This window comes from Gekko japonicus, unplaced genomic scaffold (assembly GCF_001447785.1).
Source record: "Gekko japonicus isolate JY-2015 unplaced genomic scaffold, Gekko_japonicus_V1.1 scaffold1200, whole genome shotgun sequence".
In the NCBI taxonomy this organism is placed as follows: Eukaryota; Metazoa; Chordata; class Lepidosauria; order Squamata; family Gekkonidae; genus Gekko; species Gekko japonicus.
Window position 1 is genome coordinate 466,042 of NW_015165274.1, and position 119,974 is coordinate 586,015.

At 43.6% G+C, this 119,974-nt stretch overlaps 1 protein-coding gene across 1 annotated transcript; it reads left to right on the forward strand.

Annotated features, from left to right (window-relative positions):
- Positions 1 to 65,453: 65,453 nt before the first annotated feature.
- Positions 65,454 to 116,874, forward strand: LOC107109578 (delta-type opioid receptor-like). Its single transcript, XM_015410242.1, has 2 exons — positions 65,454 to 65,680; positions 116,475 to 116,874. Exons 1-2 carry the CDS (start codon positions 65,454 to 65,456, stop codon positions 116,872 to 116,874), a joined length of 627 nt encoding a protein of 208 aa, XP_015265728.1.
- Positions 116,875 to 119,974: the final 3,100 nt, after the last annotated feature.

Below are 119,974 nucleotides of genomic sequence, written 5' to 3' on the forward strand. Positions count from 1 at the left end.
AGGACTTTTTTCAAACGGCCCCAAATTTTCAAGGTGTTTAAGAAACTATTGTCTTTTATTTGGGGAGATCTGTTAGCTGTCTTTGACCAGATAGTTTCTTGTAGAGTTAGAGGAAATGTAAAATTTTGTTCTATTTGAATCCACTTTTCATCTGAATATTTAGGTAACATTTTTAATATTTGGGCAAGGTTCGCAGCATTGTAATGGGCGTTGAGATCAGGAAATCCTAGACTACCTATATTTGGAGATCTACTTAGAAATTTCTTGCTTACCCTAGGTTTTTTGTGAGTTCCGCTGTAAGAGGACTTTTTTCAAACGGCCCCAAATTTTCAAGGTGTTTAAGAAACTATTGTCTTTTATTTGGGGAGATCTGTTAGCTGTCTTTGACCAGATAGTTTCTTGTAGAGTTAGAGGAAATGTAAAATTTTGTTCTATTTGAATCCACTTTTCATCTGAATATTTAGGTAACATTTTTAATATTTGGGCAAGGTTCGCAGCATTGTAATGGGCGTTGAGATCAGGAAATCCTAGACTACCTATATTTGGAGATCTACTTAGAAATTTCTTGCTTACCCTAGGTTTTTTGTAAGCCCAGAAAAAACTATTTGTTTTTGCCATGTTTTAAAGGTTGCAGCTGTTATCTCTATTGGCAGAGTTCTAAATAAAAATGTACATTTGGGTAAAATAAAACTTTTGGTTAGATACAATCTGTCTGACCATGATAACTTCAGTTTATCCCATGCTTTCAGTTGTGCATTGACTTCCTTGTATACTTTACCAAAATTATGAGAGTGAAGCATCTTGAAGTCAAGAGGTATAAAGACACCCAAGTGTCGCCAGACCATTGTGACCCAGTTAAACTGGAAAATTATTTTGATTTCTTGGATATTTTTAGGGGTTACATTTATTGGGTATATGTCAGATTTGCTTTGATTAATGACCAACCCAGATATCTGCCCAAATTGTTTTAATATATTATGCAATATGTTCAGAGAGTTAATTGGATCTGAGAGGTAGAGGACCAAGTCGTCGGCATAGAGAGCAATTTTATGTTCGTATTCTCCTATTTTTATTCCAGCTATATCTTTATTTTGTCTTATTGCCTCTGCAAGTGGTTCTGTCACAATGGCAGTATCATAATGCCCCTGTTTAAATTGATGGTACATCCTCATTTGGAGTACTGTCTACAGTTCTGGTAACCACACCTCAAAAAGGATATTATAGCATTGGAAAAAGTGCAGAAAAGAGCAACTAGAATGATAAAAGGGTTGGAACACTTTCCCTATGAAGAGGGTTAAAGCGCTTGGGGCTCTTTAGCTTGGAGAAACGACAGCTGAGGGGTGACATGATCAAGGTTTATAAGATTATGCATGGGATAGAGCAGGTCAAGAACTTATGGGCACTCCATGAAATTGCTGACCGGTCGGGTTAGAACAGATAAAAGGAAGTACTTCTTCACCCAAAGAGTGATTAGCACATGGAATTCACTGCCACAGGAGGTTGTGGCGGCCAGAAGCATGGACAGCTTCAAGAGGGAATTAGATAAGCATATGGGAGCAGAAGTCCATCAGTGGCTATTAGCCACACAGTATAGATAGGAACTCTTGGTCTGGGGCAAGTGATGCTCTGTCTTCTTGGTGCTTGGCGGGGGGCAACAGTGGGAGGACTTCTAGTGTCCTGGACCCCACTCCTGGACCTCCTGAGCCAGAGCTTTGGATACACACTTATGTGCATGGGTGAAAGATTAAAAAAAAAAAAGAATGCTGCAACAATCTTAATGATGGACCATGGGGCAAGCATGCAGTGAAGCTGGTTCAGGGTGGAATATCTGATCAAAATGTCCCACAATTCCTTAAACCACTGCAAATAGAGACGCAGCCATCCAGTGTCAAGCCTCCAGTGTGACTGCAGACTGAGTGGCTTTTGGCCAATTACTTCATGTCTGTCCTTCCTCACAGGTTTCTTAGGAGGATAATATGGAGGAGATCCACAGAGAAACAAAAATGTGGTTGACATGCTGTGTTAATTAGTGAGGGACTGTGCTTTGGATTTTCTATCTCTGCTGGCACCAAAATGTTATGAACTGACCTTGGATTTATACTAAATATAGATTTTAGGCCTTTAAGTGAAATTTCTGCATGAGCCTGATGCAAATCTGTTCAAATTGCTGCTTTCAGAGATTCAACTGGGAACTGCAGACAATGCAGGAGAAATGCAAAAAGGAGAGAAAACCATATGAACAACAACTGAACTCCCAACTGCAGTTTCCTTGATCTCTTATTGTGCTGGAAGCCATTTGATCAGACCAGCTGTTTCATAGCCTCTCCTGAAAGAATATAAAGATCACAGAATTTTACTCTACAGTTAACATTCTGAACTCCTCTGGATGCTGTTCTTATTTTATACAGTTGTCAACCATGAAGGATTGTGGGAGTGAGCAACAATTTGCAAATCTTTCCACTCAAAAACAAACAAAAAAAATCTCTTCCCTGAGATTACATGAACTCCCATGGGCTTGATTAACCTTATTCACCACCCCATCCCATTTTTTTCTTTTAACTGGAGCTCGAATAATCACATTATTTCATGTTTCTGGAGCATTCCCAGTCATCATCAGTCTGGGGTTTCCATTTTTATCTGGGAAATTTGTGACGTTATCATTTGTTTCTTTTGATACCTGGAGAGTCCTCAAGGTAAGTAGAGACCTTCTCTGTTGGAGGCCTGAGTTTGCTGCTCTTGTAATTGGCATGGACCACCATCAACCCTTTATGACTGGGTATAGTGACTTATTTATTTGTCTTATTTATAGCCTGCCTGTCTCACTGACACTCAAGGTGGATTACAGAGTACAGAAAGAGGGGAGAAATGTAATAATCCTTTATAGGATATGAAATGAACAATGCAATAGGACTTTGTTGTTGTTCAGTCGCACAGTCGAGTCCGACTCTTTGCGACCCCATGGACCAGCTCCCTCCAGGCCTTCCGGTCTTCCGCCATCCTCTGAAGTTTGCTCAACTTCATGTTCATTGCATCGATGACACTGTCTAACCATCTCATCCTTTGCCGTCCCCGTCTTCTTTGACCTTCAATCTTTCCCAGCATCAGGGTCTTCTCCAGTGAGTGCTCCCTTCTCATTTGGTGGCCAAAGTATTTTACCTTCAGTTTCATTATCTGGCCTTCCAGGGAACAGTCAGGGTTGATTTCTTTGAGGATTGACTGATTTGTTCTTCTTGCAGTCCAAGGGACTCTCAAGAGTCTTCTCCAGCACCATAGTTCAAAAGAATCTATTCTTCTGCGCTCGGCCTTCCTTATAGTCCAACTCTCGCAGCCATACATGACTACTGGGAATACCATTGCTTTGACCATGCGGACTTTTGTTGGCAGGGTGATGTCTCTACTTTTTATCATGCTGTTTAGGTTCGCCATCGCTTTCCTCCCAAGGAGCAGGCGTCTTTTAATTTCATGACTGCTGTCACAGTCTGCAGTGATCTGGGATCCCAGGAACGTGAAGTCTGTCACTACTTCCATGACTTCCCCTTCTATTTGCCAAGGAGTCATGGGGCCGGATGCCATGATCTTAGTTTTTTTGATGTTGAGCTTCAAGCCCACTTTTGCGCTCTCCTCTTTTACCCTGAGCAAGAGGCTCTTGAGGTCCTCTTCACTTTCTGCCGAGTGGTATCGTCTGCATATCTGAGGTTGTTGATCTTTTCCCCCGCAATCTTAATTCCTGCTTGTGATTCATCTAGGCCAGCATTTCGCATGATGTACTCTGCATATATATTAAATAAGCAAGGCGACAATATACATCCTTGTCGTACTCCTTTTCCTATGCGAAACCAATCAGTTGTTCCATATCCGGTTCTAACTAGTCAATAGGACTAGGAGTAAAAAATTAAATGACACTCTGAACAACAAACTGCTCAGGTTTTAATAGTGTGACCAATGAAGACTGTGGAGTTACAAAGGTAAAAGGAAATGGTCCCGCTTCTGAACCATTCTATCCCATTACAGAGCAAAACCGTTACCAAAAATGCTCTCTTGAACACTTCTGTGGAATGATAGTAGTCTGGGAGCCTTCCTGATCTCCTCATTCAGGCCCTTCCACAAGATGGGAACCACTACAAAGAATCTACATAAGTAGGTAAGTTGCTGATCTTACCAGTTTACATGGAGGAACCTTCAAAAGATTCTGTTTATATGACCAAAACTGCCACAGTGGAGAATAGTAGAAGAGATGATCCTGTGGTATGTGGGTCCTAGGTCATTAAGAACCACATAGGTGATAACCAGTGCCTTTAGCCCACTAACTGATCAGTATCCATTGAAGCAACTTCAGGATGGGTGTGGCATGCATGTTCTGCCTGACCCCTGCTAGTATTTGGGTGCTGCATTCTATACTATCTGGAGGCAAGCCCCACACCAATGTTAATTGGTCTCCAAAACTAACCCTTAGAGTCCTACCAGTAAGAAACAATTTAAGTCACTCCATCCCTTAATCCCAACTTCTTCCAAGATGGCACATGATCCACCATATCAAAGGTTGCTGATAGATCCACTAAGAACAACAAAGAGGCACAGACGTTGTCTGCATCCATCAGTTAAAGATCACCAGCTAAAGCCACCATAGCCGTCTGTGTTCCATAGCCTTTTTTGAAGCCAGAATGAAAGGGATAGGGCAGATGAGTTATCCAGGAAGGCCTGGAGTTGCTCTGTTGCTGCTGTCTTAAACATCTTGCTCTGGAAGGGCAGGTTGGAGACTGAATAATAATTGGCAATATCATTCTTCTCTAGTGATAATTGTTCCTGTATTGGGTGAATGACGGCTTGTTAATGACCCTGGGAATGATCCTCGAGTCAGTATGATGTATTTCAGGGTTTCATTGATGTAATCCTTACATGCTTTCAACAACTGAGAAGGCCATGGACCCAATGTACAAGAAGCTTCACAGAATCCTGCCAACATCCATCATGATTACTGGATCAAAATTATCTATAAATGAACCAGATGATGTATTGGGTGTTTCCCCCCCAAGTTTCACCACTTTAACAACATGCATCAAATCAGTACATATTTGGGAGATTTTGTCAACAAAGACCAAAGAGAAGGGGCAGGAGAAGGAGCTGCTGTTGCAGTGGTGAGTGTTTTATTATTTGCCTTTCTTTAACTGCTGAGAAGTAGCTGAGGTTACCGTGTAGGAGGACAGTATTTGAGGCAGGCCCGTAGCCAGGATTTCTTAATTCAGGGGGCCTTTAAATAAGTCAGGGGGCACTGATAAAATAAAAATAAAATAAACTCACACTCGCAGGAAGGAGCAGGGTTATTTCCCCTATTGTGGAGGGTGGGTGTAAGTCAGTCACTGACTCAGAGTAACCTGAGGAGGATCCCCTCCTCCTCTCATTTCGCCCTGCAACCGCATTGGCTGTGTGGAGTGCAGGGAACTACGGTGAAAGTGGCGGGCTCCTGTTCGGTTCCTTATTTCTTTCTTCCTGGCTGACTTTGCGTGCTTCCACGGTGACTTTGCCTTGGTCACACCCCCACCCACCACCCTGCAGGGGGGCTTTCTGCTGCAGCACTTCTCAGACTTGGAAGTGGCAGCCCACCCGGGGAGCCAGGCCAAAGGAGGAGAGGTGGGTGAGCAGACGGGATGGAGATGGCTGCTCTGCTGCCGCTGGTGGCTTGTGTGCGCCCTGCGTTGGTGCAACCGGGCTGGACTGAGAAGGAGGGAGCTGAAGGAATAACCCGGGAGGGGAAGCTGAGGGAGCGCTGTGTTTGTCTCTCCCTTGGCGGCCAGCTTCCTTGGCGATGAGGGCACAGGTGTATGCAAGCAAGCGAGGTCTGCAATCTTGCACTGGAGGGAGAAGGGGAGAAATCTCTGTAGTTGCAGGTTCAGCCACAGGACCCACAGCCCCCTGGCCTCACCTGCCAGCCCGCTCGCCTGGCTGCCTTGCACCGCTTCATGCCGTGGCTTAGCAATGTGCATTCGGTCCATCTGAGCTGAATGCACCCCTGAAAATGGCCCACTCGGATCCCTTTTGGGCTGCTGTGGGCTGATTCAGATTCTCTGATCTGAATCAGCCCCATTATATCCTATGGGCCATTGAAGTCAATGGTGAAAACATAGGGTATATTCTAGGGGGCTGGAGGGGAGGTGGTTTGAGGGAGAGGCTCCAAGCTTGTAGGGTAGCTGCTGGAGTCTCTCCCCAAGATACCCACCAAGTGTCAAGAACATTGGACCAGGGGGTCCAATCCTATAGGCCCCCAAACAGGTTGCCCCCATCCCCTTCATTGTTCTCTATGGTGGGGAAAAAACGTTACTTTCCCCCACCATAGAGAACAATGGAGGGGATGGGGGCAACCTTTTTGGGGCCCCATAGAATTGGACCCCCTGGTCCAATGTTCTTGACACTTGGTGGATATCTTGGGGAGAGGCTCCTGCAGCTACCCCACGAATTTGGAGCCTCTCCCTCAAACCACCTCCCCTCCAGCCCCCTGGAATATACCCTATGTTTTTACCATTGACTTCAACGGCCCATAGGATATAATGGGGCCGAAACTGACATTCGGCTGGCGGAAAGACTTCCCAATCGGCTTGTACTGCCGAAATTGACACGGGGGAAACTTTCTGCTGGCCGAAGTTGATTCTGCCGGATTCTGCTGCCAGCCCAAGATGGAGCCTGTGGGGCTGCTGACAGGTGGGGAAGTTGTGGGGCCTTGGTAGGAAGTCGGGGGCCGGGCCCCAGAATGCTTCAATGTAGCTACGGGCCTGATTTGAGGGTGTGTGGATGTGTATAGCCTGTTGGAGAGTGGTGCTTGCTTGAGGAAGGGTGGTTTCTTTTTGTCTATTTCGCCTGGGTGTAACTGATTGCAGCTTTTAGCAGTTTTGCCTGGGGCTGACTGCTGGCCCCACCCTCTGCTAGGTGAACATTTAATTATATAAGGCTCATCCTTGCCAGAGGCACAAGCTAAAGGGCTTTTGCCTTTGGCTCTTAGGCTGGGGATCGGGCCTGGGGACCCCATAAGCAATTGAGAAAATTGTACACTGTTGTGCTTGTTTCCCCTTCTGACTGAGACAACCATTTGGTCAGTTCTCTAAGTTTCAGGGTACATTGGCACACCAAGGTATTCCTAGGAGAATCCACTTGGGGAACAGATGATGAATGCTCACAGACCATTTCTAGTCACCTGCGAGGAGTGTACCATGTTTGTCTTCCTCCCAGAGGACAAGACGGACTACACTTGTCAGAAGTGTAAGTTGATAGGACTCTTAGAGGAGATGCCTCGAAGCCTGGAGGAAATGATTACTGCTCTCCATGAGACCAAGGAAGGGGAGGAGTTCATTAACAGGAGCCTTGATGTCCTGCATAGGGAAGGAGAGACCAGTCAAAGCAACAACAGTGTGGTTGATTGCCCTAACAAGACTCCTCAGAGTGCTACAGCAAGAACTGAAAGGTGTCGAGCGAGACGGCACTCTGTGCCGTTAGAACTGAGGAATCGATTCCAGGCCCTTGTTGTGGAGGCAGAAATTTGAGAGAAAATGCGTAGTGTTCTGAAGAACAAGGAAAACAGTAAAGTGGTATGAAAGTTTCAAATAAGAAGGCCATTCTACCAAAATGCCTACTGGTTCTACAAAGTCAGGGACTCCTATTATATATTGTCGTGTTATCTTGAGGGAGGACTTGGATGCTAACATTCTTCCTATTATTATTATTCTATGTGAAGGAGGAAGGCTCCTTCAGAATGAGAGCTAATTACCATTCTCTCTCTGCCAGCTAATGAGTGCTAATTAAAGATTCCAGAAGCAACATGCTTCTGCCCATCCTGGGAATATCTTCAACGATGCATAGCACTCTGTGCAACATAATTCCAACCTTGGAGCTGTCAGGTCACCTGGATCCATGACTGCATCAACACATATGGGAGGGAACAATATCATTGTGTTTCTCCTAGAATGTAGCCATTTTGAATTAACAGATGATGAAAGGAGAGTGTCTGGAAAGGTCACATTTTTTAATTCACTGTAATGAATTGCTCCTGCCAGCTCAAACCCATGGCAACCACAATTGCATTGCTCAGTCCCTAGAAGGAAAGAAGAACATCTGCTCATCATTTGTCACTCTGAAAAATTTTAAATTTCTACCAGAAAAATCAACTTAACCTTTCTAGATCATCAGCCAAGATTTCTTTGGCTAATTGATTGATTACAGCATTCATCTCCATCTTTCCTTTAAATTTATATATATATATATATATATATATAAGATAAACAAAAAAGCAACAAACAAACATACATACAGAAAAATGGGGGTTCCATTTACAACCTTATTTTGTCTGTTAAGTTACCTCATACATCAACAAGTTATGTTTTTTATTTTTTCCACCTTGTATTTTGGACTAAATCTTTGTTCATAATTAAAATAAATGTTATAGTCCATATTTCCTTGTGCTTTGGTTGTATGTCCATATGATCTTTGAGCACCGTTGAGCACCGTTGTTTTTAAGTATTGGATGTTTTTAAATTGTATTATTATGTTTTAAGCTACTATGTATATTATGTTTTAATTATGGCATGGTTTACCTTGCCCTTGTTAGCCTCCCTGAGCCAATTGGGGAGGGCAGGGTATAAATGCGAAAAATAAATAAATATAAATAAATAAATCTATTTGTTATGCTCTTCCATCCATTTATAAAACCTTGACCATGTATTCTCAAAGTCTCTTTCATTTTGTCCTCTGAAAATTAAAGTTAGTTTGTCCATCTCTGAAGTTTCAAGTATTTTATTAATATTTTTTTCTTTTGAAGGTTCCTCATTTTTCCTCCAGTACTTGGCATATAATATTCTTGCCGTTGTCACTACATGTATAATAAGATAGGAATCTTGCTTTTTACAATTTTCTGGTAATAAGAACAACTCTGGTATATAAGGTATAGTACAGCAGTGTCAAACTCATTTGTTATGAGGGTTGGATCTGACATAAATGAGACCTTGTTGGGCCGGGCCATGTGTGTCATAAAATGTAATGCCAGGTAGCAGAGATATAAACTTTATAAAGGACACAAACATAAAGGGTTTTTTTTTACTTAAAATAAAAACATGCTTAAAACATTAGCACTCCTGCAATATTTTGTTTATTTAACAGTGTCTGATAACTGACACCTCTTGCTCTGAATTATTGCATCAAAATATCTGTGCTGTTGCAATCTTGAGTATGCTGTTCAGGTGTGTATCCGTAAGCTGCAAACCTACGATGTGTCATGCCCACCGTGCAGCCCGACCCCGAGGACCCTGACCCAGGGGATTCTGCACCCTCAACTTCCAAGGTTGAATTCCCTGCACCCCTTGAATCACCGGACCTAAGTCCTGAGGAGGATGAGCACCAGTCAAATGGAGCATTTGCACCTGGAGCTGCGCTGGCAGAGCCGAGCACAAGCACCATGCCTCCTGTTTCCCCTCCACTGGTGGCTCATTTGCGAGAGCAAAGGTGACGGGACATGGCAACCCGGCAAAAGGAGGCACGCATGCGAGGTTGACGTACTCTAAGCCCTGGACCCTGTTAGCGGCCGGTAATTGCCTAACAAGCAGAACGGGCTCTTTAAGCGGCTCTCTCAGATCCACAACTCGTGCTGGCAATTAGTCTCTGTATGACTCATTGCACCCTGGATCCTGCATTCCTGTCTCCTGGTTTTCATACTGACTTCCCGGCTCCTGACTCTGGTTTGCGTGACGTTGTTTCTCTCCGGCTCCCTGACTACGGACTGTGTACCCTGACTTCTGACAAACGGCTTTTGGCTTCTGAACTCTTTAATACAAATTCTCGTAATCCTGGCCTATGTTTTGACTTGGTTTTTTGGACTTTGCTCACTTTACTCTGTCTTCTCTGGTACCTTGACACACAGCTATCATTGTTAGGGAGAATAGCGACAATAAATATGAATATCTTACCGAAATTCCTTTTTCTAACACAAAATATACCTATATTAAGAAATTCATTTTTTTCAGAATTAGATAAAATTATTTAAAAGTTTATTTGGCATCACAAACAGGCAAGGATTAACAGGAAAACCCTGCAGGAGAGAAAAGAAAGAGGGGGAATGGGACTACCTAATTGGAAGCTGTATTACCAAGCATCAGCTCTAACCTGGAGAAAAGAATGGATATCTTTAGATAATACAAGAACTCTACGTTTAGAAGGACATGACTTAAGTATGGGTTGGCACACATACACACGCTATGGAAAAGACAAAATACACTCTAATTTCAGTCAACATATAATAAGAGGAGCACTTTCAAATGTTTGGACGGAGATAAAAGATAGATACAATATTAAAACACCAAAATGGGTCTCCCCTTTGGAAGCATTTATAAAACCTTCTCTTCAAAACCCATGCGATAGAACAAGCTATGAAATGTTGCTAGATTGTAATAATAAACTAAAATCAGAAGAAATATTAATATCTCTATATAAAATTAAATTAACATGGTGGGGAAAAGTACAACTTCAATCTAGATACTCTAAAGATATAATAGTAGGCTTTCAAGAAACCAACACTCTATTAGACAAGATATGGTTATCAACAAATGATAAAATGGTGCAAAAACTGTATAAATTTTTGTTAGAAGACTATATGCAAGATCAAGCTGTTAGCCCGGTAATGGTGACTTGGATGAAAGAAGAAGAAGAGAAGAAGAGATTGGATTTATACCCCGCCCTTCACTACCCAAAGGTGTCTCAGAGCGGCTTACAAACTCCTTTCCCTTCCCCTCCCCACAACAGACACCCTGTGAGGTGGGTGGGGCTGAGAGAACTCTGACACAAACTGCTCTTTTTCAAGGACAGCTGTGCCAGAGCTTGTGACTGACCCAAGGTCACATCAGCAGGTGCAAGTGGAGGAGTGGGGAATCAAACCCAGTTCTCCCAGATTAGAGTCCATGCACTTAACCACTACACCAAACTGGCTCTCACATTGGCCACTCCATAGATATCGATAAATGGGCAGAAACATGGAAAGCGGCTAAATATATGAGAGTTATAAGCTATAAAGAAAATATCTATAAAGTTCGCCAGATAGAGTAGAGAAATGCAACCCCTCCATAACTAAGGACTGCTGGAAATGTAAAACAAATGTTCGAACATTCTTTCATATGTGGTGGCGATGTAGCAAAGTGCAGGAATATTGGAAAATGATACAGAAAATAATATTTGAAAGAATGAATATAAATGTGGAATTGTCTCCAGAAATAGCCCTATTAAATATTGTACCGGAATGGTGTAAATCAAATGATAAATATTTGATAATCTATATTTTAACATCTGCCAGGATAGTGTTAGCCAAATATTGGAAGCAAAATGAACTTCCCACTAGAGATGAGGTAATTAGCAAAATATTAGAGATAGCAGAAATGGAAAAATTAAGCTGAACTTTACAAGGAAAAGATGACAATATTTTTTGGGGGGAAGATGGGCCAGTTTATATAAATGGATGAATATGGAAAATCTAGATGCAAATATGTAAGAGATTTAAATATTTGGAATGTAATAAATATATTTAAAACTGTTAAATAAAAATTATTTTTAAAAAAGTTGTTTATGAAGCATTGCAGCAGGCGGACTCAGTGTCCTTGGACAGAGCCGAGGTGGGGCCATAGGGGATGTGGGCCCAGATGCCATAGCAGCCCAGATGGTCACAGCTTTGCCAGATCATTTGCCCAGTTCCCAGCCTCTGCCCAACTCTTCTACAAAATGGACCGACAGTGCCACCGTTGTGCCAGCACTTTGTTTAGTAATCCTCAGGATTGTGCTGAAATTATTTATTTCATTGCATTTTTGAATCGCCCTTAATCCCCACAAGTGTGGGGCTCTAGGTGATGTACAGATTTTAAAAACAATCAAACAATAAAACCATCATCAGAACATATAATTCATTAATTAAAATCAAGTGGCAAAATTTTGTGGTTCCCTCCCATTTCTGGCCTGTGGGTGTTTCATGGGCATGGGCGAAAGGAGTAGACCCTTCAAGGGATAGGGATCCAGGAAGGGTGCCAGCCATGATGTAAGCTGTCACTGTCCTCAGCCAAATGCCTGGCGGAACATCTCTGCCTTACAGGCCCTGCGGAATTGCGTAAGATCCCGCAGTGCCCTGATGTCGTTTGGCAGAGAGCTCCATCAAGAAGTCCCTGGCCCTCGTTGAGGACAGTTGGATGTCTCTAGGGCCAGGGACCACCAGCGAGTTGTTCTGTGAGGAGTGTAATTCTCTCCTGGGGGTGTACTGGAGGAGGCAGTCCTGCAGATACGTTGGTTGCAGACTGCTCAAGACGTCAAAACCAAGACCTTGAACTTGACTCGGTCCTCCACTGGAAGCCAATGCAGCTGGCACAACACGGGTTGAAAATCTGCAGTCTGCAGTGCTCCTGTCAGGACTTGTGCCGCCGCATTCTGGATCAGTTGGAGCTTCCAGGTCAGTCTCAAGGGCAGGCCAGAATAAAAAAGTTACAGTAGTCTAGCCTGGAGGTGACAGTCACATGGATTACTGTGGCCAAGTCGGTGCGTGATAGGAAAGGGGCCAGTTGTCGGGCCTGGCATAGGTGGAAGAGTGCCAGCCTGGTTGTTTCTGTGGCCTGGGCCTGCATGTTTAGAGACGCATCTAGGATCACACCTAAGCTCTTGATGGACTGCACCAGAGTCAAGGCACTCTGTCAAGAGCAGGTAAACTAAGTCCGAGCCCCGACACTCCTCCGCCCAGCCACAGAACCTTTGTCAGATTCAGTTTCAACTTGCTCTCTTTTAAGCATCCCACCACAGCCTCCAAGACCATGGCCAGATTTTTCAGGGCAGCATATGAGTGGCCATCCAAAAGCAAATCTAGCTAGGTGTCATCAGCATATTGGTGACACCCGAGCCGAAACTCTGTGCCAGCTGGGCGAGGGGGTGCATATAGATGTTATGTACCCCCTGAGGGACCCCGCATTCCAGGAGGTATCTAGATGACACAGTCTTTCCTAGCGCCACCCTCTGTCCTTGACCATAGAGGAATGAGGTGAGTCATTGAAGGGCTACTCTGCAAACTCCTACGTTGGCAAGGTGGTGGGTTAAAAGATCATAATCGACCATGTCGAATGCTGCTGTAAGATCTAATAACATTAGCAGCGCTGACCCACCTCGATCCAGCTGCCTACGGAGATCATCTGCCAAGGTGACCAACACTGTTTCTGTCCCGTGGCCAGGGCAGAGGCTGGACTGGAACGGATCCAATGCTGATGTCTCATCCAGGAAACCCTGGAGCTGTTCAGCCCATTATGCTCTTTCAATTACCTTACCCAAGAATGATGCATTTGAAACCAGGTGGTAATTGGCTGGATCAGAAGGATCCAAAGTCGTTTTTTTTCAAGAGCAGTGTAACCGTGGTCTCCCTGAGGCCCTCCAGATAGGCCCCTGTTTCCAGGGACTGGTTGACAATTTCTATCCGTGGGCCCCGTATCCCCTTGCCACCAGCCTTCACAAGCCACAAGGGGCACGGGGCAAAGAGGCACATGGTTGGTCTGACAGCAGCCGGGATCCTGTCAACGTCAGCAGAGGAGAGCAGGTTGAAGGTATCAAAAACTGAATCCAAAGGCAGCCAAAGGGCCTCCGGTTCACTTACTGTATCAATGTTAGCTGGTAGGTTCTGCTGAAAAGATTTTATCCTCAAAAAAGCTCGCAAATGCCTCACAGGTAATTTGTCGAGAGCCAGTTTGGTGTAGTGGTTAAGTGTGTGGACTCTAATCTGGGAGAACCGGGTTTTATTCCCCACTCCTCCACTTGCAGCTGCTGTGTGACCTTGGGCAAGCCATAGTTCTCTCATGTATATATGAAGAAAAGCAAGAGCTGTTTCTGGTTGACTGGAACAGATTGAAGCTGAGCTTCTCTTCAACGTATGCAGAAGAGACCATATCAGAATGATAGTTCAGTCCTAAAAAGAGTTACCCCTTCTGCGCCCAATGACTTCAATTGACTTTGAACTCTGCTGAGGATTGCCCTGTGAGTCACAGTTCCTCAGGGCATAATATGAGTTTGATGGCATCAGTCTGCAAAAAATTGGCAGCATGACATGCAGGTGACATTCATTATCATGTTGATGCATCTCCCAAAATCAGAAGCCAAATGTTGCAGGATGTGGTGATGAAGAACTGCTATAGAACAGAAGGCTAAAAGCTCAGGCATTGGTGGTGGGTAAGGCAAAGGAGTCTCAGGACGAGACCTGATATCAGAAACTGTCTGTTTTGATTTTCATGCCCTAGTTCAATTGCGCTTCTCTCTTGTGAAAAGCAAACCTTTGGCTCTTATTTATGCACATGCATCTGATGAAGTAGGCTTCAGCTTTCAATAGGTTATGCTATAATAAATTTTGAATCTTGAAGGCTTGTTATTTTCACTACAACAGACTCGCAGGTTACCCTGGGAAAGTTTCTCTGTCCTCGTGCTGAATTTTCATGTTAAAAAAGAATTAATTTTCAATGTTGGGGCATATCCATTGCATATGAGTGGCATAAAACAATGTAAAATGCATATGAATGACATATAATAGCATAAAATGATGTAAAATGGTGTATAAATGGCATGAAAGAAACAAAAGATAGCCAATAGCAATGAAAATGAGGCGAACCAGGGGAGGCAATGTAGTGTAGTAGTTAGAGTATTGGGTTAAGAGCTGAGAGACCAGGGCTGCAATCATACACACTAAAAAATCCACTTTCAGTGCACTTTCCAACTGGGTTTTGTCAGTTCACACAGTAACATCCAGTCAGAAAGTGCATTTAAAGTGGATTGAAAGTGGATTATTTAGTGTGTGTGATCGTAGCCCAGGATTCAAACCCCAATTTAACCATGATTTTCTCTGCGTGTCCTTGGGCCACTCACTTTCCATCAACCTAGCCTAAAGAGAATTGAATACCAAGGACCATACAAAATAAAAAAAGAAACTGATATGGTCACATTGCCTAGAGTAGTCTTCTAATAGGGCAGTCCCCAGCCCTTGAGATAGGCCTCTCAATTACCTTCCCAGGATGGGGAATTACCTGCTCCCATCCCCAGTTCCCCCCTGCATGGAACAAAGCAGTTAGAGGGGGAAAATGACCTCCATATAATGAAGCTCTAGGAATATAGCTGTAGGCAGCCTACAGTATGAACCAGAAGTGATACCACATCATCCCTCCTCAGGCACCCGCTCCCCCCCCCCCAAATATTGGCATTGGAAACGGCAGTGTTGGGAACCCTAATATGATGACCCCGTCCACTTCCTTCCCTCAGAGGCAAGATTGTCCCCCCATTTTTCTTTCCCTTTGCTTTTTTTTGGATGTTTTTTTTATTTTTAAAGACAAAAATAACATTAATCGAGGGTATCCATTACCTCCTTAAAGGTTCTTTGCTTACAAACTCACACTTTAGCCAAATATGAATTTGTATATTTCACCTTGTATCATTGAATATTTTTTTTGCAAATACATAAAAATAAAGTTTGTATATCCTAAAAAAGAGTCTTATGTCTGTTGTTTTATTTGTTGTATCCTTCCATCCATTTATAAAATCTTGACCAAGTGTTTTCAAAAATTTCCTCAGGTTGCTCTTTTAAGATTAAAGTTAGTTTGTCCATTTCAGCAATTTCCAAACTTTTGTTTACAAGTTCCCCTAGTAATATGTTTTCCTCTTTGTTGAAGAACCTTGTCACAGTATGATATTTTGGCTGTTGGCTCAGCCCAGGAACCTGAGGGAAGGATCAGGAACCTGCTTTAACTTAACTGCTTTAACAACTTAAATGGCACTTGAGGCATTTTGAATTTCAAAGATAGCAAAGTATTTTATTTACTGTAGAGGGGAATGGTCAGGTGAAATTAGGGGCTGAAATTTCTGAGAAAAAACCTGAGACTTTAGTTCTTATGTTTCAGGCTAATGAGAATTTCTTAAGCTTTTCCCAGTGACTTAAATCTTTAGGTTGAGAGGCTTTTCTTCCAGTGTTTTCTCCAAACACTTTGGTATACTTTCTTATTTATTTATTTATTTATTTGATTTTTATCCCGCCCTCCCGCCGAAGCGGCTCAGGGCGGCGTACAACAACATACAGTAAAACAACTCATCTAAAACAATCAATACAAACATTAAAAACATACTTTACATTCAATAAAACTTATTCAGAATGGCGACTATAAAGTGCTGCATGCTCAGTCCAAGTTGTCAAGCGCTTGGCGGAATAATTCTGTCTTAACAGCTCTCATACTCTTTCTATGAGTATGTGCTAATTCTTTTGGTTTCCAGAAGGCTGGTGCACTCTTTTCAGTACCCAAACCTTCTCTTGAAACACCGGTACTCGTCTTGAGGTTTTAACTGACTCTTAAGGTCTCTCAGGGCTTTTTTTTGTAGAAAAAGCCCAGCAGGAACTCATTAGCATAATAGGCCACACCCAACAGTAGAAACCTATTAGCATATTAGGCCACACCCTGACAGTGCAGCTCGTTAGCCTATTAGGCCATGCCCCCATGCCTTCCCTTGGCTTGCCCGGGAGTCCGGGCAAGGCAGTCCTTGGAGGGGAGGGGAGGTAGTTTAAACTGCCTTCCCTTGGCTTGCCTGGGCACCCTGTGGCTGCAAGGAGCCTGGGCACTTAAATGCCTCCCCGATCCTTCCAGCCCCCCCTGGCCCGCCTGCCTCAGAGTCGCTGGGGGGGTGTCGCTCTCCAGGCCTTCCCTCTGTAGCCACACACGCAGAGGTTTTGGTTGTGGTGGGCGTGGCCAACTCTGAAGCCAGCCAGAACTCCATTCCTATGCGTTCCTGCCCAAAAATAGCCCTGAGGTCTCTAAAGGCCGTTTTTAACCACAGCAGACCAGGGATCTCTGTACTTTTCAGAGCGAACTCCCTGTTTGACTGGGTAGAGAAATTCTTCTCTTTCTAGAAGCAGTCTCACTCAAGGCTTTCTGGCTTCTGTGAAGAATTAACCCTTTACAGCCCTTTATCCTGTTTGTACAGCACCTCTAAGCTTTTAAAAGTGCAGTCCATCACACCTACCTAGACGCTTTAATTTACTATAATAATGTGCTCCATTAAAGACAGCCAGTACTGGCTAGATCATGGCAGGTATCCTTATCTGGGTAGTTATCTGAGACTAAGGTGATCTCAAGCCATTGAGGCTGTAGAGTGATCTTGTTCCGGAGACTATAACAAAGTCTAAGAAGGGATCCACCCAGAACTTAACCTATTGGTTTCTTGAAACAGGAACGACCTAAAAAGTGCTGGAGAAAACCTGGGAAACCTTGTTTCACCCGTGGTTGTTACAGCTGGTCTTGGCAGTCTGTTCCTGGTACTCTGTTGTTTAGTGACCCTTGCTTCTCTTGTGACCTTGGCCCCTTGTGAACAGCTCAGCAAAGTCTCATCTTCTAACATCATGGGAACTGGCCTCTGGCTTTCTCCATGAGCCTCCAGTTCAGTTCAGGCTGGACTGCCACTGCACTCTGGCCTACAGTCAGCATAGTGTACTGATTACAATGTCACATTAGAATCTGGGTGAGTCAGGTTCAAATCCTCACTCTGTAACGGAAGCTCACTGGGTTACCTTGGGCAAGTCGCCCATTCTCAGGCTAACCTATCTCACATAAGAGTTGTGAGGATAAAATGGAGGAGAGAAGAAGGATGTATGCTGCTTTGGGTCCCCATAGGGGAGAAAGGTTGGCTATAAATGAAGTTAACACAATTCATCTGTGGGATTCATTGCCACAGAATAATGTGATGTTTGCAGGTTTCCCACTGTGCAACTAGGCCATAGCTTTCCTGGGTAGAGGCTTCTAAGGGGAGTGAAGGAGTGAAAGCTGAAGGTGTTGGCAGATAAAGGTAGGTTGTAAGAAGAACTGCCAACCTAGCAGTTTGAAAGCAAGAAACTGCAAGTAGATAAATAGATACCACTTCGGTGGGAAGGTAACAGCATTCTGTGCACCTTGGTGTTTAGTCATGCCGGCCACATGACCACGCAAATGTCTTCGGACAGGGCTGGCTCTTCGGCTTTGAAACGGAGATGAGCACCGCAACCCTAGAGTCGGACTTGACTGGCTTTTGAGCAAGGGAACCTTTACCTTTTTAAGAAGAGAAGGAAGCAGGGGAAGTGGGCTTTCAGGGAAAGGAAATAGTGGGGGAGGGGAAATGAGATGCCCCATGCAACTGCTTGTGGGTTTCCACTTGTACCTATCTAAGTATAAATAAATGTGCAGTTGATTCCCTGTCCCAGGTCTGCCTAGCTGCTACCAATGATCCCAACTCAGACAGTAGGTTTACCTATGTGTTTGATGAAAGAGTTGATGGTCAACTGGTTGCCACTACAACCCAAAGTCATTTGCACTGGGGTGAAAAGGTTGCCAGGCAGCCTCATCATTTTCCAGTCATGGTTGTGTCATGCAGCTGCCACCACTTCTTGTTGGACATCAGGACAATGGAATGTAGTCCCCGGCTTTATATGAAATTGATGAGCAGGGTCAGAGAATAGCAGCACACAGCAAATCACACTGTTTGGCATTCTAGTGCAGCTGTCATCTCTGTTGCACCTGAAATAATTCCATCTGGCTCTTTGCAAAGACAAATGCATCCATAGGTCATCCTTCCAGTTGCCAGCAATTACTTGTGATTATACATCACTTCAGTACAAATGATATATGTGCTCACAGCCATTAATGCAAGCCCCTGCCATAGTGAGATAAGCAAACACTCTCCATTCATAATATAATTTGAATTTTCCTAATTATCTTAATGAGTCAACGATTAGCCCAGTTAGGTGTGTTTAGTTTAAGAACATAAATCATTATGTCAGAAACAGGAACCATTTCTTTTTTCAATAGAGGATAAAGCCTCTGGAGGTTTTTGGTCTGGTTTGCTGGTATTAGTTCAAAGAACAGAACTCACATCTAATTCATTTGTATTATCAGATTTAAAGGTTGCCAGAGAGCCTTTAATAGATAAATCCCGGAAGTATCTGCTGCTAAATGTTTTCAACAGGAAAAGTCCTGTAGCCACTGTTTAGTCCAGATTCTGTAATTGGATGTGAGAATAAAACATCCTGTCACAAACTGATATTTAAGGTGTCACCTGTTCTAAAAGAGGTTGCACTGGGGCTGAAGGAACAAGTGTATAGTCTGGGTGCTCTTGGACCAGGTTCACTGCTAGGTAAGGAGTGCATTTTACCAGCTTTGACTGGTTAGCCAATTGTAGCCTTTCCTGGGCAGAAAAGGCTACTGTGGGGTTATAGCTTGATTACTGCAATGCAATCTCCATGGGACTGCCCTTAAGAAGTGTTTGGAAACTACAGTTGGTACCTAAGAACATAAGAACATAAGAGATGCCAATGCTGGATCAGGCCAAAGGCCCATCCAGTCCAACACTCTGTATCACACAGTGGCCAGAAATACCAGTGCCATCAGGAGGACCACCAGTGGGGCCAGGACATTAGAAGCCCTCCCACTGTTGACCCCCCCCCCCAAGCACCAAGATGACAGAGCATCACTTGCCCCAGAGTCCCTATCTATACCTTGTGGCTAATACCTGCAGCCATGATGATGACTGGAGTGAGTTGTAGGGATGATATCACTCCAGTCTTAGCCCATCTACACTGACTCCCAATTTGCTTCCTGGTGCAATTCGAGGTGTTCACAATTCCGTCCTGAAGGACCACCTACTCCGTTATGAACCTGCCGGACTACTGCAGTCATCTTCGGAGGCCCTCCTTCAGGGGCCTCCCTCTGCCCTCTGAGATTAGGTGGGTGACAACCTGAGAGAGGGCCTTCTCAGTTGTGGCACCAAAACTCTGGAACTCTCTTCCTGAGAAGATTAATCTGTCCCCTTCTGTTGACATTTTCTGCCAGTGACTTTTTGCTTTGTTTGGCATCCCCTCAGTGATCCCTCCTTCCTGCCCAGTGTTTCAATTGTTAATGTCTTTGTATATATATTTAGTTTCATTTTTAATTGTTATAATTAAGTGTGTTTGTGGGGGGGTAGGGTTTTAAAATGTGATTTTATTTTGTATGTTTTACTGCCTTACTGGCCATTGTAAGGGCAGAAAGACAATATATAAACTTTCAAATAAATATCAAGCACCCTGGTAATAGCATGCCACAGATCTTCTTTAGGAATGCAATGAATTTCACAGTGCACATGTTCAGGAGCTGAGCATAGCAGCCCAAGGCCTTTTCAGGTCAGGAAAATAATATGGGGAGAATGACTCCACCCACCCCTTCCCATGATCCTGATTCAGACTAGTCCCCCTGTGCCTATCTAGTACTTTTCAATTCCACACTTCCTCCAAAGAACTCAAGGTACCATCCATGATTCTCTCTTGCCCACTTGATGCTCACAATAACCCTGTGGTAGGTGAGGCTGAACACAGCAAACTTTATGGCTGCATGGAGATTTGAACCCAGGTCTGCACGATGCTAGCCTGATGCTCCAGCACTACAATAATTTGTCTCCCTGCAATTTAAAGTGGACCTTCAAGTGTCACATTTGATTTGGCCATGGTCTGCTATCTGCCTTTTGCTGAAGTAAGAAGCACAACTTCCTATAACCGTAACAGCACAGGAAGCCCAAATAGTTATGTTACTGATGTACAATATCCAGCCCTGGAGCATCTTGGGACCTGATTGAAGACATTTGAATGTTTTTGCACTAAATGATATAACTATAATTAATCCCAACTGCCCATGAAATTTGTTCCGTTGAAAATATCGTTTTGGCTTCTAAGTTGTGGTTGGAGTCCTTGTTGTACCATGTAATTTTTTAACATCTCACAAGAGAAAATAAGGTGGGGAGTTAAGATGCTAATAGAAATGGAGGAGATTTTTCATCATCAGGTATAACTAGCTTCATCTTTCATGCTACTAGCTGGAGTATTATCAGTGCAAAATGAACAGTAAACAAAAAACATACCTGCATCAAGTGGGATCTTTTTGTCCCAGCAGAAATTGTATTTTCATTTCTTTTGTGGCACCAATACAGCTATTTCTGAAGCCACTCCATATACGTGCGTAACAGATGGTAAACCAATGTTACAGAAGATGGGTGGATGAGAAGATATCATATAAAATGAAGACATGCTGGAAATGCATTGGGGAGGCTAATACTGGTAGAGCTCCACAGCTTCCACCATAGGCCTGGTGGAACATCTCCATTTTACAGGCTCTGTGAAATTATCTCACCGGGGAGAGAAAGCCCTGGCTCTGGTCGAGGTTAAGCAACCCTCCTTTGAGCTGCGGTAACCATCAGATGTTGATCCATGAAGCATAACACTTTTTGAGGGACGTAGTGAGAAGGTCCTGAAGGTATTTTGGTCCCAGACCATTTAAGGTTTTGAAGGTCAAGACCAGAACCTTGAACTTGATCCAGTACTCAACTGGAAGCCAGTGCAGCTGGGGAAACACTTGGTTGTATATGTTCTCTTAACGGTGTTCCTGTGAGAACACGTACTGCTGCATTCTGGACCAGCTGCAATTTCCGGGTCAGTATCAAGGGTAGCCCTGCATAGAATGCATTACAGTAACCCAGCCTGGAAGTGACCATTGCATGGATCACTGTGGCTAGGTCGTGGGAGGACAGGTAGGGAGGCAGTTGCCTGACCTGCTGAAGTCAAAAGAATGCAGACCTGGCAACATTTGTGACCTTCAGGACCTTCTCGGTACATTCTATACTCTTATAATATCTTCTTGTTGTTGCATTAAAAATTTCATCATCATTTTTGTCTTCTTAGTGTTGTTTTTGTAGTGTTCCCTTAGCAGTGTTCCCACTAAGCTGTGCTGGGGTGCACTAACGCACACATTTTTAGCCCTTGATGCAGAGTTTTTTGCCTCAGTGCAGGGTGACTAACAATGTTCCCTCTAAGCTGCACAACACTTTAGCTGGCTGCTCAGGGCTTTTAGCTTCCAGCTCACAAGTATTTTTCCCTCCATTGGAAACAATGGAGGATGGGGGCACCTCTTTCTGGGGCCCATAGAATTGGACTCCCTGGTTCAATCTTTTTGAAATGGGGGGGGGGGGTTGAGGAGAGTCACCAGCAGCTATGATGAAACTTTGGTGTTTCTATCTAAAAAAACAACATCCCAAAGCCTCAGATACTTCCAGATCAATTCTTCATTATATCCTATGGGGCCTATTGACTATAATGCTCCCCATAGGCTATAATGGAGCAGGAAAATCGATTTATTTATTTTTTGCTTTTCAGCATGATTTGTACGATGCCTTGAGTATGGGAGATTTTTCAGCCGTCAAGGACCAATAGGGATTATCCAAAGCAGACAGGCAAGTCTGCTTTCAACTAAGAGATGTCCATCTGCCTCCATTGGGATGGGACAGGGAATGTATGTAAGTGCTGCGGGCACACTCCTTTTCTTTCTCTGTGTTGGGTCTTTGCAAGTTCTGGAGTCCTTGCATTTGTGAAAAGTAGCTGCTGGTAGGGTTGCCAGGTGAGGGAAGACAGTGGGAAACTAACCAGGAGATTTCAGGAGAGGGGAGTGAAGAAACACGATTGAACTCCAAAGCAAGTTCTGGTCATTACTGTCCTGGGTCACAGCAGACTCAACCGAGACCAAGTGACGAGACAGAATCACTAACCAGAAGCGTAAAGTCTAGAGTTCGGTCCAAGAGTCATACACAAGGGAAGCCAGCCAAGGGTCCAAGAAGCAGAGTCTTTGGGGTTTGAGTGTCAGGGGGTGGACCTTTGGGGTTTGGGTGCCAGGGGCGGACTCAGGTCTTCAAATCACCACATCTACATACATCATTGCACTCTTTGGTATTTGGATGTCAGGGATGGACTTGGGGCTTTGAGCTACTACGTCTACATACATCATCGCACGCTTTGGGGGTTTGGTGTTAGGGTTGGACTCAGGGCTTCAGCCACCATGTCTACATACATCGTTGCACTCTTTGGGGTTTGGGTGTCAGGGTGCAAATTAGGGCTTTGAGTGACCATGTCTACATATGTCGTTGCACCGTTTGGGGTTTGGGTGTCAGGGGTGGACTCAGGGCTTTGAGCCACCATGTCTACATACATTATTGCATCCTTTAGGGTTTGGATGTCAGCGTTGGACTCGGGACTTTGAACCACCACATCTACATATGTCATTGCATCCTTTGGGGTTTGAATGTCAGGGGGGGACTTTGAGCCACCATGTCTACATACATAGTTGGACCCTTCTATTTATTTATTTCAATTATATTTATATTATTTATAATCTGCCTTTCTCACTAAGACTCAGGGCAGATTACATAATGTAAATCAATTCAATCAATAGGGTGAGACATCTAAAAAGCAAGCTACTAGGACTAGGCTTACAGAAATCTGAAACAAAGCATAAGTAGTACGCATCATATGTTCATGCAGAAAATATTACAAAAAAGGAGAAAACACTGCAATGAGAGCAATACATACAGCAAACAGAGCATACTACTATATGCAGTAGTAACAGTATCAGTAGTGTAGTATAGTAGTAGTAACATGTAGAAATCCAACTACAAACTTCTGTGCACATTGCAAAGTGTAGTAATTTTGCATTTTGAATGCATGCAAAGTGCTATGCCTTATTAGCAGCAGTTCACCGATCTATCTAGAGCAGTATCCATGGATGCAATTGCTCTTTGGGGGTCTGCTTTAGAATCTGCCTGCTTTAGACATTTGCTCGCTCTCAATATAATTTGTTGTTTAAATCATGCAAGCATATATGCCAAAGGTACCATAAGCCTCCACTGAACTTTCTCTCCGTTACTCCCTCAAAGACAAAAAACCCAATAGCACTGCCTCTGAGCTTCTCATCGCTCAGGGAGATGGAGAGTACCATGAATCACTGTGGCTTGTGTCACATTCTGAGCCTCCCTGGTTTTGACAGGTCAGTGGAGACAGGAGAATACAGGAGGTGTAGCAGCTTCCAGGCCTTTCTGGCTGCTGCATCACCATGGTGACAGAGAACATTGGTCTTGGCTTTTTGCTCATTACCCCCAGGGAGAGAAATCCATCTGGTTTGTAGCAGGAAGCATAGCGAGGGTGACTTTAAAGCTAAACAAAGGATCGGTTGCTTACTAATCAATATGTCTCAACTGTTTCCAAGTTGGGATGGATGAGCTGAAATTACTGACGCGTCAGATCATACCAAGCCATGCTGCGTGCATACCCTCAGCTGGTAGTTGCTTACAGAAGGAGGACTGGCTGTTCATTCCCATCCCTATCATGCCATTTACAGTGGCTCTGATGAAGATGTTGAAAATAAGGCTCCTTTTCAGGGACTAGCGAACAGCAGGAAAGGATTGGTGAGTGTCCCACAGAGATTGGTCTTACTGACAGATTGGTAACACATATAGAAATATAACGCAGATACACACAACTTGGCTTTATGACTAAGCTCATCCATCACTGGCAAGCAGTGTCAGTCACTTAGCCAGGCAGGGTGGATTGTCCCTTTAATGCACTAGGAAACTTCAGGGGGGCACTGTCCCTGAGGGCATTGTGCATGCTGAGTGGAGTCCAGTGCAATGGAGTCAACTTGGGTGCATTTGGTTAAGGAGGAGGGTTCAGTTTGCCCATTGTTTCTGCCAAAGAATCCACTTGATGTGCAGCTGGGGATGCTCAAACACCCACCAGTTTTGTTCATGTCCTATTTACAATTTGCAAACTGAGGCCGATTTTTCATGTATCGTTTTGTCTGTTCATCAACCCATTTGTGTCTGTCTGTAGTTTGCTCCACTGCATTCCTTCCTTAATAGCACAGAATATAGCATAATCAGGTATTCATATATGTACATTATGACACAGCAAGACTGAGCTCTGTTTGTTTTAGATAGTTTGGCGTAGTGGTTAAGTGCACGGACTCTAATCTGGGAGAACCGGGTTTGATTCCCCACTCCTCCACTTGCACCTGCTGATGTGACCTTGGGTCAGTCACAAGCTCTGGCACAGCTGTCCTTGAAATAGAGCAGTTTCTGTCAAGAGCTCTCTCAGCCCCACCCACCTCACAGGGTGTCTGTTGTGGGGAGAGGAAGGGAAAGGAGTTTGTAAGCCGTTCTGAGACTCCTTTGGGTAGTGAAGTTGTTGTTGTTCAGTTGCACAGCCGAGTCCAACTCTTTGCGAACCCATGGACTTGGTTAAGTGCACGGACTCTAATCTGGGAGAACCGGGTTTGATTCCGCACTCCTCCACTTGCACCTGCTGATGTGACCTTGGGTCAGTCACAAGCTCTGGCACAGCTGTCCTTGAAAAAGAGCAATTTGTGTCAGAGCTCTCTCAGCCCCACCCACCTCACAGGGTGTCTGTTGTGGGGAGGGGAAGGGAAAGGAGTTTGTAAGCCGCTCTGAGACTCCTTTGGGTAGTGAAGGGCAGGGTATAAATCCAGTCTCTTCTCTTCTTCTTCTTAAATCAGTCACAAATCTTATAAATCAGTCATAAATAAATTCTGTGCTTTAAAGAAAGCCTACCATTCAGTGTCCATCTTACTGGAATAAAGGCAACTCAGTATGCCTGGACACTGCGGGGGAGGGGGGGATTTGCTATATTTCTCTTTGCACTAGAACCAGACTGTGCATATGTGTGAAGCCTCTCTTTGTCTAATCTGAAAGGGTCTCGGTGACTCCTCCTTCTATTTCTGTGCCTTTGTTCACATTCCTTGGGGACTTCTAGAAGGGAGGGATCTCTGCTGTGCAAGCAAGCCAGGGCCACCCATGAACTCATTCTTCTACACACGTGCAGCTGGAATAGCAGGCCGCTTGTAATAGAGAATAGTATTATTATTTAGACTAGGAATAAGGCCCATTGTGGGAGAATTTCTGGTAGAGTCTATGGAAGCCAGGGTTTGGGGAGGGGAGATGCCTCAGCTGGACAGAATGCCATACAGCCCACCTTCCAAAGCAGTTATTTTCTCCGGGGGGGGGGGAGACCTGTTGTTGGGGGGAGATCCAGAAGCAGAGGACTTGTTTCAGGCTCCCCGCGAGCGGTAGCAAGCGGTTGGCAGCCCAGAATCATCCCGAAGCAGAAGCACGGAGCTGAGCAAACATGGTAGTCATGTTTTGCACAAGCTGTGAGCACCCGCACAAGAGAGTACCGAGCCTCATCATAACATCGATGAAGATAAGATCTACACTGTGAGTACCTCTAAATGCAACAAACAAATCTTTGATGACCTTCCGATTAAGCCCCTTCAATCGCCCCAAAAGCTAAGGAAACAGAGAGCGGGGATTCCCCCCCCCCTTTCGTGGGCGGCTGCAAAGAGACTGGGACATAAAGATCAACCAAATACCACTGGGCACAGAGAGAACTATGGTTGTTTGAACATTTAAATATCTGTAACAGTTTTTCTACGATAAAAGTTAATTTGATAAACTTCTGAGTGAACCGTTTGAACAGGTAGAATCCCTCTTGTTTTATCACTTACAAATTGGAAAAGACTTGGTTTACCATTCTTTTTTTTTAACAATTTTTATTAGGATAAGTAAGGTCAAACACCATATAACAAACTATCACATATCCTTTTGTCCCAATCTCCCCCCTCCTCTGACTTCCCACAGTGCTCAAACTTCTAATACATTCTCATATTTTTCCTCCTTTCCCAATTCTTTAATAATATATAGTTCTCTCAGGTAACGTATCTTTTTATCTGTTGATCTATGTATGTTTAAATTAAAATGTCCTTCCCACTTTAATAGTTGTCAAAGCAAAATAAATTGTTTTTTACATCCCAATATTTCTCCAAATAATCTTTAAAGTCTTTCCAATCTGCAAAAAATTCTTCAGCTTCTTGATTTTTAAGCTTTCTTGTCATTTTATCCATTTCAACCATAAAAATTAACTTTTTTAACCACTCCCAAATATCGGGAATTCTTTCTTGCTTCCAATATTGAGCATATATCATTCCGGCAGTTGTAATCATATACCACAATAAAGTCCGTTTCGCAATATTGACTTCTTCCATTTTTAGTCCCAGAAGGAATATTTCCGGTTTCTTCTTAATCTTACATTTCGTAATTTTTTCCATCTCCGTATGGACCTCCGTCCAAAAGTTTTTTTGCTTTATCACATGTCCACCACATATGATAGAAAGAACTTTTAATTTTTTTACATTTCTAACATTTGTTTGATAAATTACTACTTATGTTTGCTATCTTTTTTGGTGTCATTTACCATCTATACATCATCTTATAGCAATTATCTCTTAGATTATTACATGTTGAAATTTTCATTGCATTTTCCCATAGAAATTCCCAGGATGACATATATATTTCCTTATACATATTTACTGCCCATTTTACCATCTGCTCTTTCACCGTTTCATCTTCAGTATACCATTTTAACAAAATCTTATACATCTTAGATGTCATCTTTTTACCTCCCTCCAACCACAAATTTTCAATTTCATTATATTTTTTCCTAAACCCAAAGTCTTTTTTATCTGTTTTAAACAAATCATAAACCTGTCTGTCCATTTCTTCTTCTGACTTCATTTCAAACGACTTTCCAACAGGTTTCAAAATGTCTCTATATTGTAGCCAGTCCTCTCTTTTGTAGACCAGATAAGGCTTAATTACCTCTGCTGGTATCATCCAAAGTGGTCTCTCTGAATTATCAGAAGCACTAAAGAAGCAAAAAACCAAGAAGGCACCGGGCCCTGATGGTATCCCGGCGGAATTCTTTAAAGTGTTTGAAGAGCAACTGCTATCTCCACTGAGGAATGTGATACAGATGGTAGAGGACTTAGGGAAAGTACCAGAATCATGGAACCAGGCAGCAATAACACTAATACCAAAAACAGAGACAGAGAAGAACCAGATAAAAAACTATAGGCCTATATCACTTTTAAACATAGACTACAAAATATTTGCAACCATCCTGGCCACCAGATTGAAAAGAGTCTTGACACAGACGATCCATCATGACCAATCAGGGTTCTTACCTAAAAGATCAATGAAAAGCAATATAAGAACGGTCATTAATGTGCTAGAGTACTATGAACTCCAACCAGGGAAACAACTAGCATTAATGTGTTTAGACGCAGAAAAGGCCTTCGACAACTTATCCTGGTCCTTTCTCTTGCAAAAATTAGAGATAACAGAGTGTGGCGACAAATTTAGAAAGATGATTAAAGCAATATATGAAAAACAACACGCCCAGATAATAATCAATGGGGACCTAACGCAGAGCATTGAAATTCAAAAAGGCTCTAGACAAGGCTGCCCGTTATCACCTTTACTGTTTATATTTGCGTTAGAAACACTTAATGACTTAATAAGGCAAAATGAAAATATCCAAGGCCTGAAAATAAAAGGCCAGGAATACAAACTGCTGGCCTTTGCTGACGACTTACTGTTCATATTAGAAGACCCAAAAGACTCTAGCCAAGAACTTTTAAAAATCCTCCAAGATTATGGGAAGGTGGCTGGCTTGAGAATAAATTATAAAAAAACCAAACTATTAACAAAGAATTGTGACGCAGCTACCAAACAACAATTACAAGAGATAACTTCGATGGAGATAGTTAAAAAGATAAAGTACCTAGGCATAACAATGACAAATAGAAATAGCACTCTAATCGAGGATAACTACTCCAAATTGCTAGAAGAAATAAGGGAAGACCTGAATAAGTGGAAAGAACTACATCTTTCAATATCAGGGAAAGTTGCAACGATCAAAATGAATATCCTATCGAGATTTCTATTTTTGGCTCGGAACATCCCAGTTCTGAGAAGAAACCAGTTTCTGGAGGAACTAGAGAGGATAACTAAAAAATTCATCTGGAGTGCTAAAAGACCAAGAATTAAAGCAAAATTACTACAAGAAGGAAAGGATAGAGGAGGCTTTGCCTTACCAAATTGGAAAATATACTACCAAGCGGCTTGTCTTGATTGGATAAAGGAATGGATCAAGCTGGAGGACGTGAGAGGTCTAACTCTAGAAGGATCAGATTTAGTAATGGGCTGGCACGCGTATATTTGGTACGGGAAAGATAAAACCCACCTACATTTTAAGAACCATATCCTAAGGGCGGCCCTGCTAAAGGTTTGGAATGAAGTGAAAACTAAATTTTACACTAAAATACCAAAATGGGTATCCCCCTTGGAAGCCTTCATAAGACCAGCCTTTCTTACCAAGTATAACAAAGAAACATATGAAAAATTACTAGACGAGACAAACCACCTGAAAACAGAGGAGAATTTACTGTCACAATGTAATTTGAAATTATCAGGGTGGGAAAAGATCCAGTTAAAATCAAGATTTCAGATAGATATGAAAGTGGGTTTCTATCAAGAGAAAAATGAGCTAGATAAAATCTGGCTCTCATCAAATGATAAAATGATCCAGAAAATGTATAAACTATTGCTAGAGGATTATTTGTCAGAAGAAACGCAAAACCATAATTTAGTGGTATGGAAGAAAGACTTAGGCCACGAAGTATCTAAAGAATCTTGGCTAAGGATTTGGAAATCTGTAAAATATATGAGGGCAACAAATTATAGAGAAAATGTATTTAAGATGTACCATAGATGTTACTGGTCCCCAGAAAGACTCGCCAAATGTTATCCAAACTGCTCAAATGTTTGTTGGAAATGTAAATTAAATGTAGGAACCTTTTACCACATGTGGTGGTGATGTAAAAAAATCCAGATATATTGGAAAACTATACAAAAACTTATAGAGGAAATTTTGAAAGTAAAATTGGAAATACTACCCGACATATTTCTACTTAATGTTATGCCAGATAAGCTATCTCTCAATGAAAAGTATGTAATTGCGTATGTAATAACAGCAGCAAGAATACTCTGGGCCAAACATTGGAAATTAGATTGTGTACCCAGATTAGATGAAGTAACAAGTAAATTGTTGGAAGTAGCGGAAATAGACAAATTGAACATGTATCTACAAGGGAAAAATGATGAAGATTTTCTAGATAGATGGGTAGGACTGTATAAATGGTTGGAAAAAAAGAGTGGACTCTGAAAATATATGTATCACTGTAAAATGAACAAAAGTATGTAAAACCTTAAAATAATTTTTTTTTAAAAAAAGTGGTCTCTCTTCTGAAAAAAACCTTTTATACTTAGTCCAGGTATCAAATATTGTTCTTCTAATATAGCGATGCTTAAACAAACTGTCCATTTTTATTTTCCCATACCATAAGTAAGCATGCCATCCAAATGTACAGTCATGTCCTTCTAATGCCAACAACTTTCTGTTGTCCAAGGTAATCCATTGTTCCATCCATGTTAAACATACTGCATCATGGTACAATTTAAAGTTCGGCAATTGGAATCCACCTCTTTTCTTTGCATCGCAAAGGATCTTCATCTTAATCCTTGGTTTTTTCCCAGCCCATACAAACTTTGAAACCTCTTTCTGCCAAGAATTTAAAGTCTTTGAGTCTTTCACAATTGGAATAGTCTGAAATAAAAACATCAACCGCGGTAAAATATTCATTTTAACCACCGAGATTCTACCCATTAACGACAAGTTTAAAGTGTTCCATTTTTTTTAATTTCCTGTAAAATTTAAAACCAAAGTTTGTCATAATTATTCTTGAAGAGGTCAATATTCTTCATTGTCAGTTCAATACCTAAGTATTTTGTCTTTTTGACTACTTCACATTGTGTTAACTTCTGTAATTCATCTTGCTTCACACCAGTCATATTTTTACACATCACCTTGGATTTATTTATATTTACATAAAATCCCGCTAAGTCTCCAAATTCTTTTATTTTTTCTATAATGGTAGTTTTTGTACAGGATGCTCTACCAAAAACATTACATCATCCGCAAAAGCTCTATATTTATAGGAAAACCCTTTGTTAGATAGTCCTTTAACTTCTTTATCTTCTCTAATCTGTCCAAGTAAAATTTCCAAAATCCATATAAATAATAATGGGGACAAAGGACACCCTTGCCTTGTCCCCTTTTGAACTTTAAAATGCTCTGTCACATCCGTATTTATTATTAGTGCTGCCTTTTGTTCTGAATAAATTCCCTTAATTATATTTGTAAATCACTGTCCAATGTCCATTTTTTCCATCACATGATACATAAAGTCCCAGTTTAAATTATCAAAAGCTTTTTCTGCATCTACAAAGAAAAAACCAACTTGCTTCTCTGGGTGTTTGTCATAATACTCAATTGCGTCAATAACCATTCTTATATTATCCTTTGTCTATTTGGGAAAAAAACCCAGCTTGTTCTTCTTTAATAGCATCTCTCAAATAAACCTTCAACCTTTCTGCAATAACTTTAGCAAATAATTTATAATCATTGTTCAAAAGATAAATTGGTCTGTAATTTTTCACATTTGTTAGGTCATGGGCTTCTTTTGGAATGGTAGCTTCTTTCCATGAATCTGGTATTTTCCTTGTTGTTCTTATTTCATTTGTCAAGAGTTCAAAAATCGGGGTTAGCTCTTCTCTTAATTTCTTATAAAATTTTACGGTAATACCATCTGGTCCTGGAGCTTTCCCTAACTTTGCCTCTTCTATTGCCTTATAGATCTTTTCTTTTATAACTGGGCTATTTAACATTTTCTTAACTTCTTCAGAAATTTTTGGCAACTCCACTTTATCCAGATATTTTCAAATCTTTTCTTGATCTACTACCTTCTTCTGAAAAAGTTTTGCATAATATTTAAAAAATGTTCTTTTAATTCCTTTATGGTCCACGATCTCCTTGTCTTCTTCTATTATTTTATTAATTATTTTACTTTCTCTTCATTTTTTCTATTGCCACGCCAAAAATTTCCCTGGTTTATTTGCCTGCTCGAATGACTTTTGTTGTAGCTTTTTAAAATTCCAATAAATTTCTTGATTCATTAAAGCATTTAATTGCTCTTGCAAAATTTGAATTTCTTTGAGTATTTCCCCCCCGGTCTTTTCTTTAATTCTTTTTCCTTTGATCTTATTTTTTCCACTATATTATTCTGCTGTTCCATTTTTTTTTCTTTTTGTCATTACTATTCAACGAAATTAATAGCCCTCTCATTACCGCTTTGTAGGCATCCCAGACTGTTTGTATTTGTGTTCCTTTATTCAAGTTCGTTTGAAAAAAAATGGTTGGTCTCTTTTCTTATGGTGTCCATAACTGTCTGCTGGTCCAATATGTCTTCGTTCAATCTCCATCTAAATTTTCTTTTCCCTTCTTTAGATACCCATAAAATTGGGTTATGGTCTGAGTATCTTTGACATCATTTCCACTTTTTGTGTTTTTAAAGCAATATCACTGGTCATCCATATCATGTCTATTCTAGAAAAAGAGTCATGTCTGTTAGAGTAAAAAGTAAAGTCTTTAGGACACGGTGATCTTTTGATGGATAAAGTCAGTCTACAGTTCTGTCCTCCTCCAAAGGTGTTCAGATACTTTTGGTAACTTTCCAAGCCTTTCTTCAGACTTCTTAGATTTCCGGTCTAATTTATTATTAATTGTACCATTAAAGTCTCCTGCTAATATAATCTGGTCATAGGTCAACTGGTCCAATTCTTGCATCAAATCTTTTTTAAAAATCTCTTTTGCTCCATTTGGTGCATAAGCATTTACAACCAATGTTTTCTTTTCATGCATTGTCATTTCCACGCCGATATACCATCCTTCTCCATCTTTAAAAATTTCTTTAGGTTCAAATTTCTTTTTAATATATATTACCGTCCCTCTGTTCTTCTTCTTTTTTTACAATATATTTTTTTATTGATACAAGAAATTATGATTACAAAACTATGTACAAATGCGAATAGGTGCAACAAAACAATTGCTATTGATGGTCAAGTGCACACCAAAAAACAAATATACTTTGAAAGTGGTGGGTTACATAAGTTTCAACTACTATTTTTAAGTAACAGACGTTTCTTCTTAATGAGTTAAGTTTCTGAACCATAAACTTCAGTAGATATAAGCAAACAGAAGCATGTAATGCTAGTAATCTTTGAAACAAATAAGTGGATTACCAGAGATGTAAGGCATCTTTTTTGATGCCAATGAGTAGAATTCTTCACCTAATTGTTTTGTAATCAAATATTTAAAGTCCTGTTTTTAATATGCATTTCTTGCAAACAGATTATATTACATTTTTGTTTTTCAAGCCAATGTTTCACCATTTTTTTTTATTGGGTGAATTAAGTCCATTTACATTCCATGATATTAATTTGTAGTCCATAATGCGGTAATTTTACTTATCTCCAAACATAAATCTAATCATTTGTTCCGTAGTCTTAATTGTGTGTCTTTCACTTTGATAATTAAAGCTTACTCCTTGTGGTATTTCCCATTTGTGTCTTATGTTCAGTTGTCTCAATTTATCTGTTAACTTCCTGAAATTTTTCCTGTCTTAAATAATTTTCCTGGGAAGCTCTTTCATGATTATTATCTTTTTTCCATCTATTTCCAAAGGTCCGTTGAATTGTTTCCTAAATATGTCTTCCTTCATCCCGCTAGTTAATAACTGCACAATCACATCCCTTGGCAAATTCTTCTTTTGAGCATACGCTGAATTCACTCTGTAGATCAGATCAAAATTGTATTTTATATCATCTGCTTCTTCTTGTAAATACTTTGCAAAAGCATCAATTACCAAGGTACGGATATTTTCGTTTATCTTCTCTTCAACCCCTCTCAATCTAAGATGAGTCTGCATTGCTCTATATTCCATCATTGTATCTATTCTTTGGTTTTCTTTTATCACTGTTTCCACTTTTTTATCCACTTCTTGTGTTTTTTGCTCTATTTCAGTAGACTTTTGAGATAGGTTTTGGAATTCCTTTTTAATTTCTCCCATTTCCTTTTTAAGGTCAGCAACCTCTGATACTACCAATACTTTCACTTTGGTCCTATTTTTATCCTGGACTTCCTCCAGGTTTTCCATCTGTTTCCCCAATCCTTGAATGGCCTCCATCATCCTTTTTTCCATAGCCTCCATTGCTGCTTGCCTCCTGCTTATCTTTATCTTTAGCCATCTTCGGGCTCGACCACGTAGCTGCTCTCTGTATCTGTCTTAGTTCCGTTGTTAACAGTTATTCAAAATTCACCACCTTTAAATTTAAATCCAATTACACAGTCCAATTGTCCTTTTTTCAATTAGCAGAATCGCTCTAGTTCCTTTTTTCAAAAGTTAAATCCCAGCTTAAAATTTCAATTTTAAAAGTTAGTCCTCCCAAAAATGTCGGGCGTTTCGACTCTATGGTTTTTTAGCGTAGAGTAGTCCCCTTTTGCCTTTCACTTGACACTTCCTGTCCATCTGCTTTTTGCTTCCCCCTTGAGACTTCTGGTGTCCCTCTTCTTTCTTCCCCCACTTTCTTCCGGTGTTCCTCTTCTTTCTTCCCCCACTTTCTTCTGGTCTGACCCTTTACCTTCTGATCTTCTTCCGGTCCTCTGTATTCCCGCCAGGCCGATCCTCTATGCACTCCAATCTCTTTCTGCGTTTTAAACTCCGGAACACCTCCTTGTTGTTTTACTTCGGCACCTCCCCGTTCTCGCGTTCTTTTAACATAAGTTTCAGTCTCTTATCTCTCTAGCCACCACAGGAATGTTATACAGTTTCTATTTTTCCATAATGTTGCTTCTATCATCAGCTTTTTTTTACTCCAAAATATCTCAAATACCATTAAAGTTCACTGCTTCTTAACCGTTTCATTCAATGTTCGCCTTCCAACTGCCTCCGGTAAGCAAAATGTTATTTGTTACCTTGCTTGTTTATCTTCGGTTTTTGCACTGCCTCCTTTGATCAAATTTTTTCCCTTGCATCTCAAGAAGTCGGGAAATGGTGATTTTAAGCTGACATCTCAGCTCGGTGAAATCCTTTAGTGCTGATAGCAATGCCCGTTTTGGGAGAGGGGATCAAAGTGTAACACGAGTCTCCTCCGAGACTCGGCCACACCAATCTCAACTCTCTCTTGGGTCTTGATGCCTGCCAGTCATTCCCCCTGCCTGGGGGAAGCTGCGTTGGACAGTTAGACGTCCAAACTGCTGGAAAGAATCACCGTCCACTCTGAGAACTTCCAGAGTGCGTCAAATCACCATTTTACCCCGGCCAGAAGTCCGTTTAACATTCTTGACAAAGAATGTCTCCTGTAAAAGGGATTATAACTTACACTAACTTTCTGAGTCCTTTATAGAAGACTGTGTTTCTACTTCTAAAAATTTGTAGAAGATTGATTGTTTCCTGGGTATACTGAGAGATTGAATATTGTTTGGTCCATGCTGAATCCCGGATCTTAATATGGCTTGTTGTTGTTCAGTCGCACAGTCGAGTCCGACTCTTCGCGACCCCATGGACAAGATCTCACCAGGCCCTCCTGTTTTCCGCCATCCTCTTAAGTTTGCTCAATTTCATGTTCATTGCATCGATGACACTGTCTAACCATCTCATCCTTTGCTGTCCCCATCTTCTTTGACCTTCAATCTTTCCCAGCATCAGAGTCTTCTCCAGTGAGTGCTCCCTTCTCATTTGGTGGCCAAAGTATTTGAGCTTCAGTTTCATTATCTGGCCTTCCAGGGAACAGTCAGTGTTGATTTCTTTTAGGATTGACAGATTCAATCTTCTTGCAGTCCAAGGGACTCTCAAGAGTCTTCTCCAGCACCATAGTTCAAAAGAATCTATTCTTTGGCGCTCGGCCTTCCTTATAGTCCAACTCTCGTAGCCATACACTACTACTGGGAATACCATTGCTTTGACCATTTGGACTTTTGTTGGCAGGGTGATGTTTCTACGTTTTATCATGCTGTTTAGGTTTGCTATCACTTTCCTCCCAAGGAGCAGGCGTCTTTTAATTTCATTATACCCTTTCTGCTGCCATGGGGGTACTTTGGGGAGCCCCTGTCAGAAGTCTGGGGGTGCCTGTCTTTCCAGTGGTCTTCTGGATACTGGCTCATGTTTCAGCTGGGGGGGGGGACTGTGAGCAGATGGGTGCTCTTTGGATCCAGCTGCAGAGTCAAATAGTCATTTATACTCCCAGTGCCAAACCACTGACCTGAATTTAAACTGACCCTCCAGCAAACTGTAATGAAGCTGGGCTGTTTGAAATCACAGCCGAAGATTTATGTCTCCTAAAGCAAAGCCTGCCCTTCCCTTGCCTAACGCCAGCCATGAGCCAAGGGATCACTTCTGGACATCAGAGCAGTTCCCAGAGATACCAGAGGAGCCAAGAGACTCATTATGCAAGATGCTGAAAAGCCAGGGCCGCTAATCCCTATATACATATAAATTATGTACTTTAAATGCTGCAAGGTAGAAGTTTCAGTAGATTTTGACTAAATGTTGTTTTAGGGTCTAGTGAAGGGGTAATTTTAACTGGTTGGTGTATAGACTATGTTTGGTCTTGATTTTAAAATGTTGCAGTTTTTATATTATTTTCTTGCTTTACATACAACAACAACAACAATACTTTACATATATTTAATGTATTTCATTTATGCCCTGCCATTCTCTCCAGTGGGGACTCAGAGCTGCTTACATTGTTGTCCTTTCATTTTATTCTCACAACAACTCTGTTAGGCAGGTGAGGGTGGGGTTCAAGATGTGTTTTTTCCTCAGATCAGATTATGGTAGCCAGCACTGCCTCAGTAAATGCTGAAGATTTTGAGGGTGGTGCCTGGAGAAAAGGAGTTTGTGGAGGATGTGATGTCACTTTTGGGTGATGTTCTAGGAATTTCCCCTAATTTCTATGGTAAAGAGCATAGAGATATGGGGGAAACTGGTGATGTCATTATGAAGGCCATTTTTCTGACATTTTCCCTCTCACATTCCTCAGTTTGGGGCCAAGAGTGGAGGTTTGCCTGCCACGGGAAACCTATATCAGATGGGAGTAACAGTCAGAAGGATTTAAAGTCATCTACTTTTTCACTAAGGATATGGTAACTAGCAAAGCCCTGAATTCATTCCAGGGGTTGCTTGCTACCCAGGCAACATATACACACTCATATACCCTTCATAGGGGCACCTCTAGAGGGGTGGCTGCGTCTAGGACCCTCTTAAGGACCCTGACTTCCTCCATTTCTGAGTCTCCATATCCTTCCTCTGGTAGGGAAGATCAGAGCCCGGCACCATGCAGAGAAGTTACAGTTGCCAAGTCTCCTCATTCAAGGATATCAGTTTCCACAAGCAATCTTGACACTGGCGAATCTATGTTAGAAATTTTATTCAACTTCCATTTGGGCACTCTTTTCAGTATTGGAATGTCTGACACAACAATTGATTTTCTAATGTATGTCAATACAGATAAGGTATCAATATTCGCTCGCCTTCTTCCTGAGTTGCATGGTTGTTGTATTTATTTTGTAGAAGAATATATAAGTCATCATTGATTGCTTGGGTAGTTGAGTGAACAACTGACAATGGTATATAGCAGCTGCAGTTGTATCTGAGAGAGGAGGAGAAGTCATTGCCTCTGCTTGTGGGGATGGCATGCATCCCAAGGAAGGGAAGAGGGCTTGGCAGACCCAGTGCTTCCAGTGAGACCTAGAACCCCATCCAGAGAGAGAGAGAACAGACTCGAATTACTTCTGTTACAAAACCTCCAAAGGCTGCCCAACTGCTGCCCAACAATGCCAGCTGCCCAACATGTGAAACCCAAACACCAGGCCTGCCAAGCAGTTCTGTAGTTTCAAAGACCATAAATTAACTATTTTGCAAACTAAGGGCACACAAAGAACCAAAAGGGAAAAAATGTGTGAAACTCAACACTTCCCACAGTCTCCCCTCCAGACAAACTTGCCATTTGATTGCCTGCAGCAGGTAAACCCCTGCTGTCTGCCCCAATCCACTGCCTCAAGAAACTGAGGATCAAGAAGAAAAATCACTGGAAAGTGACCTCCATAGTGACACTCTAGGAATGTTCCCACATCTCTATGCTAGTCTTTACCATAATGATTAGGGGAAATTCATAAAGCATCACCCAAAAGTGACATCATATCATCTCCAGACTCCACCCTAACTAGGCACTGCTCTCAAAATCTCCCAGCATTTTCCAAGGAAGTGCTGGCAACTGTACCTCCAGGATTCTATCTATATATCTAATTCCCAACTACGCCTTCTGCGTGCAGATACTTATTTTCACAGATAGTGGGCACATGGAGGGTAAGGAGATGTTTCTGCACACTTGGAGCACTCTCCACGTGTGCAAAAAAAGTACATCTTTTAAAAACTATACAGGGGATACTTAAATCCCCCCCAAAGTGGAACAAGTTCCTCTGTGCATGCACTCAGACCATATGCAAGGGAAGTGAAGCAACTCCTAGGAAGAGAGAGCCCATTCTTCTTTCTGTACGTGCAAAATAAAGAAGAATTGAAACTGTATCCTAGATCCTGATCTAAGAAGAAGAGGAGGAGGAGATTGGATTTATACCCTACCCTTCACTTGGAGTCTCAGAGTGGCTTACAATCTCCTTCCCTTCCTCTCCCCACAACAGACACCTTGTGAGGTAGGTGGGGCTGAGAGAGAGCTCTGAGAGAACTGCTCTTGAGAGAACAGCTCTGAGAGAACTGTGGCTGACCGAAGATCAGCTGGCTGCATGTGGAGGAGTGGGGAATCAATAGGGTTGCCAGGTCCAACTCAGAAAATATCTGGGGACATTGGGGGTGGAGCCAGGAAACTTTGGGGGTGGAGCCAGGAGCAAGGATGTGACATCACTTTTGCGATGTCACTAGGGTTGCTAGGTGAGGACAACAAGCCAGAAGGGAGTTCTGGCAATCACATTTAAGCATTGCTTTTAAAAGCATTCCTTTTAAATGCTTTCCCTCCATTGGAAATAATGGAGCAGAGGGCACCTTCTTTTGGGGCTCATAGAATTGGACCCCCTGGTTCAAAATTTTTGAAACTTGGTGGGGTGTTTTTTTTTCAGGAGAGGTACCACCAGTTATGTTGACAATTTGGTGCCTCTACCTCAAAAAACAACCCACCCCAGAGCCCCAGATACCCATGGACTGATTCTCCATTATACCCTTTGGGGACCAGTCTCCATAGAATATAATGGAGCACCCAGCAGTCAACCCCCCCTACTTTCTAACAGCCCTGAAGCAGGGGGAGGGGCTCCAAACCAGGGGATCCCCTGCTCCCAACTGAGGATTGGCAACCCTAGGAATCAAACCCGGTTCTCCAGGTTGGAGTCTGCCGCTCTTAACCACTACACCAAATTGGCCACACCAAACAAGATGAATTTTGAGAAACAACCAGTGTTCCCTCTAAGCTGAGTTAGTGTGAGCTAGCTCACAGTTTTTTAGCCTCTGGTTCACACATTTTTGTCTTAGCTCAGGAAGGATGGCTCCAGAGCAAACTAATTTATGCAGTAGCCAAATTGCTCGCTCACAACTTTAATGTCAGTAGCTCACAAAAGTAGAATTTTTGCTTGTAAGTCTCCACAGTTTCGAGGGAAAACTGGAAACAACGATGCCCAGACTGCTCATTGTCTCAGTTCAGCCATGTCTGAAATGTTAATTTCTATAGTTGTTGTTGTGGGAAGTGTGTGCAGTTGCATGCTGCAAATACTTTATAAAGTGTGAAATGTAAAATATCAGGACTTGCATCAGTATTGGCATGGCTGGGAACCTGCCCAAGGCAACGGCCTAGCAGAGGGCCTACTCCCAGCCAACGTTCCCTTTAAGCTGTGGATTCTTGTGAGCAAAAAATCTACTTTGTGAGCTGCTGGCATTAAAGTTGTGAGCAAGCGATTTGGCTGCTGCATCAATTAGTTTGCTCTGGAGCCATCCTTCCTGAGCTAAGACAAAAATGTGTGAGCCGGAGGCTAAAAAACTGTGAGCTAGCTCACACTAACTCAGCTTAGAGGGAACAGTGCTCCCAGCTTGAGGCACCAGGTGGGAGAAATGCCCAGAGCAACAGAATGCAAAACAGTCCCTCCTGCCTCTTCCATCCCTTTTGATCAGCTCAGAGCCCCAGCAATATTGCAAGAACTATTCCTTGGCATTTGTTTATTTACTTGATTCATTTATACCTTGCCTTTCTCCCTAGTGGGGACCCAAAGCCGCTTACATCATTCCCCTCTCCTCTATTTTATCCTCACAATGACTCTGTGAGGTAGGGTAGGCTGAGAGAGTGTGACCGGCCCAAGGTCACCCAGTGATTTTCCATGGCACAAGGGGGATTTGAACGTGGGTCTCCCAGATACCAGTCCAACACTCTTAACCACTGCACCACACTGGCTCTCAATAGCATCTACTTATAGACCTGCTGGCACAAATTAGGCTAAAAGGAACAGGAGAAAGCTGCAATTCACTCCCTGCAGTGTGTCCACAATTTGAGGCAGGAAGGCGCTTTGATGGAGGGATCTGTGGGCTTGCAAAATTCTGCAGTAGCTCCATATTGCAGCATCACTAACATAGCAAACAGCTCTTTCCCACAGAATATTCAGCACATTGCTGGAAGAGTAAATTATTGTGTTGTGTGTGTGTGTTTTCCCCCTTGTCAGATGTTTCATTTACAGGGTGACTCAGCCTGTGACTGTACCCAATGCAGCTTGATTTACACTTCAGAAGAAGGAATGTAGAATCCCGAAAGAGGCTTGCATAAAGAGGTAGAAACAGAGCATTCAGCGGGTAGGTTTTCTCTCTCTCGGCAAGTAACTTTCATAAACATCTGGCAACACCTTGCAAAAAGTTGCTTGTATCCTATAAGCTTTTCCTCTGGTGAAGGGTAGGGGCTTTTGACCACCAAAAAGGATCATGGGACCCGTGTGGACAAAGCAGCATAGGGTGGCAGCTACAGTGACAAAGGAAATCTGACGAGATCAGTGGAACAGCTTTTACAATCCAGCCCATTCTTCAGAGGTCTGAAGGGATTCAACTTTGCTTCACATTATGTTATGGGTAACATAATAAGTGACAAATCACGTCATGCCAATGAGAACTACATTTCCCATGGTTCCTTGCACCTGGGATCCAACTTCAACAGCACCAAGAGCCTAATTGATGCCCAATAAGAGGGCCACCATGACACTAATACTACCAAGTAAATTGTGGGTCAGGGAAAGCAGGTGCTGGGAGAGAGGAATTCCTCCAGGCCCCATTGCTGTCTTATCAGGCATGCAACAGGAACAAAGTTCATAAGAAGCTTGAAAAAATATGATTTATTTTCTGTTTTATGTAGAGGAAATATGGTTACTCTGTGTCCTTTTACTGATTAGGGGTGTGAGAATATACAGTATATTTTCATGTTCCTATTCATTTCCTTGCATGGCTATATTGGGCTGCCCTTGGAAAGTGCTGGTATAAAATGCTGCAGCCAGGATGTTGACTGGAGTGGGTCATAGGAACCATATCATTCCAGTATTGGTTTCTCTCTACTCTCTCTCAATTTTTTTCTGGGCCCAATTAAAGGTGCTGGTGTTAGGGTTGCTAACACCAGCCTGGGAGATTCCTGGAGATTTGGGTGTGGTGTTTGAGGAAGGTGGAGTTCAGGGGAAGGCGGATAGGATGGACAGAAGGCTGTCCTGCCCCTAAAGGGGAAAACAGCCACTCACGTCTGTCTTTGGGAGTGCTGCTCCAGCATCCAATCACCTTTCAGAAGAGGGATGGATTGTACCAGTAGAAGTGTTGATATCTTACTCAAGACAGCGAGGTAGAGACTGGTTGCCATATAGAGATTTAATTAAAAAAGAGGGAACAGAGTGGGTAATGAAAAAGCAGAATGAAATTGAATATGAATATGAGTGGTTGAAATATATGCAGATTTATGATCTTTTTAGATCTGACAAAAAAAACTATGGTTTTAGAGAGGAAAAAAATGAAATTGAAAAGGTATGGGAGAGTGGAGGAGGAAAAAATATTTCTAAAATGTATAAGGTGTTAAAATGGTATACTGAAGATGAAACTGTTAAAGAACAAATGTTAAAATGGGCTATTAATATGAATAAGGAAGTGGATATGGAAACTTGGGAATATTTGTGGAAAAACTCTATTAAGATCTCGACATGTACTAATGTTAAAGAAAATTGTTATAAGATGATGTATAGGTGGTACATGACACCTAAGAAGATTGCAAATATGAATCAAAATATGTCAAACAAATGCTGGAAATGTAAGAGGCATGAGGGCTCATTTTATCATATGTGGTGGACTTGTGAGAAAGCTGTAGACTTTTGGACAAAAGTCCACAATGAAATGCAAAAAATACTGAAATGTTCTTTTAAAAAAGCACCGGAAATTCTGCTTTTGGGACTCAAAATGGAAGAAGTCAATACGACTAAAAAAACTTTACTCTGGTACCTGATAGTGACAGCGAGAATGATTTATGCTCAGTTTTGGAAGACAGAAAAGGTACCAGAGGTTGAAGAATGGATACAAAAAGTTCTGTTCATGGCACAAATGGATAAGATTACAAAAAAACTGAATAACAAAGAAGACGATGAGTTTTTTGGAGAATGGAATGACTTTAAAATTTATCTGGAAAAGAACTGGGATGTGAAACAAAACTTAATATGTTTAGATCAATATTAAGTCAAACGATGTTATCTTTAGATTGTAATGATGAAAAACTGATATTGTTGATGATATGAAGTAATTTGGAGCAGGGGTGGAAGCATTGTGGGAAGCCATTGGAGGGAGGGGAGGAACTGGGAATGGGGTAGACAATTGATAGAATGAAATGTTTTATATGTTGTATTCCTGAGAAAATAAAATTTGTTTCCCAAAAAAAAAAAAAAGAAGAAGAGGGATGGGGTGTTGGAGGGAAGACAGCAGGAGTTTAGTTCAGGGCTGCCTCAAGGAGAGGGCAGAGGGGCTTCAGGTCTGCCTCAGAGAGAGAGCAGCGAGAGCTCAAGTCTGACTCAGAACAAGAGCACAGTGAAGGGTAGCTCGTTCTATAACTTACTATAAATTTAGCCAGGTCAGGAGAGGGAGAGCAGGAAGGGATGAGCCAGTGCTCAGCTTGTGGCCCTTTCTTATATGCTCAGGGAAATGCCGATGGCCACTTTAGAGCCCAAAAGAGTTTTCATTTGGGTAAGATTGGCCCAGGATTCCTGGAGGATTTTTTTGCCTTTCTCTGGGCACAGAGAAGGGGTCACTGGGGGAGTGTGGGGGAAGGTATCCACACTGGGGGATTATGCATGGTAAAGAGCAGGTAGAGAAAGAGGTACTTTTCTCCCTTTCTCACAATACAAGAACTCGTGGGCACTCCATGAAACTGCAGAGCGGTCGGGTTAGAACGGATAAAAGGAAGTACTTCTTCACCCAAAGAGTGATTAACACATGGAATTCACTGTCACAGGAAGTGGTGGCGGCTACAAGCATGGACGGCTTCAAAAGGGAATTAGATAAGCATATGGAGCAGAGGTCCATCAGTGGCTATTAGCCACAAGGTATAGCTAGGGGCTCTGGGGCAAGTGATGCTCTGTCTTCTTGGTGCTTGGGGGGGTCAACAGTGAGAAGGCTTCTAATGTCCTGGCCCCACTGGTGGACCTCCTAATGGAACTGGTATTTCTGGCCACTGTGAGACACAGAGTGTTGGACTGGATGGGCCTTTGGCCTGATCCAACATTGGCGTCTCTTATGTTCTTATGTATTTGTGGATTTCCTGGATTGTGCAGGGGGTTTGACTAGATGACCCTTGGGGTACCTTCCAGCTCAAATAATTCTATCTTTACTCATCTAGGGCCTTATTCAATGGGGCCTTCTCCCAGTGTGTGTTCTTGGGATTGTTCTTACAAATTGTGATACATAAATAAATTCAAAGAGAAGATACCCATCAGTGGCTACGAATGATGGAAAAGAATCCCATTGCTAGGAGACAACATCAGATCTTCATCGAGGCCTTGGTTTGGATACCCTGTTGGTTGGACATCTGAGGCAACTGGTTGGCCACTGAATGAAACATGATGCTGGACTAGATGGCTCAATTCAGCAGTCTTTTGTGTAGTGTGAAAGTTCGTGTCTGTCCTGACAAATGACTGCAGCCATTCACCCCATAAATATATTCTTCTCATGTAAAAACATGATGGTCCCAATTCAGTTGATAAAGTTCTGAAAGTTCTTAAATCAAAGTATACTTATTTCACCAAACAGATACTCACCTATATAAATAGTATTCGTCTTAATACGATGCACAAAATATAGCTGTTTCCCTTCTGGTCGTTTGGACCATCTCCAGCTTTGGAATGCCACAGTAGTCCCATATTTTCACACCATATATTAAAGAAGGCAGGACAGTTGTGCAAAAAAAAGATCATTACCGCATTTCACTCACATACACTCACAATTAGCATGAACTTTTTAAAAAACGGCTTCTTGTGTGAACTCTCACAGGAGCGTCCAGGCAGTTCTCCTACCTGCGATACAGGAATATTGATAATGGCCTGTTAAACTGACAATCATATAATACATTTGAAGGTTTTTAAACACTGAAAGTGTTCCATAAATGCTAAGTCTGACACATGTTAATGAGTGTAACAAATCTGGCATCCGTTTATTTAATTATTTTTAAAGTTGTTTTCCCAAAGGTGGAGTCTATGTAACGGAATGCTATACTCTGGGAGACTGTGTTCAGTTGTGTTCCATTATGCTGGTCTTGAACACACACACACACACACACACACACACACACCCTCGGTGATGCAGAGAATGAAATTAGCTTTTAAAGGTAAAGCAAGATGCAGTGGGCAAGAACAATCATTTGGAGGGAAACCCCCACATTCTTTCTTTCATGCTGTCAATGCATGAACTGCTTAGGAAACGGTGAGATTGACAGCAATAACTAGAGCCCTAGGCAGTGTGTGGGTAGACTGTGCAAATTTCTCCCACACACAGTCAGTTCCAGCGATGTACCATCTCCTGACCCATAATACTTCTGTTCTGAAGGCAAGCTGAATCCCACACGTCTGGCAACCCAGCTGTGTGCAAGCCTGCAGCAGGACCATTCTCTGGGTGAATCCATGGTTTGCTTTCAACCTGACCTATGGGATGCCGCTGCAGCCCTGTCAGTGTTGATCTTGGATGCAGTGTGGCTGAGCTTAGAAACAAGGATCTTGTTAACTGTGAGATATTAATGTTGCACGTAAGATGGGAAGTAGTCTGACATGTAGGGATGTTCCTGAAATTTGCAAACATTCTGCTTTGCTTCCAACATTCCAGGTTCTGCCTGAAAAACCCTTATGGTGCTCTTGAAGGCCTTGTAGAATTCTGGTCCGAAGCCGTCATTGCCTGGAGCTGTGTTTGGTTTTGTCTGATTGATAGCAGAATAGACCTCTTGTAGAGAAATAGGACTGTCCAAAAATGTACTATGTTCTTCTGATATTTTCAAAGATGTGTTTGTGTAGAAAAGCCTTTACTGTTTCAGATTTTGGGTTTGAAGAAGAATATAATTGTTCATAGAAATCAGCAAAGGAGTCTGCAATTTCCACTGGGTCTGTTGTTGTTTTTTCTTATAGAGTATTGTATAGAAATATTGATTTCTACAAGTCTCATGCCTTCTCCTGTGATGACATTCTATGTCTCTGTTTCCTGTGCAGGCCAAATGGTCCAGGGCAGAGCAGATGGCCTGAACAACCTCAATAGCCATGCCCTATAACCACACATTCTTTCACACCTCTAAGTGGAAGAGCTAGACTTCAAGGCGCCTGCTTTAAGGCTACATGGGCCATGTCACGTACATCATGGAGAAGCTGGAAGTTGGGTCACCTGACTGCAGGAGGAGTTCCCACACTTCTAGCCTATCCCCACACGTAGCCATGACAACCAACAATTGGGCACACCCATGCACACTCGCAATTGGCTAATAGCCACATCCAATTTGTGACTGGAATTGGGCTATAATCGTTTGATCCCAATGAGAGAGACTCGCTCTTGCTCTCTCTGCTCCTGCTCTCTCTGCTTGTTTTATGGCACCTAGAAATGCCGTCTCGTGAGGGACAAAGAACTGTTTTGTAAATTGGACCACATGGTTGAGCAAAGATGGATTTTCCCTTCAAAATCCCTTGGACTGTTTGGATATTCCTGAACTTGGTAAATATGTATCTTTTACTGTGTAGTTAAGGCAAATCGCCTTAGGCTTGTTATTTTGGTAAACTCTGGTAGTCTGTGCTAAGCTCTGTACTAAATAAAGATTCCTCTGATTGTTAAAATTGTCTTTGATGTTGTACCTGAATTCCAAGGCTAAATCTTGTGGCCTAAACGCTCACCATATACGCTACTATTGGAGAGTAAAAAGTGTGCATCTCTGGGAGTGAGTTGCTAATGTGTTAAATTCCACATACCAACTGAGAGTTTGAACCTCTAATCTCAGGTTGGGGGGAACTTCTGTAGAGGTTCTGGTGGCTTGTTGTTCTGAAAACCAGAGAGGGTACAAACTACCTCTTGGGTTGTTGTTTAATGTACTGCAAAAGTACAGGATTACCTCTCACCCCTGGACTGGCTTGAGGGGCTTAATCTTGTACAAGTATATCTTCCTCTTTGCCTGTTTTTGTTTACAACGCCATGTCAAAAATTGTAGGTTCCTTGGGTTAGTCTGCCAGTATTGCTGTTTTAAGTGTAGAATCTGCTTCTGAAGGTCTTGGGTTTGCAAAAGCTCCAGGACTCTGCATCCAGCTTGTAGTTCTTTGTACATTGTTTTGTTTCTCGTGTTTCTGTGATGTTTTTCCAACTCCTGTATTTTTGTGAGGCGTGTTTTAATCTGTTGTTCTTTTCCTCTTTTTAGATGGGACACGAGCGCGATGATCTTCCCCCTCACTACTGGTTTGAACTCATCCCAGATGATATGTGTTTCCACCTCACCATTGTTGTTCTCTCTGAAATACTGCTCCATCAGTTGTTTTATCTCTTCTCTGTGTTTATCATTCCATAAAAGAGAATTATTTAGTTTCCAGATCCGAGAATCTTGTGATTTGTTCTGTCTTAAGTGCATTTCTACATAAGCATGATCTGACCACATTATCGGTCCGATGTTAATTTTTGAAGTTATAGGTAGCAAGTCTGGGGTGGTCACTGGCTTATATTTCCAACTCACACCACACCCCAACACACACTCACACCCGTGACAGGTTATGTGCAGTGCACCCTTGGACCCATAGGTCCTTTCTAGGATCCTAGCCTCCTGATAGGTGCGCGCTAGGATCCTTTCTGGCTATTGTCTTTGGAGACGAAGTTCGGGTCTTTCGTCTGAACACGTGTTGACCTGACCGCATGCGCAGACTTCCCTGGGTACACAACACCTTTCTCTTAAGACATTCTGAAATGGAAACCCTCCTCACCTCCTAAGTTAACCTGTTCCAGAAAGTGGCAACCATTCACAGGAAGGGAATGGGCTATAGTAGATGCCAAGCAGGGGAACAGCTAGAAGATGGCAACCAGAAGACTGTAGCTGGTATATGGGACATGTGAGTAGAGATGATCTTTCAGATATGTGGTCTTAAACCATTAAGGTATTTAACATTATAACCAGAAAAATGTACAGATTGGTATATACACTAGGGTTGCCATCCCCCCAGTGGGGGTGGGGTTCCACCGATTGGAGAACCATCCCCTAATTTGGAAAAATCCGACTGCGGGGGAAGTAATGGTAGAATCATGTGATGCTCTAGCCTTTCCTCCTACTCTCTATGGTAGGCATACAGGAGGAAGGCTAGAATGTCGTGGTTGCTGGGGGACTCCCTGGTTCCCCCCAGCCTGCCCTAGTGCACTGATTTCCTTCCCTACCCCACCTGCAGCCAGCTCACACAGCTTTTCTTTCACCAGGCAGAGATTGGTCTCCATTGGCTCTGAGAAGTGGGCAGCCCCACCCTCTTGGCAGCCCTTGTTCTGGCCAGGGCTGGGACAGAGGACAGGCTGTGTGGGCTGCTGTCTCTGGAGCTGCCAATGTCTAGGCTAGGCTGCACTCCAGACCACCGCACCACTCCAGTAGTAGGAGGAGAGCAGTGTTGCTGCTGTATGGGCCCCTTGCTGCAAGAGGAAGGAGGATTGAGAGGTCTGTCCTCCTGGTGGGGCTTGGTGCTGTGGAGTGGCGTGGGCACCACTGCTCCTTCCAGAAAGCCACCCATACTTGTCTGTCTGTGTGTGCTTGCTCACATGTATTGTAGCAAGCAGCAATTCAACTGGTGCAGCTATGGCACCTTAGAGACACAGCGAATAGGAGGAAAACTGTGCGCTGCATTCGTCATGCTGCACACAAAGATTGTTTTATTGGTGGGGTCCTTTCTCTGCTGCTTTGCCAGCAGATGCTGGAAAGGGTTAAAGGTAAATAGGTAGACTGATATATAAGCCATTTTAATTTTGATCAAATGCGTTAAACAATTAAAATATCAACACAGAGATACACAAAAAGGAAGGAGGAGGGCCAGAAGAACAAAATCAAAATGTCTTCACCCACTGGCAGAAGAGGAAGCTCCAGAGTTTGGGTGCCACAACCAAGAAGGCCCTCTCATGGGTTGCCACCTATCTAGCTTCAAAGGGTGGGGTGACTGAAGCAGGGCTTCTGAAGATGACCAGAATGGTTGGGAGGTTCATACAGGAGTAGGCTGTCCTGAAGGTATGCTGTTCCCAAACCAAATCCACTCTTCAGAGGATGGATTAAAAAAACAGGGACTCCAACTGAAGTTTAGAGCAGCAGAAGTCATAAAGATTGTTTTCAAATTTTCTGTTTTCATTGGCTGGGTCTTCTTCAGAGTTCATGATTTGAATAATGCACAAAGATTGTGTGGTTCATTCATTGAAAAAAAGTTCAAAACAGTCAAAATATATTGCAAAAAAGGGAAGTTTCCCCAGGACTTTTCATCATGCTTGTTGAGTACACACAAAGACGGGTGAGGCAGGAGACAAGCTGAGATTTCAGAGCATAAACAACAAACAGTTAAACTCTGCAGTTAATCAGATGTCTCTTGGGCACTAATCCAAACACATGGGACCTTTATAAAGCAGAATTTAAATTTTTGATTTCTTAGATAACCAGTTGCAAATAATCATTTCAGAATAGGCTTGCAGCATGTCCAGAGGTTCTAGCAGCGAAAATACAAAATCTTATTCAAGCATCACACTGTAAAAAAAAATACACAAAGAGTAAGTATATAAATTCATTCCATCAAAAGTTTAAAAAGCAGCCCAAATTATGTATATTGATGACAAGTTTAGATTTGTGTGTGTGTGTGTGTGTGTGTGTGTGCTTGAATGTGCCATCAAATCACAGCTGACTTGTGGCGACCCTGTAGGGTTTTCTGGACAGAGGACATGCAGAGGTGGTTTGTCATTGCCTGCCTCCACATCACCAGTGTTCCCTCTAAGCTGAGTTAATGTGAGCCAGCTCACAGTTTTTTAGCCTCCGACTCACAGATCTTTGTCTTAGCTCAGGAAGCATGGCTCCAGAGCAACCTCATTGATGCAGTAGCCAAATCACTCGCTCACAACTTTTATGCCAGTCGCTCACAAGGTAGAATTTTTGCTCACAGGACCCCACAGCTTAGAGGGAACATTAGTCATGACCTTGGTGTTCCTTGGAGGTCTCCCCATCCACTTACTGGTCTGGGTTGACCCTGCTTAGGTTCTGCGATCTGATAAGATTGGGCTAGCCAGGGCAGATAATGGAGGGATGGAGGGAGGGATGGATCACACCCTATAACAGAAACTACGTAGACATGTATTGGAGATGTATATCTGCAGACATTGCAGGAATCTGGAATCTGGTATTCATCCTGTTTGGATACCTTTCTTCATCAGATGAATACAGAATCAAAATACTGGCAAATTGCCTGTCTGTATTACTGCAAGAAAAGTGCCATTGTGAACGCCAGCAACTCACTCCCATAGATTAAAGCCTCTGAATCTGGAATGCCTGCTTAACACTTACAACAACACAAGACATTCTTCATACTGCCTGGGAGTCTCCACGGGAGGAGGAGGCACGCTGCCGGCTTGGCTTCTCGTGCCAGAAGCAGGGGGCGGGGCTTCGTCATGTGCCCCACCCCTGCACCTCACCCGGGGGAATGGCGATCCCCCGCATTTCCCCCCAAATCGACCTCTGGATCTGATAAAGATTTGTCCCAGCTTCATTCTGTTTCTGAGATTATAGTATTTTAATGTTTCTCCCATTTATTCTGAAAGCTATTAATTTCCAATTTTAAGTCTGAAAATATATGCTGGAAGTGACCTCATCAGAAGATGGTAGAACTTGGGAAGTGATATCACTTTGACCTGGAAGTGACATCACATTCTTGTTCCTGGCTCCACCCCCAAAGTTCCCAGATATTTCCAGTCAGAACTGGCAACCCTAATATACACACAAAATGACAATCATGTGCATTGGAAAGATAGCACTTGATTATGCACAGCTGATGCACAAAAACTGAATTTCTGAGAATAGATCTGTATATACACACATTTCCCCCCTTTTAAAATGCTGCTAACAAAGCAGGGAGCTCAGGTTTCAATGGTGAAACCAAGTGGTGGTTGAACAGTTAAACCCACTCTTTTTCCCCTGCATGTCCCCAGGCAAATCAAGCATGCAGGAGCCTGCAATTTGAATTTCACGACTGAAAAAGAGCACATGATCTTTATCTCATCTGTGTGAGCCCTCTGAGTATCCAGTTTTCACTGTCATTCACACTACAGAATGATTGACAAAATGGGCTCTTTTGATCTCCCTTTGGTAAGAAAGCTGGTGACAAAAGCTGGTGTCATCAATGAAAGGAGAAGGGGGCATGCTGGAGTCTGAAAAGAGGGAATGCCTTATAGTGTTTTCCAGGGCAGAATCCAAGATGCTACTGCTAACACATTGCCAATCTATGCTTCAGGGACTTCTCTCCAGAGCTTTTCAATTATAAATAAACTGGAGAAAGGTTTGGAGCACCCGGAGAAGAAAGCTCAAGGAAAGGAAAGTGTCTGAATAGCTAACAACCTCCCCTTTTGCATCTCCCTGTCCCATGAATGAATGAATGAATGAATGAATGAATGAATGAATGAGTTGCTCTTGCTAAAGGGGCAGATTAGAAGGCAACTTTGTGTGAGTCTGTTTTATGCAAAATCCATCACTTCGGCATGTTGCCACTCCTTCTGAGCTAGTGTTATGCACAATGAGCTTTACATTCTGTTATGTGATCTCCACTCAGCTCTTCCAAGCAAAAAAGAATATCTCATCCAGGCAGAAATTGCATAACGAAAAGAGAAGAAAAGAGGGATGGGTAACAGAAACCAAAAGATCACCTTTCTCGACAGAGTTTGAGTTAGACGTAATATGCAAAAAAATTAAAATGAAATCCTGCATTAAGATTTGAAACCCAAAATCTAAATAAATAAATAAATCCAGATTTGATGCGTCCTTGCTAGGCCATCAGTTCCATGTAGTACAATATGCCTTCCTTCTGGTGAGAGTGCATAGGATTGCATCCTGAGCAGAACCTACCTTTGAGGGCCTACATGCTTCAGAGAGCCATGTGAACTAGAGCACTCTCCAGGTTACTGAACCCAACCACTTTCCATGCCATTGTCCTGGTTCCTGAGGAGCTGTGCTGTCTGCAGACTCCTCCTAAGCAAGGTCAGCCCCAGAGAGGCCCTGATGTGGACACTGCCACCACAACACAAAGCAATAGAACAACAGAACAACTAGGGTTCCCGACATTGCCTCAGCAAATGGCATGAGATTTGGGGGAAAGTTCCTGGGGAGGGTGGAGACCCTAGGAAGACAGAGCATCCTTACCATATAGAAATATGCCATTAAGGTGTGTTTAAAAATATTCTTATTAGAACCCCCAAGCCAACTAATATTTCTAATGAGGCAAGGCTTATATTTGTCACCAAGTGCAAATGCCTTCTTTGACAAATTGTGGGAACTGGGATTTTTGTTAGATGATAACCTGTGAAAAGTACTGGGTTCGCTGCATGGAGGACTCAGATGACGACATGCGTTTGCACACGTTTATTGTACTTAACATCAGACTAACTAACAGCCTGATAAGCCCAACTATATACATACCCACCTAGCACCCCCTAGTCCCATTGGAGGGTTTGAATTTCCCACCAAAGGGGTTATTGGTTGGTGCTGGGGGAACTAGGATCCTGTGTTCCTATTGTTCAGGGGAGTCAAGCTCCGGACTGTGCCATGGACCCCTGGTGGCGGTCCGTGTACATAACAACCTGTTTAATTACTATTCAGATCACCTATTGAAAACTATAACAGAAGCAATTTTGTCACATGATTATTGATTCATACAGGAAGTGTTCTTCTTTGTATTATAGCTATATCCCTACAACTTCCTTTACAGTTGCTAATTATTTGGTTACTATAAAAAATCCCAAACACTGATGTTTAATTGTTTTGGCAAGGTGTAATTCACTCCCAACAGCCAAATACATAGAAAGGCTTAAAGGTATTCCCTGGATTGAAAGAAATTATTCTGGTGCATCTGAAGCAATAGAGATCATCTCACATGTGCTGCTAACACTGCCCTTTGTTTATCGAAGCTAGGTCTGATATACTGGGATATCTTGTCAACTCTGATGTCCAGTGCTCTAGTAATTATGTTATTTGGAACTGGTGTTTTCAAATGATGTGGGCTGGCTGGAAGCTGTTGCTAGATTTCTTGTATATATTTTTAAAATGATCTTAGTAGTTATTCTACTGATTTGCTCTGTTTTTGTTTTATCCATAATTCCACCTACCTGTGGTTGAAGGGATTGAAAATGAAATAAGAAACAATGATTAAACTTTAAATGGCCCACAAACTTGGTTTCGGACAGGCATATCCATTCAGTTTGGTTCGTGGTCAGTCACAAACCACAAACCAAACCACAAAATTGCAGTTTGTGCCCATCCCTACTATTTAATTTGTTCATCAATGAGCTTGAACTAGGGATGAGTAGTGTAATGTCTGAGCTTGCAGATGGCACAAAATTTCTGAGGATGATGAAAATCAAGGCTGACTGTGAAGAGTTCCAAGAGGATTCCCACAAATTGGATAAGTGGGTGACAATGTGGCAAATGAAGTTCAATGTTAGTAAGTGTAAGGTGATGCACATTGGGACAAAAATATCCCAACTTCAAGTATAAGATTATGGGGTCTGAGAGTATAAAAGATCTTGGGGTCATAAGTAGCTCAATGAAAGTGACAACCCAGTGTGCTGCAGCAGTGACAAAGAAACTCTATTTTAGGGATTATTAGGAAAGGGATTGAAAATAAAAACAGCTAGTATTATAATACCCCTGTATGGTGCAGCCTCATTTGGAATAATGTGCACAATTCTGGTCACTGTATCACAAAAAGGACATCACAGAGCTTGAATAAGTACAGAAGAGGGCAACCAAGGTGATTGAGGGGTTAGAGCCCCTTCTGTATGAGGAAAACCTGAAGAGTCTGGGACATTTCAGTTTAGAAAAAAGATGACTAAGGGGAGACATGATAGAGGTTTATAAAATTATGCCAAGGTGGAGAGTAGGGTGTGCACTTGGTATATACCAAGTCAAATAAATACCCCCAAAATACCTTATTGATATTTTTCAGGGATTTATTCAGCCGAATCAGATTTTTTAATATAGTTACCGATCTAGCTGAGCTTGAATAAAAACTGATATAATTTGGCTTTTATTCAGGCTCAGCTTCACTTGCCAAAATAGCACGAGTTAATCCACCTTGGGTTCCTTGCATGCACTTAGACTTTGCAAAAGCCATTTAAAGGGAAAGTTCCCTTTAAATGGCTTTTGTAAAGCCAAGCCACACGCATGCCTTCCCTTCCCGAGTTGCACTGCGATGATGTCACACATCAGTGAGTGAAGGGAAGGCATTTAAAGCCTTCTCTTCACTCGCTGAGGCATGTTGCTGCTGTGGTGTGACTCAGGGATGGAAGGGAAGTTATGTTTAAATACCTTCCCTTCCCTCCCCAAGTCACACCCTGGTGGCAGCACACCGCGGTTAGTGAAGGTAAGGTATTTAAAGAGACTGTGGATGGGAATGTAGAGTTTTGGTACGGCGCATTGACGGGCAGGTGGGAGCGTTGTGAGCTCTGTCCCCACCCGAACCACTTTCGCTTTGTTCGAGCCCCCTGCTTGTCAGGGGCGCTCGACCAGCACCCCGGCGGTGGGAGCTGGAGCAAGGGGTGTTTTTTCTGGCCCCTCCCATTCTCGGCAGAGCGGGGGGTGTCCAGTACAGCCCCGACGCCAAAGCGATTGGAAGGAGGAACATGGCCGCCAGCCATGTTCTACTAGACGCGACCATCCGCTGTTTTTTATCTAAGCATATAAAAGGATTATAATTGGTAACATTTGGCAATAATACAGGAGCACAGAAAAGAAGCTGGAAAGAGTAAAGAGAAGTTCCCCCCCCCAAAAAAAAAGAATTATGTCCTTCGTGGAAGAAAAGAGCGGCCGGGAAAAGAAACGGACAAGACTGTGAGTTTTTTCTATTACCCCGGGGGGGAAGAGGAGCTACACTACATCGTGTTGGTTGGGATTACCGGCAGAGGAGAAAAAAAGGGGGGGCATAGACTGTTAAATAAAGATGGAAGATTTTCTGAAAGCCCTAAAAGAAACAATTCAAGAGGCTGTCCAGAGAGGCTGTGAGGAGGCATGTAAAGAAATACTGGGGAAATTACGAAGTACGGAGAATGGAAAAGGAGAAAGGAGAATGGAAAAGGAGAAAGGAAAAGGAGAAACCAGGGACAAAATTTGCCCAAAGAGACTCTCGAGAAAGACCAAAAGGAGGAAGGGGACACTGTTATAGTAGAACAACCAGAAAAAGTACAAATTATAAACGGCATAGTCTATGGAGAAAAAAAAGAGAGAATAAATAACAAAGTGGTCAGAGGTACAAATAGACTGTTCAAAGAACTGTTAAAAGGGAAGAAACAGAGACAAAAAACAGGAAGCAAGAGAGAGGGAAGGATTGAAAGAGACAGAAAGTGGCAGAGGAAAAGGAAAGAAGGTTGTAAATTTTGGAAAGAGGAAAGATGGAGATATAGAACAGAAAGACTAGGAGTTCAAAGGATGTGCAAAGATCGTAGACAAGTAGAAGGATTGAGACAGAAGAACAGAAGACTGAGGCGGAAAGAGAAAAACAAACTGTATAAAAAAATAGAAAGATTGGTGTTTGCCAGATGTAGGATTACTTGGAAAAAAGACCCTGTAAAGAAATCACCTTTAAAAATGTATTTTCATTGGTAATGGTGTTAGTTGGATAAATTTGCCTTTCAGTATTGATTGCATATATTGTTAGTAATTTTATAAGGTCTGATTGGAAGAATGAGTGTGAAGATTAAATGTAGGAGTACTTGGGGAAAAAGTCCCAAAAATCACTTTAAATGTTCCTATTTCATGTGTAATGATGTTAGCTGGTTAAAGTTATATACATTGTCAGTAATATGATTGAATGAATGAGAGTGAATATTAAATCATTAATTTATTAATGGGAAGATTAAATTTAAATGAATGTTTGTTGATAACTAATGAATTTGGAAGGAGTATGAATGTATGGGTTGATTGATATGGGAAAATTAACTAATTGGGGTATTAATAAGACTCGGGGGTAAATAGTAATGTATTTTGAATGATAGGTGATAGATAACCAATTAGGAGGAGATGGAAATGGAAGGTGGAAAAGATTAATTTTATAATGTATGACTGGAAGAGTGAGAGTGATGATTAAATTATAAATTTAGGAATGGGGAGATCAAATTATACGAATGATAGGTGTTTGTTAATGAATTTGGAAGTAGTAGTATGAATAAGTTGGTTGATTAAAAGGGAAATTTAATAAAATGGGGTATCAATATGATTTAGGGGTATATGATAATGAATTTTGAACTAATTTAAAGAGAGTTAAAGGAATGTAAAGCCTCGGTATAGTTTTGAAAGAGAGAGTTAATAGTCCAAAGAACTAACAGTCATATACTAAAAAACTGGTAAACCTCTGTAGGAAAATGTTAAAAGAAAATTGGAAAATAAAGGAGGGTGATGTAAAAGGAAAGGTTGTGAAGAGAAATGTCAGAAGGTCGGTGCTTATGTTAGGAAGGAGATGTTTATTGCCAAAAGATGGTAGTGTGTATGCTGGTAAAGTAAAATCAGAGTTGAATGGAAAATGTGGTATTTAAATACTAATAAAATGGTAAATATATTTAAAGGGTATATGGGAAATAGGAAAATACGAAAAAATTATGCAAAAAGATGGTGTTTCTTTTTATGGTATCTCTATGTATGTATATATTAAAAAAACCAACAGGATGCAAATGGGAGGGTTTGGAATTGAATAAAGATAGTAAATTGCTTGAGAAGCTAGAATAATGTTACACATCACTGGTATGATTGGAAGCTTTAATAAAAAGTGCTAAAGGTAGTTGAAGTAATCTCCAATACAGATAGGATAGGAGTGTAAATAACGATAAGAGAATATTTTTCTCTTCTTTGCAAGCTAAGCAAAGGGTAGGGCTTTTCTGTGTTGTTGGGAAAGAAAGTGATGTTTAGTAATCTTTGTTGTATCCTTGTTACCTACTTTGTGTGTATGTAAAATTTAGATGTATAATGGTAAAAACCAATAAAAATATATTCAAAAAAAAATAAAGAGACTGTGGATGCTTTAAATACCTTCATGTGCAGAGGTGTGTCATTGCTGCAGCACAACACAGGGAGTGAAGGTAAGGCATTTAAAGTTAAATACCTTCCCTCCCCTCCTTGAATTGCAGCACAGTGGTGGCATGCATTGATGAGTGAAGGGAAGCTATTTAAAAAGACTGTGGTCTCTTTAAATGCCTTTCCTTCACTCGCCAAGGCATGGCACCACTGCAGTGCAACTCAGGTAGGGAAGAGAAGGGAAGGTATGGAGCAAAATAAATTAGACAATACTGATTATTTTCCTAATCCCAATACTGATTATTTCCCTAATCCCAATTTGGGAACATTGGTATATACCAATATTTTTCAGGTTTGGGATACCAGAACCCCCCAAATACCATTTTTTTGTGTACACTCCTAGTGGAGAGAGGTGACAAAAAAATTCTCCTTCTCCCAAAATACAAGAACTTGAGGGCATCCAGTGAAGCTGTTGGACAGTAGATTCAGGGCAGACAAAAATGAAATACTTCTTTATACAAGGAGTGATTAAAATACAGAATCTGCTGCCAGAGAAGGTAGTGATGGCCACAGGAATAAGCAGCTTTAAATGGGAATTAGGTCTATCACTGGCTACTAGTCATGGTGACGAAAGGGAAACTCCATGTTCAGAGGCAGTCAATTTCTGAATCCCAGAGCCAGGAGGCAAGACCAGGGAAAGGCCTCATCCTCTACAGGGTTGTTGGCTTTCCAGAGGAACTGGTTGGCTACTGTGTGAGACAGGATGCTGGACTACATGGACCACTGGTCTGATCCAGCAGGGCTCTTCTTGGCTGCAATCACATGTCCCTGATGGATCTAAAGGGAGCGCTCAGACAGCAACATCTGAGAAGTGTCTCGCAGTTGTTGGCAACCCATGCTGCTTTGCTGCAGAAGCAGAGTTAAAAGACACTGCGGAAAGTCTGGTAGTAAACGGGTTCTGATGCGCCACAGATGGACTTTCCATCGTCTGATCACTCAAGCATGCTCTCAAACCATCGGGATGGTCTGATCAGGCCATCCCAGTTTGGTGCCATTTCCCTCCCCTTCACAGTATGCACACCATCGCATACTCCATGGGGGCCCTCAGTGCGGAGGTGTGATTCCTTGTTTATGTGCATGGGAAACAAATGGGGGGGGACCCAACTCACCCGCAGTTGCATCTGATCACACAGTCATGGGCTGCGCCTGCAACTACAAAGAAAGATGTGGTCTCACAACTGCATGTCAAATTCCTCTGGAGGAAATCGCCTCGCTTCCCCTCTGCTTCAACTGGCACGTGTGACCACAATCCTTATGTCCTTATTGGTTACCGAGTCCTGCAAATACTCCCCCTGGCAGCCATTCCCAATGTTCTGACCAATGCTCCCTCTAAGCTGTGGAGTCCTGTGAGCAAAAATTCTACTTTATGAACTACTGGCATTATAGTTGTGAGCAGGTGATTTGGCTACTGCATAAATTAGTTTGCTCTGGAGCCATCCTTCCTGAGCCAAGACAAAAATGTATGAGTCAGAGGCTAAAAAACTGTGAGCTAGCTCAAACTAACTCAGCTTAGAGGGAACACTGGTTCTGACTGTTATAAAATTGGTCAAAAGTATTTAAATTACTCAGAGTATCAATGGATTTTGCTTTATTGGAAAGAAGAGATTTCTTTGCTTTTAAAAACCTTTATTTCTAAGGGTAAAAGGTATACAGGGAACCTACAAAATAACAGAACATCTAACAGCTACATTTTCTACTGCTTACTTCTCAAAACATAGTCACACACTAACACAGAGATAATGGAGAATCTGTCCTTCTTCTCGACCCCTAGAAAGGAAGTCACCTGAAAACAAACAACCAAACTGTATCACAGTAGAAGCTACTTTTCCCGGACTAATTCCCCATTGGCTCAGTGCCAGGTATCCCTTCCAGGTCAGTCTAAACAATAGCAATACTAGGTAAACAAGTTAACCCTATAATGACTGGATTGTCAGACCTTGTAAATACATACATATCCAACACTGACCAGTAGATCAAAAGCTTAGTTTGCTACTACTGTGTTCTGTGCTTCTGCTTTGTTACAAAAATATGTTGCTTTGCTGGTTCCAAATCTCATGCTTAATTCTGTCTTTGGATGAGCTCATTGTTGATGTACCTAGGGACTGGTGTAGAGTATCAGATCTTTTTCACAATCATGCTTTGGAATTCATTCCTGCAGAGGCTTATCCTGTTAATTACATGGCATTTGGACCTGAGATGATTTTTTTTTTTTGGTTTAGCATCTGTCGCAGAGTGGGTCTCACTTCAGTGCCTCAGCTGGCTTGCTGTTCCTATAATGATCTAAATATGGTATATTGGTTATCATATAATCTGATCTTAATATATTTTCCACAGAGATATATACATATGGTTATTTTTCCTTTTCATGTTTGTTCACGGTCAAAAAAGCCCATTTCTATCTTGCCTATGTTCTTTTGCGAATTTCCTGGTCATCCAGTGATCTTTCATGCAATCCCCAGGTTTGCAGAAAAATCTGACTTACCAAAAATTTATTTTTTTAACCCCCCCCCCCTACAAATGAAGCTCCTCTCGGCACCTGTGCAGAAATGCCCCCTTTCCCAGCTCTGCTGCTCTTCAGTAGCATCTGCAGGAGCCATTGGCAGAAGGGCTGTTAGCAGGAGAGACAGAACTGATGATGCCGATAATGTCATGTACCACGAAAGGGAACCATAGTTCCCTTTCCTCACCAGCCTATAACTCTGGGGAGGGAGAAAGAGAGAAGCCAGGAGCTTCTGGGTTCAGTGCCAGCTGCAGGCAGAGCCCAGGAGCTGTGCCAGGCTTAGCAGGTACAGACTCCATGAGGTATCTGAGGCCTAACCATGCCAGCAGATTCAGGGAGCTGCATTAATTTTATTTATTTATACATTTGATTTCTAGCCCAACCTCCCCTGCACAGCAGGGCTCAGGGTGGGTAACAACAAGAGTTAAAACAACAAATACAATATCAATTAAAATCCATTCCAGTACAATTAGTAATCAAACAGATAAGGCACAATTTCCAAGCTCTCAAGGGAAGGATTATGTATCATGTGTGTTGGTAGATATTACAACTGCTATTAAGACAGAGTTGGTGGCTGTGAAGAAGGGGGGCAATCTAGAAGCTATCATTGCCTCAGCTGTACAATCAAAATATTGATTGAGACCACAGCAGATTTGAGTCCTGGCCAAACCGGACCCAAAGTATCACCATCTAAATGAAGATGGTCCAAAAGATTGGCTGAAGCTGCTATAAAAGTGCTCCTCACTATTGAAGCACAAAATCTGAAGAAGAAGCTTCTGATGGAACAAGATTGTCACTCAGTATTGGAAACCATGGTATTGCTTATCAAACTGTTTGATCCAGTTCTACTAAACAGCAGTAATGAAAAGGGGAAATCAAACAAGTTTTACCATCACACAAAGAGCTGGTTTGACAAGGAGTGCAGGAAGGCCAAAAATCAAGTTAAACAAAATTATAAACTTAGACATAGCGATACAACAATCACAAGCTGTTCATTGCTATAAGCCAGAAGGGAATATAAAGTCATGCTGAAGAAGAAAAAGTGCCAGTCTATGAAATCATTATGGGACAAGATAATTGCAGCTGCCAAGCAGGAATGAAAAGGGGAAATCAAACAAGTTTTACCATCACACAAAGAGCTGGTTTGACAAGGAGTGCAGGAAGGCCAAAAATCAAGTTAAACAAAATTATAAACTTAGACATAGCGATACAACAATCACAAGCTGTTCATTGCTATAAGCCAGAAGGGAATATAAAGTCATGCTGAAGAAGAAAAAGTGCCAGTCTATGAAATCATTATGGGACAAGATAATTGCAGCTGCCAAAGGGAGACCCAGTATGTCTCTCTGGCATTTAATTACTCCAATATTGAAACCACAGAACAACACTGCAACTCCCATATTATCAATTACCTGGGGAAAGCACTTTAAGAATTCTGTGTCCCACGCACAGCTGTGGAACAAGATTCTGTGTGTCTACCCAGGAGATTGTTAAAACGAATAATGAACCTCTACTCCAAAAATTCTTTGTGTGTTAAATTAAGCACATCAGGATCTATATCAAATCACATACCCGTCCAAAGAGGCATCTGCCAGGGCTGTGTCCTTGCAGCTCATCTATTCGACCTGCGTTTGTTCCAGGCTTGCAAGACATCTCCACCCACACACCATGTCTGGGAAATGGCCCAGTACCCACCTAGCTATATGCTGATGACCTTGTCTTGCTCTCCAGAACTCAGGTTGGTCTAAAGCACGCTATAAAGCATTCATTGCCTATTGCAATAGTGAACTTTTGGAGATAAACAAAGACAAATCCAAGATCATGGTGTTTACAAAGTCAACAAAACAAACAAAAGATGGAAAAGTGGTGCCTACAAATTAGAACATAAGAGACGCCAATGTTGGATCAGGCCAAGGCCCATCCAGTCTGACCCTCTGTATCACACAGTGGCCAGAAATACCAGGTGCCATCAGGAGGTCCACCAGTGGGGCCAGGACATTAGAAGCCCTCCCACTGTTGACCTCCCAAGCACCAAGAAGACAGAGCATCACTTGCCCCAGAGCCCCTATCTATACCTTGTGGCTAATAGCCACTGATGGACCTCTGCTCCATATGCTTATCTAATTCCCTCTTGAAGCCGTCCATGCTTGTAGCCGCCACCACTTCCTGTGGCAGTGAATTCCATGTGTTAATCACTCTTTGGGTGAAGAAGTACTTCCTTTTATCCGTTCCAACCTGACCGCTCAGCAATTTCATGGAGTGCCCACAAATTACAACAGGTCAACACATTTAGATACCTAGGGATTGTGTTCCAGTCAAATTTATCTTGGTCCAAGCATGTTCAATATCTCAAGCAGAAAATCAGCTTCGCTCTGCTGGCTTTAAGGAAGTTCTTCTTTATCCAAGGAGCTCAATACGTGCCAGCAGTCCTGAAGGCATACAAGGCTCTTGTGATACCGTACATGTTGTATGGTTCCCAGATCTGGTTCCTGGGCCCAATAGAACAACATCGATAACCTTCAGCTTACCTTCTTTCACAAAATGCTTGTGTATAGGCTGTTAAACTTGAATAAACTGAACTGGATCCAGATGATGTCAGCCTCCCACTGCCTTGGAGGGAGATTTGGGTCGTGGTTTAGCTCCAGTGTGATAGTCAGGAAGCTCTTTGGCCGGGTTTACCTCAGAGTTGCCGTTTGAAAGTTTACCCCGACTCTCTTTCAGCTGTGTGGGCTACTAGACGAGTACGAGTTACTTCACTCCTCTCTGTCTCTCTCGCAGCTTCCACACTCTCCTCCTCCCTGGGTACACCTGATGGCCATTTTATTTGCTTCATTTACATCACAGCGTGAACCCACCACCCAACTCTTAAAGTGACTCCACCAACAGACTGGTTTCTCCTTCGAACTCTCAGAACCTCTTGATTTCCCACCCTTCTCTCTCTCTGTCACAATATTGTCGCCGGGCCCAATCACCCCCGCGTCCCCGCTGTCCCCCTTTTGAGGCCCCATCTCCCCTTTGGGGTTTATTGGCCAGTACTCCCGAACCTCCGGGGAAAGGTCGGGGTCCGTTTTCCCTGTCTTCCCTTGAGCAATGGGGGTAACTTCCTGCATAGGCGGGAGGAGGTTGAGAGCGCCCTCCCGACAGATGAACTATCCACTCATATAAGCCACTTCTGTCAATGGAACAGAACTTTGCTCCATCTCCCAACAGCAGCCAAATTATCGCCCCAAACTCCTGATACCAGGAGGGGGACTCCTGATACCCCCAACTCCTGACACTGGGAGGGGGACCCTCAAGAATAGCATGAGAGGCAAGGGTTGAGGGAGTTGGTGGAAATTATCCAACCCAAGGGTAGCAAATTTTCAAATGGCACAGAGCAAGGAATGCCAGTTTTATAGTGTCTCTCTCTCTCTCTCTCTCTCTCTCTCTCTCTCTCTCTCTCTCTCTCTCTCACACACACACACACACACACACACACACACAATCTCTCTCTCTCACACACACACACACACACACACACACACTATCCCTGAAACTCTGAAAAGAAATAATCAGAAAAAACTTAACTACATTGTATTTTCCCCGCATTTCAACTCAGGTATGGAAAGAGCCTGTAAGAGGAAGTGTACAGTTTGAGGATTATAGAAATCCAGTGGCTGTTTGGCAGGAGAAATGCACAAATATCCACATTCCAGCAGAAACGGTTAATATTCTAGGAGAGGGGTAGCAGGCTAGAGGGATTCAGAGAGCAAGGGAAACCAAGACAGACTATGTGGTGCAGTGGTTAGTGTGAGAGATTAGGGTGTTGTGAGGACCAGTCACATGCTCTAAGCCTAAACTATCTCATATAGATTAGAATAGTAGATTGTAATGTAATGTAATGAATAGTAGACATTGGAATGGACAGGGAAATTGGACAGGGGAGATAAATCTGCATAGCCAATCACCTCACTTCAAAGAAGAAGATGCTGTAAAGTCGCCTCCATGCTTGAGAGGAGACGGATGGCAGGGTCTCAATTAATTACTCTCAGCATTCCACAGTTAAGGATACATCAATGTCCAATTTTGACATATTTATTTCCTTCACTGTTCCCACCCGCAGAATTGAACTCAAACAAATGGTAACCATATAATCTAAGCTTATTATCCATGTTTGATCCTTGAATCTGTTAAACTGTTAAAATCATTATGCTGTATGATAATTTACTGCTGACCCTCTACCTTTATGTATGGACTGTAATCTCCATTTCTGTCTCTGTCCTTCCTGGCAACTAACACCCCCCCTTTCTATATGTAATGGTTGAGGAAATTCTGTTTCACTGTATCTGAAGAAGAGTGCTTGCACACGGAAGCTTATACCTTGAATAACACTTTCTTTGTCTTAAAGCTGCCACTGGACTCAAACTTTGTTCTATCTCACAGGGTTCTTGTGAGGATAAAATGAAGGTGAAAATGATGTAAGCTGTTTTGGGTCCACATTGGGGAGAAAGGCAGGGTATAAATGAAGTAAACAAGACTTTCAAAAATTAGGGAGTACTAATTCTTGCATTAAAAAGAAAGCTTTCATTCATTTTGTTTTTCATTTTCCTGAACATTCCAATGAGAAGGAGTCTTTGTTTGGCCCGTCCTTCCATTGCCTCATCTACTGTATAAACCTTTCTTTCAGAATATATTATGAGAAGCAGGCAAGGGGTCTGTGTGTATATCTGTGTGTGTGTGCACGTGCATGTGTGTGAGAGAGAGATCGATCATTTCTGATCAACTCTTTGGAATCCCTTGTGGCAAAGCATAGCACTTTATGTTACAATGCTTAAGTAAAGAAATCTACAGCTAGAAGGAAAGACAAAGGGGGTGGATACTTTTTTGTGTGTATACAAGAGAACACTATTATCACAATAGAGAGGCACAAGTAAACTCATAATGTAATTGTTTTCAATATGTAGTTGGTCACCCTGTGGAACCCATTATTTTTCTATGAGGAGCACAAAATAAATTAAAAGCAAACAATTGAATACCATTGTGCTGTACTCCAAGATGCAGTTCTCTATGCAGCATAAATCTTCTGTGATCATTTCCCCCTGTATTTGTCCCTTCATCCTCTAGCATATTTGGCAGCTTAAAGTTATTCTTGTATTGCAGACTCTGGCATGAAAGAGAAGGAATCAAAGTCTTCCTTTGCTCTTGACACCTCATTATTTTTTCATGTTTAATATTAAAGCCGGTCCAATAAGCACTGATCCCTCAGACACCTTATACAAATAAGTGCATTTAGTTATGCAACTTGTTAGGAATGGAAAAACAGAAATCATTTTTAATAAGACCTAAAGGAGAGAATAAAAAAGAGGGGAGCAGCGGGAAGACAACTACAATTGTATACAAGGTTAATTAGAAGGAGATACTTTATGGATAAATGACATTTAAAAATAATCAAACATGCAGGTCTACTAATATTTTGAAAATGATGGTGAGATTTTCCATTACCTGATTTACCTAATTGTATTCCATTAAATATCTCTTGGTGGTAACTGTTTTCTGGAGCAATTTTTTAAAAAGATTTTGAAATGTTTTATTTGATTAACTTATTAGATTTTAAATGTTTTCCATTCCCATGAATGTGGGTTACAATGCTAATTGTTCTACTCATTTCCTATATTTCTCTGGCCAGCAAAAAGCTTCTGGAGGAATAGCTATCTTTGGTGGCATTCACCTGTAATCTCTGCATTTTACATCTACAGGTAACTATTAAAAAGGAGCCTGCTGTGGATGTTGACTAATTATCCCACTGGGACCCTTTTCTGCATCCTGTTAACTGATTCCAAATACAGATAACTATCTCTAATAGGTATCTGCATTACTGGAGACCAGCCATGATCATTTCCCTTAGAATTCATTAGCCAAGGAGAAAATGTTCTGAAGACAGCAGAGAGAGTAATATGTAGAATTATTTTTCCCCACACACACAAATTCTTCAGGGTTTAGAATGACAGCCCCTCTTTAAATCTGCAATCATGATGTCGTTTCCAGCGACCCAGGGAAATGACAAATTCCCCTCCCCTTTTAAAAATAAGAAATCACAACCATACAGAGTGCTCCCTCTTCAGTCCCCCACTCTCAAATGCTCATCAGCAGAGGAAGGAAGCAGTGTGACATTGGCTCTGTATGAGACTGTTGAAGGCAGGCTAGAATAGATGCCAGATCTTCCTGGCCAACAGATGCCACTCGGAGCTCCTGTCTTCAGTCTGGTAGCCAGTCTCCCCTTCCGCAAGTTTTGGTTTGAACGCACTTTGTGAGGGAGAGCGACCAGATTTCGAAGGGAACGCTTTCCTCATTCGGCTCCATCTACAGGGAACAGCTCCTTGTAAGCATCTGAACTGCAAACCGTTTCCTCAGTCGGTCCGATCGATCGAAGGGTAGCATCTGGGAGCTCCAGACAGCAATGGAGCTGTCCATCCTCCCCAGTGCTGAAACCTACCCTGTCTACTTCTTCAACAGCACCTTGCAAGATTTCAGCTCGAATTCTCTCGTTATTTCCAACGATACAAGACCATATGCCATGAAGAACACCAGTTCGATCGTCATAGCTATTGCTATCACAGCTCTGTATTCGGTGGTATGTGTGGTGGGGCTGTTGGGAAACATCCTGGTAATGTATGGCATTGTGAGGTAAGGGCAGGGTTGTCTCTTTCTGAGCTAGAAAGTCTGTGCATATCTCCCTTGCAATGTTTCATCTCCTTTTCATCAGCGGGGAAAGAGGTGATGCTTTGTATGTATGGGAAGATCAATAGAACTGAGGTGTAGCATTAACTTGGAGATTAAAGTGTGTTGTTATAACACCATCTTACAGACTCTCTCTCTCTCTCTCTCTCTCTCTCTCTCTCTCTGTGTGTGTGTGTGTGTGTGTGTGTGTGTGTGAGAGAGAGAGAGAGAGAGAGAGAGAGAGAGAGATCACAGGCATGTCAACAGAATTCTTTGTAACACAAACATAAACAGAGGTAGGAGAGAAAGAAAGGGGGGGAGAGAGAGATATGAATGTTATGCATGTGATAGTGTACAATGTTTTGCATTGAATATACCCTGGGGAGAAAGATATTTTTGCATTAGGAGGGAAATTTTATATAGAATATGTATTTGTGTATACCCAGAGTGCTAGAAGTTTGCATAGCAACAGATTATTGCATGTGAGGAATTTTGTTTATGCCCATGTTGAGTGTGCACTGGTTGGTAAGAAATGACAGAGCACTGTGTGTTAATTGTGGGAGTAGGAGATCACTAGTAGCAAATCATTGTATGAGATGGAGATCTATGTATGAAATTATGATTTTGTGTGCCAAAACTGTGCAAAGAACGGATGTTCTATGAGTGAGTGAGTGGAGCATCTTCATGAAGAACACCTATTGTCTTCTTAATGACATAGTCTGCACTATTGGATGCATCAGGAATATCAAATATATTATTCTCTGTGTTTGTGATGATGGAGAAACAGGATGTTATTCATCAGGTGAGACTGTTACATATGCCTGCATTTGGTGTGTGTAAAAGTGTGCTGGTTTTAAATACTGAGGGTCTGTGAGGGCCTGTGTGGAAAGTAACAGAGTATTGAGCATGCATGCTTATCTCAGGTGTGAAGCAAAAGCTATATGCTTGTGGGCTCGATGCTGAAAAAAGGCAACCCCTTAAAACCATTCCTAGAACTGAGCAGAACATACAATGATGAAATTTGAAAATGCCCAGCCCTGGAACCCCTGTGTCCTAAACATGGTATGTTCTTTAAACTCTTGGATTTGATTGATCATTAAGTAGTGTTGATTGTAAGGAGAACTGTCCAAGAATTGTACTGATGTGGAAAGGTGATAAATACTACTTATCAGAAATACCCTGAAATAAGTGATAAAATTCTGGCTTTGAACTCTTATGCAATCCAATTGTTCACAATCTAATCTTATGCTTAGATTTGTTTTAGAATTTTTGTGCCTTTTCTAAATTAGCTTTACATGGAACCAGCTGCAGCTTAGTGAAAGCCAGTTACTCAGCTATTCATGTTTCTCGATAATCAAGAGCCTGCAGGGGATCTCTTTTATTCAAAGTGCATATTTTACAACACATGTGGGGTGGGGGAGAATCTGCACAGATTTCCCCCATGTTAACTTGGAGGCTGTGAATTGCTAGTCACACATTTATCTTAGGGGAAGAGGATGTGAAAAGCAATGTGGTTTTCCTCCTTTGCTCTTCTGAGGCTGCGGTCACACAGAGCATTAGCCACGCTGCATAGACGGAAGAGAGACGGACTTTCCGGGCGCGATCTCACCACAACATCTGGGGAGCGTAGAGCTCCCGTGGCTCACCTGAGGCTTCCCGCCGAAGCCGCGCAGTAAAAAACTAGTACCTCCGAGATACTAGTTTCCGGAAACTGCGCAGCAATAGCGGGTGCCTGATCGCATCCCTGCCGACTCCCATGGCATCCGGCGCCCACCAGGTTGTCCCCCCCCCCATGCCTCCGGAAGCGCCCAACAGTGCATGCACACAAAGACATGCAGTGTCGTTGGGGCCGAGGGAGGGCCACGGGGGGCTGCGATGGGGGTGAGCGACAGCGGCCAGGCGAAGAGTGGGCCGCGTGACCCGGGGAGGGAGGGAGGGAGGGCGGCTGGGCTACTGGTAGGGAGGGGGGATCTGGCAGGTTCCTCCCCCCTCCCCTCTCCTCCTTGTGAGTGGCCCACCGATCCTGCCTGGAGTGGGCTGTGCACGGTCCTCCCAGAGGCGGTGGCTCCATCCCCTTTCCATCGGCCGGATGCTCTTTGTGGAGGTGCGGACACTCGTGTGATCAGCACCTCCACCCTAACCACGGGACCTCGCCAGTACGTCTGATCCCACATCCACGCGGTATTGTGCCCCGCGGCAAACAGCCACGCTCCCCCCCGCATTTTCCTGCCCGTGTGGCCGCAGCCTGAATCATGTTTAGTGTAGAATATCCAAGACTTTGGACAGAAGAAACAACCTGTGTTCATGCGGTGAACTCCAAGAACTCACCCTCAGAGTCACATCATGCCTGTGTAGTAAATAGATGAGAAGCTGCAGTGACATTGCTGTTAACTAATACAATGTCCTTGTAGCCAAGCGAATTACAATACTGAAGGTGATCAAATTCTGTGATTTGAATATCAAGATTCTCTTTGTGTAACTGCATAAATCCATCCCCAATTAAATTTTTTATATTTTAAAAAAATCTGAAACAAAAAATTCCTGCCAATGCTAAGTAGGGGAGATTTGAAATGAATTGAATGGAACAGAAAATTGGAAATTTGAGGGAGTACTGAAAAAACTCCTATTAAATATTTTGTCTTTTAGTGACATACTTTTAAAGACATAGTCACCATATACAGCTCTTAATTCCAAGCTGCCTTTCTGCACCTAGAAGGATACTTAATCTGGGTAACAGACTGGGTAACAATGCAACAAAGTTTGTTGAGAACTATCATTGCAAATTCCATTTCCCATGTTACTTCCCCACCTCATGTTTGCTTTGATCCACCCAAACAGGTGTGCCTGTACAATTACATTATTCATTCATGTATGTCCCACTCACAACTTTCCCTCTGCTTTGCTGAAATTTTTCCCAAACCTGATTTGACAGGATTTCTTTGGGCAAGACCTCACCAAAGTACAATTATAGGCTGCATGGATGAGAAGTTTCACATTTTTGAACTTTCCACCCACATGGCACCATCTTCCTTGCCTCATCCCCCCCCAGAACTGCCATTACCCTACACACACCACCACCACCACCAGAGGTCTTTTAAAATCAGTGCATACTAGATTGCTATAGCATTATATATTATAGCAGTTTAGCAAATGCTTTTTAAAAGAACCTGGAAAAGATTGGTGGTGTGTGGGGAAGCACAGTGTATGTGTGTGGGGGAAGCTTCCATGAACACTGTGAATACCTCTGCATTTGCAACAGCAGTGAGAGAAACACAGCGGATGCAGCTGGACAGATGTGAAGTCTCTCTGATATTATGTTAACAAAAACAATGTATGTTAAAAATCACAACTAAAATTATATTTACTTTTGATTTTTATAAATCAGTATTGCTAAGTATTTGCTCTTTGGGGACTGACAGCCCAAAGAGCTCGGGCAAAGAATTACCATCCTAAATTAAAAACATTAGCATTCTTATGTTGTATGCAACTATCCCTGCATTTCAACAGTATACATGGCTAAACAAAAATGCATCAGGAAGCCAGGCTTCATCTCCAGAAATTGGTAAAACAGAGGTCTTCTGTTTCTTAACAGTTTCTTATCTACCATGACTCAGAGCCACTGACGAACCTACCTAGCCATTGATACCGGTGCTAGCAAACATCACAATATCCTGTGACAATGAATCTCACATATGAATTGTTTTAATTTCATGTATAGCTGACCTTATCGGGACCCAAAGCAGCATATATCATTCTCATGTCCTCCGTTTTGTGCTTACAACAAGTCAGTGAGGTAGGCTAGGCTGAGACTGTGTGACTGACCCAAGGTCACCTACCAGGCTTCCATAGCAGAGTAGGGATTTAAATTTGGGTCTTCCAGATCCTGGTCCAATACTCCAACCAGTATACCATACCGCAACATCACACCATACTTGTGTATTTCCTAGACATGTGTTCGTGTTGGCTAAATAGTAATCAATCTTATACACTGGCAGTCATATATACTGTCTCCAGTCATGATATTTCATGACAATAAGAAGTTTGTATGCCTTGTTTATTTTTCACTTCATACAACGTTCATCCACCGGTGTGCCTTAAACCTTGTCCAGCTAACATCAGACATCTGATAGGGTTGGTTGATCATTCACTCAAACTCAATTCCATGAATAAACCACATGTGCTGTTTCCCCACATGAGGTGGGGAAGTAACCAGTGCCGTCCTACTCCATTCGTGTTAAAATGGGTTTGTACCATTAGTATCCATGAAGACCCAGAACATTTTCTCACTTGTTTTCTATGAAACTAGCAGAAAATCCCGTTGTGAAACCGATACAACGGGATCTAGAAAGATGTGGTCTGTAACGAACACATAGGCTGGATGGTGGTAAGGTAAACAGTAGTGGGTGAGGGTGGGAGGGGGGTGGGGGAATGGCGGCGGCGGCCGGAGGCCTATGCATCCCGTTGCCAGCCCTGGAGGGAGTCCCTCCCCCCCCGGAGGGACCCGGCCCCCAGTTGCCGGCCCAGGAGTCGGTGGTGGGGGAGGGAAAGGGAGCGGGCGACCGGAGGCGTCTGCCTCCTGGAGCCTGGAGAGGGTGGGGTTTGCAGAGGGGTGGGACCTCAGACAGGTAGAATGCCATAGACTACACCCTCCAAACCAGCCATTTTGTCCTGGGTAACAATTGCTGCCAATCTCCAGGTGAGGGCTACAGATCACTCACAATTACAACTGCTCTTCAGGTAGCAGAGATCAGTTCCTCTGGAGAAAACAGTGGACTCTGTCATTATACCCTGCTGAGGTCACCACAGCAAATTGACACTGTTTGCCCAAAGCCAGAGCACTCCCCCAGAGCCTCCAATGTGTTTTCTCCCAAAGGCCAAAGTAAGTGACAGGACCAAGCTTAGTTGCCTACCAACAGGCACTGAGGGGAATGTAGGGTTGCCAGCTCTAAGGAGGGAAATACCTGGAGGTTTGGGGGGTGGATTCTGTAGAGGGCAGCATTGGGGGGGGCGGAAGGACTCAGCAGGTATAATGTCATAGGGTCTACCCTCCAAAGCATCCGTTTTCTCCAGGGGAACTGATCTCTGTCATCTGGAGATCAATTGTAACAGTGGGAGATCTCCAGGTCCCACCTGGAGATTGGCAACCCTAGGGGGGAGTCAGCTGCACAGCAGGGGGTTGAAGAGAATGGTTTGATGGCTGCTGGGCCAAGATTGGCAACAATAGTTCCCCAGGAGCCCCATTGTAAATGCACCAAACAATTCCTAAAGATTTTCTGAAACACTACTGTGTTGATAAATTGCAGCACTTTGACGTAGCACCAAAGCGTTAAGATCTCTCCAGCTGTCACCTGGAGACTGGCAACAGCTTGTCTGGAGTGTGGGCAGTATAGCATTGTATCTGTCTGAGGTCCCCCTCTTCCTCCTCCTCCTCAGACCCCACCCTCAGCAGGCTTCATCCCTAAAATATCCTGGAAGTTTCCAACCTGGAGTTGGCAACCCTATCTGCCTGTCTGTCTTAAGTTATTTTTGCCTCTAGTAAGAGGAAAGAGATGGGTTGAAAAATCTGTCTGTAAAGAACTCAATTACTATTCTAACTGCAACAGTCCAGAACATTTTTGTTGAACACTCCTCTAGGAGGGTTCTCAGATGTCACCAGAAGTTCCACCTGTGGAAGCCATCAACAACTTGGTGGGGTAAGAGTAGAAGATTAACATCTGGAATTCTCACCCTGCCATTATCTATAACCATGCACAATGTTCTGCCAGATCATCAGAGATGCTGTTGAATTTAGTAAAGCTGGGCTTATTGTATATTTGGTTTAAAAAACACAAATGTGACAGATTTAAAGTGTAAAATGCTTTGGAAGCGGTAAATAAATCACCACCAGTCTTTCCATATTTTCTGCTCCTGTCCTGATGTCATTATCTCTAGGCCCTTTTTCTTCATTTCTTCAAGGTTTTAATTCCATCCTTTGCAGTGACAATCATACATTTACACCTGGCTAGGATGTGAGTTGCACTCACTGTTATTGTGTTAAATGAACAATATCTAGGCCAGGGTGTCTTAGCTATATTCCTATCTGCTCGTGAAGAAATTAGGACACAGTTAAAGAATAGGGGGTGAATCAAAGAGCCAATGTGGTGTATTATTTGGGAATGAGGAGCATTGGTCCTTATGAAGCCCATGAGATAATTCTTAGATAACCTTCCTCACCAGGGGGAAGGATTCCATGAACTTTTGGCAGCTTGTTTCAATGTATTCAGTCACCCATCAACCGAACCTCTGATCTGTTTGCCTGTCCATCATCTGCTTTGATGTCTAACAGCTTTGCGGCTATGCAGTAGCTGTAGCTGCAGAGTCTCATTTCCTTATAGTGTAGAGCAGTGATGGTGAACCTTTTAGAGACCGAGTGCCCAAACTGCAACCCAAAATCCACTTATTTATCACGAAGTGCCAACACAGCAATTTAACCTGAATACTGAGGTTTTAGTTAAGAAAAAACAACTCATACATTCAGAAGTCATTTCGGGGGGGATCGCGGGGATCGCAGTTCCCCCGGGTGAGGTACGGGGGCGGGGCACATGACGAAGCCCCGCCTCCTGCTTCTGGCCGCCCCGCTTCCGGCCCTCATTCAGCCAGGAGAAGGCAGGCGAAGAGGGAGGGTAAGTTGCTTCCTCCCTGCCTCTCCCCACCCCTGCCTGCCTGGGGCCAGGGAGGGCCTTCGCAGGGCTTCCTTGCACTCCCGCCGACCTTGCAGGTCCATCGCCGGGCCCCTCATGGGGCTCGGCAGTGGAGCTGCAAGTCCGGTGGCGGCCGGGACCGTTGGGGCGGAGTGTGTGGCCTTATGACACACTTCCGGTGATGTTAGGGGGTGTGGCATATGCTAATGAGTTATGCTAATGAGTTCCCCTAGCTCTTTTTCTACGAAATGACCCTTGCATGCATTAACATAAGATGATCCAAACAAAGTAAGGAAAGCAATTCCAAATGCTTTCATTTACTTAAAATTATTTGGCAGAGAATTCCACACTTTAATGATGGTCTGGGCCTGGCTGGGGTGATGGCACGTGTGCCCACTGAGAGGGCTCTGAGTGCCGCCTCTGGCACGCGTGCCATAGGTTCGCCACCACTGGTGTAGAGTTTACCATAAAAGTAAAATTGACTGAACCAGACACTATTCAATATCTGGTCCAGGCAATTCTGCCACTGTATCGACTTGTATAGGACTTGGGAAAGCTGTGACCATTAAGAATATTTGAAGTAACACATCATCTTACATTCTATAGCAAATGTGGTGTGGTTGTTACATTTCTGGGCAAGGATTTGAGAGATCCAGGTCCAAATCCCCATTCTGCTATGGAATCTTTTTGGGTGACCTTGTGACAGTCTAACTCTCTTAGCCTAACCAACCTCACAGGATTGTTGTGATATTAAAATGGAGACAGAAGAATATAAACCATTTTGGGTGCCCATTGGGGAGGAAGGTGGGGCATAAATGCAGTAAGTAAATAAATTACCTTTCATCCATTACAATACTAAAACCATTGATGCCTGATAAAAGTTGGTACCACCCTACTGTAAAAGAGAAGTCAGGTCTATGTTGTATGATTTCCAATTTTAGTTGGCCCTACTTCTGTGCCCTTAATAGCAAGTGAAACATCACTGAAATAGGACTAATGGAATGGGGGAAATTTCATCTGTTCAGTTCCTCATGTCCAGCTCATGGTAGAATCAAGATGGGAGACCCAGTGAAACACAGACAACATTCATGAGCAGACTTTGGGACTTGTTATTCTGGCAAGAGCTTGTTACTCAAGCTGGACTCAAAGAAGGGAAATTAGCTTTAAAAAGGGTCCAGAAAAGAAAATCACAGAAAGGAAAGTCTATGTATGCTAGGGTGGATCTCAGTAGGGGTTGTTGTTGTTCAGTCGCACAGTTGAGTCCAACTCTTCGTGACACCATGGACCAGATCACACCAGGCCCTCCTGTCTTCAGCCGTCCTCTGACGTTTGCTCAATTTCATGCTCGTTGCATCTATGACACTGTCTAACCATCTCGTCCTTTGCCATCCCCGTCTTCTTTGACCTTCAATCTTTCCCAGCATCAGGGTCTTCTCCAGTGAGTGCTCCCTTCTCATTTGGTGGCCAAAGTATTTGAGCTTCAGTTTCATTATCTGGCCTTCCAGGGAACAGTCAGGGTTGATTTCTTTGAGGATTGACTGATTTGTTCTTCTTGCAGTCCAAGGGACTCTCAAGAGTCTCCTCCAGCACCATAGTTCAAAAGAATCTATTCTTCGGCGCTCGGCCTTCCTTATAGTCCAACTCTCACAGCCATACATGACTACTGGGAATACCATTGCTTTGACCATGCGGACTTTTGTTGGCAGGGTGATGTCTCTACTTTTTATCATGCTGTTTAGGTTCGCCATCACTTTCCTCCCAAGGAAATCTTTTAATTTCATGGCTGCTGTCACAGTCTATGGTGATCTGGGATCCCAGGAATGTGAAGTCTGTCACTACTTCCACGACTTCCCCTTCTATTTGCCAAGGAGTGATGGGGCCGGATGCCATGATCTTAGTTTTTTTGATGTTGAGCTTCAAGCCCACTTTTGCGCTCTCCTCTTTTACCCTGAGCAAGAGGCTCTTGAGGTCCTCTTCACTTTCTGCCATCAGAGTGGTATCGTCTGCATATCTGAGGTTGTTGATCTTTTCCCCAGCAATCTTAATTCCCGCTTGTGATTCATCCAGGCCAGCATTTCGCATGATGTACTCTGCATATATATTAAATAAGCAAGGCGACAATATACATCCTTGTCGTACTCCTTTTCCTATGCTAAACCAATCAGTTGTTCCATATCCGGTTCTAACTGTCGCTTCTTGGCCCTTATACAGGTTTCTCAAGAGACATGTGAGGTGGTCTGGTACTCCCATCTCTTTAAGGACCTGCCATAGTTTGTTGTGATCCACACAGTCAAAGGCTTTAGCATAGTCAATGAAGCAGAAGTAGATATTTTTCTGGTACTCTCTTGCTTTCTCCATAATCCAGCGAATGTTGGCAATTTGATCTCTAGTTCCTCTACCTCTTCGAAACCCAGCTTGTACTTCTGGTAGTTCTCTATCCACGTACTGTTGAAGCCTAGCTTGTAGGATCTTGAGCATGACCTTGCTAGCGTGTGATATGAGTGCAATTGTGCGATAGTTTGAACATTCCTTGGCGTTGCCCTTCTTTGGGATTGGAAAATATCTGGCTCGAAGTTAGTGATTATACCATTGTGGTTGTCAAGGACATTGAGGTCCTTCTTGTATAGTTCTTCTGTATATTCTTGCCATCTTTTCCTAATGGCTTCTGCTTCTGTTATGTCCCTACCATTTTTGTCCTTTTTCCTGAAGTCCAACCTATATGTCTATGTACAGCTATTCCCTTCCCTAAGACTGTAAATTCCAAAATTACATGGTCACTACTACCCAGGGTGCCCACTACTTTCACCTCATCAACTGTTGGTAAGAATCAAGTCCAAGAGAGCAGATCCCCTTGTTTCCCTCTCCACTTTCTGGAAAATGAAGTTGTCAGCAAGACAAGTCAGGAATTTATTGGACCGTTCATTTTTAGCAGAGTTGGACTTCCAACAGATATCTGGGTAATTGAAATCTCCCATGAACACCGTGTCCCATCTCTCTGAGAACTTTGTAATCTGTTCTAGGAGTGTCTCATCCAAGTCCTCTGCTTGGCCTGGTGGTCTGTTATTTTTGTTGTGAAACTTTTGCTGTATTATTCATTGCAATGTAATCTGATTTAATTGGTATTATGTTGTGGTTGGTTGTAAAGTCTAAAAAAATGTTTAAAAATATTATTTCTGTTAATGACAATAGTATTTACTGGATCAGTCCAGTATATAACTAAAGACTCAGAGGCTGCTAGTTCTGATTGGTATCCTCCTGAGAACAGAGAATTCTGGAATGGTTTGTGCAAACTGCTAAAAGGAGACTTGTGGCACCTTAAAAACCCAGCAGTTTTATTGTGACAAAAACTTTCGTGTAGACTGTAGCCTTCAAATGCTATCGCCACCATACATCTACTCCAGAGGATGGCAGAAGACAGGAGGGCCTGGTGTGATGTGGTCCATGGACTCGACTGTGTGACTGAACAACAAAAACCATAAATATGTTAGTCTTTAAAAGCCACAATAGTCCTTTTTCGGTTTTGCTGCAGCACAGCTACCCTTCTGAATATTGCTACAACACAGCTACCCTTTCTGAATCTGAGGACTATTATAACTAAGTTTTTGCACTAACTCTTGAACATATGAAGCTCCCTTATAACGAATGAGACAATTGGTGTACCAAGGTCAATATTGTCTACTCTGGCTGTAGCAGCTCTCCGAGGTCCTTTTAAGTGGAGATGCTGAGAGACTGAACCTGGGACCATCTGCATATGGATGCTCTTCCACTGAGCCATGGGATCCTCCTCACTCTTGTTGGCATTGTTGACTCTGGGTATGTTTTTCTCTAATTGAATTTTTGTGTTGCTGCTAATGGCTTGTTCGTTGATATGATGAAGGCTGACTAGCCTTCTAGCACTGGGTTTCAGAGGTTAATCGATGACTTCATTGGGTGCCCCTACTTTTCCGTATTATGGGAGTAAGAAGGAAAGTTATATCTCTCTGTAGCCAATGCATAATTTTATGATTTATCAACCCAGTGGGGACCCCAAGTGACTTACAACTTCATCCTGCTCTCCTCCACTTTATCTTTAACAACAACAACAACCCTGTGAGGTGGGGTGTGCTAAGAGAAAGGTGAGCTTTCATGGCTGATTAGGGATTCATACCTGGGTCTCCCAGATCCCGGTCTGAATGACTTGAACCACTACCCTACATTCTATCACATCCCCCAACCCTTAGTCACCCATGATCATATTTCCTGAATTTTTTTTTAACTTTATAGCAGCTTTGATGGGTTCTGCTTTTCATCACCACAGCAGAACTGGGGGAGAGGTGTTTACTTCTTTTTCTCTCCGACATTTTCCCAATCTAATAGCACAGTTCTAAAAAGACTTTAATGGACTTAGAAGGGTATAACTAAGTTTAAGATTGCACTGCAAATAAGTTGCCTGGAGTTGCAATTTTCCCTGCTATGGGGGGGGGGGGGCAGGCACACTTGAACCAACTGCACTTTTAAGTAATTTATGAGTTGATCAGTCAAGTACAATTCCTATCATTCATTCAGATTTCTTTTAAAAGGCCCTGTAACCAATGCCATGTAACTTAATGCAAAATGTTCCTCAGATTTTTCTTAAACCATAATAACTTTTCATGTACATTTCAAGTGATTTCTTGTACTTCATCCGCATGCCATGTTGGTGAGGATGACAGTCTTCAAACCAGGGCCTTCCTCTTGAAGCCCAAGGTTTAAAATCAGCCCAAATAGGGTCTATCCTCTGTGAATATATTGGGTATTTAAGCCAGTTGGGCCTTTGCACAAAAGGCATGCAGCTCAAGTGGGACTAAATTGGTTGCTAGGATTTGTTTTGGGCTATTATGCCCAATAGCACTGTTATGCCAAGCAAATTAGACTGAGGGTTGTGCAGGGGGGGGAATTGCACCTAGGGGCATTTGTGAGAGCTTCCTGGCTATAAAGCAATAATTGCAAAAATCCCAAAGTGTTAATGGGACTTCCATTAGCATTTACTGATAGCAGAATGGGAGCTGAGCATCCAACAATTACAGTATTATTCTCAGGGATCATAGAAGACATGAAGATTGTGTATCTTGTTCCAGAGCAAATGCGAGTTGCAGTGCCCTCAGTTTGCCTCAGAGTCACAGGGAAGGCAGAGGGGCTTTTGAAACTGTCTCCCTACTTTGTTGTTCAAATGCTAAAGGGGGGAAATTATGTTTTGAAAGAATACTTCTTTTTTTCTCTTTTAAAAGGGTGATAAAAGAATGGGGGAAGCTTGACTTGAAATAGTGAAACTGAGAGGAGACTGAAGGGTTAAGCCTCCTGTCTCTTCCCAAGGAAAAACCTTGCACCATTTCACCATGAGATCATAAGTTTCTGTGTGCATGGAACGATTTCCTCTGCAGTTTCGTGATCCTCAAAAAACAGGATCACGAAACCGCGGGGGGGAATCGGGCGAAGCGGGCACCGCCGCAAGTCAAAATGCAGCCCCGCAGCTTTGGGTGTGAAATTGACCAATAGTATCGGGGCAAACGGTGGCGCAACATCGAGGCAGCTCTAGTGCGAAATCAGCCACCCTGTGAGGTAGGTGGGACTAAGAGAGCTCTTGACAGAAACTGCTCTTTTTCAAGAGTCTGGGACATTTCAGTTTAGAAAAGAGACTACTAAGGGGAAACATGATAGACGTTTATAAAATGATGCACGGGGTGGAGGGAGTTGACAAAGAGAGCTGGGCCAAGTCTGAGTCCAGCATTCAGAACCCTGCACTACACTGGCCGTTCTACCAGAACTCAAATATGGGATTCGGGGGGGGGGGGAAGAGGCAAACAGACTTCATATGGGCCTCATATATGTCACTAGATTCTGTGCTACTAAAATAGCTGAAGGAGACAAGTAGAAGGCTCCAGACTGAATTCCTGTTAGTCGGGTCCCACATATCAAGCAGGCCACATGCTGGACTTGATCTTTGGCATGGGGATGAATATTGATCTGATTGTAAATTAGTCAGATCACTTTGCCCTGAAGGCTTGGAAGAGTATTCCAGCCCCATCCTGTCTAGGTGGTGAGCAGATTTGTGCTTGCCCACAGAAACTAATGGACCTGATTGGGTTTCAGAATGCTCTGCGGGATCCGATGCCCTCTGGTGACTCATTAGGTGAGCTGATAGAGGATTGGAACTCTGAAGCCATTGATGAGATTGCCCCCTGGTGTCCTCTCTGCTCCTGGACTAGATTGGCCCCCTGGTACACTTCAGAACTTAGAGGGATGAAACAGGAGCTGACGACTAGAGCAGATTTGGTGGTGAACTCACGACGAAGCCACAAGAGCATCTTATCAGACATTTATGAAATCCTATGAGATGGCAGTGAAGGCTGTGAAAAAAGAGTTCTACTCAGCCTTCATTGCATCCTCTAGCTCCCACCCAGCACAATTGTTTAGGGTGATTAGGTCTTTAACATCTCTCACAGAGAGAACCCAAAATATTAGGAATTTGGCTATTAGCTGTGAGGCTTTTGTGTGATTTTTTTGCAGAGAAAGTCTTGTTGCTCCACCACAATCTCCCCGCCAACAATGATATAGTAAAAGAACTGGAGGCCCCTTGGCCATCTTTGGATTCAGTCTTTGATACCTTCAGCCGACTCTCCCAAGCCAATGTTGACAGGATCCTGTGTGCTGTGAGGCTGACCACATGCCTCCTAGACCCGTGTCCCTCATGGCTGGTGAAAGCTGGCGGTGAGAGGATACAGGTAGACATTATCAATCTGTCCCTAGATCTACCCAGAGGGACTGAAGGAGTCTGTGGTCATGTTCAATGCTCCCTCTAAGCTGTGGAGTCTTGTGAGCAAAAATTCTACTTTGTGAGCTCCTGGCATTAAAGTTGTGAGCAAGCAGTTTGGCTACTGCATAAATTAGTTTGCTCTGGAGCCATCCTTCCTGAGGTAAGACAAAAATCTGTGAGCTGGAGGCTAAAAAGCTGTGAGCTAGCTCACGCTAACTCAGCTTAGAGGGAACACTGGTCATGTTGTTGTTGTTCAGTTGCACAGTTAAGTCCAACTCTTTGCGACCCCATGGACCACATCACGCCAGGCCCTCCTGTCTTCCATCGTGCTCCAGAGTTTGCTCAATTTCATGTTTGTTGCCTCGATTTCCTTCTCCAGTGGATCACACTTCTCCAGTGGATCACACTTGGTCTGAGTTCTCTGCTGTGGCCTGTCCATCCTGGGTGGCCCTCCACAGCATAGCCCACAGCCTCATCAAACCATGCAAGCCCCCTTGCCACGTGAAGGCAGTGATCCATGAGGGATCCACCCTTTAAAAAGCCAACTTGGATCCTTCCAATTACTGCCCAGTCTTGAATCTTTCCTTTCTGGGTAAGGTAATTGAGAGAGTGGTTGCAGAACAGCTCCAGAGTTCCCTGGATGAGACATCAGCCCCAGGACCATTCCAGCCTGGCTTCCACCCCAGCCATGTGATGGAGACGGCTTCAGTCACCCTCACAGACAAGCTCCACAGGCAGCTGGATCAAGGCAGATCAGCGCTACTGGTATTATTGGATCTCACAGCAGTGTTCGACACGGTTGATCACCATCTCTTGACCCACTGCCTCGCTGACACTGGAGTTTGTGAGGTAGTTTGCAATGGTTTACCTCATTTCCCCGAGGTTGGGGACAGAGGGTGGTGCAGGGAGAGAGGGTATTGCCCAACTATCCCTTGGTATGCGGGGTACCACAAGAGGCAGTCCTCCCCCTGATGCTGTTTAACATTTATTTGCCCCCCTTGCCCAACTGGTGATGGGGAGCTGGCCAGATACCACCCCAGGTAATCTGGCAGAGGGGTTGGAGGCTGTGGTGGGATGGTTAAAACAGAGCCAGCTGAGACTGAATCCTTCTAAGACAGAGGTTCTGTGGCTGGGTCAGGGAGATTCAGGTGTGGGGTGTCAACTCCCATCCCTTGATGTCCTGTCTCTGAGACCGGCACCTGCCATTAGGAGTCTGGGTGTAACCCTGGATTCCTCCTTAACAATGGAGGCCCAGGTCAGAAATGTTGCCAGATTAGCGTTCTTTCATCTGCACCAGGCTAGGCAACTAGCTCCATACCTGTCTTGCCCTTACCTAACCATTGCAATCCATGCAACGGTCACCTCCAGATTGGATTACTGTAACTTGCTCTATGTGGGCCTACCCTTGAGGATGACCCAGAGATGCCAACTGATACAAAATGCAGCAGCCCAGATCCTTACAGGGATGCCTCGCACAGCACATACCCATCCAGTGCTGTGTAAACTGCATTGGCTTCTAGTGGAGTCCCGGATCAGATTCAAGGTTATGGTGTTGACCTTTAAGGTCCTTAACGGCCAGTGACCTACGTACCTTTGGGACCACCTCTGCCGGTATACCCCCAGAAGAGGGTTGTGCTTGAGAGATCAGAATTTATTGGTAGTCCCCGGCCTGAGAGACGTCTGGCTGTCCTCCACCAGATCCAGGACTGTCTCTGCCCTGGCTCCAACCTGCTGGAACTCTCCGCCAAGTAACATCTAGGCCCTGCAGGAGATACTACAATTCCACAGGGCGTGCAAGGCAGAGATGTTCTGCCAGGCATTTGGTTGAGGACAGCAATGATCCTGTCTTGGCGCTCACGTCCTCCTCCCCCCCTGCCCCTTCCCGCTCTGAGAGAGTGGCACTATTAGAATTTTAGCACCATCTATAGCTAATTCTCCTGCCAGCCTAGCAGTTCGAAAGCAATAAATTGCAAGTAGATAAATAGGTACCACTTCAGTGGGAAGGTAACAGCCTTCCGTGTGCCTTGGTATTTAGTCATGCTGGCCACATGACCACGGAAACGTCTTCTGACAGCGCTGGCTCTTCGGCTTTGAAATGGAGATGAGCACCGCAGCCCTAGAGCCGGATTCGACTGGCTTTCGGGTAAGGGAACCTTTACCTCAGGCCCGTAGCCTGCGTGGGGCCCTGGGGGGGGCGGCCCTCCCGCGGATTCTGCAGGCCCCCTCCTCCCGATCCTCTGCTCCCCCCCTCCCCCCTCCCTGGAGCACTCCTAAGGGAAATTAGACGGTAGAAGGCTCCGCTCTGCCTGCCTCCGCTGCTCCGCCCCTCCACCCCCTCCCAGCACTCATAAGACAGGGTTATCCGCTCCGCCTCTGCTCCAACCTGTCCTGACCTGCCCACACATGCTGCCCAACCCTTCGTGCCTAAAAACGACTGCTGCGAAGCTTGCAGCTGCCCTTCTGGAACCGAGGTGAGTCACGTGGCTTCTGCCTGCGAGCTCCCGGCATCTCACTTCGGACTAAAAATTCGCTCTGCCTCTTCTTGGCCCCTTTTTCGAGCACAAACCCGGAGGGAAAGGTGGACTCACTCGGGGAATGGGGAGCTCTCCGGGGTTAGGGTTTTTATTGGGGGTGGGGGGTGGGGAGGAGGTGGGTTTGCAAAAGAGACTGGCAGAAGCCAGACCAGCGCTCCCTCTAAGCGGTGGAGTCCAGTGAGCAAAAATCCTACTTTGTGAACTGCTGGCATGAAAGTTGTGAGCGCGCGATTGGGCTGCTGCATAAATTAAGTTTGCTCTTCTGGAGCCCTCCTTCCCCAGCCGAGACAAAAATGTGTGAGGGGGAGGTGATGAGACCAGCGCTCCCTCTAAGTGGTGGAGTCTTGTGAGCAAAATTTCTACTTTGTGAGCCACTGGCATTAAAGCTGTGAGCGAGTAATTTGGCTACTGCATCAGTTTGTTTAGATCTATTCTTAGAAAAATTTCGTTCCCGATCACATCAGCTATTATTGTAATAATAAATAATAAACTTGAAACATTTGTGCAATAAATCACTTGTATTTATTATTTAGTTATTATTTAGAAGTATGAGCATGGCAGTACCACACAAACATATAGTGGTGGGCAGTGTTTCCGCCAAGCTAAGTTAATGTGAGCTAGCTCACAGTTTTTTAACCTCCAGCTCGCAGATTTTTGTCTTAGCTCAGAAGGATGGCTCCAGAGCAAACTAATTTATGCGGCAGCCAAATTGCTCTCTCACAACTTTATAGGCAGTAGCTCACAAAGTAGAAATTTTGCTCACAAAACTCCACAGCTTAGAGAGAACATTGGTGTTGGGCCCCCTGAGCAGAACATGGGCCCCCTGAGCAAAAAGTTGTTAGCTACGGGCCTGCTTTACCTTTACCTTTATAGCTAATTAGATTACTGGATTGGTCAAATAGATTATAATGTTTTACTGTTTTCGCCTGATTTTAATTGTGTTGTTGTTGTTGTTCAGTCTGATTACGTAGTATACCACCCTGAGCCCAGTACTACTGGGGAGGGCAATTAATAAATTCAATAAGTAAATAAATAAATAAATAAATAAAATCTCTAATTACTCTCAGATAGCTTGTGATGGGAAAGACCATTCTGTGTCTGGGACCCTGGAGAGTAGCTGCCTGAGCTATATAGAAGAACAGTCTGTATCAGAAAGATCCCTATCCAGTGGCAGAGCATTCTAGGTTTAATTGGCACCCACAGTCATGTGTGCTTGGAGCAGAAATCAGGCCTCTAATTTACAATATACAACTCTGATGCCCATAGATTAGCATGGTCAGTTATCCCATCTACCTCTTACACAATGCAGCATTTTAATGAGATGGATTCCCCTCCTCACAAACAAAGGCACATGAATGCATTGCATAGTCAGGCAAACCAGAATAATTCTTCTTATAAATCCAGAACATACGGCAAATGGTTTTCCATAGCACATTGCACAATAATTACTAAGCTTCCTGGGGGGAAATATACCTAAGGATAAAGATTAGGCAACTCGAATATCAGGAGCATCTAATCTGATGGCCAGAATGTCAGTCCACATGCAAATATGTATTGGCATGTATGCCAATTCCTATTTCTTTTGTTCAGAGGCTGTTGCACATACAGCTGATCTATCATTCTGTCTACCTCTCCCCACATATCTCTTCCATGTAATTGGGTATTAAATAACTGAGAACTAGCACATGGATACTATGCAGGGTGTCAATTCAATAGTTTATAATGCAGTTAGAAATGAATAAACAGATCTGGGATGAGCATAGAGAAATACTAAATTGCTTTCTGCCACAATTGAAAGAACAAATGTCCTGCAAGAAGTAAGGTGAAGACCGGGGGATGGAGGAGATTAAGACAGTCACATTTTCTCTTACGGGCATGAATACATGGAGACTGGGGTCTTGATCCTGCCACCCCATGCTAGCCCAGCACTCTAACCACTATATAATACTTGAGAGCCAGCATGGTATAGTGGTTAGAGTCAGGGCTTTTTTTTCTTTTTTTCTGAAAAAGAGGTGCTGGATCTCTCAAGAGGGAAATGAAGTCGGTCAGTCAGTCAGTCATTTATTATTACGGCAACAAGCCATAGAACACACATGCTTAAATATAACATTCATAACATTCATATAACTGAATTTAGGACAGTAAAACAAAATTCTATAAAAATACAGTTGAGCGTAATAAAGTAAAAGAAGAACATAAAACAGAGACTATTAGGCAACTATTATTACACATTTGATTGTGTATTTCGGATGCAGTAGCATGCTACCCAAAATTTTGCCACAGTTTCGGTAATTGTCCGGTTCCCATCAATTAACAATCGGTTACACTGCTCAGCACCTGATTGTCCCACCATATCTGTTATAAGAGGAGTAATATATTTGTCACGGATCTTGTTATACCAGTTACATCTGAGCATCATGTGCTCAATAGTTTCTGTCTCTCCTGAGCCGCATCGACAAAGTCTATATTCAGTGGGGATCCTTTTGAATCTGCCCTCAAGCATCGCGGAGGGGAAAGCCTCACATCTGGCTAATGTGAAGGTTTTCCTAAACTTATGAGTATCAAGCTGTGATAAATAGGACATGGGTTGCAAGCGATATTTGACAGAATCTGGGGCTCTAAAATTAGGACATCTACCGAGATCTGTCTGTCTCTCCATGTCCATCATTCTCTGTTTTAGGGCTGATTTTGCTACATCCCAATGCATACTCAAAATCGCTTGGGGGGAAAAACCAAGCTCATATAATTTATTATGAACTGCTCTCAGCCATTTAGATTGAAAGTTGGGGAAATGAAGTCTTCAATCTGTTATACTAAAAATCCATGAACCTTTAAACATTTTAAAAATAATTTAGTCAAAGAACTCAGTTCGAGCGCGTTCCCCCAGAAAAAAAGCCCTGGTTAGCGTGTTGGACTAGGATCAGGGAGACCAGGTTCAAATCTACCAGTCTGCTACTAAAACTTGCTGGGTAACTTTGGGTCCATCACAGGATAACTCAGCCTAAACTTACAGGCTTGGCTGTAAGGATAAAATGGAACAGTGGAGAATGATGTAAACGACTTTTGGTCCCCAATAGGAGAAAGGTAGGGACATAAATAAATAAGTAATAAATAAAAGGCTTGCTCGCCACCGATCCAAATGTTTGAAATGGGAAGTGTAAGAATTAGGTAATGTGTGAAGTGACCATGAATAGTCATATTTCTAGGTTATGATTTGAAGCTGCCTTGTATGTAGACAACTGGACCATGTCTGCTCCAGGGGTTGCCAATCTTTTCTTTAATGAGAGCTACTCCTGAGTAATACCCCAACCAAGCTATTTCCTCCACCCTCCCCAGCATATTAACAAGTTTTATTCTGTCCTAGAAACAGAGCATGTTTTGGAAGCTTATCAGAAATCAAGCGATCAGCTAAGCAATGCAAAAAAAATCCTATGAAATAAAAGCTTTTTAAAAAATTAAAAACCTAAAGAAATATTTTCCTGGGTGTTCTAGGGGATGCATGAACAGTTGGCAAGCAGCTGGAGAAGCTGGAGAGCTACCTGTTGGAGACCTCTGGTCTACTCTAAGTGGCTTCAACTCTTCAAGACCTCTGAGGCCTTTCCAAGCTCTGCTGAGATCCTTTACCTGAAAGTATCAAGAAACTTCTGCCTATGAAGCATGAAATTGAGTTTAGATGGCAAGCAGTACACACACATATTTAGCATTCAAGTTATAACCACTCCTCCCGCACCCAAAAATGCACTACCTAAGGCTCTTTATTAGTGAGTATCTTGTACCTATCAAAGAACAGTTACTGACAGATCATTCCAGCAAGCTAATGTACTGAACAGTTTCACTATAATTCTGTGAATAAAGCAAGTGTCAACAGATTAAGTGGGGATTAATGAGTCATGAGTGAGTTTAGCTCTCTGTTCTTTAAAAAAAAACAAAAAAAAAACAGGAATGGCCAAATGCCCATGATCATTATTAACCAAGAAAGAAACACGGAGAGAAGAGAAAGACAACAGTGACTTTGTTAGATTGCTATTTTTGCACTCATGAAGTGTTAGCTGAATGTTCAGCAACTGTGTTATCCTCCAGAATAGACTTCTACTTCTGGGACTGCCTTTGAAAAGGGTCTGCAAACATATAGTTGATGCAATAAAAGTGTCACTTTACTAGCAGGGGTCTGCCACCTGGGCATGTAAAAAAGTGTTAGTGTAAGCTAGAACCTACTCAGAGATAGTCTGCCCCTCCAATACTGGAGAACCAAAGGATTTAAGATCCCAAAAGGATGTCCAAGCCCACCATGCAGGAAGAGGCTCTATCTATTAGAGCCCAGAATCTCTTGAACGGTCCTCTGCATCCAGAATCTCTGCATTCACCCATACATCTCAAGAATTATGGATGCAGTTGATCTGATCACAAGTCCAAACAAGAAGAGAAGAAATTGGATTTATACCCTGCCCTTCACTACCCAAAGGAGTCTCAGAGCAGCTGACAATCCCCCTCTCCCTTCCCCTCCCCACAAAAGACACCCTGTGAGCAGTGTTCCCTCCAAGCTGAGTTAGTGTGAGCTAGCTCACATTTTTTTAGCCTCCAGCTCACACATTTTTGTCTTAGCTCAGGAAGGATGGCTCCAGAGCAAACTAATTTATGCAGTAGTGTGGCATCCTCTTATTTGGGGAGGACTGGTTTTCTCTTTAAATTTATACGTTGTGTTTATAAACAGGGTAGATTCGGCTGCCACCAGGAATTTAAACAAATTCCAAATCTTTTCTCATTAGCTGTTGGTAAAGTGACCTCGAGCCTGGGCTTTTCAAGGGTCTCTGTGGTCCTGAGAAAAGATTTAAACTGAATTCTGGAACTCAAACAAAATGTGATTTATTGAATAAAATGTTAAACATAAATAAGTTGTTTGTTACCTATAACTGTTTAGGGCAAGAGAAACTGGGAAAATTAGCTGTCAGGGTATCACACACAGTCTTTGGTCACAAGATTCTTCTCTATTAAGAATCTCCTTTTCAATAGACCCTCACTCTGGCTAAGCTCTTTATTTTGTGCTTAGTTTTCTTTTAAACTTTAGGATGTCTCAGATCCTTCTCATAACTTTTCCACATTTAAACTTTCAACAACATATTTTCTGAACACTTCAAGTTTTCACACAGCACTCTGTCCTCGATCTCCGACTTTCAACTGATTTTCATAACTGACTTCCAGACACACACAGAGATTCCTTTTACTCTCTCAACCTCCAATCACACCACACTTGTCTCCCTCAATCATTCTACTCTGCTATCACTGCAATCCAACCAAACATTTAAAGAGACATACACACTCTTAAAACAAGGAATCATTACAAGTAGCCAAATCACCTGCTCACAACTCTAATGCTGGTAACTCAGAAAGTAGAATGTTTGCTCTCAGGACTCTACAGCTTAGAGGGAGCATTGCCTGTGAGGTAGGTGGGGCTGAGAGAGATCTCTCAACAACTGCCTTTGAGAGTACAGCTCTGAAAGAACTTATGACTGACCCAAGGTCACACCAGCAGCTGCATGTGGAGGAGTGGGAAATCAAACCCAGTTCTCCCAGGCTAGAGTTCGTGCTTTTAACCATTAAACCAAACTGGCTCCCAAAATGCTTGCATTGCAGTTCTTGGTTTCCTGTTGCCTGGTCTTACTTGTAATCTGAGTTCTAAGTCTTGACAGAACCAGGGCCTCCATTCAAGGCGGCAGCAGTATAACACTCCTTGACCAAAGCCTGGCTTTTGCCAGTTCAATACTTTCTGAAACCAGATCCGAAATCAGTTTGTAGGCTCTTCTGTCTAGTCAATTTAAGTTGTTCCTCCTTGTTTTTTCAAACAGCTGCCTAATCCTGTTTACAGATTGCCATTTTAGCAGTGAGAATAACTGGGGATTTCTGAATGCCTGGCACTGAAGTTTTACCCAGCTAGTCCAGGATGCTTTTGCACTTCACCAGTTTGCTGAATTCTCGGTACAGAGAGTTGCTTTCATCTCTAAGTTATTTATAGGTGACAAAACACTTCAGCAGTAACTCAATATTACTGTGCAAATATAAGGTTAGGAATGTGTAACAAGGTCGGCAGTTCTAAAGAGGGAAGAGATATTCAAAATGCTGGCTGTCAGCTTGTCTCACACCATGTAAACATGCAGAGAGAAACATCCCAAGTTTTTTTTTTTTTTAAGCAAAACAACTACATTTCAAAGGAATGAAAACATAACTCTGGAAACGTTCCAAGATTTATACATTTCTACAGCCCTGGATTCTTTCATTCATTAAATGGTAAAACTAGAGGCACAAAGGTGCTGTTTGTAGCTGCCAGTGATATGTTCTTGAGGAACCCATGCTGGCTATCCTTTCTAAGCTATCACAGCTATCCTTTCTAAATGCTCAAGGACTGACTGTTCGATGATTTGTTCTAAAACTTTTCCAGGTACAGAAGTCATCATTGTCAGACTAACCCTGTTATGTACACGGACTGCCACCAGGGGTCCACGGCCACAGTCAGGAGCTTAGCTCCTCTAGACAATAGGACCCTAGGATCCTAGTTCCCACAGCATGAACCAATAGAAACTTTGGCGGGAAATTCAAACCCTCCAATGGGACTGTGGGTGTGCTGGGTGGGTATGTATATAGTTGGCCTTGCATGGCCGGTTGGCAGTTCTGTGTTAAGTACAATAAACGTGTGCAAGCGCATGTCGTTGTCCGAGTCCTCCATGCGGCAAACCCAGTACTTTTCAAACCCTATTTCCTTTCTGAGAGAGTAATTACCTTGTTGGATCAGTGGAATTCTGTGGACATATCATAGAATCATAGAAAGTTAGAGTTGGAAGAGACCTAGCGGGTCATCTAGTCCAACCCCCTACAACATACCCAAAAGATGGTCATCCAGCCTCCGCTTAAAAACATCCAGCAAAAACATCCAGCAAGGCAGTCTGTTCCACTGCTCAACCAATCCTACAGTTAGGAAGTTTCTCCTGATATTTAGCCGGTAACGACTCCCTTGTAATTTCCACCCATTAGATCTAGTCTTGCAATCCGGAGGAAGAGAAAATAGATCTGCTCCATCTTCTACATGACAGCCCTTCAAATATTTGAAGACTACAATCATGTCCCCTCTAAACCTTCACTTTCCCGGGCTAAACATACCCAACTCTTTCAGCCTTTCCTTGTAAGACTTGGATTCCAACCCTCTCACCATCCTGGTTGCCCTCTTCTCGACACGCTCAAGCTTGTCAACATTCTTCCTAAACTGTGGTGCCCAGAACTGGACACAGTACTCCAGGTAAGGCCTGACCATAGCAGAATAGAGCGGAACTACCACCTCCCTTGATCTGGACACAATGCTTCTGTTAATGCATCCTAAGATTGCATTAGCTTTCTTCACAGCTTCATTGCACTGCAGGCTCATGTTTAGCTTGTGATCAACCAGAACACCCAGATCCCTTTCACATGTGCTGCTGTCAAGCCAAGTCCCTCCCATTCTATATCTGTGCTTTTGATTTTTTTGTACCCAAGTGTAGGACTTTGCACTTCTCTCTATTGAAATTCACTTTATTTGCCTCAGCCCACTGTTCCAGCCTATCTAGATCATTTTGAATCCTGACTCTGTCTTCTTCAGAATTAGCAATCCCACCCAGCTTCGTGTCATCTGCAAATTCGATAAGCATCCCCTCTATGTCTTCCTCCAGGTCATTTATAAAAACATTGAACAACACCGGGCCCAGGACTGAGCCCTGCGGCACTCCACTGGAGACTTCCCTCCATGTAGACGCAGAGCCATTTACGAGCACTCGTTGGGTACGATTTTTCAACCAACCATGAATCCATCCAATGGTTGCACCATCCAGCGCACACTTAACCAGCTTATCCTCAAGGGAACATAGTTTATCTTGGTTTCAGTAAGGCTTCTGATAAGGTTCCACACGATATTCTTGTTGACAAGTTGGTAAAATATGGTTTGGATTCTATTACTTTTAGGTGGATTTGTAACTGACTGCACCCAAAGAGTGCTTGTCAATGGTTCCTCATCCTCTTGGAGAGGAGTGACAAGTTTAGTGCCCTAGGGATCTGTCCTGGGAAATTTGTTCAACATCTTTAAAAATGACTTGGATGAAGGAATAGAGGGGATGCTCATTAAATTTGCAAATGATACACAGTTGGGAGGGGTGATCTTGACAGGCTGGAACAGGGGTCGTTTCATAGGAAAAGAGCTAGGGGAACTCATTAGCATAACTCATTAGCATATGCTACACCCCCTGACATCACCGGAAGTGTGTCATAAGGCTACACACCCTGCCCCCAACGGTCCCGGCCGCCGCTGCCGGCCTTGCAGCTCCACTGCCGAGCCCCATGAGGGGTCCAGCGGTGGATCTGGAAGGCCGTAAGGAGTGCAAGGAAGCCCCGTGAAGGCCCTCCCTGGCCCCAGGCAGGCAGGGGTGGGGAGAGGCAGGGAGGAATCAACTTACCCTCCCTCTTCTCCTGCCTCCTCCTGGCTGAATGAGGGCCAGAAGCGGGGCGGCTGGAAGCAGAGGGCGGGGCTTCGTCATGTGCCCCGCCCCCCCGTACCTCACCCGGGGAAACTGCGATCCCCCGCGATCCCCCCCAAAATGACCTCTGGGCTGGAAAACTAAAACTGACAAAATGAATTTCAACTGAGATAAATGTAAAGTTCTTCTTTTAGGTAGGAAAAACGAAATGCATAATTATAGGATAGGAAAGATATCTCAGTAGTACTTACAAAAAGGATCTCGGGATGTTAGTAGACCATACACTGAATATTAGTCAGCAGTGTGATGTAGCAGCTAAAAAAATGCAAATCTGATTTTGGGCTGCATCAACAGAAGTGTAGTGTCCAGATCACATGAAGATGGTGAGGGGTCTGGAGACCAAATCCTATGAGAAAAGGTTGAAGGAGCTGGATATTTTTATCCTGGAGAGGAGACGACTGAGAGGTGATATGATAACCATCTTCAAGTATTTGAGAGGATTGCATATAGAGGATGGAGCAGAGGTTTTTTTCTGTTGCTTCAGAATGTCGGACTAGAACCAATCTAAAGAATTTTTGGCTAAACATTAGGAAAAGCTTTCTGACGGTTAGAGCAGTTCCTCAGTGGAACAGGCTTCCTCAGAGGTGGTGGGCTCTCCTTCTTTGGAGATTTTCAAGCAGATGCACATCAGCATCAGTTTTGTCCAGCAAAGGACTTGCACATAAATTGATTTCAGACCTTTTGTTTTAAAAAGACAATTAGATTGCTCAGGTCCACTGTTAGTGATTTATGAACTGGGATTCTGCGAGGGAACACAAGAAGGGAGATTCTGAGAGGGAACACAAGAAGGGTGATACTTAAGAAATTTCGAAATTTCATCCCACTCCTCCAAAAATGTCTCCCTGTTTCCCCCTGGTGGTGAAAGATTGTCAAAATTCTGTCACACATGCATGGGCTCTGCTTCACTTTTGACCAGAGCTCTCAGGGGCCACGAATAATTGGATAACAATTAGGAATTTAAGATCCCATGTGTCTGATTCTTCCCTGAGCTACGAGGCTCTATGGAAGCTTTGCTCTGGCTTCCAAAATCCTTCAACTCAGATATCAACCTCATTCTCTGACCTTCCCTACTGTCATCTCCCCTTCAAGATTTCAAGCTTGCTTCACTCTTCTGGCTCAACCCATTCTGAGGTATTAAAGAAAGTATTCTAGATGACCATCATCACCGCCCAGTCCTGAGGTTCCTGCAGGCTGCTTTTATGGCAGCAACAAAATTGACTGTGAAATGGCTAAGAAGCTGAATGCATTTTTTGCCTCTGTCTTCACTGTGGAAGATGAGAAGTGCTTGCCCACTCAAGAACTGCTGATTTTGGGAGGGGTGTTGAAAGACCTGAGTCAGATTGAAGTGATGAGAGAGGAGGTCCTACGACTGATAGACAACTTAAAAACTGATAAATCACCAGGCCCGGATGGCCTCATCAAAGGCTCTTAAGTAAGCTCAATAGTCATGGGATAAAAGGACAAGTCCTCTTGTGGATCAGAAACTGGCTAATTAATAGGAAACAGAGAGTGAGTATAAATGGGCAATTTTCTCAGTGGAGGGGGGTAAGCAGTGGGTTACCGCAGGGCTCAGTATTGAGTCAGATGCTTTTTAACATTATCATGAATGATTTGGAGTTGGGAGTAAGCAGTGAAGTGGCTAAAATTGTGGATGACACTAAATTGTTCAGGATGGTGAGAACCAGGGAGGATTGTAAGGCACTCCAAAGGGATCTGTTGAGGATGGGTGAGTGGGTGTCAATGTGACAAATGGGGTTCAATGTTGTCAAGTGCATACTGATGCACATTGGGGCCAAAAATCCTAACTATAAATAGGCGTTGATGGGGTCCAAACTGGCAGAGACTGACCAAGAGAGAGATCTTGGAGTCGTAGCAGAGAACTCACTGAAAACGTCGAGACAGTGTGTGACTGCAATAAAAAAGGCCAATGCTATACTGGGGATTATTAGAAAGGAAATTCAGCCAGTACCATAATGCCCTTGTATAAAATGATGGTGCAACCTCATTTGGAATATTGTGTACAATTCTGGTCACCACACCTCAAAAAGAATATTACAGCACTGCAAAAAGTGCAGAAAAGGGCAACTAGAATGATAAAAGGGTTGGAACACTTTCCCTAGGAAGAAAGGTTAAAGCGCTTGGGGCTCTTTAGCTTGGAGAGATGAGGACTGAGAGTTGACATGATAGAGGTTTACAAGATTATGCATGGGATAGAGCAGGGAGAGAAAGACGTACATTTCTTCCTTTCTTACAATATAAGAACTCATGGGCACTCAATGAAATTGTTGAGCAGTCAGGTTAGAATGGATAAAAGGAAGTTCTTCTTCACCCAAAGAGTGATTAACACATGGAATTCACTGCCACAGGAGGTGGTGGTGGCTACAAGCATGGACAGCTTCAAGAGGGAATTGGATAAATGTATGGAGCAGAGGTCCATCAGTGGCTATTAGCCACAAAGTATAGATAGGAATTCTCAGTCTGGGGCAGGTGATGCACTGTATTCTTGGTGCTTGGGGGGGGAGCAACAGTGAGAGGGCTTCTAGTGTCCTGGCCCCACTGGTGGACCTCCTGATAGCACCTGGTATTTTTGGCCATTGTGTGACAGAGTGTTGGACTGTATGGGCTATTGGCCTGATCCAACATTGGCGTCTCTTATGTTCTTATGACTCTGTAGACCACATCTTCTTTGATAATCCTAAATTCTCAGAACTAAGAGCTGAATTGATCTCCCCATTATTTAATCAGAATGCTCTTTCTCCAAAAGCAAAATCATCCTGGCTACTCAGTGACAAATATAAACTACTCTGTGTGTGGCGAAATCTTTGGCAGCTGTTTTTAAGTTACATGATAACTACGTTTTAGGTTCTCCTCCCATGGGATGAGGGTTTGCTGTTCATGACTTAGGTTGTAAAAACAGTAAGAAGTAAAGAAAGTATTCCAGATGACCATCATCGCTGCCCAGTTCAGAGGTTCCTGCAGACTGCTTTAAATGACTGTACTCTCCCCATCATTCTCCTGGCTGTCTGCAGGGACAGTCACTAATGCTCAGGAGCTGTAGGGGTTGTCCCGTGGTGGTTTGAGCAACAGGAATGAAAACTACTGGGCTTCCCCACTGTGTGTGTGTGTGGGGGGGGGCAGTAGCCCAATCCCACCCCAGCAGAAGACTGTTTTTGACTGCCTGGAGGGGCTGGGATCATTACCACCCCACTTCTGTTCCTTGGTATGAATGCCACTGCCACAGGCGGAGTGATGACTGTGACTTTTTCTTAGAAACAAAGGAACCACCAATGTGGATTCAGTAAAAGAGAGCCTGTTGTTGCAAATTATCCTGAAAAACTTTCAGTTGATGAAATCTTGATGAAGAGATTATTGTTTACCTTGATGAAGAGGTTATTCTCAAACCACACTAGCTTTTATTGTTTATGATGGGTACCCTTTTAAAGGCTTTTCTCCTTTTTCTTGCTTTCTCACTCCTCTTCCTCTTCTTGATTATTTAACGTATTTATATCTTGCATCCCTATGAAAATATATTCAAAGAGGCATACAAATAAAGCATCAATAGCGTCGAATTGATCAATCAAATAAGGAGAAAATGGCAACAGGCCAATAAAACTGAGAAAGACAATGAACCCGGATAAAATTGTAAATTTCCTGAAAGTTGCCCTAAGAGACCCTCCAAAACCCAAAGCCTCGGGAAAATAGCGACAGGATTGGGAAACAAAAACCAGCTGCAGAGTGTTTAAATAACCTGTGAGAAGAAGCCTTGCCCAACTCCCAAAAGAATGTAGACTTGGCACCAAACCTGTCTGCTAGAACAACAGAGGGCAGCAAGAAAAAATTTCCAAGCAACGATCACTCATCTATCCAAGCAAACAATGATGGGTGCGAAGAGTGACAGTAGCAGCCACCACTCAGAAGACAGACAAGCAAGTATTGGCCCCTCCTCCTAACAGCAGTGGCTGCTCACTCATTTGAGCAGGTGTGGGAGAAGTAATTTCATGTTCTTTCCTTCCCTCGCTGCATCATAACATACTGTACCAGGGAGGAGGCCCATTATATCATGTCATTGTGGTCTTCCAAAACAGGGGATGGCCCAACCTTCTACTTCAAGGTTGTTTCAAGGTTAAAACTGAAGAGAGGAGATCCATGTATGCTGCCGTGAGCTGCTTGGAGGAGGGGTGGGATGGATGAGTGCATGGATGCGAAAAGTGATTTGAAAGACCTCTGCCTGAGACTCTGGAGAGCTGCTGCCATTCTTAGTAAACAATACTGACTTTGATGGATCAAGGGTCTGATTCAATATAAGGCAGCTTCATGTGTGGATGGATGGTTGAATAGCAACCACCCCACCCAAGATATTGCATTGCCACTAGATCTTTTCCCAAGCAAACGGAAGAAACTTTAGTTGTCAAACCTCACATTCTGTGCTTCAGATTCCCTATCACAGTGCTTCACCATTTAAAGTAAATTGTTTGAACAGCGATTAAGGCAGAATTATTAATTAGCAACATTGAACCAGTAGGAGACACTGTCATTACAGGAGAGGCTAATTATAACTCAAGTTCACCTCTGCTGTTCATAACTTAATTTTGATGCCTTCCTTAAAGAACCTCTGTGTCAGGAAGAAAAGTTACAAGGGACTTCTGTCTATTGGTGAAGCATGCAAGGAAAGATAGGAGATTAATTAGGAGGATTGGCATTTTAGATAAAGAAAAAGCAATTTGTAGTATATGTGTATGCATTAGTCTAGACATGTGCAGCAATCGAGTTCACAGTAAGCAAATCCAGGCTGGGATTTCTTTCTGCTACTGAGCTAGCGTAGGTAGTATATCTTCTCAGTAGTTATTTGTTCAGCTAATATTCAGTATCTAACTAAAGAGACTGGGAAGAGAGAGAGGGTAGAACAAAGACAATAGTTATTTTATCTGAGTCTTATTCATTGATTGTTCCTGTCCCAAGTATAGTGTGTTTCTGTTACAAATTAATGATATCCTTAACAGCATTTGTGTAGTGAAGCATCTCACTGGCCATAGGCTCCTGGCTGGAATCCAACCTAGCAAAACATTGCTATCTTGTTGGCCATGTGCAGACCAAGCTGTAGATCAAAATCAATGTGACATATCCTCCCTAAAGGAAGAGCCCGTGCTGCATTCAGTGGAGGAGTGTGTCCCCCCCCCCCTTAGATTTCTTCACAGTTGAAGTTTTCCTAAATTGGAAATGGGAAACATTTCCACAACTGCCTATCTGCTTTCTCTACCCCAGGCATAATTTTATAAACCTCCCTTAGCAGTTCTTTTTCTAGGCTGAAAAGGCCCTGACTCGCCAGGCTTTCCTTATAGGAAAGGTATTCCAACCCACCTAAAATCATCTTGGCTGCCCTCCTTTGTGCTTTCCCCAGCTCTGAAATAATCTTTTTTAAATACAGCATTTCAAATGAGGCTGTACCATGGCTTTATACAAGGGCTTTGCAATATTGGCTGTAGTGTTTTTCCATTCCTGTTCCTAAGCATTCCTAGCATGAAGTTTGTGTTTTTCACTGTTTCAGCACACTGGGTTGACATTTTCATTGAACTTTCCACTACAACCAAATACCGCTTTCATTCTCAGTCTCAGCTATTTCAGACCCTATCAGAATATATTTAAAAATCAGGATGTATTTATTTTTTTTGTTCCAGTATGCATCGCCTTACACTTACTCACATCGAACTTCATTTGCTACATTATTCCCCACATCCCATTTGTGGCGATCCTCCAGTAGCCCTTGTGGAGATTCTCCTGTAACTCAATCCACCTTGGTGTCCACCAGACCGAATAATTTGGTATCATCAGCAAACTGCTCAGCCCCAATTCCAAACACTTTATGAATAAATTAAATTGCACTGGCCTCAGTACCAGTCCTGGGGGACCCCACTGTTCACTTCCCTTGATTGCAAGAACAATCAGTTTATTCCTACTCTCTGCTTCCTGCCACCTGAACAATTTTTAATCCATACTAGGACCTGTCCTCTTATCCCAAGATTGCTACATTTACTCAGACGTCTTTGTCAGAAGTCTTTTGGAAGTCGAAGTACCAGATTGCCCTTATCTACATACGTGTTAACTTGCTCAAAGAACTTCATGAGGTTGGTGAGGGAGAACTTTCCTTTGCAGAAGCCGTGCTGATTTTCCCTCAGCAGACTATGTTCCTTGTTGTGCTTAAGGTAAAGGTAAAGGTTCCCTTGCTCGAAAGCCAGTCGAATCCGACTCTAGGGTTGTGGTGTTCATCTCCGTTTCAAAGCCGAAGAGCCAGCGCTGTCTGAAGACTTTTCCGTGGTCATGTGGCCAGCATGACTAAACACCAAGGCGCATGGAATGCTGTTACCTTCCCACCAAAGTGGTACCTATTTATCTACTTGCAATTTCTTGCTTTCGAACTGCTAGGTTGGCAGGAGCTGGAACTAGAGACGGGAGCTCACTCCATGCAGCACTCAGGTCTCGAACTGCTGAACTACCGACCTTCCACAGCCTGCAGTTCAGCATCTTAACTACTTGAGCCACCGCAGCTCTTACATATACATATACTTGATCAACAATTTTACACTTGAACTCTTGAAGAACCCTTGGGTGTATGCCATCTGGACTTGCATCATTATCAGTTTTCAGTTTGCCAAGTGGTCCTAGAACTTCATCTCTCATCACCTCTATTTGACTTTAGTTCTTTAGACGCCGTTCCTAAAAACAGCAGCTATGGCAATGGGTACATGTCCCACATTTGCAGCCCCAGCACCATGGGGAGGGTGTGGGGGAGGGTGCCAAAAGGCAAAGGGTGTGTGTGTCCCCTTATACCCCGTGCTCCATTAATCCTGTTTACAACCCAGGTTTGAATTACACATGCACAACCTAGCTTGGAATAAATTGGCCACAACTTTATTGGCACAGCATGGGGGGACCAGATCCTGGTTATCGACTGACCCTCCTGACAGTCTATGATCTCCTGCCCACTCCAGCCCAGTGGCTGGGGTTGTTTGTGGCAACCATGGGATTACAGGACGCTGGATCCCACAAGGATGATCGCCACTAAGTAATCTCCCCTGCCACCTGAGTGTGAGGGTAGCCCCTGATAGCAGCCAAGCAAGCATGAGGGTAGCCCCTGGCAGCTGCCAAGCTGGACACACCCCTTGAAACCCTCACCCTAGGATCCCTTAAGGGGATCCCCATACTCAGGAAAATGGACACACAGGCCAGCCCCATGCTGATACTGCCACAAGAGTAGTCCCCTGATAGCCTCTTGCTGCCTGGCTCCTGCCAATGTTCCTACAGCTGTAGCCAAGCCTGTAGGCCATCCCTAAGGCCTTGCAGCCAGATATGCATCTCCCAGTAAGACAGGTGAGCCCCAACAGGCCAAAACAGGGTGTCCAATCAATGCAGACTGTCCAGATGGCAGATCCTATGGCCCCTCATGGGCGCCACACTCTTGCCCAGCTTGTTGTTCATCTTTTTCCTTGCCACATTGACCTGTGTAATGCCCCACCCCACCAAATCTAACTGGATGCCTAAGTAAGCCACATGTGCTGAGGGACCCTTGGTCTAGTCCTGTGCTGGTGATACTCCCAGCTCCCCTGTCAAGACCTGAAGGGCAGCAAGGTAAATTGGTGGAAACCATTATTAAGGAAAGAATTAGTAGGCACATAGATGAACAAAACCTATTGAGGCAGACTCAGCACGGTTTCTGTAAGGGAAGATCTTGTCTCACTAACCTGTTAGTGTTCTTTGAGGGGGTGAACAAACATGTGGACAAGGGGGATCCAATAGATATTATTTACCTTGACTTCCAGAAAGCTTTTGATAAAGTTCCTCATCAAAGGCTCCTAAGTAAGCTCAAAAATCATGGGATAGAAGGACAAGTCCTTTTATGGATCAAAAACTGGCTAGTTCATAGAAAACAGAGAGTGAGTGTAGGTGGGCAATTTTCTCAGTGGAGGGTGGTAAGCAGTGGGGTACCGCAGGGATCAGTACTTGGTCCACTGCTTTTTAACTTGTTCATTAATGATTTGGAGATGGGAGTAAGCAGTGAAGTGGCTAAATTTGCGGATGATACAAAGTTGTTCAAGGTGGTGAAAACCAGTGAGGATTGTGAGGCACTCCAAGGGGATCTGTCAAGGATGGGTGAGTGGGCGTCAACATGGCAAATGGGGTTCAATGTGGCCAAGTGCAAGGTGATGCACATTGGAGCCAAAAATCCTAAATATAAATACACATTGATGGGGTCTGAACTGGCAGAGACTGAGCAAGAGAGAGATCTTGGAGTTGTAGTGGATAACTCACTGAAAATGTCGAGACAGTGTGTGACTGCAATAAAGAAGGCCAATGCTATGCTGGGGATTATTAGGAAGGGTATTGAAAACAGATCAGCCAATATAATAATGCCCCTATATAAATCAATGGTGAGACCTCATTTGGAATACTGTGTGCAGTTCTGGGCACCACACCTTAAAAAGGATATTATAGCTTTGGAAAAAGTGCAGAAAAGGGCAACTCGAATGATAAAAGGGTTGGAACACTTTCCCTATGAGGAAAGGTTAAAGCGCTTAGGGCTCTTTAGCTTGGAGAAAAGACGACTGAGGGGTGACATGATCGAGGTTTATAAGATTATGCATGGGAAAGAGCAGGTAAAGAAAGAGGTACTTTTCTCCCTTTCTCACAATACAAGAACTCGTGGGCACTCCATGAAACTGCAGAGCGGTCGGGTTAGAACGGATAAAAGGAAGTACTTCTTCACCCAAAGAGTGATTAACACATGGAATTCACTGCCACAGGAAGTGGTGGGTGCTACAAGCATGGACGGCTTCAAAAGGGAATTAGATAAGCATATGGAGCAGAGGTCCATCAGTGGCTATTAGCCACAAGGTATAGCTAGGGGCTCTGGGGCAAGTGATGCTCTGTCTTCTTGGTGCTTGGGGGGGGGTCAACAGTGGGAGGGCTTCTAATGTCCTGGCCCCACTGCTGGACCTCCTGATGGCACTGGTATTTCTGGCCACTGTGTGACACAGAGTGTTGGACTGGATGGGCCTTTGGCCTGATCCAACATTGGCGTCTCTTATGTTCTTATGTTCTTAAGGCATTCGCCACAGGCGGGGCAATGAAAGGAAATCATCTAGATCGTAAATGATGTGTGTGGTGCAGCCGGCCCTGGCTTTTGCTGCCCATTCCAAAAAAGGTGATGATAGGCCTCAAAGACCATGCATGCCATAGCTTTTGGCCATGAGTGCTCTGGGGCCGCAGGCTCTGACCAGCCCCATAACATGATTGAAAGAAGTGTATTGTATGGACAAAGCTCAGGGGGAATGGCATCCTTAACTGAGGACCCCTACAGATATGACAAGTGATGAATAAGCCTGAGAATGTCTGCAAGAGGCAAGCTGCACTCTGCAGTTCACTCATGAGCTGAGCTGCCAGAAGAGGAGATACTACTGGACACCCATTCTCCAGCATCACACAAGGTACTGCTGGAGGGAGTGCCTATTGCCTTGAAGGAGCTGCTGAGTGATGGAGGAACGGGAGCAAGTCACCTTGGGGTGGCAACCTGAGCAGAGCTTGCAAATGTGATCCAATCTACCTCGCAGCCTCTGACAGCAACCCTGATTGAACTCCCCATAAAGCCAGCATGGCAGCTCAAGATGAGAGGGCCACTTGCCTGATCGGAGGAACCCAGTGTTCACTTAATACTTGCGCCAACCACCACTAGCCATGTTTTATCATATAGCAAATCCCACCTGTCTTTTGCACTGTGGAATTACTACAGCTACAAATGGAAAAGGCAAGCTATGTCGTAAGATTCCAGGAAATTCCTGAGGAAAAGGGGGGAAATCTCACTAAACTAATGTGTGAAGCATTGGAACAAATGGCAGAAATTGAAGCAGATACTTTACAAAGTGACATTGATATGGTCTATAGATCATATACAGAATACATAAGGAATAACAATCTGCCAGGAGAAGTGATGGTGAGATTCTCCAGAAGATATGTCAAAGATAAAATTCTTAAAGCGGCCAATGGAGTTACCCTGAAAATCAAGGGCAAAGAGATTAAGGTGTTAAAGGACATACCATTTGAAATAAGGAAGAAAAGGCATAAATATAAAGACTTGGTCGCATTCTTACAAAAGAAACAAATTGTCTACAGATGGATTTTTCCTGAAGGGGTCATCTTTAAGTTTGCAAATGGAAAAGAAAAAATTGACACCCTGGAAAAAGCAAATGAATTCCTGCACCCGCACAGTTGTCCAACAGATGGGAAAGAAGAAGAAGACAAAGGCAGTCCTGAGAAGGAAGATGGAGATGGAGTAGAGCCATCTTCTGGTGAAGAATCAGACTCAAATTTAGGGGCCACGGCCCCAAAACGAGGCTACAGATTAAGGAAGCCAAAAGATAAAAATGATTTGTTATTATAACTCTGAAGTTTAAAGAATGTTTAAAATAAGATTTCTTAGACTCTTTAAAAAGTCATAATAGACGATGTTCAAGTTGGAGCGGAAGTTTGAAAGATGATGAACATGTTCAATGAATTTATATGAATATTTAGCTATATAAGCTTGTAATCTTGTTAAAGCAGTTTGTATGACACCCACTCTTGGGTTTTTAGAGGTTTCTTTACTTTACCCTGTCATCTGTAGTCCCTTTCCCTTTTTTTTCATGTAGTATTTAGTTTTAGAAAATGCAATTAAAAAATCCCCTTTGGGGGCCAAAAACAAAAAAAGATTTTCTGAGGCAGAGTCCGGGCAGCCATCCGTCAACATATAGAGCTAGGTGTCATCTGCATACTGATGACATCCCAACCCAAACCCCTGGACCAGCTGGGCAAGGGGGCACATATAACATTGGCAAGAGAATCACCCCCTGCGGCACTCCACACTCAAGTGGGTACCATGAGTATACTCCCTCACCAAGTACCACCCTCTGTCCCCAGTTGCAGAGAAAGGAGGAAACCCATTGTAAGGCAGATGCCTGAACTCTTGTCTCGGCAAGGTGGTGGGTCAAAAGATCATAATCGACCATGCTGAACACTGTTGTCAGACCTAACAGTAGCAGCAGTGCTGACCCAAACTGATTCAGGTGTTTCTGGAGGTCATCTGTGAGAGCGACTAGTGCCGTCTCGTTCTCCATGGCCAGGGTGGAAACTGGACTGGAATGGGTCAAGGATGGATGTATCCTTTAAAGAATCCTAGAGTTATTCAGCCATCACTCTCTCAACTACCTTACCCAGAAACAGTAGATTTAAGACTGGGCAGTAGTTGGCCAGGACCGTAGGGTCCAATGTTGGTTTTCTTTAAGAGTGGATGGACCAGTGCCTCCTTTAACCCCACTAGGAAGGTCACAGAAGAAAGGGACAAGTTGATAATTTCTCCTGAATGCCCTCCCCGCAGGCTTTGACCAGCAAGGAAGGGCACGGGTCAAGAAGGCAAGTGGTTGGCTACACAGCTGCTAGGACCCTGTCAACATCCTCCTGAGAGAGTCAGTTGAAGTGGTCCAACATTGGACCTAAAGATGGACAAGGGGCTTCCAGTTCCATTACTGTATCAACTGTGGCCAGGAGGTCCTGGTGGAGCCATAAGACTTTATCCACAAAATAAGTTGCAAATGCCTCACAGCTAATATCCAATTCCCTAGCAAAATACGCTCACTGCCTAAACGGGGTATGTGTGTGTGCTCAGCCGGACCTTCAGGGCGAAGTGGTCTGACCATGGGACTGAATCTATAGTCATCAGCTCCACATTTGTCCCCATCCCCAAAATAAAATCCAGTGTGTGGCCTGTTTGATGTGTGGGAGTTGATACAAACTGGGAGAGTCCCAGAGCCTCCATGGATGACACTATGTCCTTGGCCTGAGAGGACACTGCATCATCAGCATGGATGTTGAAGTTCCCCAAAACTAATAGCCTGGGGTGCTCCATCACCCAGCCAGAAACAGCATCCAACAGGCCAGGCAGGGCATCTGCCAGTGCACTAGGCAGGTGGTACAATAGACAGATAACCAAACTCTCCTCGGTCTCCCATGCCAGGCCAACACATACAACACCAGCGATTTTTGGAGTGGGGAGTGCCCTAAAGGAAAGTATGTTGAATGAGCAGTGCCACACACACACACACACACACATAAAACACACCGTTGTCTGGGACTGGTGAAGGACCTAGAACCTAGGTGGGACAAGTCGGTTAAAGGCAACAGTTTCACTCTCCTGCACCCAGGTCTCAGTCACACAGGCCAGGTCATTGAACAGAGGTCTTGTTGTTGATAGACCTGGCATTAAACAACATCAGTGTTGGGTAACCAGTCCTAGCCCCACAATCCACATTCCTCGGGATGGGACATAGGTGGGAAGAGGCCCGAGCATTACCACATCTCCAGCCTCTTCCATTCCATTTCATGGAATACCTCCTAGTCCCACCACTATTTATTTATCTATTTATTTTATTAGATTTATATACCGCCCTCCCCAGATGTGCTCAGGGCGGTGTACAACAGTTAAATAATACACTTAAGAATTTAAAATAACAATTTACATATAAGTATATCTCCCCACCCTGAAATCACTGGTATCCCCAACCCTTCCATGCTTCCGCTCAACACTATCAGCCCAGATGGACCACCTAGCATCCAGCAGTGACAACCAATCAAAACAAACATTTTCTAAAGTTACTAGCTACTCTCTAAAACCCAGCCTTTGTACCCTCCATTCCAACGCAGCAGCATCCCTGGCCAGGGCTTTGGTCTTGGGTACATTGCCAGGGTGGGTATAAATACCCTCCCATGTCTGGTTAGGCAGTAACTATGAGCATGATGCCATCTCCCTCCTCCTGCTCCTTTCCTGCCCCCTGGTAGTTGACCTGCAACCACTGGTATGAGATCTCCGGGAGCCACTGGAGGTCCCCACATCTGACAAGGAGGACCAGTCTGGTCAATGTGCTTCTGCTGCTGGCTGTCATCCAAGTGAACCACTCGCTGTGAAGCAGGAGCAGGAGCCTTTTCTGTAAGACAAGGGAAGGTGCAGGTGCAGAGAAGGCCGCCTTAGCCTGATGGGGGTGTGCCTGTTCGGAGGCATACTGCACCAGAATCAAAGAGAGGTGTTTAGTGAGTGTGAGCCCCCCCCTCCCAATTTACCCTACATCCATGTGCATGGAGAATAAACAAGGGTTCTGTTGATGAAACCCTGCAGCAGTAAAAGGTTAAACTCTTTCTTTCTTCTTCTGCCCCGAGCCCTGATCTGAATGAAGGCCTGTAAGACTCCTGCAGGGTCTAGCTAGAGTCCAGAACCGTTGCATCCTCCAGCATCTGCTTTTGGGAGGCTGGTCCCAGAAGAACCTTAGAACTGGGACCTGTTCCCTCTCCTGCGACTGCCAATAGTCCTTCCCTGGAGCTCTAGGGATAGGTCTGGCCCTTCGTCCCTGGGTCTCCCTGGATTTGCCTGGTGGTGGGTCACCCCTGGACTTGCCAGCTCCCTCTTCTCCCAGGGTGGGCCTTAGTGGAATGGCAGGTTCTTTGGCCAATGGGCTGACTGGAAAGTTTTCCCATCCTTGGGCACTACCTCCCCTTCTTTTTTAAAGGACTGCTCTCTGTGCCCCCCCCCCCGTCCCTACGTAAGCTTTCTCACCTGTGCTCTCCCCACTCTCCAAAAGAGACCATCTAAGGCCCAGTGGTCTGTGAGGCACAGGCAGGACACTGGACTGCTTCCAGATGCACCTCCCCCATTCCTGGTGCCTCCAGTGGCTGTAGCCAGATGCCTGGGGCCTGTTGCTGCTTGGCCGCCTTCCCCCCAATCCACTGGCCAGGTGGTGAATTGGTCCACCATGACATCATCCTTGCTGTGACCTCTCCCACCAGAAACCTCTCCACTTCCTGCAACCCCCCTCTGGCTTGCTGCTTTGCGCCACAACTCGTCTGCCAGGATGACATGCCAGCCGCTCCTGTGATGCTGGCATCCCTGGCTCCTGGGGCCCCTTTGTGCTGGCCCTCCTGGCAGGATCTGCCAGCTGCTCTGGTACCGGTAAGTGTGTGTGTGGGGGGGGTGCTGATGCCCCCAGACTAGGGTTGCCAATATTCCGGTGGTACCTGGAGATCTCCTGCTATCACAGTTGATCTCTAGATGACGAAGATCAGTTCCCCTGGGGGGAATGGCTCCTTTGAAGGATAGATTGTGGCATTATACCCTGCTGAGGTCCCTCCGCTCCCCAAACCCTGCCCTCCCTAGGCTCCACCCCCCAAATATCTAGGTATTTCCCAACCAGGAGCTGGCAACCCTACCCCAGAGAAGTCCCACACAACTGCTACATGACTTTAAAAACTGCTGAGAAGATCCAGTTAATTCAGTGTGGGCATTGTTATGCAAAGCTTGTAACATCTTTTGAGAGATGGTAAAACTTCAAATGATTATTGTTAATCATGACAGTTCCAGGAGACCAGTTTCCCATGGTAACCAAAGAGATTTCAGAAAGCAAACCTGGCAGAAAATGAAACAATAGATAATAATAATTTAGTCTGGGGATCATTAGATTTACAAAGAGGAGACAAGGAAATCAGCCAGCCTTATAAAGGAGGCTGCATGATTGACTCTGGAGCTACAGAGAAAGAAAAAACTGATCACATTTAAAAGAGAAACTTCATGAAAAAAACATAGAAGAACCATTCCTTTTTAAAAAATAATAATGTTATTGGTTTTCAAGAAAAGAAAGGAAAGAAAAAGAAAATGAGAGTATTACATTGTAACAGTATCTATTCAGTTTGCTCATTCATAACATAAAAAAAGAATTACTTAAAGCTTTACCAAGTTAGCAAGTATCTTTCTAACAACATTGTATATTTTAATATTTACTAATTTTCTTTACTGCCATATATCTATTTATTTTTCTACTATGTATGCATTTTAAGTAAATTTAACTAATATAGTCCTCTAATAACATAGTCTTCTACTGATCTATCAGCTATGAGAAGTCAATCATTCTTACAATCATATTTAAAAAATAATGGAATTATATGGATCACAATAAAAAACCAGAACATTAACATTTCATTGCTAGGTTATTAATAGAATCTTGCTAACTACTATAGGTTCAATTTCAACTAGGCTCTTTAATGGGAACAGCATGTAGATAGTAATATAACAGATGAGAAGATTAAAAGTTTCTGTTTGTACCTCATAACAGAGTCATTACGAATATGTAAATGCAGATCCAAAATATCTTTCTTATTCAGTTACAGCTGTAGATTACATATTTCTTGATGTGATCAAGTTATCTATCTATAGCTTCTTTACTATTTTATAATTAAATGTTTCATTTATGTAAATGTCTTTCTGTTATGTTATTTTTATTATCAGCTACAACTCAAATTAAACCATTAGACATGGATCAACAGTTCTTGTGCCACTCTAATTATAATATTTATATTTTCTCTCTTTTTAATTTTATTTTTCATAATGATCATAAGCCTATGTCTTTTCTCTTTGTATGTATTGAAGGTGATCTTTATTTCTTCCTTTATATGTTCCATACTTCCACTGGATAAAGTTTCCTGTCTTATATTGTTATCCATGTTCTTTTGATTTGCAAAAAGAAGTGTGGCTGTTTGCCCCGGGGCAAACTAACATGCAGTAAAGCGATCAGACCTACTGTGGAGGTTCTGTGGAGGTACTGTGGAGGTTCCATGGCAAGGGAGAGGTGCCGATCACAACACACGCCTGCGCGCAATGAAGAAGCGCGCGGCGCGGCGAACTGGTTTTCTTTTTTTGTGTACACTACGAATGCGCATGCTCCGTTGGGTGCGTGTGCGCATCCACGGAGACGTGGGAAAAAAAAACCCCTTTTCCGCAAGGGGACATGGGCGGGCGCCGGATACCACCGGAAACGCGATCAGACGCCCGCCCTTGCCCCGCAGTTTCTGGAAACTAGTACCTCCAAGGTACTAGTTTTTTGCTGCGCTTTTTCGGCAGGAAGCCTCAGTTGTGCCACGGAAGCACTACGCTTCCCAGATGTGCTGGTGAGATCGCGACCGGAAACTCCGCTTGTCTTCCGTATCTCTTGCGTGGCTAATGTTGCGTGTGACCGCAGCCATGGAATAGTTCATCTTGGTTGAAATCCTGCTCCTTAGCTGGGCATATTACAGTCAATTGCCTTCTCATTTGGAATTTCCTGTTGTGCGATCAGTTCCTCATTATAAAGTCTATGAAAAATATTCTGGATCTTTTGTTGAATTGTGGTCTCAAGCATCTCTAAAAATTGTTGCAGGTTAAATTGCATGTTTTTATATCATCTGCATCTTCTAACGCCTCTGCTTCTTTGTAATTATTTTGTAACTCCATTGTAATCTTGACTTGCAGTTCCAGTCTGTTGCTCAAGGTCAGTTCTCTCTTTTTTACTTTCCCAGAGAGTCACACAGAGCTGGTCACTAATTCAATACACCAGACTCAGTAGCTATATTAAAATCCAAGAATTTAACACATAGACCAAACAATATGGAGTCTCTAATATTTCTCAGATGCAGTCACTCTTAGGTAAATTTTCAGTGTTAAAACACAGTCTTAAGAGCAGTCATATCTTCAAAAGTAGCCAGAATCCATCTTAACCAAGAAGTTATGTTAAAGATACACAGTCCCTTTTATTTTTAAATCCCATGAAGTAAGAGGAAAAAACCAATGCATTGTAGATTCAAAAGTATAAATTCCAGATAGTGATCACAGTTAAGTCTATTGAAATGTCCAAATAGCAGTAGTTAAGTCTTTTTTGCCCCGCTGAATATTTCAAGGATTTTAACTTTCCAGTATCTTGGCAGCCGCTCACGAGGGGGAAGGAGGAGGGGGGAACTCCACGTCTCCTTCCCTTTCTTTGGGGAAAATTTAAAGAGGCGAGATCAAAATATATTTGGAGATAAATTGTTGCAGTTACAGGTACTCACATCAGTTCTTATCTTCACCGATGTTAAGGTGAGGTTCAAGCTCTCGTAGACAGGTGTTCACAGCTTATCACAGTCATGGCTCCATGACTGTGCCACTCTGCATGGTGCTTTTGGACAACCTCGGTCTTTCAGCTGCTTGCTGCCACTTGCAGGGAGATCAGGGTAAGTCCTCTGCAACTGAATCTCTTTGGGAGAGTCGGTGGGGTCTCAGGTAACCAGAGCACCCACCTAAAGGCGCGGAATGTCGGCGATTCTCAGGAGCTCGTCCGAGTCTCAACCACCTCACTGCACCGTAGCCCGGAAGTCATAGAAGAACCATTCCTAAAGAAATATCCCTTTTAAAATTTTCTTACTGCCCCCCCCCCATAACAGGATCAGGAAAAAGAGGTGCTGGAACTCTCAAGGGGGAAATGAATTTTTCAATCTGTATACTAAAAACTCATGAACTTTTAAACATTTTAATATAATTTTGTCAAAGAGGTTCTGGAACTCCGTTCTGGTGCATTCCCCCCAACAAAAAAGCCCTGAACATGATTAACTTTCTTGGGGGAAGGGAAGGGACTGTGGCTCAATGGTAAAACATCTGTTTTGCATGCAGAAGGTCTCTGGTTCAGCCCTCCAGTTAAAAGGACCAGGTGGTGAAAGATCTCAGTCTGACACCACCGAGAGCCCCAAAACTGACCTTATTAGACTCAGCATCATGCAACTTCATGTGATGCTGTTTATATACTGGTTTCACAGATTGCTGAACTTGTTGATTTTTATTGTTCAGCTTCTGCCCAGATTCTTTAGCACACATTTATACAAATGCACATTTAGGAATATTAAGGCACTGTGTGATGAACATCATACCATCATATCATTTCACACAGCCGCAGCTGTTGAGGTGTATTTACTTATGGCCAATTATGTATTTCAAGACTTATCTTTCATGAGAAGACCAAATGCCAGTTTTTGAGTGCAACAGAGCAGAGATGTCAGTTACATATGAGCATGATCCTGTTTCCCCCCCCCCATCTGTGCATATTAGAGGGCATATTTTTGGTATCAGTAACTTTACATTTGGATGCATCGGAGCGTTCATCTAAGCATATGTCTCCTTCAAGGCTTTTAAAAGAGAGATTCTGGTCATTTTGTACAATTGAGATACATGTCTGACTGCTTTTGCTTCCAGGTCTCTGTATATTAGCCAGATCTGAACTGGAACTTCCTCTAATGGATATCATAAAAAAGATCAATTGTATTTTTTTAAAGCAGCTGAATTCTAGGTTTGTTACATTGCTTTCCAGCAGCTCTGGTGGTGATGCTGTTTAAAAATGATAAATGGAATTTAACGGGTCTTGAAAATTATTAATGGGAGTAAGGAACAGAGCCAGAAATAAAATGAATGCATGACTGATAATAACTGCTGCAGGATACAAATTTAATATCCTCCAAGTTTTCATGGTGACTGCAGTTTTTGTAACAAAAGTCTTGGGCTTCCAGAGTGCATCAATTACTTCAGAAAGCTCACAAACATACCTGAGGAGGGGCTGTGACTCAGTGGTTGTATTTAGAAGTCTTTATCCCTGGCATCTCCAGTCAAGGTAACAGCTAATGGAAATGACCTTTCTTTGCTTGAGAGTCGTCTGAGTTGACAGTGACAGTTCTGACAGGCCCTCCAGAGCCTAATGGGAGGCCACCATGTGAAACAGAATCCAGCAGAGCTCATGTTTTTAGAGGAACTGGTGGTGTAAGGCAGATGCACATGGCCTGTAGCTCAGAGTTCACAACTCAGTTCTGCGAGGTAGCAGGCCTTGTTCCAATGACAAAGTGTCTGGAACAAGGGAATAAACAGACAAGTTTAGCAGATGAGCAAGGAGAGGGTAAGGGGCATTTAGATAGAGACAGATAGAGACAGACAGACACACACACACACACAGAGTTTTAATATAAAATTCTGTTAAGATAGACTAAGTGAAAAGGGTTAAATTGTTAAAAAATAACTTTAAGTACCAACATTTTGTAACTTCTCAGTGTTGTAGCTGCTCAGACTACTCAGGTGTAGCTAATTTTAGTTCTAAACAGGCTCAGAGGTTCTTGGCTAGTTTTACTGCAGTACAGGAAGGGTTAAAAAGAGGGTCAAACGGAAAAACAAGGATTAAAACTGAGGTCACAGGGCTAGCTTATGCTAATAAACACGTGAGTTTAACAGACCTGCAAGTTCAGTAGCAGGGTGAGGAAGCCAGGGCACTAGTCTTTCCCTGTTTCTAAAAAGGGTAAGCACACTTTCCCCAAACAGATCTACATAACTAAGAAACTTATAAAGGGTGGGGGGAGCAATTATGAAGGCAGAATGCCTGCAGAGGATTGGGGGCTATCCAGTGTATTGCACTGAGTGCAACATGTATGACTTTCTACCAGCTGGACAGAAGTCATGGGTGCGTGCTTGGTGCAAGGAGCTCCTAGTTCTCAGGGAATGTGTTCACTCCCTTGAGGCCAAGATGGCTGATCTGGAGAAGCAGAGACAGTCAGGCACACAGATAAGACACTTTGGAACTTGTTAGATGTGTCCCACTCTGAGAATGGCAGTCTTGCCACTGTCAGGGGGCATGAAAGTCAAGGAGAAACAGGGCACCATGCTGAAAAAAGGACCCTCAGAATGGGCCCCCTTCTACATATGTTTGTAGCAGTGGGGAACCCTCCTCAGCTGCTTCAGCTGTGGTGGGTCTCCCTGGCCGCGTGGGCTCCAGATCTCAGCCAAGGAGCATTGGGAGCAGGAAGGGTTCCATGTTCACATTCCATGCGGAAGATCACCTACCTTCATTCTGTTTGTTTGTCCATTCCAGTTCCACCCCTCGCTCTTCATGCCTTCCATTTAAATCCTCCTTGTTCAGTTCCATAAATGAAGCTGTTTTCCCCCAAAAAAGTGAATCAAAGAAAGAAAAAAGAAAGACTTAAGCCCAACCACACTGCTGATTGCCCTGCACTGATTCCAACAGCAGAGGTGAGCTCAGAGCCTTGGCTGTTTTACAGACTGCAGAGAACCTTTTGACTTTTGTCCTGGTGCTTGCCAACATGAAAGTCTTTGGGGAATCTCTTGAGGGGAAAAGCCCAGCTCAAAACAGGTTCCACACCCATGCAATACTTTCCCTTCAGTTGCAAGCACAACAAAGTACTCCTGTCACATCCCCTGGGGGAAATGAATAACCCGGGGGGAAATGAAGAACAAAAACTGGAGGCAATGCAGAAATAAAAATACATGGTGACTTGAAAGAGGGAGGCAATGCAGAATGCAAAGAGTGCTGTGAGGCATAACGGCTGTGAGCATTTGGTAAAACCCAGTGTCTTCCCTTTCAAAGGAAGAAAGTGCTGTGGAGCACTACCGGAACCATCTTCATGGCAGGCAATCACACTGTTGAATCCAGACTAAACTGGCAATTTCCACAAATTCCTCTTTCCCACTGTAGATCGTGTTATTCCTCAGGGTCCCCTATCCCCCAGGAGCAGCATTTCATGGACAATGCATTGTAGTGTGAGGGGGCAGGCTGGAAAGTTCCATTGTGCCATAAGAAAATTTAGTCTGGATCCAGCCCAAAGCATCATTGGTGTTTCGTCCTTGGACCTCTGAATTCAGAACAGTCCAATGGAATGGCTTTTACCTTCTACAATCCTGCCTAAAGTATATGCAATTTGATTCACAGGGGTCGTAAGTATACATAAATTAGTGGGATTGCAGCCCACAAAATAAATTCCTTTATATAACTACTCTAATGTAAAAACAGAACTTATGTTTGAACTGTCATTTCATCCTGCTTATTCCCTGTAAAGTAAGCAGTTGAAAGACAGCCACTTTGCAGAGCCATAGAAAGATTGGCCACTGACACAAACTGGGGGCGGGAAGGGAAGCATCGTCGAGACGCTAATTGCTTTCTCAACAGGAACAACAAAGTTGTTGTTGTTGTTCAGTCGCACAGTCGAGTCCGACTCTTCGCGACCCCATGGACGAGCTCTCTCCAGGCCTTCCGGTCTTCTGCCGTCCTCTGAAGTTGGCTCAACTTCATGTTCGTTGCATCGATGACACTGTCTAACCATCTCATCCTTTGCCGTCCCCGTCTTCTTTGACCTTCAATCTTTCCCAGCATCAGGGTCTTCTCCAGTGAGTGCTCCCTTCTCATTTGGTGGCCAAAGTATTTGAGCTTCAGTTTCATTATCTGGCCTTCCAGGGAACAGTCAGGGTTGATTTCTTTGAGGATTGACTGATTTGTTCTTCTTGCAGTCCAAGGGACTCTCAAGAGTCTCCTCCAGCACCATAGTTCAAAAGAATCTATTCTTCGGCGCTCGGCCTTCCTTATAGTCCAGCTCTCGCAGCCATACATGACTACTGGGAATACCATTGCTTTGACCATGCGGACTTTTGTTGGCAGGGTGATGTCTCTACTTTTTATCATGCTGTTTAGGTTCGCCATCACTTTCCTCCCAAGGAGCAGACGTCTTTTAATTTCATGCTGAGGTTGTTGATCTTTTCCCCAGCAATCTTAATTCCCGCTTGTGATTCATCCAGGCCAGCATTTCGCATGATGTACTCTGCATATATATTAAATAAGCAAGGTGACAGTATACATCCTTGTCGTACTCCTTTTCCTATGCTGAACCAATCAGTTGTTCCGTATCCGGTTCTAACTGTCGCTTCTTGGCCCTTATACAGGTTTCTCAAGAGACATGTGAGGTGGTCTGGTACTCCCATCTCTTTAAGGACCTGCCATAGTTTGTTGTGATCCACACAGTCAAAGGCTTTAGCATAGTCAATGAAGCAGAAGTAGATATTTTTCTGGTACTCTCTTGCTTTCTCCATAATCCAGCGAATGTTGGCAATATGATCTCTCGTTCCTCTACCTCTTCGAAACCCAGCTTGTACTTCTGGTAGTTCTCTATCCACGTACTGTTGAAGCCTAGCTTGTAGGATCTTGAGCATGACCTTGCTAGCGTGTGATATGAGTGCAATTGTGCGATAGTTTGAACATTCCTTGGCATTGCCCTTCTTTGGGATTGGAATGTATACTGATCTTTTCCAATCCTGTGGCCACTGTTGCGTTTTCCAAATTTGCTGGCAAATGGAGTGCAGAACTTTAACAGCATCATCTTCTAAGACTTTGAATAGCTCAGCTGGAATACCATCACCTCCACTAGCTTTGTTGTTAGTAATGCTTTCTAAGGCCCATTTAACTTCACATTCCAGGATGTCTGGCTCAAGGTCAGTGATTATACCGTCGTGTTTGTCAAGGACATTGAGGTCTTTCTTGTATAGTTCTTCTGTGTATTCTTGCCATCTTTTCCTAATCTCTTCTGCTTCTGTTAGGTCCCTACCGTTTTTGTCCTTTATCATGGCCAGCTTTGCATGGAACGCTCCCTTGATTTCTCCAATTTTCTTGAAGAGATCTCTAGTCCTTCCCATTCTATTGTTTTCTTCTATTACTTTGCACTGTTCATTCAGGAAGGCCTCCTTATCTCTCCTTGCTGTTCTCTGGAAATCTGCGTTCAGTTGGGTAAATCTTTCCTTTTCGCCTTTGCCTTTCGCTTTCCTTCTTTCCTCTGCTATTTGTAAAGCCTCATCAGAAAGCCATTTTGCTTTCTTGCATTTCTTTTTCTTTGGTATGGTGGTGATTGCTGCCTCCTGTACGATGTCACGAACCTCTGTCCATAGTTCTTCAGGCACTCTATCTATCAAATCCAGACCCTTGAATCTATTCTTCACCTCTACTGTATATTCATCAGGGATGCGATCTAGGTCAAACCTGAATGGCCTCGTGGTTTTCCCAATTTTCTTCAGTTTAAGTCTGAATTTTGCAATGAGTAGCTCATGATCTGAACCACAGTCAGCTCCAGGTCTTGTTTTTACTGACTGGATAGAGCTTCTCCATCTTTGACTGCAAATTATATAGTCAATCTGATTTCGGTGTTGCCCATCTGGTGATGTCCATGTGTAGAGTCGCCTCTTAGGTTGTTGGAAAAGGGTGTTCGCTATGACCAGTGTGTTCTCTTGACAAAACTCTGTTAACCTTTGCCCTGCTTCATTTTGCTTTCCAAGGCCAAACTTGTCTGTTATTCCAGTTACCTTTTGACTTCCTACTTTAGCATTCCAGTCCCCTATGATGATGAGGACATCATTTTTTGGTGTTAGTTCTAGGAGGTGTTGTAGGTCTTCATAGAACCGGTCCACTTCAGCCTCTTCTGCATCAGTGGTTGGGGCATAGACTTGGATTACTGTGATGTTGAATGGTTTGCCTTGGAATCGGACAGAAATCATTCTGTCATTTTTGAGATTGTATCCCAGTACTGCCTTTTGCACTCTCTTGTTGACTATAAAGGCCACACCATTTTTTCTACGAGATTCCTGGCCACAGTAGTAGATATAATGGTCTTCTGAGTTAAATTCGCCCATTCCTGTCCCCTTTAGTTCACTGATTCCTAGGATATCGATGTTCAGTCTTGCCATCTCATTTTTGACCACGTCAAGCTTACCTTGATTCATAGATCTTACATTCCAGGTTCCTATGCAGTATTGTTCTTTGCAGCATCGGACTTTCCTTTCACCATCAGACACATCCACAACTGAGCGTCCTTTCGGCTTTGGCCCAGCCGCTTCACTCTTTCTGGGGTTACTTGTACTTGTCCTCTGCTCTTCCTCAGTAGCATATTGGACACCTTCCGACCTGAGGGGCTCATCTTCCGGCGTCATATCTTTTAGCCTTTTGATACTGTCCATGGGGTTTTCTTGGCAAACATACTGGAGTGGGTTGCCATTTCCTTCTCCAGGTGGATCACGCTTGGTCTGAGTTCTCTGCTGTGGCCTGTCCGTCTTGGGTGGCCCTTCACGGCATAGCCCACAGCTTCATTGAACTGCGCAAGCCCCCTCGCCACGACAAGGCAGTGATCCATGAGGGGGAACAACAAAGTAGTCCTTCACTATTTGAATAATTAAAGGAATCAAATCCATATTTAATGTATAATTTCTTTTCCACTAAGAATAAATTAAGAAAACCAAGACTAGTAGGGAAAAAAATGAAATTACATGCTAACTTTCTGGCCTGATACCTCTCCACCAGGAGAAATTACAGTGAGTAAAGCAAATGAGATAGAGAGAGGAACTGGTGGCATCAGTGGTTATAAAATCATGTGGAGATGGAGGGGGTGAGGTTTGTTGGAGAGCTAAATGGGCTATAGCGGTCTATGTGCCAATGCAAGAAGCCTGAGCCACACAGCCAGGAGAAATGGAGTCAGGATTGCCTGGAAAGGTGCTTCCCATCTACCTCTGTCCTAGCAGTGCAGCCAGGAGAAAGGGGGGTGGTATCACCAGGGAAGATGTTTCCCAGCTGAGCCTCTGCAGAGAAGGCTGTCCCCACCAGCAGGGAGATCCACTTTCTCCTGGGAGATCCCATGCACACTTTCTCTGCTCACTGTGGCTAGGAGAAGAGTGGAAGGGAGAACCCCCACTTCCTCTCGGGAGATTCCATCCTTTCTCCTGCCCATGTGGCCAGGAGACAGGGAGATGCAATGCTTCTTCCCCAGCGATCCCGCCTCTTTTTCTGCTGGCTGCACAGTAAGGAGAGGGGGAGATGGGATGCCTCTTCCCCAGCCCAGCTGTCTTGGGCTCACTCATTTAAAGGGCAAGCTGGCAGCTGTCTCTGGCTCCCTGGCATAGCTCCTATAAACAGGCTGCACCAGCAAGCCTGAGACATCTGGATCAGTGTGGAGATGGCTCTCTGTGCTAGCTCAGCTGCCTGTGGCTCCATGGTGCCCACAGCTCTGTTGGTGGGGAAAGATCTCACTCTCCCAGCTGCAGGCTCCCTCATTCAAGCCGAGTTTAAAGGGGCTGCAGGAGAGAGCCCAAGAGTGCTGAGCTGGCGGGGAGAGCTGTCTGTACCAGGGAGCCCACAGCTGGGCTGGTGGGGAGAGCTCTCCCTACCAGCTCTGCTGTCTTGGGGTCCCTCCTGCTGTCCCTTAAAACCAGTCTGTACAAGGGAGCCCACAAATCAAATAAATCAAATCAACTGAGAACTCTCCCTGCCTATCAGCTGTTGGTTTAAATAGCTCCAAGCCATTTAAACCCTGCTTTCTGCTCCCCATGAAAAGCCATAAGCAGCTTAAAGCAGAGTTTAAATGGCTCCAAGTCATGTAAACCAAACAGCTGAGCACCGGGGATCTTCCAGCCCCTCAGCTGTTTCTCATGAAAAGCAGAAAGCTGCTCTTCACAAAGTGTCACAAACAACCTGCTCTTCACAAAGTGTCACAAACAACCATGAACTGCCCTTCAAATTTTGGAGAAGTTCGTTGTGGTTCGTCAGTTCACAAACCTCAGTTTGCAAACTCCAAACTGGTGAAGTTCGTGATGAGCTTTGGTTCATCAGCTGGTTTGTTCCCATCCCTAGTGATGGCTAAAGGCATAGATGGCTTTAAAAGCTAATTAGACAGATCCATGGAGGATAGGTGTATCAGTGGCTATTAGCCATGTTGACTAAAGGGAACCTCCACATTCAGAGACAGTAAGCTTCTGAACACCAGTGCTTGGAGGCAACTTCAGAAGATGGCCTTAGCTTCTTTGTGCTGTTGTTGGCCCTCTAGAGGAACTGGCTGGACACTGTGAGAGACAGGATGCTGGACTAGATGGACCACTGGTCTGGTCCACCATGGCTCTTATATTCTTATTGTTTGAACTTATTTCTGAACTGACCAAATCAGATCTCTCAGTAAGGGGAAGTGGTTTTCTTACCCTAATTCCCAGAGCAGTGGGATTTCACCAGCAGCTTCAGATGGCAGAATTTATCATTGCCTTTGATATAGAGAGCCCTGTAATGGTAACTGGTTTGGTTCAGGGCTTGTGGAGACAAGAGAATCCCATGATGAAGTTGCAGCATTGCTACAGTTTGCAGGGTCAGCACCTCCCATCACCTGGAAGTAGCGACAATTCTGCTTCCATAAGATGGAGCCACGCCTGCTGATGATTAAAGTTTGAGTGGAGCTGCATTGATGGAAGGTCAGGCTGGATTTTGCCTTGCAGAGACCTGTCTCCTCTCCCTATGACAGCTGTGAATACTACTAAAATAGATATGTTGTACAGGCAATGTCAGGCTGGAGAATGAATGACAGATATTACATAACAGATTTTTTTGTAAAGAGCAAAGCAAAGCTACCATGATAAAACTGGAAATGCTGATAGATTTGGAAGGCTCTTCTTCAGTCCCAAGAACATGTCTCCTCCTCCTTTGACTACCTAACCAACATCAGCCGCAACAAATGTCCTTCCCTTTTATCTCATTTCTGCAGGTACACCAAGATGAAAACAGCCACTAACATCTACATCTTCAACCTGGCCCTGGCTGATGCCTTGGCCACCAGCACACTGCCTTTTCAAAGTGCAAAATACCTCATGTCCACCTGGCCATTTGGGGAGCTGCTCTGCAAGGTGGTCCTCTCAATCGATTACTATAACATGTTCACCAGTATCTTTACCCTCACCATGATGAGTGTGGACCGGTACATAGCTGTCTGCCATCCAGTTAAAGCCTTGGATTTCCGGACCCCAGCTAAAGCCAAGCTTATCAACGTTTGCATCTGGGTGCTCTCTTCAGTTATTGGGGTACCCATCATGATTATGGCTGTCACCAAATCAAAAGGCAAGTGGCTGTACCCACATTCTATGCTGTCCTCCTCTGTGGCATCTTGATAGTACAAAGTAGCCACTATCCCCTTGGGGCAAGTGGATTTCCACCACCACCACGCCATTCATTTATCTTTTCTTTCCTTCTGAATTCTAAAAATAAAAGTTTCTAAAAGGTAAAAGGTAAAGGTTCCCTTGCTCGAAAGCCAGTCGAATCCGACTCGAGGGTTGCAGTGCTCATCTCCGTTTCCAAGCCAAAGAGTCAGCGCTGTCCGAAGACGTTTCTGTGGTCATGTGGCCGGCATGACTAAACACCGAGGCGCACGGAATGCTGTTACCTTCCCACCGAAGTGGTACCTATTTATCTATTTGTAGTGTCTTGGTTTTGAACTGCTAGGTTGGCAGGAGCTGGAACTAGAGACGGGAGCTCACTCCATCACGCGGCACACTTGGGTCTCAAACTGCTGAACTACCGACCTTCCACAGCCTGCAGTTCAGCGTCTTAACCACTTGAGCCACCGCAGTTTCTAAACTTAATCCCAAAACTAGAGCACATGCCATTGGCTGCAACTTTCCATTATTTCAGTTCACTTACATTTTTCCTTCCTCTACATTGCCATTGTGCATATGTGCATTTGGATACAATGCTGCAAAAATGATGTGATATAATGGCATCATCTTTTGCATGATGTTTTACTAGCTCTTGCACAATAGTAACATGCCGCACAAGAAGAATCTTGGACCCAACATAAATGTATTCACAAGAAGTTTGCTCCTCCGCCATTAATGTGAGAAACCAAAAGTTGTTCCCAATTGCACATTAGCAACACACTGCCTATAATGTAGTAATTTAAAAACAAAATGGAACCGGAAAAGTCCTAATTCATCAGTTCCATTGTGGGGTTTTTTTTGCAACAGATGCTTACCCTTTGTAAGTAAAATGAAATTCTCAACACATCAAATAGAAAGTCAGTATGGTGTAGTGCTGAATAATATGCTCAATACTAGGATCTGGCGGCCTGTATTCAAGTTATCGCACTTCCATGAAACTTTTTTGAGACCTTGCCCATAAAGAAACTGAATAGTATTGTCCTATAAAGAAATGGAATGAGACTTCCTATAGTTGTTCTTTGTTCCTGAGGAAGGACCAGAAGTCTGAAACACTGAATACTACCTAGGAAAAGTGTTGGATATCTACTCTGGACTTTGTATTTTCCTATGATGGATTATATGTATAGATTCATTCTTGATTACATGAGCATTTCACTTTGTTGAAGTCTCCTTTTGGATATATATTTTTGCGGGTAACTCAGCTCACGGTTGTTTTATGTTGTTATTTGCTAAATAACAAAACTGAACAAGTAACAACATTTAAAAATCAGTTCTAATCTATCTCTTATAAGATAACACCATATTTAAATGTCTTGACATATTTTTTTCACACAGAAGGAGGGAAGCACTACCCCACACCTATGAGGACTTTTGGGGGTAAAATTAATCAAATTATACTGTATGGTGCCAGAGGATGGGTAGAAGCTATATCTGAGACTATTGGTTCCTTCTTATTAAAATTCCTGAGAAAAATAACCAGGTTACCAAAGTGTGTGTTCAGCAGAGCCGGAGCTTCCATAAGGCAGGGTTAGGCAGTGGACTAGGGTGCCAAATGAGAAGGGCACCCCGCCTGCTGCCCTGCCCCCTCCCCATGCCCTGTGCCAAAAGCCCTGCTCCGTTGCAAGGGGCCATCTTGGCCCCTGGGCTTGGCCTGCCGGTGAGGCAGGAATTGACGGTACTCCCCCTGCTGCGCTCCTGGAGAGGATGCCGCCACTGCCACCACCACGATGGAGCCCTTCTTCACCGAGGCGAGCAGGAGCCGATAAGCAGAGCCCAAGCCGGCTTCCTCGGGAGCCAGTCCCCAGTAGTGGGCAAGGCACCTGGTGTGGCCTGGGGTGTGCGGCGCATGGGAGCTAGCTCCTCCTGAGGAAATGCACCTCAGAGCTGGGGCAGGGGGCCCGGGGGAGGAAGGAGAGATGGAGAGAGGAAGGCTTTTCCATCTGGAGGCGCCCAAAGCCATGGGGTTGGCTGTCTGCACATGCCTCAGACACGCGTGTGTGTCTGAATCCCCCACAGCCTTGATTCCTTCACCGCCTCCTCTGAAGCTGGGGGGCGACCCAAGGCCACACCTGCCGGCCAGCCCACTCACTCTCCCTCAGGCTCTGCTTGAAGTCGGGGGCACCACGGCGGCGCCAGTCAAAGTGGGCACAGTAGGCCAGCAGAGTCAGACTACAGGTGCCCACACCAGCAGCAGGCCTGGCCATGGCCACTGGCTCATGAGGGAGAGGGGAGGAGGATGGGCTCCTTCTCCCCCTCAGGGCACAGAGAGGGACGGAGGGTGGGCACTCCAGCCAGCTTCCAGTGCCTATCTGGACCGAACACTTAGCCGATGATCCAAACATGTGCCGGGAGTTTCCCCCCTCGAGATTTAAACATGCTGAGGGCTCTGGAGTACACGGGACTCCCCGCACACGGGTGGATGTGCACATGAGGAAGCCTCCTCTCCCTCCTTCTCTCTACACTGTTTTTCTCATAAAAATAGGCAGCCAAGAGCGGGCCTTTTTTGTCCCCCTTAAGAGCAGCTTCTTCTTCCCCAAAGAAGGTCTTCAGTTGTTTGATTCCCTCTGGAGCAAGTGATTCTGTGAACGAGGTGGGAACCAGAGGTTAAGGTGTAAATATGTGTCGGTGGGGGGAAGTAAGATGATAGCATTGAAGAAAATCAGTCTCTCAAAAAAGGAGAGAGGCTGTTGTAACCTGAAGATGGGGAAAGAAGTAGTGGATTCAAGCTGGTGGGGTGGAGCTTGAAATTTTTTTAGAACTCTTCAGTATCCCACCTGCAGTCTCATCACTACTTGTCCAATAGGGTTGCCAAACCCCCCGGTTTGCCAGGGGTCCCCCGTTTGGCCGGCGGGGGAAGCCCCACCCCCAACACCCACAGCCACCCATCTCTCTACCTTTAAGTGTGTGCAACCCGTGTTTCATCCCAAGCACGAACTCCGCAAGCTTGCAGGGAAAAGCCAGCTTCGTTTTTAAAAGGGAAACGCAGCTGCTCTTAAAGGGGAAATGCTGGCTGCCGGCTACTTTAACTGCAGGGAACTGCCGTTTCTGGAGATCC

Excerpts from the sequence above, each read along its gene's own strand:
- LOC107109578 (XM_015410242.1), top strand. The coding sequence starts at position 65,454 with ATGGAGCTGTCCATCCTCCCCAGTGCTGAAACCTACCCTGTCTACTTC. Across the intron at positions 65,681-116,474 it reads GTAATGTATGGCATTGTGAG|GTACACCAAGATGAAAACAG; the intron begins GTAAGGGCAGGG and ends TCATTTCTGCAG.